General features: G+C 37.3%; 1 pseudogene; it reads right to left on the bottom strand.

The window, feature by feature from the left end:
- Positions 1 to 57,619: 57,619 nt before the first annotated feature.
- Positions 57,620 to 126,271, bottom strand: LOC149263094 (uncharacterized; annotated as a pseudogene).
- Between the last annotated feature and the right edge of the window lie 17,908 nt (positions 126,272 to 144,179).

Below are 144,179 nucleotides of genomic sequence, written 5' to 3'. Positions count from 1 at the left end.
GCAGTTTGATTGCTGCTCTTGAGTCTATGAAACAAACAATGATAGAAACACAAATAAAATGACTAAACAGATCTCCCCAGCGGAGTCGCCAATTTGTTGTGGGGAAAAATGCCTATGCAGGACGATCCTGTCCACCTAAGGTGTGATAGTGTCTTAGCAACAAACAGAAACAGCTATTCTAGTATTCTTCCTTTATGAATTAAGAATGAAGAGAGATGGATGGACTAACCGGTGTCTTCCGTTTGTCCCTCGATCCAGTTTCTCTTCTCTTTGGGAGTTCCCAGCTACTTGCCTTCTCACTCACCCAGCTTCAACAGGTTCCTGCAAGATCACAAGAAGGGAACACTACACAAAGACATAGATTCATATTCATAACTAGTTCAGGATTAGAAATAAACCAAATACACTAATGCAATCATACATCAAAGACACATCAGCATATAGGAGAAACCAAGATAGCTTTATTGATGAATAACAAGGTTCAGGAGGAGATACAACCAAGAGAGTTCTAATCCAGCATCTCCTTCCCAGAAAATGAAATTCCTATCTTCACCTCCCTTCAAAGCATTAAGCACCCAATGATTCCAATCTCAAACCAACAACAATTCTTTGCAATAACAAAATTCCAGCCCCCAGATCTCATGGAGAAGAGATCCATATATAGATGTTTGGAGTGAGGATGAGTTAGCTTGTGATCTGACTAGTGTCCTCTCTCTCTGTCAGTTCTTACTTCCACTTGGAGACTAAGAGCCTCTTACTCATCACTTAGTCGAACTCAGCAAGGCAAGTGTCATGGAGGAAGATTCTGGAAGCTTCCACAGTCTTGACACCTCTCACAAGAGACCCTGACATTTGTCATTTCCCGCTCAGCGCACCCTGGTAGTGCTTCCACCTGCGTTGCAATGCAACTAGCTAGTGTAGCCTCTACATTTCAACGCAGGCAGCTAGTGGAGCTTCTGAATTGATCCTGAATTGACTTGTTTTTGAGCAGTTTCCGGTGGAGAACTTCTGTGAATTGCTGTGGTTTGTTAGCCTTGTTCCTCTAGGGGTAGGAACAACATGTTTAGGGACTTTGGATCCCTTGGATTATGGACATTTCATGCTTATAGCTGTAAGGCACAAAAATGTCTATAACACTCATGGATAGGTGCAAACCCATAGAAACTCATCTAGTGGCCAACTAGAGGAAAGAGGATGCCACTTTAGGTGAGGAAGTGGATGTGATTGTTTATCGGCAATTGGTGGATTCACTCATGTATATTGTGAAAACATGACCATACATGTTCTTTGTAGTCAACCGGCTGAGTCAAGCTATGGTTAGGCCAACCAAACTATTTTGGAGGGAAGCTAAGAATGTCCTATGGTACCTCAAAGGCACTACCTAGTTTGGACTTAGGTACAGATAGACATATGGAGTGAAGTTGTGTGGCTTCACTGTTGCAGATTTGGTGGGAAGTCCATCAGACGGGAATAGTACATTAGGTGGAATTTTCAGTGTTGGTTCCACAGTAGTTATTGGTACAACAAGAAGAAAATATAGTGGCACTCAACTTAGCAGAAGAAAAATACATGGCTGCAATTCAAGCAACATGTGAGGCAATCGGGATGAGAAAGATATTTGTTGGCTTGTTTGGACAGATAATGGATTCTACTATGATTTACTGCGATAATCAAGGATGCAAAAAACTCTCTGAGAACCATGATTTTCACGATCGATGAAAGAATATTGATATTCGATATCACCATCTAAGAGATTGTGTGTAGAGGCAGATTATGTTTTTGCAGTACATTCCGACAGAGGAATAAGATGCTGATATTTTGACAAAGGCCTTATCAAGAGGGAAGTTTGAGTTTCGCAGGTGCAGGATAGGGGTGGTTTATAATCCCTTTCTTGTTAAGATGAAGTGTTGAAAACCCAGCAAAAAAATCTCAGTTTGACTTTTCCTTGGTCAAACTAGAGAAATTTCAATTTCAATTTTAGCAGAAATCTTGGAGGTAGTTAACTGAGGTAACATGGCACTTGTCTCTCAGTTAACTTAGTTAATTCGAGTTGGGGAAGCTTTAGTTCAGTTCGGTATGTTTGATTTCTAATTTGTAGCAATATATTTCAGTTAATTTGAGTTATTGTCAGTTTAACTAGTTCTAATTGTTATAAGAACAAGTGGAGGTCAAGTTGTGGAAGTGGAACTTCAACCACATTCAGTGATCAACCAGTTAACTGATTAATCAACCAAAAATAATATTTGCATGCAAAGAATTTGATTTACCTAGTTGACATTGAGATTCCAAGGAAATGTACTATCAGTTGTAGCATATTCCAATGTGTAATAGGTGGTGCATGTAGTTAGAGGAAGGACCCTAGGGAATTGCGCAATTCAATAGTGGAAATTCCTAAAAACTAGGGGCCAATTTCCCAAGGAAACATCGCAAGTAAATAGGAGCTTGGAGGGCTTGAAAATTTGCTAAGTGTTGGCCAGAGTTGGTAAGTCAAGAAGAGGGATAGGCTATGCACTTGCAGTTTGTGCTCAGGCTTGAGCAAGCATATTATTTCATCTCTACTCTTTGACTAATGCAATATAAATAGTAAGGGGTTTTGAGCAGTTTCTTTTCCCTAGGTACATCTTTATGCATGTGTGATGTTTCTTTTTGCATGTCTATGATTCTCATTATATATGTTGAATTAAATTCTGCAGATCAATAGAGTAGCTTCAATTCTTGTGATTTAGAAAATTTCATGAGAAGTATTGAATCTACACATTAATTTCTACAAAAATGTCATTCATAAAAATGGGAATGCACCCCTTAGCTTTCTTCATCAAGGTTTATTTGGTAAAAAAAAAAATCAACTCAAATCATATGACGTTATGTATTTTATTTGGTATACAAAGATGATAATTCGATACACAAAGACTTACTTATAAAAACAAATCAAGATTAATATATTCTTATTTAAATAAATATTACATGGTTTCCTTTGTTATATATCATTTATTGGATCTTTATTCTTGAATTGGTATATATTCAACAATCTCATACTAGATGACATCTTATACATGTGTTAGCCTTCATATTTTATATGCTTTAATCTACTAAATTAAGAAAACAAGAACATTTCACCCAAAGTAGTGTTATTCCAATGAGGAGGAGAATGCCAACTCTACTTCTAACCCTTTGCATTTGGATATAATAATGTATGTATCCAAATATATAACTTACCTTGATGTCAAATTAAGTTACCACTACAATATGGAAAAATGGTATAAGAAAATATATGCAATCTTGTAAAAGGATTTTTATCAAGGCCTGTTATAGGCAGTTTTGGGCACTGCAACCCCAAGCATAAATGTCCATAAACCAAGGGCTCTTAAGTCCCTAAAGATGTTGTTCCAACCCCTAAAATAACAAGGTCAACTGATTACAGCATCTCCCAGAAGTTCTCCATGAAAAACTACTTAGAACTGGTCAAAACTGGACCATTTCACCTGCTCCATAGGCAAAGTGCGTTGCATCCCACCTAAATACACACAGTAGGTGCGTTGCATTTCAGAAAGCCCTTCTATGGGGTGTGATGGGCGAGAAGGGACAAATGGCAGGATCAATCCGCAAGGTGGAGAAGCATGGAATCTTCAAGAAACTTCTCCTGTGACACTTGCCTCTCTGAATTCGACTAGGGATGAGTAAGAGATCATCAATCTCCAAGTGGAATCAAGAACTATCAGAGGGAAGACACTAATAAAATCTCAAGCTGACTCACCTCCCTTGCAGACATCTATATATGGATCCCTCATCCCAGAGATCCAGAGGCTGGAATTTTGCATCTTGTAAGGAAGTGTTGTTGGTTTCTTGAGACAACATCATAGTGTTGGGTGATATAAGCTTTTCATGAGGTGAAGAAGGGCTTACTTGCTACAAGGATGATGCTGGGTCAAAACAATTGGTTGTAATTCTCTTGGATCTTTCTTGATTATCAATAAAACTATTCAAGTTTTCCTCCATACACTTGTGTGATTGATGTTTTATGAATTTGTGTGGTTAATATACATCTGATCCTATATTACTTATGATAATAGATCCATGTTCTCGTATAGTGTTATGTTTCTTTGATTCTACAGGTATTCTGTGAAGCTGGGTACGAAAACAAGTAGCAAAGGACTATCAGAAGAGAGAGGAATCAAGCAAGGAACCAAGCGCAAGACAGAGGTTGGTCTCCTTTATTCTTCTCTCATCTATATTTCATAAAGGAAAATGAAAGTAGTTTTAGTTTGTTTGTTTCTAAGGTAGCTACCAGCCTTAGTGGGATTAGTAGTTCTGCATAGACACTATTCCCGGTAACAAAATGGCGACTCCACTGGGGAGCGAGTAGATTGTTTGTTCATCTACATTTGTTTGCTTTATAAACTTACAAACGGAGCCTGAAGTCAAGCCAGCTAACCTTCGAACTGCATTTGCTATGCAAGTGCAAAGTAGATCAACGTTGCTTCAGTCAATCTCCAGGTTTTGTTTATGAATTAAACAATTGATTTACAAGCTTTCTAATTGCCCTCGCGGTGGCTCTAGTAACCTCCTTAGATCTACCCCTGTGATTGATTTACTGATTACCACTTGCTTGGCCTAAATCCCTGAACTGAACTGCAAACTGTGACCCAGAATCCAATCAAAGTCTTGTCCCTGGTCTAGTGCACTATCTGTACTGTGAAATTCAAATGCAGTGCACTTCCCGAGTGTAGTAGGTGCGTTGCATTTTAGTTTCAATGTGTTACAGGTGCGCTGATCAGAAAAGACCTTGTTCCTAAATTTTGGTTTCTGTGTTCACTCTTTTCGGATCTATTCAGGAGTTTTTCTACCTGTAGTCAGTACACCTCTGTTTGAAACCCCTTTCCTTGCTGTTATTCCGCCTCCATTGTGCAAAGAACTGTAAATGTTTTTATGTATTTTTTGGGTCATTTTTAGTTCTCCTTTACAAAGAAGTAGCGTAATTGTACTGTCGTTTCTTGATTTGAAAGTGTTGCAAGTGTCGTTTTTAGTCATAGAAGAGAATTTGATTGTTCTTGATAGTCGATTATCCTGTTACTATTGTATTTGATCTGAATTAGTAGTTTTTCTAGTGTCGAAAGCAAGTTTTCAATTCCAAATCGCAAAGTGTTGTCATTGTCCTCATTTTGTTTTGAAAAGAAGCTTGTTAGTAATTGTCGCTTTGAAAAATAATTCAGATTTGCGCATTAGCTTTCTTTTTATCATTTACACATTAAGAAGGCTAAAAAAAATACATGCACGTGCATTTTCATTTAGACTGTTTGTTGGTTTGATTTAGGAAAGTGCATATAGTGTGTGCTTTTTGCTCTTTGTTGAAAGAACGCCATCTCTCTTTCCTTAGTAGCTAGGATTTTCATTTGCAAAAAGAAGATTAAACGACCGTTTATCATCTTAGATTGCATTTTAGGAATTGTACATCTACATTACGCGGTGAACCTGAAAGGCAAATTTATTAAACAAGATCAACTATAAAATAAATTTAATGAATCTAAAAATGCTTTGGAACCTAACGCACAACATCTAGAAGTCTAGGCTAGAGACGTATTCTGGCGTCGTAAAGCCTGGTAACTGTTGTTTTCACTGTTGGTTGGGTGATTCCTCCACTTTGAGATGATAAGTGCCAGTACGGACTTGTGCTCCCACGTACCGTTGAGTATATTTTGGGAGACCACAATAGGCTTTATCCTTTATCCATAGGAATCCGTGTCTGCCACCCTATCGATCGCAATGCACTGAACACAGCATTCGGGAAGATTGACTACCGTACCGTAAAAAGCATTCTGCAGTTTTGTGATTGGTTTGGTAATCCCTCTGTCTAGATTTCCAGAGCAGTCCCTTTCTTTCCTTTTCAGACTCCTTAACGGAAAAGGTCCATTTGAGCACTTGTCACTTCAGGCTCATTAAAAATCGAAGGCAACTAGAGTCATCTTTTGTTTTTTCTCGACTCTTAAAAATTGAAAAAACAAGTTGTGTCAAAGTGTCTAAAAATTTATTTTAAACGGAATAATTATCACCTTTCCTACGTTGGTCTTAGGTTGAGGAAAATGGAGTCCACCAACCAAGGAGTTCCCCTTGGAGGAAATCCTAGTCCCTTCTCCTCTTAGGGAGATGTTGGTGCACCCCATATGGCCACATTGTCACTTCCAGGATTGACAATTGGCTTGCCTGTATGGCTCTTCTCAACCTCCGTCGTTCAGAACACCGCGATTCCTGAAAAATCAAGTCAACAACTAAACAATTCTAGAGTTACCCCCCAACCCTCTACTTTGTCCAATTCTTCCTCTCCTCCTTCCTCTTTGCTTGATGAGGCTGGTAAAGCCAAAAATCAAGTACCTGAGAAGAAGAAGGAAAAGAAGAAGAAAGAGAAGAAGAAGAAGGAGCCAAAGGCAAAAAGGGGCAACCAAGCATCGTCTAGCGAAAATCCACACACTACACCGACCAGGTCCAAATCGCCATGTGTCATTTGCAAAGGAGACCACTTCCATTGAGATTGTCCTTGCATCCCTCGGATCTTAAGGGACTGGTCTCCTCGTTTTCACAACCCGGTGTTGTCAACCTCTGATGATCATGTTGAAAATACACCGTCAGCTAGTGAAAGTGAAGCCCCTGGACAAAAAGGAAAATGTAAATTTCCTTGTAAACTGTGTGAATGCGATCATGCCGTCCACCGTTGTCCCTTATTAGATGAGGCTAAAAGAGTTTTGGACGACCGGCCGGTTTCACCGTTATGGCTCCCTCGTGGATATAAGAAACTCTTGCCGAGTCCGTCACTAGTTGAAAATCCGGCTGACACGCCCTTGTGGTCAGCCGAAGCGTCTATCATTGAAGATAAACCATCTGAATCCATACCAGATGAAAGTCAAAAGGTTGAGGCGACAGTTGACCCGGTCAAGCCTTCAGAAGATCAATCTTCAGATGATACAGTCACAGAAGAGAACAAGAACGACACCGTTTAAATTCTCTTCATAAACACAGACTCCGATGAACATGGGGGCAGTCTACTCGTTCCTTTACTGTAGGAAGGAAGTTCATCAGAGTCATACCTGACCATCTATTCGGTCCCACCTCCAATCAACCTGGTTGTTTCCTTTGACTGGAATCTATTAGGCAGACCCCGTTTATTGGCTAGTGTACCATTCCGAATCATTGCCCAAGTATATAGAATGGTTATGGCCGATACCATCATAGATGAGGGGGCTTCTGTGAGTATCCTTTCCTCAACTGCTTCAAAGGCGCTTGGTTCGCCATCGCTTTTTCCTGAAATGAGAAATCTAACAGGCTTTGATAAAGGAACCAGTCAACCGTTAGGGATCCTTCCCGATGTGCCCATAACATTGAGAGGGAAAACCATTCACATGAACATAATGGTAGTCCAAGGACCCTTGGATTATAATGTACTCCTTGGACGAGACTATATTTATTGCATGGGAGCCATTGTCTCCTCACTCTTTAGAGTAATGTGTTTTCCGCACGAAGGAAGAGTGGTCAAGCTCGTAGACCAGCTTTCATTCCCCGGTTCACCCATAGCAAATAGTCATATATCATCCCTGAATGGTCTTTTCATGCAAGGAATGTCTCATCAATCCCCAGTCCGTCCTCCTGATGAGCGCGACTGATTCGGAGGGCATGACTGAAACCCAGGGGGCATGCACCTTGGCCTGTTTCGACAGGAAAAATTCAGGTATAGGGTAGGTTTCTGCAAAGGATATCTGACTAGTTTGACACTCCCGTCCGTTTAGGAAAAGGGGATTAGACTAGAATAAGATTCCCTCGTCAAAGTTATGTGAGTGGAGGCGTCTGCGCCACTCTCCTTTGTCTATTTCGGTATACATCGCCAAAGAAATGTTTTGTTTGTGACGCAAATAGAACAATCTTTGGTAACCTGAAAAAGGTAGGCCTTTCCCAATAAAACAAATGTTTTGTCTGCAAATTGAGGGGTAACCTAAAAAGGTAGGCCTTTCCCGATAAAACAAATGTTTTGTCTACAAATTGAGGGGTAACCTTGAAGCTCTATTTCACTATACCTGGGGGCATGCAAACCTTTTAGCATGCAAGTGAAGAGCGACCATTTATCTTTTTTTTTGGATTGGTCGTTTCCTAACTTGCATAAAGAAAGGATGTGGGGCAAAGCTTTGAAATAATGTCATTTTTATGAGACATCCTTATTATGCGACTGGATTTATCGAGCAGTTTTATCGCGAAATTCAAGCTCATTAAAAAATAAACATAAGCAATGAGCAAGTGTTTCCCCAAGTGTTTAAAATCCTTAAAAAATGAACCAATTTCCGGTAAATAACCATCGTGAATGTAGTACTTCAGCTTTTGAAGCCTTGGTCGTGTTCTCATCATCACCTCCACTCTGTATTGGCCGATCATTCACCTCCACTTGGTTGTTTACCCATTTTGAGGAACAGATGCAAAGAGTGATCTTGTTAGCCATCCTTGTGACACTGCCGTGATTGGAAAATTCCAAACCTTACCTGGAATCAGCTGCTACCCGAACCTATCACTCGTTCCTCAAAAAACAAGTCTCTTTTAAGCTCTTTTCACTGACTCGTAAAATATGAAAAGATTTCCGAGCTATTGGCCTCTCCAGCTCATTAAAGAGACTGGAAGTGCTATCCCTCCTTTAGATTTTAATCTTTTTGGACCTGAGGGATTATTACACAAAAAGATCGAGCGCTTGTCTTGTTCGGCTCGTTAAAATTATAAAAAATTCATCCCTTTCGTATTATTTTATACTTTTTCGGACTTAAGGGATTAGATGATGAAAAAGGATATTGGAGTTTCCTTTACATTCCTTTTTAGACTCTCTAAAATTGAAAAGGATCGAGTTATCTTTGTCGTTAAACTTGTTAAAACCTAATAGCGACAAACTTGTCCATAACAGACAAGAACGAGTTTCACTATCGCTAGGCTCATTAAAACATAGCGATGGGTTTGCCCGAAGGGAAAATTATAGAACAAGCATATGTTATCCTCCTCAAGCTTGAAAAAAATAAAGAGGTACTAGTCAGCAATGACTCGGGAAAAATTGGGAAGAAAACTTGAAGAAACTTTGTTGGTAGCAAGTCACTCTTGAACATGACACTTTCACTCTGCATCCTAGTCGGGTTGGGTTGTTCCATTCACTGGTCATATCACCATGGTTCCATCACACCATCCACATTTTGGGTTAATGCTACCAATCCATCATGTTAGTGTCGCTGATATGTTCAAGAGAAGTCGCTCAAAGAATTCACCTGTGTCTCACCCACTATAATACATTTTCGCTCCATTCTTTCATGACCGCCACCCTGAACCATATATCACTAGATCGTTTTCACCTCCATTAAAATCATTTGCTCCGTTCCGTGTCATTGATGTGGGATTCATTAAGGCCCTCCTATGACGGATCGCTTCTTTTCGACATCAGCTCATTATCCAAGAAGTCGATCTAGGAACAACCCTTTCAGTACTTTGAAGCTTGCATGCCTGAATGGCAAGTTTCTCACTTCCGGCAACAGGTTTACATCAATGGCCTTTGACCGAAAGATTTTACTTGGTGTTCGACGCCAAGTCCCTTATTCACACCATGTGAATATTACTGCAGTACCTTGAGGATCATTATCATTATCAGTGATTCCTCTCGCGTCTGTTAACAACTTACATCATTGGTTGGTAATCAGGCGATGTCTTTCCATGTTCGACTCCAGAACATCTCTCACATGGATCGACTTGTACTTTGAGTGAAGATCGAATGAGATTGAAGACCCCGGATCTAGTTTCATCCAACCGAGCTACGATATATATTCAGGAAAATAAAGACATCAAATGTACATCATTGCTGCACAGATAATCATCCAATCTAAGGGATGATGGCTCTACCAGAATCATCAGTCTACACTCAGACAATTGTCTGTCCTATGTACATGAAAATGAATTTATAAAGCTTAGCATGGGAATGCCCGCCTCAGCTAGATCATGAAAATATTATGAAGATAATGTATTGTATTGTATCTTATTAGAGGTCTCCTTCCAGCTTGAAAGAACTTCGGATCCTCATGATAAAGCATTTCACCCGACATCAAAAGATTAATGACCTCATGCTTTAGGGGGCAATTGATATAGAAATTTTTGGGCACTGCAACCCCAAGCATAAATGTCCATAACACAAGGGCTCCTAAGTCCCTAAGGGTTTTTTTCCAACCCCTAAAAGAACAAGGTCAACTGATTACAACATCTCCTAGAAGTTCTCCATGAAAAACTACTCAGAACTGGTCAAAACTGGACCATTTCACCTGCTCCATAGGCAAAGTGCGTTGCATCCCACCTAAATACACACAGTAGGTGCGTTGCATTTCAAAAATCCCTTCTATGGGGTGCGATGGGCGAGAAGGGACAAATGGCAGGGTCAATCCGCAAGGTGGAGAAGCATGGAATCTTCCAGAAACTTCTCCTATGACACTTGCCTCTCTAAATTCGACCAAGGATGAGTAAGAGATCATCAATCTCCAAGTGGAATCAAGAACTATCAGAGGGAGGACACTAATCAAATCTCAAGCTGACCCACCTCCCTTGCAGACATCTATATATGGATCCCTCATCCCAGAGATCCAGAGGCTGGAATTTTGCATCTTGTAAGGAAGTGCTGTTGGTTTCTTGAGACAACATCATAGTGTTGGGTGATCTAAGCTTTTCATGAGGTGAAGAAGGGCTTACTTGCTGAGAGGATGATGCTGGGTCAGAACAATCGGTTGTAATTCTCTTGGCTCTTTCTTGATTATCAATAAAACTATTCAAGTTTTCCTCCATACACTTGTGTGATTGATGTTTTATGCATTTGTGTGGTTAATATACATCTGATCCTATATTGCTTATGATAATAGATCCATGTTCTTGTGTATATGCTGCTTTGATTCTACATGTATTCTTTGAAGCTGGGTACGAAAACAAGTAGCAAAGGACTATCAGAAGAGAGAGGAATCGAGCAAGGAACAAAGCGCAAGACAGAGGTTGGTCTCCTTTATTCTTCTCTCATCTATCTTTCATAAAGGAAAATGAAAGTAGTTTTAGTTTGTTCGTTTCTAAGGTAGCTACCAGCCTTAGTGGGATTAGCAGTTCTGCATAGACACTATTCCCGGTAACAAGGCCTAAGACCAAAATTCCACTATCAAGTGACATAAACATTGATATAAATAATTCATTGATGTAAATAATGTATGGTGAGGCAATATGATGTAAGTACGCTTTAAATAAAATTAAAAAACAAAACGAAGATGTACATAATGAGAGATTATTGATTGGGATGTGGTGAGTTGGACAATATATATATATATATATATATATATATATATATATATATATATATATATATATATATATAGATATATATATATATATGGGAAACATTAATTTTTCTTTATGTTTGAATATAATCTTAAAAAAATTCAATTTTTTAAAGACATAGTATTCTTCAAGTTAAGAAATTAATGCATAGCCATCACATAAATGGGGCTTCCAAAGGCAAGACACCAAACCCATACAATGGGAAAAATTCAATTGAAGGAGGATATCTCCTTATTTTTACTCTTCACCAATTGGCTCTCATTTTAAGGGGACAAGCATAGTGATTCTAAATTAAATTCCCTAAGGCTAGACTATTATGGTCAATGATAACAAGCACAAAAAAATTCTTACTTTTGTTATTTAGTAAGACCAACTTGGGAGCTACAATACAATGATGTTGCAAGGATAAGCATTACCCAAGGTTGATTCCATGTGATTAAATTCTAATGAGTTATTAGTCTTAATTTATTGTAATTAATTTGATAATTTACCAACATTTAATAAAATCATTATAAAAATCTTTCAATCATAACTTGAAAGTGGCCATCCAGTGTGGTTGGAATGAAAATGGTTCCCTATAATTCATTGCATGTGATTCAACTCTATTGACACATAATTTTATGTTTCAATTTTTATTATAATTACTATATTTATTTTACCAAAATTATTACATAATTATTAATGAAATCACAAGTTAAATAATAAACAAAATCAAACTACAAAAAAATAAAAATTGTTTGTTACTATATTGGCTCATATCTTATTATCATAAATGTAAAAAAAACAAATTTTGAATCATTTAACATCCCATCCTCTATATAAAATTAAACCAACAAAATAAATTATAAATTTATTTCGTAATAATAAATTACTAAATTAAATTATTATAAAATTAAAATATGTAAAATATTATAAAATCAGATTATTAAAAAATTAAAATAGGTAAAATATTATTATTACTAATAATTGAAAGAAAAAAAATTATTTTGTTTATTTAAATATTTTTCTATTCCAAAATGTAGTCATGCAAGAAAAAAAATCATATATAAGTGAATACACAACAAAAAGTAAATTATCATTTAATTATTGATGATGATGATGAGGAGGAGGAATATCGTTCACTAAGATTAATATGGTCTATTGAAACTTTAAAAAGTAAGAGATTAATTGAGATTTTATTTCTATGTTTGAAAACAAGGGAGAGAAGCATTCCTAGATTGACATAGTTTTGTTGTCTTAACAAGTCAAGAAGGTTGGTAGTGTGCCAAAGATTTTGAAAATTAGAACGGATGTGAGTAAGAGAACGACAATTCAAGATAAACTGATTTTCATCTTAAACCCTCTTATTATCACAAAGGTGACAAACTCTTTCATCCCAATGTGTCTTGGGAATTGACAAACGCCCGATTTCACTTTGAAGTTCAATAATTCTCATCTCTGCAATGTTCATTTCCTTCTTAACATTGGTTAAGTTGGAAAGATAATTTTGGTTATCAAGTTTTTGTTTGATCACCTCCTTATAATACCTTAGTTTCCTTTTCCCCTCTAACTCCTTATCATCCCACAACTTATCCTTAAATTTGCTAGTAATTGATCCAGGAGGATCCATCGATCCAATTGCACAAGTGTTCGAAGTGTCGTCATCAATGTTCATGGGTGTCATTTAGTGTCTTTCAGTGTTGTCATCGCTTCAATTCAGCTTCGACAGATCGAAAGTATTGGTTATGATCAGGTTATTCATGTAATGTTATGGTTTCATGGCGTTTAGTTGATGTGATGTTGTATCTGGCTATCGACTTATGTCATTGACAGTTTCGCCAGGGTTTGGTTGATGACATGTGTTTTGTCATTTGACTTTGTAGGATTTATGGTTGATATAGTTGATTGTGTAAAAAGGTTCGAGTTAAAGTACCTAGTCGACAACATAGTCTTGTCATCATCACCAGTTTCATTTTCAAAGATGTGATGGTCATCGTCGTGCAATGTTGACGAATGTTGCACGGAGATCACAAGGATGTTTCAGGGTCGATTGTTTGGTGAAGGCTTTAGTTTCATCGATGTCATTGTGCAGAGTCGACATGGGTCTTGAAAGTTAAATGAAACTCTAAACCTACACATAGACCTAAACCCTAACTCCTAAGCTATCTTGTTCATCTTGTTACCCTAAGAATCCTAAAGCATTCTTACCTATTTCGAAACCATGTTCAAATCCTATTCTACACATCAAAATCCATTTCCTAGCATATGCTTAAAACCCTAAACTACATCCTAATGCACATCCATGCATTAAGCCTAAAACAAATCCATCATAATCCTATTTCCTATGCATTCAAAATCCTAATTCCTATACTCTATTGCATTTAAAACCCTATTTACTATCATTAAAATACATTTCCAAAGTTGAGAAACCCCTCTCGGTGTATGTTTAATACAAAACATTACAAATTAAATTAAAAAACACAGTCCTAAACCGCGTGGGTTGGAGACCACAATGGAGGACATGTGACCTCATGTTATCAAACCATCGCAGTCAAGATGACAGTTAACAACTAGGGTTAGCATTGACCGCTAACCATATCGGAACTGCATCACGAAAACCGCGGCATGTGAACAGGTGAAAGAAACTATCAGCAGTTACCATCAGCGGAACTGCCAGGGACTAAACGGTACTATGGCAGGTTGTGGTTAGACCTCCTTGATCACATGGGCATGGTCAAGGCCTATGCGCCATTTGCTGACCGTTTGCGGTTTTCAGGCATATTATAATATTTTGTTTGGGTTTTTGTTTGTTAAAAGATTTTTAATTAATTCGAATGACCTAAGGTGTCCCCTAAGGTGGCAATTTGCCATTAAACAAACCCTAAATCAACCCAGAAGTTAGCTGATACATTCCAAAGATGGACAGAGGTGGTTTTTATGCATGTATAGGCCTATAAAGGCAGATTTTTTCATTGGAAATCGAAGAGGAGAGTTTTCAATTTTCATGTGCAGGCTCTGGAGGTTAGAGGCAAATTTTGTTTTCTGAGTTTCAGGAGCATTGGGAGTTGAATTTGGAAACCGTAAGCAGTGTTGGAAAGATGGTTTAGAGAGCTATCTGATGACAGTAACCAAAAGTTCTTGTGTGCACATTCAATCTGGTATTTTCACTGTGTAATCGTCTTCTTCTTTCTCATTCCTAATAAAAAGGTCGCCCATCTTGAAAGCGGACCTGAAGACGTAGTCCATCAGGGAAGAACTCCATAATCAATATCATTGTCTGGTATATTTGTGTTTTCACTATTTTCATTTTAGTTTTGCATCTATCTTATGGTTTATCATTTGTTGTAAAGTGTTCTGCTCCGGTAGTTTTCCTCATTTTCCGTGCTTTCGGTTTTCATTCAATTCACTAATGGCTAATCAACTCTACATCAGTATTTAATATATGATCATATCAGATCATATAATTTGGTATTAGAGCAGGTTTTTGATTGTAGAGTTGCCATTGAATGTTAACCAAGTCTAAGTCGTAACGAGGAGAAGGAATCCTTGAGGAGATTGATCCCGAGATTGGAAAGCGACGAGTCATTTAGAAAGCGACCATGTCAGGATCTGATGCAGGAGAAAAAATTGAGACTAAGATGAGCGAGGAACAGTTTCAATAGGTGTTCTTAATGATGCAACATATGTTGGAATAATTGTACAAAGACAAGAAGGCGAGATATGCAACATCCTCTTTGAAGGCATCGAAGAAGGACAAAGGTAAAGGAAAGAATGATAAACCTCCTTCACCTCCATCATCTCCATCATCCTCTTCTTCTTCTTCTTCTTCCAGTGCAGAATCTGAAATGGATAAGAAACCTAAGAAGTCATCTCTTTTGAAACTTGATGTTAAATTTGAGTTACCTGTTTGTGATGGTGAATTGAATCCTGAAAAGTTAGATAACTTGATAAAGCAATTAGAAGTGTATTGTTGTATTCAGAACATTTCTAAAGATAAAACTAAAATTTAGTTAGGTACACTTAGAATGGGGGGGACAACTTTAATTTGGTGGGAAATAAAAACATAATTAGATGTAAAGAAAACAGGAAAAGTTATCCCTTCATGGTCTAAGTTTTTGAAAGCTCTTAGGAAACAGTTCTATCCTTTAGGGTACATGCAACAAGATGTTATCAATTGGTAGCATCTACGGCAAGGTAAAGGGAAGAGTGTTAAGGATTTTTCTCAATAATTCAAGAAGAAAGCGTTGGCGCTTGGTATTTCATTGGATACATGAGAAACTTTGTTAAAATATATCGACAGTTTACATTCATATTTGCAGCATACTTTATTAATGTTTAATCCTGATGATTTTGACGAGGTGTGTGTTTAAGTCATACATATTGAGTCAGGTGGAAAACCATTCAAGTTGTCATCTCAGTCATCCAAAGATATGGAAAATAGAGATTCCAGAGACAGTAAGGGGAACATTTCAAAGAGAAAGAAATCAATAGTCATTCAGAAGGAAATACCTACATGTTGTCATTGCCAGAGAATCGGTCATGATGAATCGAAGTGTTGGAAACTTCATCCAGAACATAAGCCCAAAAAGTTCCTTAAGGCAAAGGATGAAAAGAAGGCCATTGCAGCAGTCCAGCGAGACCTCGGTTCAGATTCAGGTGATGAATGGAAAATAACCGCCATGGCTACGACAAGTAAAACTTTTGATACTGGTTCAAGTTTGAAATATAATGTATCTTCTTCAAACATAAATCCTCCACATGAGGATAAACAAGTTGAAATCTTCCACATAAGGATAACTGCTAAGCATACAAAGATTGACACAATGTTTGATAATGGATCGCAAGAAAATTTAATATCTGAACATATAGTTAATCAATTGGGATTGGAGACATAGAATCATCCAAGACCATACCCATTAGGTTGGATTAATAAATCAAGTCAGATACATGTCACAAAGCAGTGTCGGTTAAAATTTGCAATTACATCTAAGTACATCGATGAAGTGGAATTAGATGTGGTCCTAGTAGACATTTGTGGAGTTGTTTTAGGGAGTATTTATCTTTATGATAGAGATGCAATATTTTATAGAAGAGAACATAAATATCACCTTAAGAAAGAAGGGGTCAAATTTATTGTTAGGGCACACAAAGTCAAATCAAACTTGGATTTAATTGTTTCAAATCAAGTTAAGTTGTTTATAAGTTCAAGTAAATATGTACTCATTGTTATTAAGGAACAACATCAGGTTGATTGTTCGAGATGCGAGATTCAGTTTATAGATCAAATGGTTAAGGTGGTTAATTCTATTCCAAGAAATATTAATCATGAACAAGATAAACAACATGAGATACATTTAATGTCCTACGAAGATCTTCTTAAAGACAGAATGAATCTCAATTCATTCATTCAAATGAATTATAGAAACTATCATCATCAACAGTGTATTGTAGGGAATGGTACATGTGAGTCCAATCAGAGACTTGTTTCAGATGGTATGTTTATTTTCAGTTTCAGGGGTACAAGCCAGTATTGGAGAAAGTCAGTTTTGCATTTCTTTAGTATTTCATCATCATTTCATGCTTTTAAAAGTAATGAAACCTCTCTTCTAGTGGAGAAGAAGTCTATAAGTTTTCATGACAAGGCATTTTCAAAAGCAGATCTAAAGTTTCCCTACCAAGGTTTGAAAACTAATGCATTAACTGGAAGTGTTAGTTAATGGAAATATCAATTAATATACATAGTGATTCAAGTAAATCAACAGTTACTTAGGTACTTTCAGAATCAAACTAAGTTGCACTAATCTTTACATCACAGCTGGATGAGTTATGGGTAGTAAGTTCACTTAGTATTCAGTTAGTAGGAAAGTAAATCAAGTCAAGTAATCGATACAAAATCAAAATCAAATGAGTCTTTGAATATTTAAATTATTTTGGAAAGTAGATTGTTAATACCTATATATGTATTGAACAAAGTTCTACAAACACTATTTTCAAAGATGTTTTTGAATCACTAACTTATGATTCTTCATGGAAAAATTCAATTTCCATGTCAATAACAGGTTGTTTACCCATTGTCATAAATTGATCATACTGCAGATGGAAGAAATAGGTCATCGAATCAAAATGTATAGTGGTCAACATCATCAGGGTCATCGCATGCAAATGTTTTATCAAATGCATTGGTACATCATCAGATCAATATGGAAAGAGAGGGAGATCTACCCTCATTGACTAATTGTTTAGTCAAACTTTTGTGGTCTAAAAACTTTCAAGTTGAGAGGAATGATCCAAGAGCATCCATCGATCCAATTGCACAAGTGTTCGGAGTGTCGTCATCAATGTTCATGGGTGTCGTTCAGTGTCTTTCAATGTCGTCTTCACTTTAGTTCAACTTCTACAGATCAACAGTATTGGTTATGATCAGGTTGTTCAGGTAATGTTATGGTTTCATGGCGTTCAGTTGATGTGATGTTGTATTTGGCTATCGACTTATGTCATCGACAGTTCTACCAGAGTTTGGTTGACAACATGTGTTTTGTCGTTCGACTTTGTAGGATTTATGGTTGATATAGTTGATTGTGTAAAAAGGTTCGAGTTAAAGTGCCTGGTCGACGTCATAATCGTGTCATCATCACCTGTGTCAGTTTCAAAGATGTGATGGTTTTCATTGTGCAATGTTGATGAATGTCAGATGGAGATCACAAGGATGTTTCAGGGTCGATTGTCTGGTGAAGGCTTCAGTTTCGTCGATGTTGTTGTGCAGAGTCGACATGGGTCTTGAAAGTTAAATGAAACTCTAAACATACACATAGACCTAAACCCTAACTCCTAAGTTATCTTGTTCATCTTGTTACCCTAAGAATCCTAAAGCATTCTTACCTATTTCGAAACCATGTTCAAATCCTATTCTACACATCAAAATCCATTTCCTAGCATATGCTTAAAACCCTAAACTACATCCTAATGCACATCCATGCATTAAGCCTAAACCAAATCCATCATAATCCTATTTCCTATGCATTCAAAATCCTAAGTCCTATACTCTATTGCATTGAAAACCCTATTTACTAGCATTAAAATACATTTCCAAAGTTGAAAAACCCCTCTTGGCCTATGTTTAATATCAAAACATTACAAATTAAATTAAAAAACACAGTCCTAAACCGCGCGGGTTGGAGACTGCAGCGGAGGACATGTGACCTCATGTTATCAAACCATCACAGTCAAGTCGACAGTTAACAACCGGTGTTAGCATTGACCACTAACCATATTGTAACCACATCACGAAAACTGTGGCATGTGAACAGGCAAAAGAAACCGTTAGTAGTTGCCATCAGCGGAACCACCGGGGACTAAACGATACCATGGCAGGTTGTGGTTAGATCGCCCTAATCACATGGGCATGGTCAAGGCCTGCGCACCGTTTTTTGATCGTTTGTGGTTTTCAGGCATATTATAATGTTTTGTTTGGGTTTTTGTTTGTTAAAAGATTTTTAATTAATTCGAATGACCTAAGGTGTCCACTAACGTGGCAGGTTTCCACTAAAAAAAACCTAAATCAACCCAGAAGTCAGCTGATTCATTCCAAATATGGACAGAGGTGGTTTTTATGCATGTACAGGCCTATAAAGGTAGATTTGTTCATTGGAAAATGAAGAGGAGAGTTTTCAGTTTTCATGTGCAGGTTCTGGAGGTTAGAGGCGGATTTTATTTTCTGAGTTTTAGGAGCATCGGGAGTCAGATTTGGAAACCATAAGCGGCATTGGAAAGCTTATTCAGAGAGCTATCTGATGACAATAACCAAAAGTGCTTGTGTGCACATTTATTCTGGTATTTTTACTGTGTAATCCACTTCTTCTTTCTCATTCCTAATAAAACAGTCGCCCATCTTGAAAGCGGACCTGGAGATGTAGTCCATCAGGGACGAACTCCGTAATCAATATTTTTGTTTGGTATATTTTTGTTTTCATTGTTTTCATTTTATTTTTGCATCTATCTTATGGTTTATCAGCAGTCGTAAAGTGTTCTACTCTAGCAGTTTTCCTCGTTTTCTGTGCTTTCGTTTTTCATTCAATTCACTAATGCCTAATCAACTCTACATCAATATTTAATATATGATCATATCAGATCAATAATAATATTTTTAATACTATCTTTATTTGGGTTTGATCACCTCCTTATAATACTTTAGTTTCCTTTTCCCCTATAACTCCTTATCATCCCACAACTTATCCTTAAATTTTCAAGTAATAATATTTTTAATATTATCTTTATTCTCGAAGGTGATCTCCTCCTTTATCCCTGAATGGTGTAGCAAGATGGGGCATCCTTATGTCAGCGTCACTTGAGCCAAAGGTGGGGGTTTTAGCCAGAGTTAGATGCAATTTTGGAGAACCTCTTGGCTTCCATGTTGTATAGCTTCTTCTTATACATCAGATATGTAATCATAGTTATGTTTTCAATGGGGAAATGATGAATTTAATTATGGTGGAATTTCATTCGCTCCAATCTTTAAGTATATTTTCAAAAATCTTAAAACTTAATTAAAAATAATAAATTTTATATAGGTGTAAATTTCAATTTTCAATTTTAGAGTAAAACCACAATCATAAAAATAAAACCACAATAATTAAATATACAGGTAAGTAATTTGGCCAATAATTACAACATGTAAGCTCAAAATTTTTTGATTCATAAGTTTCTCCAAAGAAAAGGCCAACCCCATGGTTGTAACCGGTAGATTAATAACCCACTTGTTGACAGTGTTGGACTCATCAACATTTAGGGGATCACCCTGGTATGAAGTCCCAACTATACCTCTCACCATTTGGTGTGGGAGTCCCATCAGGTATGATGGCTTGATTTCCATTGTCTTAAGGATTTGCCTCAACTCTTGCTTGTCAGCACAGGAGAGTGGTCTGCTTTGTCTTCGAGAAGTGATGTTCACGTGCTTGGTGAATTCTAGTGTAATTGTGTCAATGGTTCTTTCACTGTAGAGGGAGAGGTTGGGAGTGAGTCCCAAGTTGTTGGGATGAAGTCCCAACTTGGCTAGGAACACACAACACAACAAGGCATGCACAACTTCCAGAGGAGCAGTCCACACGGATGTGGCAATCACAACACACAAGGTAAGATAACACGTACAAAACTCAGTGGATGAGTCCATATGAATGCAACAGTTGTTACATCAAGATTTATATGAAAGGTCTATCTGATGTCCTAGGAGATAGCCACCATGGGCGAGACAGTGTTAACATCATATACAACACATTTCCATTAACATATTATGTATTACAACAAGTGAAATAGTTCAAGTGTTCAACATAGGTTAAAGTAAAATGCATTACAAGTGTTCAATATTATTCTTACAACAGTTACAGTACATGCGTGAAAACATGTTGGCCTATTAGCAGGCTTCTGAATTAATCGAAAATTCCAAGACACATCGTTACACAATACATCACTAACCCAGAGCATGGGGCGTTGGGGCCACTATTTACTCCTCAAAGAAAAGATTATAGACTCTCTTGGCTATGTGGGAGGAGTTGAGGTGAAAATTACATTTCATGTACAAATGAGGGGGTATTTGTAGCCAAGGGTGAAACTGACAGTTATGGTTGTTCAACTACCCTCATGAATGTTTGACTTCCATGAATTTTCGACTTTACATGACTTTTTGTACAGCAAGTGGGTCTCCTAGACTTCCACGTTACATTACATTGATTTGACAACATGGCCCATAATGGAGAAGAGGACAACATGGCTCATGAAATCACTTGACATGACAGTGCTGGTACATATATGCTGCTGCTGGAGTGCATGTCGAGTTGCAGCGTTGCTGGGTGATGGATATCTTCATGGTGTATCATAGCTTCACCTCCACATGGAAAAGTGCACGGAGTCTTCGATGGTCGTTGGTTCACTTGATGTTCCTTTGGCACGTTGCTCCTTGCTTGTATGTTGGAAGGCTTGACAGGCTCATCTGTTTGCGAAAGGTGCATGTTCATCCATTTGTTTGTCCGTGAGCACATATTGCATGTTTTCTCGTTCATCCGTCCATGAACACATATTTGCATGATCATCCATTCATGAGCACATCTCTTCACATGCATCATTCGTTCATCCATTAGTGAACCTGTCCTTCTGCATGTGCTCCCTTCATTCATCTCATTCGTCGTCGTGCCATGTTTATCGATGTACCTTTACCTGTAGTCACTCATGATGAGACGACATCAAATTTAAAAACCTCCTAGTCTACCATGACACATGATGATTTCGAATGCATGTGATCGGGAGAGGCAACAAGGTTGCGAGGCAGGATGATGGCTCTGGGCACTGCTGATGAAAACTGCACAAGGGTCACTGTGTGATGAAGGTGGGAAATCCAAGTTGACAGTGGCTATCTGCAAGGTCTAGCTCGTTTGGAAGGAAAAGTTGCACAAATTTTGGGTGGGATAGTCTAGGTTGTAGGGAGGCAAGGTAGACAGAATCTATGCATTTTTCAAAACAAGCGAGCAGCAATAGATTGACAGCAAAATTTTCACAATTTTCTGGAGGAACAGGTTGGGCTTGCATGGAGGATCAACAACCAGAAATTGTGCAGTTTTTTGGAGGAACTGGTCAGGAGCCTGGCAGCCAAAATTATGCAATTCTTGGAGGGAACTGGTAGCTAGCTGTTGGGTCAATGGTAGCAGAAACTGCATAATTCCCAAGGGGAACTGGTAGTCATCTATTGGGAGCTTGGCAGCAGAAACTACACAATTCCTTGAGGGAACTGGTAGTCTGTTGCTGGCGAAAGAAACTACACTGAGGCTAGGAGGCTAGCTTGTTGATCATCTATGCGCAATTTTTGAGCTGAGCGGAATATTGGGTAGCAGAGGGCCTGCTCAAGAAAACTTCATAATTTCCTGGATGAGCAGCTGGACGACTGTCGGGAGGACTGACTGGAAAAACTGTGCAATTTTCTAAGGGCGACAGGGATGGGAACTGGGTGTCTGTTTGGCCTGTTTAAGCAATTTATTCAGTCAGTAGAACATTCAAGGTCAACAACCTCTACGCAATTTTTTAGGGGAGTCAGTCTCGGGGTGTCTTTCGGGTCTGACTCTCCGAGTGGCCAACATGAAGGTTGATTGAATTTCTTCCAGGAAACACAACTTGAAAAATATTACTTAGTTGTTCTGAATTGTTCTAGGTGACAGTTGATCAAGTCGATGGCATGGCGATGGTTCGGCTGTGAGAGGAAAGTCTGGTTGTCAGAACTGAGAAAATTGAATAACTGTGTGAACTTGTGAAAGATGCAAATGTGATCTTACAAACACACACCAACATGACTTGATGATGCGATGAATCAAACCAACCAAACACACATGTTCGACATGACTGACTCATGGTGCAAGAGACAAGTGCAACACTCATGATTGATCATTGATCGACTATGATGACACTTGTGTGACAGTGGATGTGACTCTGTGTGTGAGCATGATAGATGCTTTCATAGCGAACACAACAAGTACACACGAAGTGAAGACTTTGAGCATAACCATAACAATGGTTGCAAGCATGACTTTGACATCACCAAATAGGACTTGGTGAAATGAACAAGCAAGGCAAATGCTAAGACTCACATGAGCTCATGGAGTGAACCTGAATGTGTGTAGTCATCAAGTGAAACTCTCAAGGGAGGGTCCAAAATTGGGTGTAGGCCAAAATTTTGGAGGGTGTTGTAGCTGCTACAAGAGCACCAAAAAAAATAAAAATAAAAAAAATTGAGATTTCAATCTAAATTCAACCAAAAGAAGGGAAGAAATCTGAAACATGTGTGCTGCATACAAGCGAAAATAAAAATATACGAGTCTATGGAATGGACTCACCATAAAGGGCTTCACCCATCTCAGCATTGTCAAACTCCATGACAATTATAATACCAGTTTGATTAAAGTTTAAGATCTAAAACCACATACTGAAGTAAAGCACAGAGTCTCATAAACTTGATATTTCATAAGATTTTGTGCATCATCCCGCTCATTGTCACTAGCATCCTTGAAGTACCTGTGATATTGGAGAAAATATATTATTCATCCCACTTCTTACAAGCATATGTATACACAAGAATTTCAGAAGAAAATTGGTTAAGTATACAAGAGAATATAAGAAGAAAATTGGAGGGTACTCACTTTACAAATCCTGGAAAAGTGATGTTGTCCCTGTCAAACTATGCAAACAGAGCATGATAAATATATGAAACATTGTACACCACACTTCCAAAAACAAGTTTGACATGAGTTCAGATTATGGAAATGTTAAATGTATCCATGAAGAATTGATAAATGAAGGACTTGTGAGTATAAGAAAGGGTAATAATATGTCTACGTAAAGTTCTAGCACTGTAACAAATCATGGCAAGCTTGATGGTGACCGAACTCTCATAGTTGTTGGGTTGGTTAGTAGGAGCGTTTCTTCTCATTGTACTTATCATTGTGGATATTAGAAAAGAAGTAAAGAAGAGAGATTTATAAGAGATTGAACATATACACTGGTAGTAATTTAATAAACAAGGGGTTTCATACACCAATTTAGTGTCTAATTTGACCGTGACCTTAAAATTGGATAATAATAATAATATTAAAGCATAGTCAAATAATAGTCAATCAAATATTCCATTGGTGCAGCTGTAAGTTGGGACTCATTGATCAAAAGTACTCATTTCCCTCTATCACAATTAGCTAAGAGGATATATTTGGTCTTTTATTGTTGGATATAGATGAAAATTCATTGTGCTCCTCAATGGATGGTTTGGCTTCCACTTCATGACAGTATAAGATGAAAATAGAAGAGGCTCTATGTGATGACTAAAAGGCAGGGCTTTTTCTTGCATCTAAAGGAATGGTCTATTGGATTTGGTCCAATAAAAGAAGTCCCCAAACAAATTTTTCTATGGGTTAAATTACTTGGCCTTCCACCTCTGGTCTAAGAAGGCCATAATGGATATTTCCAACAATATTGGCAAATTCTATTATGTTGATGAAGGATGTGTTGGTCTGTTGGATAAACGAGTTGCTTAGTTCTTAGTTAAAGTGGATTTCAAAATATTGGGGCCCTTTCTCCATTAGACAACAAGTGGACTATTGGGGATCCCATTTATATGTTTTGGATGTCATGGAACTAAAAATTTAATAGCCGAGTGTCCTCTTCGATTTAGTGGGAATCGTCTTAGAAGGAATGGAATGACTTATGTTAAAAAATTAGTTCCCACTTTTCACACCCAGGAATAGGAACCGGTTCCATTGTAGTCTCCAATCGATCCCCAAATGCCTTCTCTTGAGGAGGTTCCCATTCATAATCATAGTTTCAAGGATATCAGTCAATTGGCTCTTGATAAGACTACCAATTTGAATGACTCTCGGTCGGCATTACATAGGTAATGCACAGAGGGGCATAAAGTGGACATCGACTCCTGTCAGATCCAATTTTGCATCTTCACCGCCCCAAATCTTACACTAATTCTATATCCAAGGTCTTCAACTTTATCTCCTCCTCGATACAAGAATACACAAGGTTATATTACTTCCCCTATCTCAATAGATACAGAATTGGAAAACCTTACAAGTGATGAATTGTTGGGCCTTCAGCCTTCAACTGTCAAAAAGGCCTTCTTCCAAGAAAAAGAGCCTTTTACTAGCCTAGATCAATCAAGAAGTGGATTGACCAAGAAAATAAAAGGGTATAAAGTACAAAAATGTATCCTGTTATGTTGGCACAGGGTCCAATCTCAATACACTCTTTTATGAAACTATTGAAGCAATACTTTATCCCTATATTAATTTGGGCTCCTCTGATGGCTACTATCAAACAATAGATACATCTGATTCATAGGTCCTTAGAGCAGACCTTCCCATTGCATCACGATTTAAATGAAGATCGTGTCATTTAATATCATGGGATTGGGATCGCCATAGCCTTGGTAATTGCTTCATAATATCATATATACTAGAAGGCTTGATATTGTATTATTCCAAGAAACTATGATACACAAGGATAAATAATAGAATTTCCTATTGTGAATATGCCCAAATTAGGTTGTTTGTGCAACTAATGCTCTGGGCATCTCAGGCGCAGATGTTGCCATGTGGGACCGAAAATAGTTCTACTCAAGGATTATAAATCCTTCGTTGACATTTAACTAACTGGATATTACATGGGATCTCTCATGCACATCCACATCCTAAATCTATATGCTCCATATAGTAATAGAAAATAATTTTTGCAAAAACTAGATGTTTGTGGACTATTAGACTTACAATTGATTATTGTTGTAGGGGATTTGAATATTACCATGAATGCAGGGAGATTTTGGGTCATAAATCAAAATTGGATTCACTAGCTGAGTTTTCAATGATTTATCTACCCATAAAATGCTCGAGGATATAGCCCCTTACTCTTATGTCCTATCTGGAGGAATGGACACTCTAGTGTTGAGGGCATTGCGGAAAGGCTTGACAGGTATCTTGTACATAGAGTTTTGTATACAATATTAAAACATCTAGTGACATGGCCCCAATTTTCTGGAGTCTCAGACCATGATGCAATTTTTATGAAATGGAATGGTGAGCAAGAAGTTAAGGTACTTCCATTTAAATTCAATCACATGTGGCTTCAAGATAAGGAACTAGTGGACCTTATACGAATATCCTGGTTGTGGCCACTAGAGACAATGCAAAAAATAATGATGGATAAGGTCTCATATAAAATGTGTAGGTTGAAGTCGGAGGTTAAATCATGGGTTTGTCAGCTTAATAAGAAACTCTTTGGAGTTATCTGTCATAGAGAAAGAAATTATAGAATTGATGGATCCTACATGTTCTAATTTCTTCTCTAAACAAAGGAAAAAGACAATATTGGATCTCACAACCTAGAGAAAAACATATTTTGAAATATCAGGAAGATGAATGGCAGAAAAAAAAATAGAATGGCTTGGGTTGATAGTGGAGATAATAATACCATGTTCTTCTATAAGGTTGTTTCTAAAAGGAGAAGCTCAAATACAATACAGTATATCAGCAATGCGGAGAATATACTTCTTACGTCTATGAAAGACATCCAACTAGAGGTTGTCTATTTTTTCAGTAAGAAATACATGGCGTCTGAGGCCTCCAACATTTACTATCAACTAGAATTGGTCAACTTATTTCCATGTGTGGTAAAGGAAGAGGATTTTGCGTGCATGGATATACTCATCACCACTGATGAACTGCTTGTTGTACTGAAAGAACTTGCGAAGGAAAAAGGCGTGGGTCCTGACAAATGGCAGGTGGAACTATTTTTTTCTTCGACGACATGGGATTAGATCTCAATGAGATGGTGAAAGAGTCTCATTTTCTAGGCCACATATCAAGTTCTATTAATGTCACCTTTCTCACACTTATTCCTAAAAAATTCAATTCATCATGTTTTTCTAATTATAGACCTATCTCACTTTATAATGTGATATATAAAATGATATATAAACTTATTGTAACCAAGTCAAGCAGATATTGTTTGAACACATCACTATAGAAAAATTTGGTTTCCTTGTAGATAAAAGGATCTAGGATGTTGTTGGAATCACACAAGAATGGATTCATTCCATAAAAATTTTCAAAATGAAAGTCTGCACGATGAAGATTGACTTTATCAAAGCGTATAACAGAGTTGAGTGGGATTTTGTCGAAGCCTCATAAAATCAGTTTCCCATGTAGACATATTAACTGGATAATGTCTTGTGTCTCGACGATAAATTTAGTTATTCTCATCAATGGGATTCCTTCTTATTTTTTCCAAATTACTAGAGAATTACGAAAAGGTTGTGCACTCTCACCACTTCTATTCATTTTGTTTATGGACAGGCTTAGCATAGGATTAAGAGATGTTAGGGAGGCTAGGAGGATCGCTGGATAAAGGGTACCCACGAACACACATCTATCACATGTAATATTTTTAGATGATGTTCTATGCCTTAGCAAAGTGAAGTTCTCAAAATGGAAAATTATTCATCAAATCATTACAAAATTTGGGATTACTTCAGGACTCATTCTTAATATAGATAAATCAAATACTATTTCAGACAACATTGAGGAGGAGGTGACTAAATATATAGAAAATCTATTTGGGATTAGTGTCAGACCACTTACTACAGGTTTTAAGTATTTGGGATTTCATTCGAAGCCCTATAACTATGAGAAGATGGATTGACAATGGATCATTTATAAATTTGAAAAGAAATTGTGGTTGTGGGAAAATAGATGGCTTTATTTGGGCCGCAGGATTGTCATGATCAAGGAAGTCCTACAGGGCATCTATGTCTATTGGATGCATTTGCTTCACTGGTCAATGCCGTTCATCCAAAATATTGCCTCTATCATCAAAATTTCGTATGGTATAGGTATAGTCACAAAAAAAATGTTTCCCCTATCCAAACTCGACTCTATTTGTAGACACATTATGGATGGAGGTTGGGGCATTAAACATACACAGATATTTAACCTCACACTACTGACTAAAAATCTATGGAGGGCCTTTTATGAGTCCTAGTATTTCGCATGATATCATCAACAAAAAATACCTCAACCATTCTAACCTGGAAGATTGGATCCTTGCTAGGGTGTCAATTAAGAATAATGTGTCATTCATATGGCTTAGTTTGATGAAATATAAGTCTTGGTTTTGTGGCAATCTTAGATGGATTTTTCTTGTGGCGACATAATCTATATTGAACTTGATGCAATCATTGGATTGGATGGGAATCACCTTCTTTCTCCCCCATCCTCCATTTTCTACATGGGCATGGGATTTTTACTTTGGCCAACATTGGTCACCAACAAATCACTGATTTTTCCTCTACCAGTTAGGTTCACACTGATGAATTGGCTCTCCCTATGGTGCACATAGTCGAATGGGAAAATTATCGATCTTATCTTTTCCATGCAAGGATTTCTCTATCTGGGAGGATAGAGAGGCATACTTTAGGTATCCATTCCCATGTTGGACCTATCTCTGCCAAAGAGACATACACACACACACACACACACACACACACACACACACACACACACACACACACACACATATATATATATATATATATATATATATATATATATATATATATATATATATATATATATGCAACCAAAAGCGACAATGTCCTTACATAGATTGGCTAGCTAGTATGCGGAGATGGAATGTTGCTACAAAATTAAAATGTTTCACCTGGCTAGTGTTCCATAATCACATACTTACCTGACAGAATCTAGCCAATAGAGGATTTCAGGAACCAGGGTTTTTTCCTTTGTGTAGATTAGAAATCGAGGAGACTATTCATCTTTTCTTGAATTGTACTTTTGTAACCCACATTTGTACAAAGGTCTCTAAATCACTCAAGATCAACTCACAGGTGGCCAAGTATTTTGTTGTGAGATGCATCATTAACTAGTCACACAACCATCAAGAATTCATGGTTATTCATCTGTATGTATTTTGGGGCATCTGGCGATGTAGAAATGAATCCATTTTTTAGAACAAAGCCCCAGATTTTAGATCCACCTCTTTAACACTTGTGGCATACTTTCTAGAATTTGGTCCTTGGAAACCAGTTTTCCACCAGTGCCGATGGACTCAAAATAACCTTGATAATTTCTACCTTGTTGGTTTATTTGATGGTGCCTCTGTGAATGGCATGTGTGGACGTAGTGATATTACCGTTTTCCAACCTTCTCTAGCCTTCCATTTCTTCTGGTTAAGAGGGCATGGAACCAACATTAGAGTAGAGGTGTTGGCTCTTTGGGGGGCACTGAGATGTGCATCTTGGTTGGCAGTGGAGGAAATTCTGATTGTTGATGATTCAAAAAGTTTGATAGATTGGGCCAATGGAAAATCATCTCTGGATGTCCCTCATTTACTTCATTGGTTGGAGAAAATCAATCATTTGAAGACCTCTTTTATTTCCATATCTTTCTGTCACATTTATCATGAGTAGAACACTATATGATATTCACTCTCCAAAAGAGGGTGTTTGGTGATGCCTAGGTAGATTTGGTTCGATTTTTTGGTTAATGGATCCATCAACAACTCAGAGGATTTCATCCTCTAGCGCTCCCTATTATTTTGTTGCAGCTTGCCCTTTTGTTTGTTTACTTGCAACGATCTCCTGGTAAGTTTCCACCTGTGTAATAGAGAATAATTTTATTGTTTTTGTAGATTATCCTTGTGGCAGAATTCAAAGATGTATTTTATGTTATGCTATAGATAGCTTTTTTGGTTGCTCTTTGTGTGATTCTATGTCTCGATTCCTTTTTCAGTTTTTTTTTCTTTTTTTTCTTGTGGAAATAGAGGTTAATGGATGTTCACAAAATATGCAATTGCTGTAGGAATTTACAGGGTAAGTTCCTCAGATAGAACACCAAAGGACACTGCTCACAAACAGATCATAGATCAATACACCAGTATTCTTGACGTGGTTAAAACCCTCAAAGAGGGAAATAGTCCATGGCCTGAGCCAACGTGGCCACTTCAAGAAATTTATTAATAAAAGAAATACAATTTACATAAGCTTATCTCATGAACTGTTACCCTACAAATTACCCTCTATGCTCTTTAAATAGAGATCGTGGACCAATCGAGTGTTAAGTCATGGATCAAGTGTTGGTAATACCGAGGAGAGAATGAATCATCATATCACTTCATGTCTAGAACATATTGTGACCATCGATTTGTAAGTTACAAAAGTACATAGTAAATAAACACACTTTACCTAACTCTACCCTAGACCAAGTTATACTTAACTATTTCCTATGTGTTGGAATATCCTTACATTGAACAACTTGAGATAGGATTGAAGGATGTACAAACATGACACAATAGGGGAAGGAAGGAGGCATTAAAGCCTATCCCCGCTTAGTGACAACTTCCTGAACTCCAACCATAAATCGAAGTTTACTAAACTTCACCTCTATGAGAGCCTTTGTAAAGATGTCTGCAACTTGATCATCGGTTGAACAATATTGCACTACAAGAACATGGTCATGAATGAGCTTTCTGATGAAGTGCATGTGTAGTTCAATGTGTTTGCTATAGTGATGTTAGACTGGATCTTTGCATAGTTGAATGGAACTTTGATTATCACACCAAAGTGTAGTCAGATGTTGTTGCTGAAAGCCAAACTCTGATAGGATCTGACGAAGCCACAAGGCTTCCTTACTAGCTTCTATGGTGCCACGATACTATGCTTCTACTAAAGAAAGAGAAATGACACTTTGTTTCTTGCAAGTCCATGTAATAGGTCTAGAAACAAGAGTGAAGACATAACCTACAGTAATCTTCCGATCATCAGGGTCACCAGCCCAATCGAAATCAGTGAAACCAACCAATAGAGGAGATGCTTCTGCACCTTAATGAATCTCAAACTAAACTGTACCTCAAGCATAACAAAGTATTCTTTTAGCTTCTTTCTTATGAATTTCATGTGGTTTTTTTATAAACTGAGCAATAAGTCCTACATCAAAGGAAAGGTCAGGACGGGTATGGGTTAGATACAAAAGTTTCCTATAGGCTGACAGTATAAGGTAGCATCAACTTCAGGGGAAGTACAAGTGACTGAAAGTTTAGCTCTAGATTGAAAGGGAGAAGGGGCTAGCATACAGTCTTCCATGTGAAAGTGGCATAGAAGATCACAGGCATACGTGGCCTAGGAAAGCAAAATACCTTCCTTGGATTGCAAGACTTAAGGACCAAGAAAATAATGCAAGTGTCCTAAGTCTGTCATTTCAATCTTCTTTTTAAGGATGGACTTCACATGGTTTATAAGGTTGGGATCACTACCAGTAAGGATAAGATAATCAACATAAAGAAAAAGAATGATAAGAGACTTACCCATTTTCTTGGTGTAGACAATATTGTCAGAATGACACATAGAAAAGCCAGTGTCTAAAAGAAATCTATCCATTTTGGCATACCAAGCTCGAGGGGCATGATTGAGACCATAAAGGAATTTCTCAAGCCCACATACAAGGCTGGAGTCTATTTGTATAAAGCCAGGAGGTTGTTCCATATATATTTCTTCATGCAAGTCCCGATGCAAGAAGGCATATTTAACATCCATCTAATGAACTTCCTATTTGAAAGAGGTAACAAGGGAAAGAACAAGGAAGATTGAGTTCATTTTCGCAAAAGGGGATAAGGTTTCAGTATATTCAATGCCTTCAACTTGTGAAAAATCCTTAGCAACAAGGCGAGCTTTATGCTTATAACCTTTTCCATCTGGTCCATACTTGGTTCTGTAAACCCATTTTCATCTAACAAGTTTTTGTCCTTGGAAGAGGAACAAGATCCCATGTATCATTTGCCAATAATGAACAATATTCTTCATTCATACCTATGTCCCAATATAGATGGCCTAAAGATTCTGCAAAGGTGTTATGATCTTCATCTTTAGGTTTAGTTTCTTGGCCTGAGGCTATTATGTAAAGACCTCTACTTCTAAGTAAATCCACAATGTAGGGCTACCATTGGAAGTAGTTGGTGCTGTCAAGAATAACTTGGCATGGAATTTCCACTTTAACAAAAAACTAAAGATGTAGATGCTGAAACCAAATGTTCCAATGGAAATATCTCAAAAAATTAGGCTGAAAAAAAAAAAAGGCTTTGAAAACGACTTCCAAATGAAGAAGTTATGGCTTTTTGAAGAAAATATGTTGAAGATGCCCACAAAGTGTGTGAATGTGCGGAAATAAATGATAATGCTATAATAAAATCCCGCCCCCCCTTCCAAACTTAATCTAATTAGCTCACTTTAAAAAAAAAAAATTATGTGACCCACTTTTATAAATAAGTGAAAGACACTTTTACAATGGCACTATGAGCTACTCACTAAACTAACTTAAATAAAATATAAAGAGACTTTAGAATTATAAGTGACTCACTTTTTATAATGGGTGAGAACACTTTTACATAAAGTAACTTTAAAACATAAGTTACATGTGCTTTTTGAAAAAGTAACTCAGCAAAAAGAAAAACTTGAACTCAAGACCTCTATTCTCATAAAGTAACTTTGAACGAAGTGAGCTAGTTTAAAAGGTCAGTAATTTTTGGAAAAGAGGAAAGGGTGTTTTTGTTTTGTTTTGTTTTTTTTTTTAGTCACTAAAGCTATGGGGTGCATGCTTACTTGAAAAATCTCTTTTTACTTACAAAACAAAAAACCACACAACCCAACATGGACATACAAAAAAAACCAAACCTTATGGCTTGAAGTTAGCTTTTGCCGGAAACTAAACATTTTCCTCAATGTTTTTCATTTTCTGAGATCACACAAAGGCGCAGTAGAAAAGAGCATATTCATGAGAAAAATTCTTCTTTTTTTGTTTCTGATTTTCCTAGATCGCACAGAGTCACGGGGAAAAGATCATACACAGAAATGAAAGGTATAGATCCAATAATAAAAGCAAAGATCTAAATAAATCGAAATAAACAGAGAGATGAATAACTAACACTGCAAATAAACACTGTATACCTCGAGATCTTAAAAACGACGTAGCTAGGGTTACTAGAAACCTTTTCGTGTGAAACGAAATGGGTTCCTCACTGGAACAGATGCTCCTAACACAATAGAGCAGTCCTCTCGACTCGAAAGTAATCAGAAACAATAGATCTAGGAAACGATAGTTGGATGTAGTTATATGGGCTTCAGATTTGGATCACCAACAGATGTAGCCCTCAAATAGCTTTGATATCATGTAAGAATTTACAAGGTAAGTTCCTCAGATAGAACACCAAAGGACACCTCTCACAAATAGATCACAAATCAATACACCAATATTCTTAACGTGGTTAAAACCCTCAAAGAGGGAAACAGTCCACGGCCTGAGCCAATGCGACCACTTCAGGAAATTTATTAATAAAAGAAATAAAATTTACATAAGATTCTCTCATGAAAAGTTACCCTACAAATAACCCTCCATGCTCTTTAAATAGAGATCATGGACCAATCAAGTGTTAAGCCATGGATCAAGTGTCGGTAATACCAAAGAGAGAATGAATCTTCATATCACTTGATGTCTAGAACATATTGTGACCGTCAGACTGTAAGTTACAAAAGTACATAGTAAAGAAACACACTTTACCTAACTCTACCCTATACCAAGTTATACTTAACTATTTCCTATGTGTCGGAATATCCTAACAATTGCAAGTATTTTTCGTTTGTATTAATAGAAGATTGTAATTTTATTTTTTTGAAAAAAAAACTAGGTAAAAATATTGACTTACTTTCGGTCATGGAATCAAGATAAAAATCCCCAAAGCTAACACCAAATTCCATGATTATATAACACAAATCACTGCACAAATATAATTAGTTGTCATAGTAGATGGGCCAACCTAATATTGTTGGGTGTAGAGCAATCTAGATGTTTAACTTAGCGAAGAATCCCACTTCCATCTGTCATCAATGAAGGAAACAAAGGCATGCGACATAGGACACAAGAGAGCTTAACACACAAGCTACAAAACAAAGTGTCCCCAAAAAGGAGGTTAATGCGTGCAAAAAGAAATTAAGGTAGATTTTTAGTGGGTTTTAGTGTTTTGTTAAGTAGATGTTTTTAATAACATAAAGTGTGTTTTTTTTTTAAGTTCATATTTGTGTGAGTTAATATTGGCATCGTCTATCGAGGTGGAGGAATTGCCTGGACAGTCAAAAGTGGTCGGAATCCGGGTAAAAATATTTCAAGAAATCTTGTCATAATAGTGTTTGAATCATGTTTTCAATGGTGGAAATGGATTCAACATCATCAAAAACCTCTGGAGCACCTAAAATCTTGAAGTTTGACAGCTGTAACCTAGATTTACAAAAATGACTACCAGATTTTATCAAAATCTTACCCAACTTTCCATGATTTTCAGAGTAAAAAAACAATCTGAATAGACTACGATTTTAAGATTTATCTGAGAAAAGTAATTTTAATGATATATTACATTAAGTTTGTTAGGTCCTTATAATACTAGTGATTACCCCATTACTATTGTAGTTGTATCCCTTATTAATATTGTTGTGCTCCTATTGTCCCCATATTGTTATCACTGTGCCCCATAGAATCCCTCTATTGTTATTTTTGTGGCTTTATATTATTATTGTTAGGTCAGCGAGGTTATATTGTGACTCCTTAGACTCCTATATATATAAAGGAGGTTTTGTCATTTGAATCATCCAATAATTGTTCATTTATGTAATGTAAAGGAGGTTGCCCCCTCGAAGATGCTAAATTATAAGGCGTTGATCTATCTTTTCTATCTTTTTGTGAGTTGGTTTCATAACATTTAGTATCAGAGCTTTGGATTCTAGGGTTTCGCTACTCCAAATAGGTCATCATGGCATTTTTTTTATAAGCTTTTTTCTGCGACGTTTCAGAAGCTAAAAAAAACCCATTTGAGATGAAATCGCACTGAACTTTGGGTCCGAATTTTAGAGCTTCTCGCACTATATTTGCGGAGATATGATCTGAGGAATTTGGTCTTTTTGCAAACTCCTAAATTACATTCCAAACAGGTGACCTGAGGAAAATCATCAAAATTTCTTTTTGAGCATCAGACTGAAATTTCGTAAGAAGGTACAGAAAGAGGATGGACTGTAGTTTCTTGTATATATTTTTAAGAGCCAAAGGTCGAAACAGTGATTCGTTGCACGTCATACAAGTTCGCTCTACTGAACTAGTCTATAATCAGGTCACTGTGGGAGATTTGGCATAACTCTTCATTGGAGAATTCAATTTGGATCAGACTTGTGGCATTGGAAAGAGGATGTAGAGGGCTACTGTAGGTCGCAATTTTAGAACTGGATGATATGAAATTATAGAGATACATCAGATTCAATATCAAGCTCCTACAAAGTGAAAAAAGGTGTGTAGTTTTTTATTTTAATTTTTGCATAAGCTTCGTTTGAAAAATTAGTTTGAAGGAATTCAAAGGGCATAGTAAAGCATTATTATCGGTAATTGATGCCCTGAGGAAAGAAAATGCAAACACCTAGAAAGAAACCTGAAAGCTCTAGCATGACTCATGAAGAAGAGGAAGAAATGCAAAATGATATATCAAAATTACGAGATCAAGTGCAACAAGTGTCACTTAAGTAACAGAATCTGAGAAGGATGGTTTAAAGAAAGATGTAGAAGCTAAGATGGATGGTTTAAAGAAAGGCGTAGAAGCTAAGATGGAATGTTTAAAGAAAGGCGTAGAAGCTAAGATGAATGATGTGGAAGCTAAGATGGAGAATTTGAAGATAGATTTGAAGACATGCATGGAAGACAGGCATGGAAGATTTGAAGACAGATTTGACAAAGTTTCTACAAGAAATGCTTACTAATGGTGAAAGGGTAGTAAATGAAACTCACGATGAGAACAAAAGAATTGTTAATCATGATTTCATAGACTCTAATGTTGGACCAAAAACCCACCATATTCCAAAAATCGATATGAGGAAGTTTGATGGCAAGGATCCCGCAGCATGGATATTACAGATGGAGCAATTTTTCAATCTCAATAATGTTCAAAACACACAAAATGTACGTATTGCAACTTTATATTTGGAACCAAATCAATTTATATCGTATCAATGGCTTTTCTCTCGTAAACAAATTATCACTTGGGTAATTTTTACGGAAGAATTGACAGCGCATTATGAGGATACAAAAAGAAAAACTTTTTTTAGCCAATTGATAAGTATCAAACAAAAGGGTTCAATAATGGAGCAAATTGAGGAGTTCCAAAAATTGAACATAGGGGTAAAAATATTCCAGAGGAGCATAGGATTGATGTGTTCATAGGGACATTAAAGGATAATATCCAACATTATGTTCGCCTTTGGGAACCTAATTCATTAGAGAAGGCATCCAGGTTAGCAAGAAAAATGGAAAGCAAAATTATGGCAACCAGGAAGCATACCACTCACAACTATAAATATGGAAGTGTTGTTGCCCCTAGTCTTCCACAACCTATAAGGTTGACACCACAAAAATTGGAAGAAAAAAGAGCAAAAGGGCTTTGTTACAGTTGTGATAACAAATACACTAAAGGTCATAAGTGTGCTGAGAAGAAATTATTCTACATAGATTGTGAAGAGGAAGAAGAAAAGGAGCAAGAAAGGTCAAAAGAAGAGGATATACTCTAGGAACAAAGCCTAGATAAAGAAGAAATGAATCTGATCGTATCTTGTAATGCATTGGCTGGAATTACCACTCCTCAAACCATCAAGATAGAAGGACAAATCAAGAAGAAAAAGGTAATAGTGTTGATTGATTCAGGATGTACCCACAATTTTATTCATTGTAAGATAGAAAAAGAATTGAATTGCTTCCTATATCCATCACCAGATTGCTAAGTGATGGTTGCAAATGGAGGAATGGTAAATTGCTCTGGAAAGTGCCATAATATCAAGCTATCCATGGGAGAATATGTATTGACTAGCCCAATGCTTTCCATTCCAATGGGAGGTGTTGATGTTGTACTAGGAGTCCAATGGCTACAATCCTTGGGTACAATAGCTTTTAATTTTCAAGAACGTTTCATGAAATTTCCTGCGGAAGGAAAGGAAGTTGAATTAAGGGGTATTGTAGGGAAACCGGGAAAGATAATCAGCTCTAACGGTATGACAAAGCTTCTAAAAAAGGAACAAAGAGGTGTAATTGCACAATTATGTTCACTAGATGTTTCCACATCAGAATCATCTATTTCTCCAGATCTCCAAAAAGTCTTGGACAATCATTCCAAGGTATTTCAGACTCCCAAAGGTCTCCCACTTATTCGTGATCATGATCATGCTATTCATCTGATTCCAGGAAGTGTTCCTTCAAACATCAGGCCGTATAGATATCCCTATGCCCAAAAGAGTGAAATTGAACGTATGGTTGCAAAAATGCTAGAGGTTGGTATAATTCAACCTAGTCAAAGTTCTTTCTCTGCTCCAGTAGTATTGGTGCACAATAAGGATGGATCATGGTGCACGTGTCCAGATTATAGGGAGCTCAGCAAGCTCACTATTAAAGATAAGTTTCCCATTTCAGTCATTGATGAATTATTGGATGAATTGCATGGATCAATTTACTTCACCAAGTTGGATCTTCATTCAAGATATCATCAAATTAGAATGAAGACTGAAGACATTCCGAAAACAACATTTAGAACTCATGAGGGTCATTATGAGTTTTTGGTCATGCCTTTTGGCCTTACCAATGCACCTTCTACATTTCAAGGTTTGATGAATTCCATTTTCAAACCCTTCCTTAGAAAATTTGTGTTAGTATTTTTTGATGATATACTAATCTACGGCAAGTCTTGGAAGGATCATGTTGAAAATGTTGACAGGGTGCTACAACTATTGGAGGAGAAATATTATATGCAAAAGATCCAAATGTTTCTTTGGAGTACAAGAGGTGGAATATCTGGGTCATATTGTATCTCATGAAGGAGTTAAGGTAGACCTTAGAAAAATTAAAGCCATTAAGGAATGGAAAATCCCCACATCCATAAAGCATCTGCGAGGATTTCTCGGGTTGATAGGGTATTATCGCAAGTTTGTTAAGAATTATGGGAGAATAGTAGCACCTCTAACAACATTATTGAAGAAAGATGCATTTTCATGGACTCTAGAAGCAAAAAAGGCCTTCGAACATCTTAAAGAGGAAATGTGCCAAGCACCGGTGTTAGCTACATCGGACTTTACAAAAACCTTTATTGTGGAATGTGGTGCTTTAGGAAATGGAATTGGTGCTGTTTTAATGCAAGATGAAAGGCCCATTGCTTTTGAAAGTCATCCAATCAAGGGAAATTTTTTACACAAAGCTATTTATGAGAAGGAAATGTTGGAAATACTACATGCACTTAAGAAATGACAACCCTACCTAATGGGAAGACACTTCAAGGTAAAAACGAATCATGATAGCCTTAAATAATTTTTAGAACAAAGATTATCCTCTGAAGAGCAACAAAAATGGGCCACAAAGATGTTCAGTTATGACTTTGAAATAATCTACAAAAAAGGGAAGAAAAATGTGGTGGCAGATGCACTCTCAAGAGAGGATGAGGATGTGGAAGCATTGTTGTGCACCATTTCTATTATCCAACCAGATTGGATAAACGAAGCAAGGGAGGAATGGAAGAATGATGAAGAAGTGTGGGAACTTATTCGAAAGTTACAACAAGATTCCAATACATCTAATACATTTAGCTGGAAAAATGATTCGTTATGGTACAAAGATCGCTTATATCTTTGTAAGAATTCCCAACTCAAACAAAAGATTCTTATGGAATTGCACACTTCTCCCTTGGGAGGGCACTCAGGATTTTTAAAAACTTACCACAGGGTTAAGAAGGAATTTTTTTGGGATGGCCTTAAATCGGATATTCAAAAGTTTGTGGCAGAATGTTTGGTTTGCCAACAAAATAAAGTTGAAACAATTAAGACCCTGGGTCTATTACAACCTTTATCCATTCCAAGCCAACGTTGGGAGGAGGTTTCAATGGATTTTATCATAGGTTTACCCAATTCTGAGGGAAAGAGTGTCATCATGGTGGTAGTTGACAGACTTACCAAGTATTCACACTTTTGTGCATTATCACATCCATTTAAAGCCAATACAATTTCTACTGCATTGATGGAAATAATTAAAAAGCTACATGGAAACCCAAAGATTATTTTAAGTGACAGAGATCCAATTTTCACTGGAAATTTTTGGACAAAACTATTTTCTTGTCTTAGTACTCAGTTAGCTCATAGATCATCTTATCATCCTCAATCTGATGGGAAAACTGAGATAGTAAACAAATGTTTGGAAGGATATCTTCGTTGCTTTGTATCTGATAAACAGACACAATGGGTCAAATGGTCTCCTCTGGCTGAAAGGTGGTATAACACTTCCTTCCATACAACGACAAAAATGACTCCATTTATGGCACTTTATGGATATCAACCACCATCCATCACATCATATTTAAGATAAAATTCTAAGGTTCAAGCAGTGGAACATCACATCGAACATCAACAACAAGTCCTCCAACTCTTAAAGGATAACCTTGTGTTGGCACATAATAGAATGAAACAACAGGCAGATCAACATCGTAGTGAAAGAAGTTTTGATGTAGGTGATTCGGTATTCCTACGGCTACAATAATATAAACAAATGTCCCTCAAGCAAGCTAAGAAGGATAATAAATTATCACCAAATTATTATGGTCCATACAAGGTGTTGCAAAAGATTAGTACTATGGCATACAAATTGGAGCTTCATGCAGCTTCTCGAGTGCACCCAATTTTCCATGTTTCATGTTTAAAGAAGGTTATAGGTGACAAGCTCCCAGTTCAAACAATATTGCTAGAACTTGACGAGGAAGGAAAAATTATATTGGAACTAGAAGCAGTCATAGAAACAAGAACTCGACAGCTACGAAATCGATCAATTTTGGAGTATCTCATCAAGCGGAAGAATTTATCCACTGAAGATTCCACATGGGAGGATGGGAATTTTATACAGAAGCATCCAGAACTACTCAAGCGCTGAGGACAACACTTTTTTGAAGGAGGGGCATGTTAGGTCCCTATAATACTAGTGATTACCCCATTACTATTGTAGTTGTATCCCTTATTAATATTGTTGTGCCCCTATTGTCCCCTTATTGTTATTACTGTGCCCCATAGAATCCCTCTATTATTATTTTTATGGCTTTATATTATTATTGTTAGGTCGGTTGGGTTATATTGTGACTCTTAGACTCCTATATATATAAAGGAGGTTTTTTCATTTGAATCATCCAAGAATTTCTCATTTATGTAATGTAAAGGAGGTTGCCCCCTCGAAGAGGCTGAATTCTAAGGCGTTGATCTATCTTTTCTATCTTTTTGTGAGCTGGTTTCATAACCTCGAAGAGGTTGAATTCTAAGGTGTTCGAATCATGTTTTCAATGGTGGAAATGGATTCAACACCATCAAAAACCTCTAGAGCACCTAAAATCTTGAATTTTGACAGCTATAACCTAGATTTACAAAAATGACTCCTAGATTTTATCAAAATCTTACCCAATTTCCATGATTTTCAGAGTAAAAAAAGAATCTGATTAGACTACGATGTTAATATTTATCTGAGAAAAGTAATTTTAATGATATATTACATGAAGCTTTTTGGTGTAAATAAACTTAACGTGATAAATATAAAAATATCATATCAAAATAAAGTATTCTTTTACTTTAAAAACACTTTAAAATATGTGTTTTTTTCCATAACTTTATGTGATATAAAAAATCTATATTAAAATAGGTGTCATCCATTTAATATGAGTGTTGTTAAATGATATATATATAAACAAAAGGGAAGAAATTAACAATTAATTTAAGGAAATAAAAATTAACTTAACAAATAAAAAATTATTATTTTTATTATTTACTTTATATATTGAAGATTACAAGATATTGTAACATATATATATATATATATATATATATATATATATATATATATATTATTGAAATGATAATAATATATAATTTAAATAATAATGATTATTTTTTCAAGTCTTGTTAGCACAATTGGTTGAGGATAGGCCTTGTCAGCGAGGCGACCCAGGAACAAATCTCACAGGGTGGTTGTGCCTTGTGCTAGGGGGAGGAGACATGCTAAAAAATCCAGTGAGATTAGGGTTGGTGTGGCCTAGGCTGGGTGTGATCCCCAAGTGACTTTGATGGCTTAGATTCCCTTGGCTCGTGGCTCCTCAAGTTGCAGGTCACACTTGGAGGATCATAAACAACTTGACAAACCAAAAAAAAATGATTAATTCAAATCTAATGTTTTTAAATAAGTTATTAAAACAATTTATTTTAATAACTTATCGCTAGTACAAAATGGCTAATTAGTTACTAAAATAATGACTAAATTTTGCATATAAACGACCAATTTTTAGTCAGTGACCAATAGTAGATCACTTACAGTATCTTATAACACGGCCAAATTTTAGTTGCTTTTAGCTGAGTCCTTAATTGGTTGTCTCAATTTTATCGTTTAGTAGTATATTTAGTTCTAAATTTGGTCATTAATTGCCACAATTAATGAAAAAATATACTACTATATGATCACCCAAGAAAACTAATTAATGACCAAAGAAAAATGACAAAAATGTTAGTCACATTATAAGATACTGTAAATTAGCTACTAATAGTTATATATGTGCAAATTTTAGTCATGATTTGAAACCAATTAATGACCAAAGAAATATGACTAAATTTTGTTTATGTTATAAGATATTGGAAATTAAGTACTAATAGTCATATACATGCAAATTTTAATCTTCATTTGAAACCAATTAATGACCAAAGAAATATGACTAAATTTTGTTTTTGCTATAAGATACTGTAAATTAGTTATTAATAGTCGTATATATGCAAATTTTAGTTATCATTTGTAATCACAAATTTATCATTTACATTAGTCATTTGTCTTTTTTGGTATCTTCATATTCTTTATATAAATTACTGATTTAGTTTTTTATATTTATTTCATTTACTTTCATTTATAATCATTATAAACGACTAATTTAGTCATTGTGTATTCATTTGATTTATATTCATTATTAATCAATATAAGCTATTAATTCAGTAGTTTTATATTCATTTTATGTGTTCATTATCAGTCAAAATAAATGAATTAGTATGATTTTGTGACTATATTAAAAAATATCATACAATATTCATACCCATATAATATGAAAACGCACAACACAAATGTTCACACTAAAGTTTAATTGTCTCTTTAATTAAAATGGCCACGACCAGTTAAAAAATGTCAAATAGTACAAGAGGTGAAAAGAAAGTGACTAAGCGTGATCTTAAGTTTTCAAAATCTATAACTTTACAATTTTAAAGCATCACAATGATGCACTTAGCTTGTCACTCAATTTCCTACTTAACCCAACAAATGGATGGGATATATAGAACTTAAAAATGCCAAACATCTGTGTACCAAATCTAATAGTAAAACATAACTCTCTTGCCATTTTCTTTAAGATATGGTAAGGGTCAAACACTTTTTCTTGTAGGTACATGAGTGCTCTAAGAACCTAAACTAGCTGTAGTCATGTGACTATTAGGAACACCACTAGATAAGGAACCAATGTTTGATGTGTCTGGCTCCATATAAAACTGACCCCGAAATGTAGCCAAATGAGCATAACACACTTGGGGTACCTGTACATAATAAAAAATAAAATATATGTCAAGGACAATCCCCAAATATATGAACCAAGTATATATTTATGATTTAGCATTGGAGACCTACCTATATAAATTAAGCATGTACATCTCACATATTTGCCACAAACCAATCAATACAAGTCAATAGGAACCCAATAAAATATACAAGGCATTATTTTTTTTCTAAATTTGTTTCAATTTAAGAACAAAAACCAACTCCCAATTTTCAACTAGATGAGCACAAACATCATTTTTTCGAAACTGAAAAAAATCATTTCTCAAGAACTAACATTATTTCAAGAATTAATTAAGATTTACCTTAAAACCAACTACAACTACATATCTATTTATAATTTTCATCTATAACTTCAAACTCTTATCCTACTACTTAAAAATGAATTTTACATCCCGAAACAATAAAATTTTCAATATGCAACTCAAAAACAAATAAGAAAAGTAAAAGTCCAAACTCATAAGAAACACACTAAAAACAAATTATAAGATTTTGAAAATAGGTTATCTAATCTACACAATGCATTCAGGGTAAAGAGGTTGAGATAGAGATCTACGTGTAACATAGATTATTGGTTAAGGACTACAATCCATCGGTTGTGAATTTTTATCATCCCAAAGAACATGATAATGGGCAGATCTACTAGTTCCCTTTAAACATCATAAACAGAGATTGGCTAATATTTCAGTCAACATGTTCATTTATGTTGGACAACATAATAACATCTTGAAGATATCAACCTATTATCCAACCAAACGGAAAATGTAATATCAATGGTACCTGGGTACCAACATCACAACAGAGGTAAAAGTCAAATTCTCTTGGATGGAAAATTTTGGAGTCAACTATAGTGCCTAACATATCGTCAAACAGGACCATAATCTCTAACTGTTCTATAATATAAAAGGAATCTTACAATATAATTATGATCAATAAAGGACTGTCATATATAGTATGTGACAACTAATAGTTGTGTATTCCATAACAATTATCTTCTTATCTAGAAATATGTTTCTACTCTTGTTTATAACATTTCGATCTGGATGGTTGTTTAAAAAGATAATGGTATGGTGACATTTTTTAACCACCACAAAAGTAATTTGAGGTTGATAATTTTGTGCAAGAGATGCACATGCCTTCAATTACCACCATAGAGATTCAACTTGTTACATATATATAATCATTTCAAGTTAGATAAGATGGATAGAGGGATAATCCCACAATTAGAAAAAAATTGGATATTGAACCATGAATTTTGAATGTAACATTGCAAGGGTTCTCTTATAGTTATAGATAAATAATGACTTTATACAAAATAAGGCATAACAACGATTTTAAGATGATTTTTCTCAAACAAGAAACAATGAAATTTGATAATTTGAAAAAATTAACCTTAATAACATAATTCTCTTTATGCATATCCCCAACCTTATCATGACTCTTATTTCTCTCTACGGACTGAAGCTAATGAATACTCTTATTGATCCTACAGTGAAAAAGTATGGTGCTTCCATTAATTACATATGGAATTTGGGGGTTCTTTTCTTGCCATTTTTTCACAAATTATAGTGCATGGTTCTTTGTTCATTATTTTGGATGGCATGTGAGCATGTAATCATCTAGATCCTACATAAACAGAGATGTAATTGTGATGGGAAAGTTGGATGGTTTGGAAATACACTACTAGTTCTGACAATGAAGTTAACGACTAACAGTTAACTTTGCTCATGGAAGTTGACAAATTTATAATCTCCCAACTTTCCCTATTTTGTCTCATACCTTTATCTCTACAAACTTTATCCTTTTTTATTTCATCTCTACATAAGGAAACCAAATTTCAAGTCATTATACCTTGTCTCGGTATGAGTTATAGACTGGTTTTGTCATGGGTTCCACAATTATGCCCTCACCTGTAGGGAGTATTATATAATTCTTATATTTCCCAAACATAAATTATTAAATTCTCTTGCAATAATTCAAGAAAATAATAAGTGATACATATCTGAAATTCCATGAAGACATACATGTATTTTAGAAGGGTGGAATGATAAAAGTATCCATACTTGATGAAAAAAATGTATTACTAGAAAACTTTTGTGGAAGAGAAATTGATACCTCAACCTAGTTAGTTTTGTCTATTAAAATAATCTTCTAAATATCCATGTAAATCAAATTTCAACTTCCAAAGAAATTAAAATATTAAAAAAAGATGCCATACCTTGGTTAATTGGAAACTTTGTATTCAACTTTGTTGTCATCCTAGTCACGAGAAACTGCTCAATAGATCTTAGAAACCCTTCTAAACTTCCCATGTGTAAAAAATCATTCCCATCCAGACTACCTCCATTACAGGTAGTGAATTGTGAATCTAGTGGCATTAGTGGGCTAGGTGAGAACACTTGAATACTAGGCACTACATAATCTTGATTACAACTCATGTTTCTCATGGATGAGACATCCAATGACGATGATTGCATGAACACAAACACTTCCATGGCCCTTTCAACCTGACTGATGTAAACAATTGGGTCAGTTTCCAATTGGTTGCTTTAAATGTGGGGCATAAAAAGCGTTGGATCACAGAAAAATGTACATACTAAGGAGAACTTAAGCTAGCTTTTACTTTCAAAAATTGTCAAGTGAAAAATGTGTGATATGGTGTGTAACTTGAGTAGAGAGCCCAATAGATACAACATAATGTTATTGCTTGTTTGAAGTTGTGGTTGTTGAATATATGGTGAGTATGAGTGCACTCTTTCAATAAGATTCTCAACACATTAGTTTCTATATCATTAAAAGTTTGTGAAAAATACACTGAATGCAATAGCTAAACAATTATGAAAATCTAGTTCCATGCCAAATCCTGGTTGCATGCATCAAATGCTTTACAAAATTCATTTGTTCAAGTATGGAAAAATTGAACATAATTAAGGATGGTTAAGTACTTATTAAGCTCAAGTCTTGGTGCCTCTACTTTGTAAATAAATAGAGATAGGAGGTTACCTAGTTCCCTTTCCATCACTATGAGGTGGTGTTGTTTTTCAAGAAAATGGTTGAATAACAAGATATGCTCTTTTACTTTCAACCATATGTAGTAATTCCTAAAAATTTCATGATTTTCCCTCTCAAGTCTTTGCCACACTATAAAATTTAGTAATGCCTTTCATGTCAATTTTAATGACACAAGAATAACATTTAGGTTTTTTAGAAGACTAGAAATTTTATCAATCATGTCTTAAATGCTTTTATCTACCTTTTTACTCATACTATTCATCTACATTAAATACTTTTTCACCAAGTTAATCAATAAAAAACATATCACTTCCTCATATTAAATCATGTTGGTTAAATTTGTTGACAAATGGAAACAAGAAATTCCAGTTTAATTTGTCGTTGAATTAAAGTGAGAATTAAAATCGAATTTTATTCTCATAGTAACTTGTAAATATTTAATTAAGTTTAATTAACTTAATTAGCTTAGGAATTATTGAGTTGGAAGTATTTTGCAAATCATGTATATATTCTCCCTAAGTTTTAGGGGTCCATATGGGTTTAAATTGAGTTGGAAATTAGATCACTCAGTTTACTAAGTTAGGTTCAGTTAAATTAGTTCTAAATTGTTTTTGGAACTAATAGAGGACTAGAAGTCAGTTGGTGCACTAGTGCTACTCCAGTTAACTGAAGATTCCCTCATGAGAAACTCATGCATGTTGATTCTGAGAAAGACCCAATTGAGACTAGAGTGCATGGACAATGTACTATCAGTGGTATTATTTACTAGAGTGTAAATATCATGCATGCATCAGAGATTGATCCTATGTTTAGATTGTGCAATTTTGGAAGCATGAATTCCCTTTAAATATGGGTTATTCATCCTAGGAATTATGCAAGAGATTAGAGACTTGGAGAGCTATTGGATAAGTTAAGGATTTGGCTTGAGCTATCTTGTGACCTGAGAGAGTTGAGCATACTTATGTGGAATTTTTCTAGTGAGAACAAGCTTTGTATCTTCACTCATATTTCTGATATATGCAATATAGATAGCGGGGTTTTGAGCAGTGGCTTTCCCCAGATACATCTTGTGTTATGTCCCATTGATTCGTCTTCTTCGTGTTCATATTGTTTTCATCGATCTATTGGCTTCCGCTGGTTGAAAGTAGAAGTAGATTCTTGTCCTGTGTTTTGGTACATTGCATGAGTTTGTGAATCTATAGGAAATTCTACATGGTATTAGGGGTAGATTTGTAAAAAATTTCTACATGGTATCAGAGCTGAGAATAGTATACTAGAGGAGGTTTTGAAGTTTTGAGTTTTGGGTTATAGGTGAAATTCGAATTTGCAATACATACTTTAGGATTGGCAAATGTCATTCTATGGTTTGCGTCTCGAGTATGCCTTGGAAGGAAGCTCGAATTTTATAGCCTGGAGGGATAGAATGGAGGTTGTGCTAGAGGATAATGGCTTTAAGGAATTGATTGATCAAGAAATTCCTAAGCTAGCAACATCGGATACACAAAATTTGGCCGAATGCAAGAAGTGTGTGGTGAAGGCGAGGCAGATAATCCTTGAGGGAGTTTGATACCACATTGTCTCGAGTCTACATGGCAAGGAAACTCTGTATGCTATGTGGAAAGAATTGACAGACTTGTATCAGAACAACAGTGACCAAAGAAAATTGGCACTGAAGGACAAACTTCGAAAAATCAAAATGGAGAAAGGTGAGACTATTAAAAAATACTTGACCAAGTTCACTCAATGTTGTGATGAACTTGGAAGTGTTGGAATCATGGTTGTTGAGGATGATATGGTGAGTGTTGCTCTTCTAAGACTCCCAAAGAGTTGGCATAGTTATCAAGACTCTGTCAAAGGTTGGGAGAAGCTACCATATTGGGAACGACTGTGGTTAGATTTGATGTAAGAGAAGATCAAGAGGAACACTAGGGATGACTCTTCATCAAAGATTGATGATGAAGAGAATTGTGCCTTGGCGATTAAGGCGAAGAAAGGGAAATGGAAAGCTTCCCATTCCAAATCAGATTCTTATCATGGAGGTAAGAAGAAAGACACGACGAAAGTTAAGTGCTTTCAATGTCATGAGTTGGGCCATTTTGCTACAAATTTTCCACTCAAGAAGTCCAAGAAGAAGTCCTCAAGAGAAGCGGTTGGTGAGGCTTTAGCCTATCAATTAGAATTGGATTTTTCCCTCATTGCATGCATGGTGTCATCAATAATGGGAAGTGTGTGGTACATAGACAGTGGAGCTTCATTCCACATGGTTGGTGATAAAGAGTTATTCTGTGATCTGGAGGAGAAAGATCTCTAGATGCATATCAAGATGGGTGATGATGGGAATTATAGTGTTACTGGATTAGGCACGATTACTTTTCAAAGGAAGCATGGTGCTCCAATCACCTTGAAGAATGTTATGTATGTTCCCAGGTTGAAGAAGAACTTGGTATCCATTGCCATGATTAAGGATAGAGGTTATGATGTGATCTTCTCGAAAGGAAAGGCGTTCCTTTGACACGTAGCTATGGGTCAAGTAAAGAAGACAGGGATTCAAGTAAATAATATCTATAAATTGGAGATAGAGGAGTGTGCTTCTTTGAGCACAAAAGCAGAAAGGGTGTAGAACCGAGACATTGGCGAGTTGTGGCACAGACGATTGAGCCACTTGCATCATGGGGATTTGAACATATTGCAACAGATCTCTACCGGTCTTCCCAAAGGTAAGCTTGAGAAAGTTGATACATTCAAGGGGTCTACTTTGGGAAAACACACCAAGCCTTCCATTCACGACAGAGACAGTCGAGCAAAGGTTATTCTAGAGTGAGTCCGCTCAGATGTGTGTGCACCATTCTTGACAGCATCCATGTCCAAACACAGGTATGATATTATATTTTTGATGACTATTCTCATAAATGCTTGATATTTTTCATGCAGAAAAAGGATCAATCTTTCACAAAGTTTTGTGATTTTAAAGCATTGGTGGAGAAAGAGTCGGGTAAGAAGGTTAAATATATACAGAGTGATAACGGGGGTGAGTATGTCTCAAATGAGTTTAAGAACTTTTGTGCAGTGGAAGGGATTAAATGAGAGTTGATGACATCCCATAACCTTCAGTAGAATAGGTGGATGAGAGGAAGCATAGAAGCATAGTAGGGGCAACGAGGGTGATGTTGCATGATCAAGGCCTACCACTACACTTGTGGGTTGAGGCATGCAATACAACGGTTTATGTTCATAACCATAGCCCACATCGGATACTTGAGATGAAGACACAAGAGGAATATTATTCTGGTAAGAGGCTAGATGTTGGTAACTTCAGGATTTTTTTTGGTCATCGTTATATTGCCATGTGACTGAAGATGCACATAAGAAGCTTGAACCAACATTAGAGTTGGAGATATTTTTGGGGTACACTGATACACCTCACAACTATCAGATGTACTTTCTAACCAACAGGATGATAGTGGTTCACAGGGATGTCAGATTCGATGAGGAGAGGCCATGCAAGTTTCCCTTGAGAGGGATCTTGAGCTACTTGTAGATGAGGAAATTTTAGCTCCTAAGGTTGAGGAGCCTCAGATTGATGTGGAGAAGCCACATGCAGAGGATTCGAGAGTGGAGACATCCACTCAGGATGAGTCTTCCAGAGAGGGAAGAAAGTGCACCAAAGAGGCTGACAGATTGTTGGATGATGCACGAGAGAATGTGGGAGAACCCACTTCTCATCGCAAGAATAGGAGATCACTTGAGAGGTGCACTGGATGCATGGATCTTATGGGCGAATGTGTTGTGATAGATCCATATTCCTTTAAGGAAGCAGTGTAGTAGCTGGTTTGGGTTGATGCCATTGTGGAGGAGTATGACTCCATAGTTCGTAACAGTGTTTGGGATGTGGTCCTGTGACCAGAGGACATGTCAGTGATGAGCTCTTGTTGGATTTACAAGGTAAATCAAGTTGCATATGGTAATGTGGAGAAGCATAAGGCTATATTTGTGGCATGTGTCTTTTCACAAGTATAGGGTATTGACTATGATGAGACCTGCGCTCCTATTGCAAGGTACTCATCAATCAGATATATATTAGCACTATAAACATAGATGGGTTGGAAGATACATCATATAGATGTGAAGACAACCTTCCTTAATGGCATGATTGAGGAAGAGGTGTACATAGATCAGCCTAAAGGTTTTGAAACCTTCGACTGTGAGTCGCATGTCTGTCGGCTCAAAAAGAGCATTGTATGGGCCGAATCAAGCACCTCGTGCTTGGTACACCAGGATAGATAGCTACTTCACTGGGTTGGGCTTCACAAAGAGTGAAGAAGATGCAAACATGTACCAGATAGTGGTGGAAGGTGAATTGTTGATCATTGTACTTTATGTTGATGATCTCATACTAACATGTGATAATCAGTTGATCAAATATTGAAAGGAGGACCTTGCAAGAGAGTTTGAGATGAAGGACATGGGGCTCATGCATTACTTTCTTGGCATGGGGGTATGATAGGGAGATGGGGATTTTTTTGTGTCTCAGGGCTAGTATGCCAATGAGATACTCAAGAGATTCCGCATGGAGAGTAACAAACCCATGAAGACTCCTCTAGTAGGTAACTAGAGGAAGGAGGATGCTACTTCAAGCGAAGTAGTGGAAGCTACTGTTTACATGTAGCTTGTGGTTTCACTCATGTACTTGGTGAACACATGACTGGATATGTTTTATGCAATTAAACAGCTTAGTCAAGAGATGGTTAGGCCTACCAAGTTGTATTGGAAGGCGGAAAAGCATGTGTTGAGATACCTCAGGGGCACTTCTCAGTATGGATTATGGTATAGATGGACAGAGGGAGTGAAGCTTTAGGGCTTCACCAATGCAGATTGGGAAGGGAGTCCATCCGCCAAGAAGATCACATAAGGAGGGATCTTCAGTATTAGGTCAATGAAAGTTTCTTGGTACAAAAAGAAACAAAGATTGGTTGCACTCAGTTTGGTAGAGGCAGAGTACATGGTTGTGAGTCAGGAACCATGTGAGTTCATCTGGATGAGGAAGATCTTGGTTGGTTTGTTTGTTCAGTAGATGGATCCAATTGTGATTTACTTTGATAATCAAAGTTGTATCAAACTCTCCTAAAATCCAATTTTTCATGATCGGTCCAAGCATATTGATATCCAATATCATCATCTTAGAGATTGTGTATTGAGGCAGATTATGTTGTTAGAGTACATTATCGTGGAGGAGAAAGATGCTGACATTTTGACAAAGGCATTGTCAAGATGTGAATTCGAGTTTCATAGAGACAAGATTAGGGCAGTTAATAATCCTTTTCTTGTTGAGAGGGGGTGTTGAGAAATGGAAACAAGAAATTCCAGTTTAATTTGTCCTTGAATTAAACTGAGAATTAAAATTGAATTATATTCTCATAACAACTTGTAAATAGTTAATTAAGTTTAATTAACTTAATTAGCTTAGGAATTTTGAGTTGGAAGTCTTTTGGAAGTCATGTATTTGTTCTCCCTAAGTTTTAGGAGTCCAGTATAAGTTTAAATTGAGTTGGAAATTAGATCACTCAATTTATTGAGTTAAGTTTAGTTAAATTAGTTCTAAATTGTTTTTATAACTAATATAGGACAAGCAGTCAGTTGGTGCACTAATGCATCCACTAGTGCTACTCCAGTTAATTGAAGCCTCCCTCATGAGAAACTCATGCATGTTAATTTTTAGAAAGACCCAGTTGAGACTAGAGTGTAGGGACAATGTACTATCAGTGGTATTATTTATTGGAGTGTAAATATCATGCATGCATAAGAGATTGATCCTATGTTTGGATTGTGTAGATTTGGAAGCATGAATTCCATTTAAATACGGGCTATTCATCCTAGGAATGACACAAGAGATTAGAGGCTTGGAGAGCTGCTAAATAAGATAAGGATTTGGCTTGAGATATCTTGTGAGGTGAGAGTGTTGAGCATACATGTGCGGAATTGTTCTAGTGAGAACAAAATTTATATCATCACTCATATTTTTTATATATGCAATACATATAGCGGGTTTTTGAGCAGTGGCTTTCCCCAGATACATCTTTTGTTATGTGCCATTGATTTTTCTTCTTCTTGTTCATATTATTTTTATCGATCTATTGCCTTCCACTAGTTGAAAGTAGAAGTAGATAATTGTCTGTGCTTTAGTAAATTGCATGAGCTTGTGAATCTATAGGAAATTCTATACAATTCTTCACATTCATTACATATTCTACTAGCCTTCCAATTTGTGTTTGTGTCTATGCCAATAGTGCACTTTTTGCAAGTTAGGTTTTTTTGATGCCCAACCTCGTATGAGGTTATGAAAAAAGGAATGGCGTATGTGACAAATGAAAAGGGAGTAGAGCTAGAATAGTTAAATGACTATTATTTAGACCAAAATAAATAGGAGAGAGTTCAAGTTGTAGATAATTCATTGCACATGTTAATAGTGTCTTTATACAAAATTTGCAAAGAATATTATGTATGAGTGCAAGTGTGTAAACCTAAAAATTACAAAAGTTATTTTCTAGAAAAAAATGAGATGCTTGACAGTTATTAGACATACCACTTGACTGTGATCGACAACTCCAATATAATCCAAGCATAGGGGGATTACATTTCCCAAATGGAAATTAGTTGCATCAGTTCCTCGGTCCATAATATCCAACTGGAAAAATACATTAAAATCACATCACTTTCATAACTCCATAAAAAATAATTACAATACTATAATATCTTCAACTAATTTTTGTAACAATTTTACCTTTGTAAACACACCTATAGTTTGGTGCTCTGCCATGAACATTTACGTTAAAAAATTAGAATATCCCAATTTACTAAAAATATAATAATGGATATTTTTTCCAAGAAACATCTAAAACATCCATCAAAGCATAGATGTCAAAATGGAAACAACTAAACTCAGATCCCATTTTCCATCTCAAACACCCTACAAATGTACTTACCATCAGGGTCAACAATTCTTGCCATATGAAGGGCACCATAATTTGACATATCTTCATTTCCAAGTGAAACTTCTAGAATTATGCGTGTTTCATGCTTAATGTATTACAAAATCATTGCTCTAATTTGGGCTTAAATATCATAAGGTTTATCACTCACTAGAACCTTCATCATACCATTAAATTCCACAAGATTTATATTAAGAACATTTGGAGAAGGATGTGTCATGCAACTCCACGAATCTGAAGGACGTGTCATGCAACTCCAAGAATCTGATGGAAATATGGTTATAAAAAGGAAGCTTATATTTTTCACAAGCTTTAATTTGTTTTCGTATTAGCTCAGCCCTAGGATTATCATCCTTGGCTTCCTATAACTTAATCATAAGTGAAATGAGATTCAGGTCAAGCCTATGCATGCATTCAAGCATATATTTTGTACATAATTTGATTTCAATCATTCCCTCTGGTTCTAGTACACCACCTTTTGCTATTGTTTCTACATACATTTCAACTTCATCTAAATTAATCTTTCTATCAACTACCACCCATGCTTCTCCCCATAATTCCCCTATTTTTGGTATGTAAAAAACATAGGTTTCTTGTATGTGTAGAGATTACCCACATTGGTAGATACAACTTGAAGAATTCCTTCGAAAATATCCCTTTAACCAATAGAGAACCCTCTCTAATTTGGCCATATAAACAAAGGAAGATCTCTTTGTTAAAATCTAGCAATTTTTGTGTTGTTTTATATGCTAAATCTAGAAATTGGACCTAACCTACTTGAGGTACTACTCTCTCAGTAGAATCAAGTTTACCAAGGTCTGGAGGAATCACCCACATCACTATTTGGGTCTCAACAACAATAACACCCACATGGATGCCCCAAGATTCAATCGCCTAGTAAGCATTGTTTTCCCACGATTCTAATGTCTCTGTGAAGCATTATTTGTCAAATATGCCACCAAGCCACCTACCATTATTTTCTACACCATGAATAGATGTGAAAGGATCACATAAATTCTATGGAGCATATTCAACTAGTCTATCTGGAGGATCTAGAGGCTTTATAATAGGAAGAGGTCCTCCTATATATGGAGGAATATAGTTAAGCCACTTCAAGATGGCCGAGACACCTTCTAAATAATCAAATTCAATTAGATGACAACAACATTTTTTGCCATGATTTTTGGGCCTCCTAATTGCATATGGGAGCTATGCACTTCAAGATTGGATCAGTTGAAGGGCAAGCATTGATGCTAACTGATGTCTAGGGAAAATTTGGGCAGGCCAACACACCCTCAAATTATTAATTCAATCAAAATGGGAAGGTCTAAGCCCTCATCCAAATGTTGAAACAATATGAAATGAAGGGCCTGAACAAAACCCCACCCATATCAAATACTGAAGAGCTTGGTTAATAAACTTATCATTACCTAAAACCAGAACTATTTCACAACTTTTTTATCTATATTGAAGCTCTAGCCACCCATGTTTGGCAACACCCATTTTCAAGAGCATATGCCTTAAAAAATTTACAACATCTGACTTCAAAAAACTACATTGCTAATTGAGTCAAGGCATTGAGCTGCTTTGTGCCTCAATAGAAAACACAGGCATTGAATTGATGTCCAGGGAAAATTTGGGCAGGCCAACACACCCTCAAATTATTAATTCAATCAAAATGGGAAGGTCTAATCCCTCATCCAAATGTTGAAACAGTATGAAATTAAGGGCCTCAACAAAACCCCACCCATATCAAATACTGAAGAGCTCTAAAAATAATCTTACCATTACCTAAAACCAAAAATGTTCACAACTTTTAAACTTGATTGAGACTCTAGCCAACCATGTTTGGCAACACCCATTTTCAAGACCATATGCCTTAAAAAATTTACACCATATGACTTCACAAAACTACATTGCTAATTAAGTGAAGGTGTTGAGCTGCTTTGTGCCTCAACAGAAAACACACGCACTGAAATAATTATTCTAAAAGGAAAAACTAAAAAATTCCAATCAAAATTTGGCACAAACCTTCGCTTAAATTTGTACCAAATAGTGCATATCCATGATAGATCCTTCAAGGATTCAAAACTAGAGATAACCCCACCTTTGCATGGTTTTGAAGGGATTTGGTGTCCATCTCACCAGAAAGAGTAAAAAAACTTTTAGGCCTCCAAGCATGTTGAAGTAGTGCAGTTTCCCTTCCATAAGAATTGAGGCACCCCTTAACTGTTGTTGAGTGCCTATGGTTAACATATTCTCATTCCTTGAAAAGTTATGTGATATCCATGGTCCAACAGCAATCTTTGTTAGAGGACTCACAATGTGCAAGTAAAATTCCTTCAAGATATCACCCTTATCATCTCTCCAAATCATGGGTCAGTTTCAGTATAACACCATAAAAATTTCTATGCAATGATTGATAAAAAAGTTTGAAATTTCCCTTATATTGTACCAAAAAACCCACTAAAAATCACTATTTTAGTTTACAAGAATGGAAAGGACCAAGTATTACAAGGTCAAACAAGAAACAAAATAAAGATTTGAAATACTCAAGCTTGCATCATATTTCCAGAGGTTTCCTAATGCAATGTAAAATAAAATTCACCCCCTATAGAAATATTCTTGTTTCCAATTACTCCTGAGAAATGTGTTATTGGAGATGGTGTCAATCCAATGCTTGTACTGACCCCTGCATAATCATGCAGATATTGAAGTTCAACCTGTCAAATTTACAATATATAATGTAAGCAAAGTTAAAGTGTAATCTGTGTCACAAAAAATTTACATAAGTACTTTTATCACTATAAATCATGAAGAATGTGCATATAAGCTACCATTTTTCAGTCGGTGACCATTTTTCAGTAAATTGGGATGAGATAGTGTGAAAAATCTATAATAAATTTTGTTGCAAGGAAACAAGTGAATTCTAAAAATTGAAATGAAAGACACCTTAGATGTTTACAGTATTAATTTCTTAGGCATCAATGTTTAATTTCATAACAAGATAAAATAATAATGAAATGGCTAAAGCACATATATCCAATATTCAACAAATATATTTTTAATTTTACAAAGTTGTCCCATCATAATTTATGTTGTAGTTTGACACTTGATCAGTTCCAAATATTGCTTTTTAGGCAAGGATCAAAGCCCCCCCAAAAAAGTTCATGTTGGTTGGATTTATGAATATAGGATTAATCCTCTAATGCTACACTCCTTTCAGAATTTCAAACTAATCTTGGGCAAGTTTTCCTTCAGATGTCAAATAGAATAAATTGATGTTGATGATAAACAATAGAGAGAAAGAGAGAGGATGGAAGACCTTAACTGAGAATCATAACACATATCAAGGGTCAAGTTGTCAACAATAAATATGTACTTAAATTTTTTTGCACTGCATCAACAAACTTACCAAAGATTTTGCACCATGTTCTTTTAGAAGTTCAATCATATCATGTTGATTAGCACCCTCTGCATCTGCAAATGGCTGCAAAAGAAATTTTATCACTTAAGTCCTCAAACTAAACAATGCACATAGTGGATTTAGTACCACTGAGGTTCCAAAATTGAAAAACGAAATAAAATTAATAAATACCCCAAAAACATAAATATTTATAGTAACAAAAGATTTTGAAGGTGAAAATTGAACCCCTTGCTCTTGATTTATAAAACAAGATTTCAATTGGCAATAAACAGTGATACTAGAGATGAGAACTACAAGAAGGCTCAAGTGGAACTGACTAATGAGAAAGAAGAGGCATTCAATGCCAAGATGATAATTTGAAAGACTTTTATCTAGGAGTGGATGGAGGTAGCCATCAAAACTCTTATCTCACCTCTCTCAAAGGATGGGTGATTGTGACCAAGAGGAAAGTTCCCAAGGAAGAAAGGAGAATATTAATTAATGTGAAATGACACATCCCCTCCTATTTTCATTTTATAATTCTTACGAAATGAATCTCATTCTAAGAGCCTTTTTTCAAAGAGTGTGCTTTTGACTGCCTTGTAAATCATATTCCAAGTAGATTGTGGTATCATAAAAAATTCTTGGTGAATCTATTCTTTCACCTCTATAGAAAAGTATACTGGAATTATCGACACAAAAATAATGAACCCTATAGAAAAGGCAATACAAATAGGTTAGGGAAAACAAGTTGAAGGAAGAGCCTATAATGAATAGTTGTGGCTTTGAGCTCAGGAATGATATTCAAGCCCAAAATCCACAAATGGATACAAACAGTGAAATTGTGGAATCCAAGAAAGAGCTATAGCCTATATTATGATACTATTGGAGGAGCTTTGCACACGTGCGTGTCAAACCCTCTCCAGTAGGAAGTTGGCTACCTAGAGATAGAACCAAGATATAAACTACATTTTTTCTCCAATAGTCTTCTCATTAAGGCAATGGTTGGAGCAATAGCAGGAGGAGCTGCATCCATCACTAGCAACTTCAAGAAACACTTGCACACATAAAACAACCACAATATCTATAGTTTAAGAAATTAACCTCCTCCTAATCTATAGTTCAACATACAAAAGTTACAAATTGAAATCAATAAAATGGAAAAGAAGAAAAAGGAGAAAATGAATTGCAAAAAAGTCCAAGATTTTTTTTAATTGAGATAAATGATGTCCTAAGACACAAAGTTAAACATTGTATAACACAAATAGCTACCAAAAAAAGATATAAATGATGCCCCAAGACACAAAGTTAAGCATTGTATAACACAAATAGCTACCAAAAAAGGAACCAATCTTCAGGAAAAACTAAGAGCAACTTATTCCATTGTTGAGATTCAAGAAAAACTAAGAGCAACTTATTCCAATGTTGAGCCTCATCTATACTAATTTAGTCAATTTTGTCAAGGTTTTTGAAATTGATTGATAACCACATCATCACAACAAGAAATGGAAACCAACATTAACACTAGCTTAGCCCGAAGGTAGAGAACTCCCCCCTTAAGGGGACTAACTTGAAAAATTGAAAAATTTAAATAGTGATTACTTGGTCTGACTTTAAATACTTTTCATTTTTTTTTCAAGTTGTGCATATGCATCTTACTTACCTGCTTGATTCAATGCTTCTTCAACATTGTCATATTTTCAACAGGTAATTGGACTCCTCTAGCAATTGCCTCCATAGAATACTTTACTGCTTCTAATGCTCTTCCTGGGTAACAAAACCAATCAATTAATATAGCAACACAATCTGATTTTGGGAAAATGGCCTTCTATATAATGTGTTTCCACATCATTACAACCATATCTAGATCATCTCCTTCAATATACACTTTTATTGCCATAACATAATTATCATACAGAGGACAAAATTCATTCTTAGTAATATCTCAAAATGCTTGATGCCTCCTCCACCTTGCGGGAAGTGATAAAGACCTTCAAAAATGGTATTGTAAGTCTTAAAATTAGGAAATATGCCATTAAAAACCATCTCATCCAACAGACGGTCAACAAAATCTACTTGGACCAGGATTTCACGACAAGACATGCCAATTATTGTACTATAAGTGGGTAAATCAGGGAAAATACCATTTTTCCTCATAAACTCCAAATTCCATAAGAATCCTTCATGTTCTTACACTAGTAAAGGATTTTCAGTGTATTTTAGAAGAAGGCCAAATAGGGAAAACACTTCCCGTTACTCATCGTAGACAGATACCTAGATGTCTCCTCAAATGGAGAATATTAATATTTGTGCTTTCTGCACAAACTCAAATTTGTAGTATCCAGGATTTGTATGTCATGTTTATCTTGTGTGAAATTGTGTAGGTTTACATTTTTTACATGGGTAGCTCCCGTGGCGGTGAAAGGTATTTCATAATTAATAGCCATGTGGAGCTACTTTCCTCTATGCTAGGAAGATATGAGTCGGTTTTAACTGTGGCACCTGTGTGATTAAACAATATTGTTTTATTTTTTGCAAATTTCAGTGCTAAATTTATCATCTAATGGCGTGCAGTGACCAACATGCACATTTATCACTCGTTTATACCCATAGCCATTATTTCACAGGCTTCTCTGCAGTTATGTCTAAGGACCAAGAAACTTCTATTTCTGGTGTTTAATCAAATTTGGACCTGGTTGTGTACCATTAATGGATTGGATGTATGGCATATAATAGCTTTAAATGTGATATTGTACTTGATGGTGCTGACCGTTTCTATCGGTAAAACTTGGGGTCGTATCAGTTTTCCCTGATCCATTGCTCCAGCTGCACACGACGCATTCCTAGGACTTCCTACAATCTGAGTCCGGCTTGGCCACACCTTCTTATACTGCTACTGGGGACTCCATAATTGATACAAGTTGTATACATATTGTGTATATTCTTTAGTTTAGTCCGAGTTTTGATTTTGTTTTTGGTGAAATTAATAGGGTTCATTCACGGTCTCATATATTAGCGAGCCTACTATATATTACGGTTGGGGTTTATGGGCATATAGTTTGTTCAGGACAAACTTCTTTAATGGTTTTCTTTTTCCTGTAATTAATGCATTTACTTCGAAGAGGAGAATGTGTTTTTCTTCCTAAAAATTTTAACATGGGTCAAACACATAAGAGTTTTGACTGACTCACCAAGCTTCAACGATGTCGGGATTGGTCCAGTTCCTTCTCGGTGGAAAGGAGTATGCACTGCGGGACAAGATTTAAAATGCAATAGGTCTGTAATTCTTCAACCTATCATGTCTCTATCAAGACCTTGAAAGGGATAAGAAAAAAATTATTTTTTTAGGCATTGGAGGCGTTATTTACTATTTACTCTATGCAAATTAATGAAAATCTTATGCTCATATGAAAGATATATATATTTTTTTTCAATGTTCTTCGCCCACCTCAATTTGAAGGTCGACTCAAAGGTGAGAGTTTTAATATTCTATTTCTTCTACATTGCCTACGATCTCCCATCGCTCTAGTAGCAATGCATACATGTTAGCATCGAGGGTGATCCTCGCCTTCATTCCATCAAGGAATTCCACTGTCGCTTTCACCTGCTTGTGCCTACACAATGCACTGAGAAGACAATTTAACGCAACGACATCCTACCAAAATCCATACTAGTCCATCACCTCGAATGTCATCCTCACGCACTAAGAAAATTCCTATGCTTTCTGATCTGTTCATCAAGGGATGAAAAAATTTGATTATATTCTCCATGATGTAATTAAAAGTTCATTTCATTTTGTTGGAAATGTGTTGATGAATCAAATTATAAGAATGGAAATCTCAAAATTATCTAAAACCATCTTTAATTATCTGTTAATTTTTCTCAGTATATTTCAAATCGATATATAAAGTTTAAGTAAATGATAATTAATATGTAATAAAATAATAATTGATTTACTGCACTGTTGAAAAAATATTCAAAATAATGTGATATTTAACAATCACGATAAAACAAAACAGATAGCAAATGAAATAATTAATTCAATACAAGATGCTTGTTGTGTGCACAAAGCCAATATCACATTTTTATATCACATCAAATAAATCATAAAAAAAACATTAAGGACTGAATAATAAAAATGGTTAGTATGATGTGCAAAAAATTACATTGGCATGCACGCGCATAATAAAGTGATAGAGGAAATACCTTAAGTGTTGCAGAATTTGTATATCTCTTTGTTTAAGAAAATTTATCTCGTGATTGTTTGGTTGAGTAACTTAATTCTTTCTAATCAAATCCGCTATTTGAACAAATTAATCAAGTTATTTCACACGCATGTCCCTCAAATTCTTGAATAGTCCATTTTCAATAATTGCACGCGCATCCTGCTCTAGATCAGAAAGCATAGGAATTTTCAATGCCCATCCAGGGAAGATTCTTCAGAATGTTGCTCACAACCATTTCAATCGGCATCTATCCAAAATTATCTCTCTAAAATACTATAGTGGGCTCCACTCTAGCCATTGAAGTTTTAGTGGGCTCCACTCCGATCAGTGACCTTCCCTTGCCATCCAGCCATTGATTCCATTTTCATTTCTATTCAGCCATCCCTGTACCAGTTTATAGATCCTAATTATCAGACTTCATAACCACCTCCCTCTCTTACTTCAGATCCACTTCCCTAACCAAGTGATGTGCCCATTCAATCCATCCAAAAGAGACGGAAGCTCTCGAACTCACCAACGCTAGATCAAATGAACCGAGGGTAGGGGTTAACAAAAGAACATTGCCAAGGAAGTCCGATTTTTTTTTCATGATCCATCCACAACGAGAGAAAATACATCCCCAGTTGAGCTCAAACAATTTGAACGAGAAAATGATAGCGATATGCAGACAAAGCAGGGTTAGTAATGATTTTTTCTTATTTACAAGCATCCACTGAGAGTGGTCCAAATTGGGCGCTTTGGGGGCTCGAGGCAGCGATGGAGATTGAAACAGGGGCTTCATGGAAGAGGGCACGATAGAATTCCATAAGGAAGAATAAAAGGATAAAGGATCGAGGTTACTGTGCAATGGAGCTTCCATTTTAGATGAATGATTAGGGTTATTGTGCAATGAAGCTTCCATTTTAGATGACCATTTAAATGAAGGATTAGGGTTACTGTGTAATGAATCTTCTTTCTATATTCATGCCCATGGAAGCTGCTGCTAATAAGAGATAAAACTAAATGCAAACAAAATATTGGGGTTACAAGAGTTTCCATACCTACTTCAGATGAAATCATGCTTTCTAGATTTCGAACCTCATACATCTATGTTGAGAGTTCATGAGGCTTGGATAGTTCTTCGATAGTCCATACAATCAATATATTCGATGCAATATGTCTTTCGAGCATTGTTAATTACTTCACGAGCATGCATATACATGAGGCTTGGTGCCATGCCATCAATCTTATTTTGAAATAGAATACCTGGGCCAAGTTGAGTTGAAATTCAATTAGAAAACATTCTCACTTAATAGTTTGCCTCTCCCTTATGGTCGAGGTGGGATCCACACTTTCCTCTTCCTACCATGAGTGTTTAAATATCGTTCTCATTTTCGAGTTGAGTTGAATTGCACTCTACGTCAAAAAAACTTGGGGATCGACAGGAAGTGGGGCAACTGGTTTGGATAATGAAAAGAAGGGATAAACATCGGAAGGCAAAGGTGTGAGACAAAATAAAGTCCTATACAGAAACCACAACAAAGCATAAATTGAATTCTGAGGCCACCCTTAAATTGAATTTCGAGTCTTATCATTGTTGTTGAATTAGGTATAATAAGTGGAACTTATTTTGGTGTGTTGACGAGGAGGGTGTTGAAAATAGCAATAAGAAATGCTAAAATTAGCATTGCTATAGATAGCATTTAAGGATATTCCAATTTTAATTTGTCCTTGAATTAAAATTCGAATTTAGTCTCACCAGCTATTTGAAAAATAATTAATTAATACATCCTAAGTTAATTAGTTGGAGAAATTCAAACATGAAGTCTTTGTGAAGTCATGCAATAGTTATCCCTTTGTTTGAGGAAGTTATCCCTTAATTAAGCAGATAAGGATGAGTTGTAATTAGTTAGCTCAGTTAACTGAGTTAAGTCCAGTTAGATTAGTTCCAAATAGTTTGTGGAACTGATTGTGAGTTCAGTCAATTAATGCATGCATGCATGAAACTAGTGTACTCTAGATAACTGAATATTCTCTCATGAATAACTCATGCATGTTAGTTCAGAAAAAGGCCCAGTTGAGATTAAAGGCAAGGACAATGTACTATCAGTTACAATAATTTTCCTATAAGAAAATCTCTTGCATGTAGAAGGAATTCATTCCTTGAGATTTGCACAGTTTTATAGTGTGTTGGAGCAGTGTGTGAGACCAGTGCCACACAAGGTTATAGCAGGAGCACCCAGGGAAAACAACACAAGGAAATAGGAGGCTTGTAGGACAGAGGGAAATGCATATGAGTTGTTTGGTCTGCCTATGAGCAGTGAGAGGGATTGTACTAAGAGTTGGATAGCTGTGAGAGCTAAAGCTTTGTGTAATCCTGAGATATTTCCACTTGTATGATAATAAATATAGCGGGGTTTTTAGCGGAGGCTTTCCCCATAGTATTCTTCTATGTTTCATGTGTGCATGACTCTTCTTCTCTATTATATGTGTTCTTTTTTTATCTTGCTCAAATCGATTAAGCTTCCACAAGTTTGATAGTAGAAGTAGATCAAGTATTTTGCTTTAGTTACATTACATTATTAGGTGATCTACAGTGAGAATTTCTACATGGTATCGGAGCTAGCTGATCTATAGAGGAATTTCTACACAGTATCAGAGCCAAGTTTATCAGAGCAAAGGTGATCAGAGCTGTGAAAGCATACTGAGAAGGGAAAAGTCGATGTTTGAAGTTCTTGATTGCAGGTACAAAATCGAATTCTTATCACACCTCAAAGTTCACCAATGGCATTCAATGGCTTGAGACTCAAGTATGTACTGGATGGCAGCTCAAATTACATAGCATGGAAGGATTTCATGGAAGCGGTATTAGAAGATAATGGTTTGAAGGATTTCATTGATCAAGAAATCCCAAAGCTAGCAACAGCTAATGCCCAAGAATTGACGGAATGGAATAAATGTGTGGCGAGAGCGAGGACGATTCTTCTGGAGGGAGTTTGAGACCATATTGTGTCGAGTCTCCATCAGAAGGAGAGTCCATTTTCAATGTGGAAGTCATTGAAGGACCTATATCAGAACAACAATGACTAGAGGAAGCTGGAATTGAAGGACAAGCTTCAGAAAATCAAGTGTGAAAAGGGTGACACAATTTCTACATATTTGAACAAGCTCACCACCTACAGAGATGAGCTTGGAAGTGTAGGAATCACGATAGCCGATGATGATATGGTGAGCCTTGCTATCCTTGGTCTTCCTAAGAGCTGGCATAGCTACCAGGACTCAGTGAATGGAAGAGAGAAACTACCAGATTGGGAATGACTGTGGTCAGATCTGATGCAGGAGGGGGTTAGAAGGAGCAGAAAAGATGGTTCTTCATCTAAGCATGATGATGAAGAAAATCTAGCCTTATCTAATAAGGCAAGGAAAGGGAAAGGGAGGGCTTCCCATTCCAAATCAAGTTCTTCCAATGGTGGGAAGAAGATTGAAAAATCTAAAGTGAGATGCTTTAATTGTCATGAGGTGGGCCATTATGCAACTCATTGTCCATTGAAGAAATCCAAGAAGGGATCCTCGAAAGGATCAGAAGGTGGGGCATCGGCCTCTCAGTTCGAATTGGATTTTATCCTCATCACATGCATGGTTTCATTAATTGTGGGTTGTGTTTAGTACCCAGATAGTGGAGCCTCATTCCACATGACTGATGATGAGAGTTTATTCAGTACCTTGGAGGAGAAAGACCTCAATATGCACATAGAGATGGGCGATGATGGAAAGTGCCATGTTTTAGGTGAAGGTATAGTTGTGTTTCAAAGGGAGCATGGAGCTCCTCTCACCCTGATTGATTTAAAGTATGTGCCTGGACTGAAGAAAAACTTGGTATCAGTCGTGATGTTGGAAGATAGAGGTTATGAGGTAGTCTTTAGTAATGGAAAGGCGTTCCTAAGACACATAGCCACAGGTCAGACCAATAGGATTGGGATTCGAGTAAAGAATCTCTACAAGCTAGAGGTAGATGACTGTGCTGTGTTGAGTTCCAAAGCAGAATTGATGCAAAGCCAAGATATTGGCGAGTTATGGCATAGGAGGTTGGGCCACTTGCATCATGGGGCCTTGAAGATAATGCAACAGATTTCTATTGGACTTCCCAAAGATAAACTTGAGCAAGTGGACACATGCAAAGGTTGTACCTTGGGTAAGTATGCAAAATATCCCTTTCATGATCGAGACAGTCGAGTTGAAGCAATCTTGGAGTCAGTTTATACAAATGTGTGTGGACTATTCTCAACAGCCTCCACTGCTAAACAAAGGTATTATATGATTTTCATTGATGATTTTTCTCATAAATGCTGGATCTATATCATGCAGAAGAAGGATCAAACCTTCTCAAAGTTTTGTGAGTTCAAAGCTTTGGTTGAGAAAGAATCAGGGAAGAAGATCAGGGCCTTGAGAAGTGACAATGGTGGAGAGTATGTCTCTCAATAGTTTAAGGACTTCTGTGCAGCTGAAGGAATTAAACGGGAGCTGATGAAACCTCACAACCCATAGCAGAATGGGGTGGTTGAGAGGAAGAATAAAATGATTGTGGGGACAGCTCGGGCGATGCTGCATGACCAAGGCCTACCACTTCATTTGTGGGCTAATCCATGCAACATAGTGGTCTATTTGTAGAATAGAAGCCCGCATCACATACTTGGGATGAAGACATCAGAGGAAGCTTTCTCCGGGAAGGGACCAGATGTGAGTCACTTCAGGATCTTTAGCTCATCGGTTTATTGCCATGTGACCAAGGATGCCCAGAAGAAACTTGAGCTGACAGTTGAGTTGGTGATACTTGTGGGGTACACTGATACACCCCACAACTATCGAGTGTATTTTCCTACTAGTCAGAGGATATTGGTTCGCAGAGATCTTAATTTTGATGAGCAGAAGGCCATGCAAGTTTCCCCTGAGAGGGAGCTCCAACTACAGGCTATGGAGGAACTTTTGGTTCCTAAGGAGGAGGAGCCTCAGACTGATGCAGAGTAGCCGCACACAGAGGTTCCAGGAGTGGAGACATCCACTCAAGCAGAGTCTTCTAGAGATGGGTGGAAGCACACGAGAGAAGATGACAGATTGTTGTTGGATGCGAGAGAGAATGTGGGAGAACCATATTCTCAGCATAGACAAAGGAGGTCACCTGATAGGTACACTAGATACATGGCCCTTGTTGGGGAATGTGTTGAGACTGAGCCATCTTCCTTTGAGGAAGTAGTGTAGCAGCCAATTTGGATTGATGCTATGGTGGAAAAGTATGACTCCATAGTTCAAAACAGTGTTTGGGATGTTGTTACAAGACCAGAGAACAAGTCACTTGTGAGTTCTTGTTGTCTTTACAAAGTAAAGCAAGCTGCTGATGGTAGTGTGGAGAAACATAAGGCAAGGTTTGTTTCCCGTGGTTTTTCACAGGTCGATGGGATTGACTATGATGAGACCTTTTCTCCTGTAGCAAGGTACTCATCTATTAGATCGATGTTGGCACTATTAGCACAAATGGGTTGGAAGATCCATCAAATAGATGTGAAGACTGCCTTCCTCAATGGAAAGATTGAGGAAGAGGTGTACATAGAGCAGCTTGAAGGTTTTGAGACCTTCGATCATGAGTCACATGTGTGCCAACTCAAGAGAGCTTTGTACGGCCTGAAGCAAGCACCTTGTGCTTGGTACACCAGGATCGACAACTACTTCACCAAGTTGGGCTTCACAAAGAGTGAAGCAGATGCAAACTTGTACCACATCATGGTGGAAGGTAATCAGTTGATCGTTGTTCTTTATGTTGATGATCTGATATTAACAGGTGATGATTAGTTTATCATGTCTTGCAAGGAGGACCTTGCAAGAGAGTTCGAGATGAAAGACATGTGTCTCATGCACTACTTTCTAGGCATGGAAGTGTGGTAGAAGGATGGGAAGTTGTTTGTGTCTCAAGGCAAGTATGCTAATGAGATACTCAAGAGATTCCACATGGAGAAGTGCAAGCCCATGTAGACTCCTCTAGCACGTGACTAGAGGAAGGAGGATGCTACTTCAGGAGAAGTAGTAGAAGCCACTATGTATCGACAGCTTGTGGGTTCATGATGTATTTAGTGAACACACGACCAAATTCTTGCTATGAGGTGAACCAACTGAGCCAAGCTATGGTTCAGCCTACCAAGCTATTTTGGAAGGCAACGAAGCATGTTTTGAGATACCTCAGAGGCACATCTCAGTATGGATTATGGTACAGACGATTAGAGGGAGTGAAGCTATAGGGCTTCACAGATGCGGATTAGGCAGGGATTCCATTAGATTGGAAGAGCACATCAAGAGGAATTTTCAACCTTGGTTCAGCTGCAATTTCCTGGTACAACAGGAAACGGAGGTCAGTTGCACCCAGCTCAGCAGAGGCTGAATACATGGCTACAAGTCAAGCAACGTGTGAGGCCATTTGGATGCAGAAAATTCTAGTTGGTTTTTTTGATCAGAGGATGGATCCAATTGTGATCTATTGTGATAATAAGAGTTGCATCAAACTCTCTGAGAATCCTGTATTTCATGACATGTCCAAGAATATCGACATTTGGTATCATCATCTCAGAGATTGTGTGGCGAGGAGGATCATGTTGTTGCAGTATATTTCGACTGGGGAGGAAGATGCTAATAATTTTACTAAGGCATTGTCAAAGTGTAAATTTGAGTTCCATAGAGACAGGATCGGGGTGGCAGATAATCCATTTCTTTTTGAGTGGGAGTGTTGAAAATAGCAACAAGATATGCTAAAATGAGCATTGTTATAGATATCATTTCAGGATATTCCAATTTTAATTTGTCCTTGAATTAAAATTGAGAATTAAAATTCGAATTTAGTCTCACCAGCTATTTGAAAAATAATTAATTAATTCATCTTGAGTTAATTAGTTGGAGAAATTCAAACATGAAGTCTTTGTGAAGTCATGCAAAGATTATCCCTTTGATTGAGGAATTTCTCCCTTAATTAAGGAGATAAGGATGATTTGTATTTGAGTTGTAATTAGTTAGCTCAATTAACTGAGTTAAGTCCAATTAGATTAGTTCCAAACAATTTGTGGAACTGATTGCGAGTTCAGTCAGTTAATGCATGCATGCATGAAACTAGTGTACTCCAGATAACTGAATATTCTATCATGAATAACTCATGCATGCCAGTTCAGAAAAAGGCCCTGTTGAGATTAAAGGCAGGGACAGTGTAATATTAGTTGCAATAATTTTCCTATAAGAAAATCTCTTGCATGTAGAAGGAATTCATTCCTTGATTTGCACAGTTTTACAGTGTGTGAGACTAGTGTCACACAAGGTTACAGCAGGAGCACCCAGGGAAAACAACACAAGGAAATAGGAGGCTTGGAGGACAGAGGGAAAGGCATATGAGTTGTATGGTCTGTCTATGAGCAGTGAGAGGGATTGTACTGAAAGATAGATAGTTGTGAGAGCTAAATCTTTGTGTAATCTTGAGATATTTCCACTTGTATGATAATACAGATAGCGGGGTTTTTAGCTGAGGCTTTCCCTAGAGTATTCTTTTGTGTCTCATGTGTGATTTATTCTTCTTCTCTATTATATGTGTTCTGTTTGATCTTGCTCAAATTAATTAAGCTTCCGCAAGTTTGATAGTAGAAGTAGATCAAGTATTTTTCTTTAGTTACATTGCATTATCAGGTGATCTACAATGAGAATTTCTATAGAGGGTTCATACCTAAGTGTAAAGTATGACATGTTAAGGTTATTGGACATCAAAATGACCTCAAAAGTATATTGTTAGTGTACTCTTTACAATTTATTTTTTTAACTATAAATAATCAACAATATTTTCTAGATCCATTTTAATTTCCAATCTACCAAGCCTTAAGAGGGATTAAATCTCTTTTCACTCTAAATAAGGTTTACAAATCAATAAATTTGATCCCTCTCTACCTTGGTGTTAAAATGGATCTAGGTTGGTTTAATTCCCCCCTTTAAATAATTTATATTCCACATGAATACCATACAATGGGTCAATACCATGGACCATTTTTATTTTTATTTTTATTTTATTTTTATAGGGTTATTTTTATTATTATTTACATTACATTAATGTTTTTATTTAATTTTTATTTTGATGTAATTTGACTTAGTCAAAATGTTAAACATTACATTACAACATCTCTATCGTCCCAGTTTGGAGAGCATCTCTCAGTGCAATAACTCATTGTTTACATAGTCCATAATTCAATATGTCACCATATAAGTATCAATATGTCTTAGAGAATAGTTACATTTCAAAAATCGTCAAAACATCTGATATAATATCGAAGAGTTATGAAGATAGTATCTAAGGCCAACAAATTATATATTCTAAGATATTATGAGTTGAAAAGCTAACATAAAAACATGTACATTATCAAGAAGATAAATCTGTCCATCAAAACTAGAAGCCCGAAAGCATAAAATCGATCTAATAGATATCATCAACATCCCTATGTCAATGTCCTTGAAAGACCATCCTACAAGATTTAAATAAGTGCATAAATCAAAATCGTAAACTGTGTCAACAAAAACCACCTCCAGAATGAAATCATCGAATGCGAAGCACCGAATGAATCATATATAGGAGAATTGACCTTTTCATTGTATATTGTTGTTTGCAAAGTATAAATAGTATATCTCACCAAATAGCATCTTGAGACCATCTTTTGACAGCTTGTCAACAACAATGTTGAATTCCCGGTGTGTATGAGAAAAAGTCACCTCCTTGAATTGTTTAATAATCACCCGGATCCTCCTCATCCAGTTGTATAAAAGAGGCAGATTGAAAGATGTATTTTTTGTTGCCCAATCCACCCCCATCTAGGAGTCATCAAATACCTCCAACATCTCAATATCAAACCTTTGAGCACAATATAATAATCCCTAGAGAGAAAGAACTTTTGTGCAGGTATTAGACCCCTTGCTGCCATTCCAACTAAAATGATACATTGTACCCAGTAAAAAGGATATGTATGCACCACATCTGCACATCACCTCCTTTGCGGCTCCATCAAAAAAACCCACATGGAATATTATATGAGAAAGACAAAGGAGCGATATGTCTCACCGATGATAATTTGCCTCCAAACCCCACTTCTATGTAAAATGCTACAATCCTAATGCACCAACTCCTAATATTAGGATTAATGTTCTCAAATATTAAAGAATTGTGACTCCTCCAAATACTCCACATTATATATAATGGAAGAGGACCAAACTCCATGTTATATATAATCCAATCTCGAAGGCAGTCTTCCACTAAAGAGAAATTCCAATCCACTTACATATTCAACAAATTTAAAACTCCAATCCAAATCGATTTGGAAAATGAACACCTTAAAAATAGCAACCTTACCTAATGGGAAGACACTTCAAAGGTAAAAATGGATCACGATAGCCTTAAATACTTTTTGGAACAAATATTATCTTTTTAATGGCAACAAAATTGGATAAGAAAGATATTGGGTTATGACTTTGAAATCATCTACAAAAAAGGGGAGCAAAATGTTGTTGCAGATGCACCCTCAAGAAAGGATGAGGATATGGAAGCATTGTTCTATTTCATTTCTATTATCCAACTTGGATAAATAATTGAAGCAACAGTTGAATCGAAGAATGACAAAGAGGTGTGGGAACTCATTTAAAATTTGCAGCAAGATCCCAATACATCTGATACATTTATTTGGAAAATTGATTCATTATGTTACAAATATCATTTATATCTCTGTAATAATTCCGTACTCAAACAAAATATTCTTTTGGAATTGCACATCTCCCCTTTAGGAGGGAACTCAGAATATTGTGCCAAAAAATACCTCATAACCTACACTTGTATTTCCTTCAAGGACAATAAACATTTTCCATTGATATCCATAATTTCCCATATGGTGTTCTTGCCTTCTCTTAGAGGCATAATTATGAATGAATTTCATATTCTTGTATCCCTCAATGATCCAAATGGCCCGACTCTTCAGTTGCCATTCCTCCTCTTGGAAATTAAGAATTTCCCTTTTATGCCATTCGAGAGAAGTATCCTAAAGTGTTGAGCTACTGATAAATAATATTTATGGGATGGATATGTCATTATAATGCTAATTTTCAAATTGATCTCTTCAATTTCTTTTAAATGACTCTTTTTCTCAATCTAAACCTAGTTACAAATAGTCTCCTTGAGTGTCTAGAGCTTATTCCCAATAAGTTCGAGGGGAGAGGTGATCGAAGGATCAAAGCCTCACGCCCAAATTGTGTGAACCATTGTATCAAATCTAGGGATTTTTAACCAATGGTGATTAAACTTAAAGGGAATACCTTTCCATTCACTATAAGCCTACCAATGTAAGATGATATGGTTATGATCTGATAACCCCAAAGGAATAACCCATGAACAGATAATTCCAAGGCATTCAACCATATTTTAAAAGTTTACAAAGGCTTTCCTATCACCTTGGCCTAGGTTGTCTGGCTAGAAAGAAATGAAAATAAAAATAAAAATTGAGAACAAGGACACTCTACCCTTCAAGTGCACTTTCCAAAGTCTGAATATCTTAAGCACTTTTCCCCAATTCTCCTCCACCCCTCATCATGCTCAGACCTCTGATATGAACATAAACACTCAAATTCCATGGGTATTTTTTGATGGAGCCTCCCAAAAATATCCACTTGGAAGAAGAGCATGGAGCTTAATCTACCTCACACAAAATCACTTCCTCAGCTTCAAATCTAGTACTGATCATTCTTCAAACAACCATAGTGAACTCACTTCCCCTACATTGGTTCTACTACTTGCTCTTGAAAAAGGAATTTCTCAAATACAAGTCCTAGGGGATTCCCTCCTCGTATTCCAATGGATGAAAGGTGATGTTGAGATAATAAAATTCTTGTCATGACCCTTGTGTATACAGGGAAAATAATACAGAAGCTGATAAGCTATCCAAGGGTGGCTTGGAGTTGCAAGAAGACGCTTGGGGGATCAAGGAATCCCAAGATAAAAAAACTTTTTATTTTCATCAATCATATTTTTAGGATTCTAATTGTGCCTAAGCTAAGCTACCGTGAAGACCTTAATTTTTTTTTTTGAATGCTACAAAGAGAAAATGTGTGGTTTATGTTGATGTTTCTGCTACACTATGGTACTGATGTTTCTTAGTTATAGTTGTTGATAAAGAGACACTGTAGCCCCTAGAACAACAATAGCTTCATGTAATTTTTTATTTTTTGGCTCCACATTGATTTCACAATCAAACAACCTTTTTTCATAAATGTAAAAAAATATTATTTGAATATAATAAATATTTTGATTTTTTTCAAGTTATCAAAGGTTATAAATGTTTTAATATTCTTCAAAAAGAAAGGTAGTTGAATTTGCAAGCTATTTTTTTTTCTCATTTAAAAAAAAAAAAATCATTGTATATGTCTAGTCTAGATCCATTTTAACTTTGGACTGAGAGGGATCAAACATCTTTTCACTCTAAAAGAGAGGTCTGCACCTTAATAAAGATATTTGATTCCTTCTATTTGGCACTTGGTAGATCCAAAGTTAAGATGGATCTAGATAGATTAATTATTAATTGTAGTTAGTTATAAAAAAAAGTAACAGAGTCAAAATGTTAAAGAGGACATCATAACATCTCTACCATGGGAGAGAAATTCAATAATTATGGAGAGACCCTATAAGCCCATGGAAAATTTGCAGACAGAGAAAGGGGTGTGGATTGTCTTACTAGAGTGAGGCGTAGTTTTGGTGAAGTGTGAATGGGCTCTGGACAATGTCAAGCTCTAATATCCTTGTAAAAATGCAAAATAATATTAAATGATAACCATGGTATTTTTATTCACATGATGTATATTTTTTAGGTACAAAGATCGTTGTCGTGACAAACTCTTTGAAGACACACAACTACCCATAAAATATTTTTTTTAGACGAGATATTGGTTTCTTATTATCGGACCCACATGAAGGAGGAGGAGTTGGTGGATTATGCATTGGAGGAGGGGGTTTTAAACAAATTTTGGCTAGTGCAAGGATTTTATCCATTCACATTTGGAAGTTAGATCGAAAGGTAACCGTGCCTTGGTTTTCAGGCCTACCAGGTCTTTAGAAATCAAAGTTAATAATTTGATAGGGCAATCATCTAGTGATTCAGAGTCCCTAACCCCTGCTCCAATTGTGAACTATTCAGGTCCTCTAGTTTTGGCCCGCCTAGGGATGAGTTTGGTTTCCCTTTCATCCTAGAGATCATAAAAAGACATGTAATGTGTTATGACTTTCTTAGGGATTTAAGAAGTTTCGAAAGTTACAACTTTCTATGATTTGTTTTTTTGCTTATACTTCATCTCAAGTTCCATTGGCATTGCCCTCCTTGTATGAACGTCTAGTGAAGGCCAAGAGCCTTGCCCCGATGACGAATTAAGGTCAAACTGATGTTGAGAATATCTGAATCCATCTGCAGTGTTAAATTTAGAGACAAAAGGGTATTCATAATTTTATCATGTATATGGATTCAAAGACCCCTTTGTCTCTAAATTTTAACACTGCAGATGGATTCAGAAACCCATGTATTGAAATGAAACACTTCAGTATCAAAATTAAAATTTTCCATTTCCTGAGCGACACAATTAAAAATTGCTAATATAAATGACTAATTCATATATTTGTTGTAATTATTATTTGGTCATATTTTTATTATTGGACTATAGTAGTCATTTACGTTAATCATTATTAATTTTTTCACTTATTATCTAGTCATATATTTTAGTCCCGGACTAAATTAGTCGTTTCAGTTAATTTCTTTTAGTTTGGTCACTCACAAAATTATCAAAATAAATTAATAATAAAAACTTTTCTTTTTTGAATAGAAATAAAAAAATATGTTTCTTTTTAATTGTATTTTAAAAAATAAAAATAAATAAAAATTGTCGAGAGAGCTAAGTATTATTTCCAACATGGTCGAGAGATGAGATTGACTGCACAAATCAGAGAATTCGAAGTGGACTAGGTAATCCTAGATTTTGGATATGATGTGAATGTCTTGCCTAAGAACACATGGGAAAGAATCGGAAATCCAACGCTACAGTAAACCCCAATTTAGTTGGGAATGATGAACCAACAAAAGATAATTTCGATGGGGTGCTTACATGGACTAACTATAGGTATTGAAGGGGCAGGTGCAATAGCTGATTTTGAAGTAATCAAGATAGTGGATGACAGTAATCCCTACTTGGTCTTGCCTGGAATTGATTGGGCATTTGATATGAATGCATTCATCAACCTGAAGAAGCGCAACTTGACGTTTGAAAAGAAGGAATTTCAAGTTATTGTTCCAATGAATCTAGCTGAGGGCGCGTGGTATACTGAACCTGTCCAAGATTAATATGAGGAGGATGATATTGAGCAGATCTATAAGCTTACTGTAGGGGATGAGGTTTGTATCAACCCTACGACATATGGGTGAATTATTTTGGAGAAGGACAACTCCCACAACTCAGATTTAGATGAGGATCTCGAGCATTGGTAAAATTGTTTCCATGAAGTATCAACGTCACGATGCAACAGGCTTACTAAATCACTCCGGTGTATATCTACAGAGGTACGTAGTCTACCGTATTATGTTGGTTTAGAATATGTAAATTTATTTCTAGATAAATTGAAAGGGATGTAAATTTATTTCTGGATAAATTTGAAAGGGATGTACCGAAGGAACATTGGTTTCAGGCACTAGACATCACGCTCTGATCTATGCATGCCAGATGGTGGTGTACCCATAAAAATAGATTTGCAGACTGGAAGGAATACCATAGGATGATGAAGTTGTGGTTTGGGTATGCCAATACCCACATGATTGAAAAATATATAGGGAAGGATGATCTATGCAAGCATCTAGCTCATTGGATGATAGCATGGGGCAAGGAACCATAGCCTAAATGGGTTCACATATTCTGCCACACTTTGGATACTATCCCAATGAACTGGTATCTAGAAACCGAGTTGCGCCATGGAACCATGTTTTCGGGAAAAGTTTCTATTCAGAACGAACCTGTCCCACCGGGTTGTGACAGAGACCTCAGAAACAAATAGGGAAAACTACTCTTGTATTCTCCTTTATGAACTATAAACAAAGATGATTAAGATGAACCGACCTGTGCCTTGCACTAGTTGTTCGATATAATCTCTCTTCCCTTTTCCAACTTCCACCGATCTGCTCCCTCACTTGCCCAGCGTCACCAAGTTCCTGCAAGTTCACAGAAGAGAGAAACTACACAAAGATATGGATTTATGTTCATAAAAAGCTTAGGATCAGTTTTAAACTAAACATACAAATATAACACACATCAGATATACAAGCATGTAGGAGAAACTCAAGTAGTTTTATTGATAAAACAAGAAGATCTAGGAGGAGTTACAACCGATGATTCCTGATCCAGCATCAACCTCCCAGCATAGAATCCCTTCTTCACCTCCAACAAATCATAAATCACCCAATAATCTGATATCTATCACAAAACCAATAGCAATTCTCTGCAATGTACAAAATTCCAGCCTCTGGATCTCTTGGTGAGGGATCCATATATAGATGTGTGCAAAGAGGATGAGTCAGCTCATGAATTGATTAGTGGCTTCTCTCTGTCAGTTCTTGCTTCCACTTGGAGTCTGAGAGCCTCTTACTCATCATTGGTCGAATTCAGTGAGGCAAGTGTCATTGGAGAAGATTCTGGAAGCTTCCATTGTCTCTCCACCTCGCGGAATGACTCTGCCACTTGTCATTTCCCGCTCAATGCACCCTGGTAGTGCATTCAAGTGCGTTGCAACGCACCTAGCCAGTGTATTTGGGTGCTTTGCCACGCAGCTAGCTAGTGGAGCACTTGAGATGATCCTGTTTTGACTAGTTTTGAGCAGTTTCTGGTGGAGAACTTCTGGGAGAAGCTGTAATTTGTTGACCTTGTTTCTTTAGGAGCTGGAACAACACTTTTAGGGACTTAGGATCCCTTGGTTTATGGACATTTCATGCTTAGAGTTGTAAGGCAAAAAAATGTCTATAACAGTTGCCCCCTAAAGTATGAGGCCGTTTATCGGGTGAAATGCCTTATTAGGAGGATCCGAAGTTCTTCTGATGCTAGGGAGGAGACCTGTAATAAGATACAATACAATACATCATCTTCATACTGTTTTCATGATCTAGCTGAGGCGGGCATTCCCATGCTCAGCTTTATAAATTCATTTTCATGTACATAGGATAGACAATCGTCTGATGGTAGACTGATGATTCTGATGAAGTCATCATCCTTTTGGTAGGATGATTATCTGTGCTGCAATGCTGTACATTTCAATGTCTTTATTTTTCTTGAATATATATCGCAACCCAGATGGATGAAACTAGATCCGGGGTCTTCAATCTCATCCGATCTTCACTCTAAGTACAAGTCGATCCATGTGAGAAATGTTTTGAAGTCGAACATGGAAAGACATCGCTAGATTACCAGTCAATGATGTAAACTGTTAACAAGCGCGAGAGGAATCACCAATAATGATAATGACCCTCAAGGTACTGCAGTACAATTCACGTGGTGTGAATAAAGGACTTGGCATCGAACACCACGCAAAATCTTTCAGTCGAAGGTCATTGATGTATACCTGTCGCCGGAAGTGATAAACTTGCCATTGAGGCATGCAAGCTTCAAAGTACTGAAGGGGTGTTCCTAGATCAACTTCTTGGATAATGAGCTGATGTCGACAAGAAGCGATCCGTCAAAGGAGGGCCTTAATGAATCCCACATCAATGACACGGAACGGAGCAAATGATTTTGATGGAGGTGAAAATGATCTGGTGATATATGGTTCAGGGTGGCGGTCATGAAAGAATGAAGTATAATGTATGGTAGTGGATGGGACACGGGTGACTTCTCTGGATGACTTCTCTTGAACATGTCGGTGACACTTATGTGATGGATTGGTAGCATTTACCCCAAATGTGGATGGTATGGCGGGACCATGGTGATGTGACCGGTGAATGAAACAACCCAACCCGACTCTGGCACGGAGTGGAAGTGTCATGTTCAAGAGCGACTTGCTACCAATAAAGTTTCTTTGAGTTTTCTTCCCAATTTTCCCCAGTCATTTCTGACCAGTACCTCTTTATTTTTGTCAAGCTTGAGGAGGATAACATATGCTTGTTCTATAATTTGCCCTTTGGGCAAACCCATCGCTATGTTTTAACGAACCTAGCGATAGTGAAACTCGTTCTCGTCTAAAGACAAGTTTTTCGCTATTAATCTTTTTAATGAGTCTAACGACAAAGATAACTCGGTCCTTTTCTTTTTTAGGGAGTCTGAAAAGGTACGTAAAGATAACTTCGGAATTCCTTTTTCGTCATCTAATCCCTTAATTCCGAAAAATTATAAAATAATACAGAAGGGATGAATTTTCGATAATTTTAACGAGCCGAATAAAACAAGCGCTCGATCTTTTTGTGCAATAATCCCTCAGGTCCAAAAAGATTAAAATCTAGAGGAGGGATAGCACTTCCGGTCGCTTTAACGAGCTGGAAGGCCAAAACTTGGCAATCTTTTCATATTTTACGAGTCAGATGAAAAGAGCTTAAAGGAGACTCGTCTTTTGAGGAACGAGTGATAAAATGGGTAGCAGCTGATTCTAGGTAAGGTTTGGAATTTTCCAATCACGGCAGTGTCACAAGGATGGCTAGTGAAATCACTCTTCGCAGCTGTTCCTCAAAATGGGTAAACAATCAAATGGAGGTGAATGATCGGCCAATGGAAAAGTGGAGGTGACGGTGCAAACACGACTAAGTCTTTAATGGCTGAAAATGCTTCATTCACGATGGTTATTTACCGGAGGATAGTTCATTTTTTAACGAGCTTAAACGCGGGTGGAAACATTTGCTCGGTCTTATGTTTATTTTTTAACGAGATTGAACTATGTGCTAAAACTGCTCGATGATAAGTTTGCATGCCCCCAAAGCTTCATTGCATTCAACTCGGTGGTTGGAATGAAGGTTTACCTTTGAGATTTAAAAAGGGGATTTGTTTCATTTTTTAATGAGGTTGACACAGTAAAAGAACTATCCTCATGACTCCTTGTTTCATTTTTTAACGAGGTTGACACGAGATAAGAACCGTCCTCAGAGTCCAAATCCATTAGATATAGAAGGTTTCATATTCCACTATGGCCACTTCCACCAGATTACTCGGAGGTGGTAGGGAAAAAGTACCCATTAAGGCAGGGTCTTTTAGGAGACCTACTCCGATATTTTGGAGCAAATGATTGCTTCCATGGATCATTGGAATACTTCCCGTAACTTGCGAGCTGTTGGGAAGAAATGTTTGTTGGTTGACGATTGTAATTCCTCCTTGGAAGGGAAATGCAATCTTCCTGAAGTAGGTCGACACAACTGCGGCCATGGCATATATCCAGGGTCTTCCCAATAGGATGTTGTAATCAAGGTTTCCGTCGATTAATTCAACATCAATTTCTATTATTTTCCCTCCTAGTTCAACCTTCAAGTTACTTATGATACCATATGGTGTATATGTCCTTCCGTCGAATGCTTTTAATGTCGTCGAAGATCACGACAAGGTTGGAGATCCTAAAGTTTTACAACAACTCATCGACATAATGCATGTAGATGCGCCCTCATCAATAATTGTTCGATGAACAGTTTTGTTGAGGGCTTTCACTTGAATAAGGAAAGCTAGCGGACGGCGATTGGGCCAGGTCCATTATTATATTATAATTATGTGCTATTTTTGCACGAGGATTAAATGTCGATTTGTGCACTACTCCCTTTGGCAACTTTATCATTTGTTCAGGAATGATGGGTGGCACAACTTTGGTCAAAGTTGTTGTCGAACTACTAGGTTGTTCATTAGCCTTGTTATTCGACACCTGTGGATTCTCGTAATCTTTATTCCTTGCCAAAGCATCATTTTGCTACTTTGAGATAGACAACATAAGCACTTGGGATCGGGAAGCATTTTGATTAGCAACCAGTTTGGTTCCCGGGCTTGGAAACGGATCAGTCAATACTGCTGAGGTTTTTGAACTCTTAAAGAGTTTCTTAACTTCAGCTTTATGTGGACAATCTCTCGTCCGATGATCCTCATCGCATATATGACACCCCGCAGGGGGTTTCCTTTGCCCAGAAGGTTTTTCAGGAGATGACTCATCCTGCTTCCTTTTTCTCCCTTTCTTTTTCTTCTTGCCCCCTAGTTGCTTCAGTTGTTTGCCCTTGTTAGTCGACACGGCATTTACTTCTGAGGCAAGAAGTTCCTCATTTGCATTTTGACTAGAAATCTTACAGGCATTTTTAGATGTAGCCTTTGTCGATTTCGTGTCTGTCGTGCCAATCACGCCATCGATGGCATGAGAGTCATTGTTTGATTTAGGAGGAGGAGGAACTGAGAATTCCGGTCTAGGGGTGTTAGGTATTTTATCGTAGAGCGTGCCAGACTGAGTGTAAATCAAGTCCAAATATTGCGCACGAGCGATAACTTGCTCTTCTGTGACGACTCCCCCTTTTGCCACATCTTCCGTGATGGAAGGTAGTAATGACTTGATAAACCATTCAACTAAAAGCTGATCAGGAACATACATTTTTACCATTCTACGATGACGTCGCCACTCATGTATATGATCAGATATGTGAGTGGCCGTCGTTTGTTTGAAGTTGGTAAGGAGTTTCGTTCCTGTTTCATACCTTATCGGTAATTGAAAATGGGTTAAAAAGGTTGTGGCTAGGGTACTGAAGTTGTCGAATGAAGCTCTAGGCAATTCGATATACCATTTTATTGCCGGACCAGTTAACGTCCTCTGAAAAAGGCGAAGCCTAATCGAATCATCGTTTAGGGTGTTTGATGAACACCACAGATGAAAGGTCATCACATGATTCGACGGATCTTCACCCGGATTTCCATTAAATTTAGGAATATCTGATGGAAGTTTATGCGGAATCGCTAGCCACCAAGCGGCATAAGCAATTGGATCATTCGTCAGCCGGTTTAGATCTGGTAATTCTAGAGTTGCTACAAAGGGCAACTGTTGATTCAGGTTAGGCGAAGCATACCCAGGATAAGATGGAATCGCCTGAGCAGTGGGTCTTTGCATACCAACATAATGTATTTGATGCTGGCAACTTTGACAAGGTTGATGGGCATAACCATTATAGTATGGTTGTTGATAACCGCTTTGGAAATGCAGTTGCCCATTACTTACAAAGAATTGTTGCTCAGGTCCTTGATATGATTGCTGGAATTGCGGTTGTTGAGATTGAACCAGCCCTGGTTGTTGGACCATTTTCTATTGTCCAATACTAGATGATTGACCAAGATGAGGAGTCATAGTACTTGTTTGAGCCTGAGTCGCTCCAGATAAGGAGTCACTAACCTGAGGCTATGATTGAGTCGTTGAGACAAGAGGCTGTTGTATTGAAACCTGAGAAACTTGGGGTTGACATACAACAGGTAGCGCTTGTACTTGCGATGCAGTCACCATAGCAGGTATAGTGGGAATATCCGACACAGGGTGGACTGGTTGCATTGAATATACAACCCTTGGTTGTTGAGGCAGTATTGGTACCCAACCACTGGATGTAATTCCAGTTTGACCTGAACTTTGTTGTAAACTCCCATATGGTTGTTCTCTGGGAGGGAACAATGAAAAGGCATACTGCCCTCAATATGGTGGCAATCCAGTACTTAAAGGGTAGATTGGCCTTTGAAGAAACATTGGATCAATTTTTTGAGTTTCAACATAAGAAATACCAGATGATAATTCGGATGAAGAAATAGGAACTAACCATGTCGTCGAAGCAGTCCCTGATTGGACTCCGGCTTGTTGTTGATAACTTGCCGGGACAGATGGTATACCGGCAAACATAGTTGGAGTAGCAGCAAGAGATTCAGCTGCTGCTGTGTCAGACGACACAGTCCTGGATGTCGATGGGTGTTCAGACATATCTAGTCTATCCAAAAGATTTCCTAGCGATTCTACAAGAACTTGCGATGAAGGGAGACTAACTTATAAGACCAACGAGGGAACAGTGATGTTATTCCGATTAAAATAAATTTTAGACGCTTTGACACAACTTGTTTTTTCAGTTTTTAAGAATCGAGAAAAAACAAAAGATGACTCTAGTCTCCTTCGATTTTTAATGAGCCTGAAGTGACAAGTGCTCAGATGGACCTTTTCCGTTAAGGAGTCTGAAAAGGAACGAAAGGGACTGCTCTGGAGATCTAGGTAGAGGGAGTACCAAACCAATCGCAAAACTGTAGAATACTTTTTACGGTACGACAATCAATCTTCCCGAATGTTGTGTTCAGTGCATTGCGATAAGTAGGGCGGCCGACACGGCTTCCTATGGATAAAAGGTTTTAAGCCTATAGGGGTCTCCCAATATATACTCGACGGTACATGGGAGCACAAGTCCGTACTGGCACTTATCATCTCAAAGTGGAGGAATCACCCAACCATCAGTGAGGACAACAGTTACCAGGCTTTACGACGCCGGAATACGTCTCTAGCCTAGACCTCTAGATGTTGTGTGTTGAGTTACAAAGCGTTGTTAAGTTCATTGAATTTATTTTAGGTTGATCTTTCTTATGAAGTTTTCCTTTTGGGTTCACCATGAGATGTAGATGTAATTCCTAAAATGCAATCTAAAGATGATAAGCAAGCTTTTATCTCTTTTCAGTAATGAAAATCCTAGCTACAAGGGGAAAAGAAAGACACAATCTTTTCTCAAAGAGCAAAGAGCACACTGTAAATGCACTTTTCCTAAATCAAGCCATACAAACTGTCAATATGCAAATGCACTTGTGCATGTATTTGTTTTTCACTTTCTTAATATTGATGCCTAAAAAGAAAGTTGTTGTACAAATTTGAATTTGCTTTCAAGTGAAAAACACAAACAAGCTTCTTTTCGAAATCAAAAGGTAGAGACGATTACGACACTTTATGATTTTGAAGTAAACACTTGTTTCGACATTAGAAATTCACAAATTCAAGCCAAAGGCAAAAGTAAAAGCGTAATCAACTGTCAACAACAAATAAACTTTCTCCTAAGATCAAAACGACACTTACGACAGATCTAGATCTAAGGGTGACAGTATGACCAGTTTACTTTTGCTATGGGAAACTGTAAATGACGTAACAAATACACAAAAACAAATACAGTTTCTTTTATACAACTGAGGCAGAATTAAGGCAAAGAAAAGGGGATTTTAAAAAGAAAAACACACTGATCACAGGCTGCAAAAATCAGAGGCAAAACTGAAAAAAAATGAGCAAAGAACCTCAGCTAGGCAGGGCTAGGCTGATCAACGCACCTGCTACACAGAGAAACTGAATTGCAACGCAGGTAGCCCTCTCGAGAACTGCGCTGAAATGCAGAGTCTCTTCACAGAGCCTGCACTGAAGTAGAAACGAGAATTGTCTCTGGGTTCTGGGTCACAGTTTGCAGTTTAATCTATGGTTTTTGGCCGGGTAAAAGCAATCAATTGTGTACAATCAGAGGGTTTATTTACAAGAGGTTTAAGAGCTATCACAAAGGGTAATCAGATCATTTGTGAGTCAACTGTTCAGATCATAAACAGGCCCAGTGAATGGACTAGAGTAGTAGATGTCTACTTTGCATTTGTAAATGGCAAATGCAGTTCGATTCGCTACTCTTAAGTTTATGAGATGAACAACAATAGAAACACAAATAAACTAACTAGACACGATCCCCAGCGGAGTCGCCATTTTTTTTTCGGGAAAAGTGTCTATTCAGAACAACCCTATCCCACCGGGTTGTGACACGGACCTCAGAAACAAACAGGGAAAACTACTCTTGTATTCTCTTTTATGAACTATAAACGAAGATGATTAAGATGAACCGACCTGTGTCTTGCGCTAGTTGTTCGATATAATCTCTCTTCCCTTTGCCAGCTTCCACCGATCTGCTCCCTCACTTGCCCAGCGTCACCAAGTTCCTGCAAGTTCACAGAAGAGAGAAACTACACAAAGATATGGATTTATGTTCACAAAAAGCTTAGGATCAGTTTTAAACTAAACATACAAATATAACACACATCAGATATACAAGCATGTAGGAGAAACTCAAGTAGTTTTATTGATAAAACAAGAAGATCCAGGAGGAGTTACAACCGATTATTCTTGATCCAGCATCAACCTCCCAGCATAGAATCCCTTCTTCATCTCCAACAAAGCATAAATCACCCAATACTCTGATATCTATCACAAAACCAATAACAATTCTCTGCAATGTACAAAATTCCAGCCTTTGGATCTCTTGGTGAGGGATCCATATATAGATGTGTGCAAAGAGGATGAGTCAGCTCATGAATTGATTAGTGGCTTCTCTCTGTCATTTCTTGCTTCCACTTGGAGACTGAGAGCCTCTTACTCATCACTGGTCGAATTCAGTGAGGCAAGTGTCATTGGAGAAGATTCTGGAAGCTTCCATTGTCTCTCCACCTCGCGGAATGACTCTGCCACTTGTCATTTCCCACTCAACGCACCCTGGTAGTGCATTCAAGTGCGTTGCAACGCACCTAGCTAGTGTATTTGGGTGCTTTGCAACGCAGCTAGCTAGTGGAGCACTTGAGATGATCCTGTTTTGACTAGTTTTGAGCAGTTTCTGGTGGAGAACTTCTGGGAGAAGCTGTAATTTGTTGACCTTGTTTCTTTAGGAGCTGGAACAACACTTTTAGGGACTTAGGATCCCTTGGTTTATGGAAATTTCATGCTTAGAGCTGTAAGGCACAAAAATGTCTATAACAAACCATGGAGTGGGATGTTTTGAAGGAATTGTTTTTTGTTAAAATTTAGTTTTGAGGATGGGTTTGAATGTATTGATGAAGCATTACAGGAAATTAAATCTGCAATATTCAGGATGCCAGAAGAACTTGTCAAATGGGTAAAACTAGACTAGAGTATGCAAGTATTCCATGCTATGGAATGCTACATCATGACCACTGAATAAGGCGAGGAAGATCCCATAAGTATTAGCTTCCCAGAGTCAGAGGGACAACACGAATTCATGAGGCCTAAAGAAGAAGTTTCTGACATCTCAAAACCATTGAAAACCAATCAAGTGAACATTGGGTTGGATGGGCAATCGAAGTTCACAAATATAGGTGATTACTAAGATGAGGACATAGTTTACAAAGTCACGGAGCTATTACGGGAATATCAGAACTTATTTCCAACAAATTTTTCTGATGTAAAAGGGATAGTAGGTGATTTTAGTGTTATGAATATCAATCTAAAGCCAGATGCAAAGCTGGTAAATCAATACCCATACCGGTTGAATCTTAAGAACAAGGAAAAAGTGTGCAAAGAACTAGATAATATGCTTATAGCATGGGTTATTGAGCATGTAGAAGAATTAGACTGGGTTAGTCCTATGGTGGTTTAGGAAAAGAAGACGAAGGGCAAAATCCAAATATGCGTAGATATAATAAAGTTGAACGATGCTTGTGTACATGATCCATTCCCTATGTCGTTCATAGATGAAGTATTAGAGAACGTTGGATGTTAAGAAGCCTACTCGTTTACAGATGGTTTCTCAGGGTATCACCAGATCAAGATCGTGCCAGAAGATTGAAGTAACACTACCTTCACCACAGAATTGGGTTATTTTCAGCATACAGTTATTTCTTTTGGACATAAGAATGCCCCTGTGATCATTTCTCGGGTGGTAGTTTCCGCATTTAAATAATTTATTCATAGGTTCTTGGAGGTTTACTTCAATGATTGGATGGTGTTTGGGTTAGTGAAAAGGCATGTTACAAGACCTCGCCTAACTCTAGATACTTGTCGGAAGTATCAAATATCCCTTAACCTAAAGAAGTGCATATTCTACATACATTATGGGATACTCTTGGGTCATGTTGTTTGTAAGAAGGGGTTGATGGTGGACCCTTCCAAAATTGGAGTGATTATCAATTTGGAGTCTTCAAGAAATGTCAAACAACTTCATGCAACATTGGGCCATACTGGATACTATAGGAAATTCATGAAGGTGTATGCACAGATCAATGCACCCATGGAAAAATTATTGAAGGATGTGACATTTTTTTTGGGGTGATGATTGTCATTAAAGATTGGATTTATTGAAGGAAAAGATGGTCACCGAACCTATTATGGTGTTCCTCGATTACAAGAAAGAGTTCCATGTACATGTAGATGTATTCTGCATAGCGTTAGGAGTAGTGTTAACCCAACTAGGTGTAGGTGATGTCGACCATCCAATTGTATTCACGAGGAGGAAGTTGTCTAAGGTAGAGAAGAATTATTTGACCATGGAGAGCCAAAGATTAGCGATGGTGTATGTGCTCCAAATGTTCAGGCATTATTTATTGGGTGTGCACTTCAAAATGTTGATAGATCACTTCGATTTGAAGTACCTGGTCAACAAGCCTATGTTGTAGGGGGTGGGGGGATTTTCCTATGGTTTTTGCTCTTTTAGGAATATGACTTTGAAGTAGTTGTGAAGCCAGGGAGATTAAATGTTGGACTGGATCACCTTTCCCGTGAGAATAGCGAAGAACCCACCAATATTGATGAAGGATTGCCTGATGTGTAACTCTTTGTTGTGTGTGTTGCGGATGAACACTTTGATATAATCCAATTTTTATCTACGGGTACAACTCTTGAAGGGTATACGACGCAGTAGAAGAAAGAATTGGTGGTTAGAGATGTTGATTTTTCTTTCAATGCAGGGAATTTATATAAAATGGGATCGGGTGAAGTTCTGCACCATTATGTACTGGATTATGAAAGACAAAGTATCTTCATTGAAGCACATGGAGTAGTTACTGGAGGGAATGATGTTGGAAGAGAAACTACGTATAAGATCCTACGAGCAAGGTTATGGTGGCCAACTGTGCACAACGATTCCAAGGAATATTGTAGGGCATGTGATGTATGTCAAATGATGGGGAGGTCACAGCGAAGGGATGAATTTCCTCTAAATTGACAAGTATCATTACAGGCATTCGATAAATGGGAAATAGACTTTTTGGGACTGATTCAACCACCAAGAAAGAATACAGGAGCATGATACATCATCATAGAAACTTAATACTTGACCAGATGGGCTGAGGCACAACCCATGTAGGATTGCAGTGTGACTGAAATTGTGAATTTCATATTTGAATATATTTTGTCTTGGTTTGGCTATCTGAAGATTTTGATGAGTGATAAGCGTTTGCACTTCCTAAATGAAACAACTGCTGCTCTACTCGAAGAATTCCATATGTATCATCAGAAAAGTACATTGTATCATCCTCAAGTGAATGGTACAGTGGAATCCTTTAATAAAATCATGGAGAATTCTTTAACAAAGATTTCTAATGCAAATTAGAATGATTGGGATGTGTGCATTCCAGCTGTTCTATGGGCATATAGAACTACCTATAAGAAGTTGAATAGATAGACAACCTTTAGGTTGGTCTACAGACAAGAGGTAGTAATGTTTATGGAGTATATTGTGCCCAATTTGCGGATTGTTGCAATAAAAAAGATGGAACATCAAGATACTATGGAAGAACGCCTCGTGCAGACAATTGAGGTAGAAGAAGATTTCTTTCTAGAATGTTTTCATCAGCAGGTGCAGAAGGCTCGCGAAAAGCGTGGCATGATCATCACATTAAGCAGTGCCCCTCTAAAAGTGGATATTTAGTATTGTTGCATGATAATAATCTCACGAAGTTTCCAGGAATGTTTTAGATGCATTGGCTGGGGCCATACATCATCAAGGAGATTACAAAGGGAGGTGCAGTTTAGCTTGTGAAGCTGAATGATGAGCTATTTCCAGGGAAAATCAATGGGAGCTGGCAGAATTTGTATAGGGGTGATCCCACCCCTACGCAATGAATATATGAAATTAGGACATACTTATTACTCCAAGAATTTGCAAGGAAGTACAGGACTATAAACCATGATGCCAGAAGGATAGCTTGACGAAGAAAGGGGGTTGCATGACAATTAGAAGAAAGATGCAGAGGAGAGATATAATGAAGGAGCTGCATTAGCATGGTGGGTCCCACGCAACCTGGTCAAAAAGTGACCGTTCAAAGCATTGTAGATGATTGGATGGCAATTTTTCCATTAAAAGGAGCGAGGGGAAAGCATTTAACGAACACACCTTTGAAAATTTACCGCTAAAAGCGCATTAATGACAGATATTTGGAGGTAACGGATGGATTTGAATTCAAAATTTTCTATAAATACAATATCCCACTCCACATTTGAACACTTTGCTTCTTGAGAAATTTCCTTGATCATTTGTGCTTTAGTTTGCGCCAAGATAATTGTTGCATGTCTAGAGGGGATTGGAATGAAATTAGAGAGAAGTTTTCGCAGCAAGGATTTGGGTGGGAGGTGACTCTACCTAAGTGGCAACACAAAATATTTTGAGAGAGAATGACTACAACCCGACCTGACCCTACCCAACCCACACCTACCACAACACCTAGGTCATTGAGGCCTAAACCCATCTCCTCCGCAATAAGTTAAAATAAGCAAAAGAATCCCCAGTAAGCGTCGGTACGAAAACCATCTTGGAAGAATCCCATAGAGATTAGACAAAAGGGTAAGATGGATAAGACCAAGTAGCCGACGAAACCCTTGGACTTAGATGAGGAGGAGTTAACTATGGGGATCAAAGAGATTGATGCAAATGAAGTGGTGTCAATTACGCGGCTACCACATTATGTACCCCTAGGAAATCAACGACCAAAGTTACTAAAGACCCGGATTCATCGAAGTTCGAGGTCTCCACACCATTTCTATAGGAGAATCCACACTTGTAAAAAACTGAAGCTGACATCCAAGAAAAATAGGTGCATTTTGATGAGATTAGGGCTACAATGTGGACCTTAGCCCCAGTGCAAAGGTTCACCAAACTGCAGGAGGGAAAGTTCATCCAAACCCAGATTGATGAGCTGCATCAGGAGGCATCCATCATATCTTCAAGGACATAACCCTGGGCTGATGAGGGAATCTAGTTGACACAGATGGTGCGGATCAAGATGAAGACTATGCAATAGAAAAAAACAACCATGGGCCTTACAATTGAAGGTCCAACTACCAAGAAACTGGTTGAAGAGGTTCATCAAGCAGTTGCGCAGGGAGCAACAGATCTTCAAGCATTGAAGATAGAATTCAACGCTCTGCATGTGAAGATCGAAGCACCACCAACAAAGTGACTAGGGATGAGTCACGACTTTGTGTTGGGGGCTTGTTGGGACAGGGTCCCCTCTCGTTAAATTTTGAGAAAGTTTTCATATTGTTGTAAAGTCTTCGCATTTTGAGGAGTGAAGCACATAGTTCCATATGAGTCAAACGGGCTTTAGGAAGGTCAAAACCCCTTAGTTTTTTAAGAATAAGTTGTTTCGTGACCCACCCATGGTTCGTGGACATGGTATTGTAATAGAGAATGTGAAGATCGAGGCACCACCAACAAAGTGACTCGGGATGAGTCACGACTTTGTGTTGGGGGCCAGTTGGGATAGGGTTTGGTTACATTTTGAAAAAGTTTTGATAACATTGTAAAGTCTTCGCATTTTGAGGAGCGGAGCACGTAGTTCCATATGAGTCAAACGGGCTTTAGGAAGGTCAAAGCCCATTAGTTTTTTAAGAATAAGTTGTTTTGTGACCTACCCATGGTTCACGGACCATGGTATTGTAATAGAGAATGATATAAAAAGAAGTCATAGAGAGTGATGAGATCTACCTATCTATCAGTGGATGATTTAAGTAAGAGATAAAACTCTGTTTTTTGTACTTAGGTGAAGGGGAAGGCTCGTGCACCTGTGTGCAGGAAGACCTGGTAAGTTTGAAGCTTAGTGCATTGGCCCTTATAACTATGTGCACAGGGTTGTAATAGTTTCTAATTGAAGATCTAAGCATAATAAAGGTTGTTTTGGAGCATTATATGTGTATTTGTGTGTTATTGTTTACTTCTAAAATTATTGTATGTTTGCTCTCTTTACTACAATTTATCATGAAAATTACTTAATAGATGTGTGAAAGAGGTAGATCTATTATTTTATATGGTGTTATGAATTTTTATCGCAATCGGTGCAGGGTTTGAATCTGTTAATTGTTAGTTACTATACCTTCTGGGTTTTAAGGGTTAGGGTTCGTGAAGGTCAGAACAAAGTCCTAAATCTAACAGAAACACATCACATGGTCTTTTGGATGCAGAACCCTGGTTCTAGCATCCCCCAATACTACCTCGGGTGAGAGTCCAGCCTGCGCTACATCAGTTGTTGCAGAAAGGGCTAGTAGTGTAAGGTTTTGTTGGTTAGCGCAGCTAACACTAAACCTCGGTCCAATCCCCCTCAAGCCAACAATTATGGACCATTCTTAACTCCTTTCACACTCTTGTATTTTGATGTTATGAAGGAGGATCTATGAAGGTGTGGCTTTTCCTTTTGGTGTTGGGACAAGATATATGATAGATCACAAATTGAACCCTTTTGTTTTGATTGTGGCACAATATTTGATATAGTTTTTCTAAATAGTAAGGTTCCTACACTACATGAAATTTATTGGATTTCATTCTTTAGGGGAATCCAAAAGATACATCAAGCACTTCCATCCCTAGACCACGTAGTTGGGAAGTATTCAATCACTGCCACAAAGAGAAACGAACTGATCATAATATCCACTACCAAGAGAGAAGACAACTTGCTTGTAAAGTGCTCCACTGTATTTGAAATTATTTTTCAATGAAATTTTATTTCTTAGAAATAAATCACCATCTCCATATTTCCAAGAGTTAAAATGTTAGGAATAAATTACGTTTAAATAGTAGGGTAAACAAATGCTTGTATGCATTCAATTTGAAAAATTTGCATGCTCTATCCAACAAACTTTAAATCATGCCCTAGCAAATTAGAATATCAAAACCCCAAGCAATGTTTTTGGAATATCTTCAAATATCTTGGTGCCTTGTGTAGTTTTCACTGTTTTAATTGATACAATTGAGATGCTACTAAAATTTAAGGATGGTAAATCCTTATTAAAATAAATTATCAAGAAATTATTATTTCTCTTGAAATAGATAAATTCAATATTCTTTTTCAAAAATATGACCAATCAGTCCTATTCCTTTGCATTTGTAAACTTGTGTGAGGATTGAGTTTAGCAACTCACTTAAAGTGGAAATTCTTCAACTTAGAGTCTGCAATAATACATGAAATAGCTCAATAACAATCCTCAACAAGTGATTAATTAATTAACTGTCTAGTTCACTGTATTCCAATAACACATATATTTTAGGAACCAAATAGGAGACATGCTCGAAGATTTCTTATTGGCTCTTCCTAACTCCTTTCTCACTCACCTACTCCCATAATATGATGGAGCATCTACTCTTTTAAGTGTACCTTCAACCCTTGTGATTGGGCTAAAATATCTACTATATCTTCAACCTTCCTCTTAAATAACTACAATTTTCTCAGTAAACCCACCTATTCCACAAATATGAATCAAGAGAAATCCTCCATTGTATCTTCCCTTCAGAAAATCCAACTTGAAAAAATATTTCTCCTAAAATAAAACATGTTCAATTTCCTATCAATTGGATGGTTGTATCCACAAATGAAGTATGCCAAAGTTGATGGAATATGTGGTTTAACATAGTTTTCCAACTAGCTGAGGAAGCATTTACCCTCTTCAACCATACTGGCATAGACAATATATCTATCTAACCAAACTTTGGTTCAAGATTAGATGGGAAGAAATGGAAATAAATATGAACAAGAAAAGGCAAAATGGAATTTTTTACTAATAAGAAACCTAGGAAATACAAACCCCATTAAGTATATATATGTAGGGAAGACCAATTTTACTCTTTATAGAATGTGCAAACATTATGAAATATGTTATGAGTGAAAACCCATTTAGATTTAGGGCTGAAGAAATAACTTAAGCATTGATATTACAAGACTAGGAGTAGAGCTATGTGTTTTTTCCCTGAGGTTACATCCAAGGGATAAATCCAACTTTGTTAACGGATATTGATATCATTATTGAATAGTAATGCTAGAAAATATATGCATTTTTCCAAGATTGTGAATGCTCAAACCATACAGGGAAACCCTTTATCTCTTCTTCCATAATGATATGGACAATATTCTAGGGTTTTGAGCACTTTCCAAATCTAGGAATTTCATTGAACTTAATCCTATCCTTTTCATTCCTATTTCTTTTTTGCGAATGAAATATTTTCCTTATGAATGTTTTTGGAATCTAACAATTTACAATTTAAATTTCTCAGGTGAATTTTTTCCATCGTAAACTCATTTATTTTGATCTTTGGCACGTGATAACTTAGAATCACTCATTTATGTTTTCTCAAGTTTATTTATTTTTGGATAAACAAATTATGTTGCTTAACTTTATTGGAGTATGTCCCCTTTCCTTCCCTCTTTCCTTGTCCCCTACCTATTAGTTTCCCATTTCATAGTTTTTCCACCATTCATTCTATTGACACTACTTGTGAAGAAGATAAAACAATATTTGACCCAATTGAGTTAAAGATGTTGCACATTGTAGCTAAGTTTAAGAGTAGTGGTATGTTGTATGCAAAGACACCCTCATTAACACTAATCGATGAAGAGATTTTAAATTTAAATAATAGGTGTAAGATTTCTTGAATAAATCTAATAACTTTCAGAGTAGTCATTTAAGTAACAATCCATAGATAAGGCTCTAGAATATTGCGGGCTAGTAAAAGACAAATAATTTACTCAATGAAAATTGCAAGAGATAAATATGAAGCTTAAACTCAGCTTGGACTTTGCATACATGCAACCTGGAACAAATATATAAATTCAGGTTGCAATTGATAACCTCAATAGATCATGATCTGTCCTTGTATAGTTAATCCAACAGAGAAACATCTCTTTGGTCTCCCCATGATGAAAAAGTTGGATGCTCTCATCAAAGAGTTGTTATTTCTCTTGAATATTTGGTAGGTTTCAGCGAGTCTGTAACAAACAAGGTTCGTATACTAACAAATATTCAGAATATATGGAATATGGTAATATCCATAATAGGACAAGTAATATTTACATATAAGTAATATTTATATATAAGAATGCTGAATGTACAAGTCATATCATTGGTTCCAAATGATTGTTGAAATTTGATTGCAAATTGAATTTCTGATCTTGGTAATTACTTGTGAGAGAATTATTATTCTCTTAACATTCTTTATTCTTTGTTAAACAACTATACTTTAATAATTTTAATTGTAAGGGATTACTCATTCCTATGGTTTCTAGAAAATATGGATGAGAGTTAGGATTCGAAGATATTGGGGTTGTCTTGGTTTTTTAAATGGATATTTTTTAGGATTTAAATAAATATGAAAGAAGAAATTAAAGTGGGTACATTTGGTAGGATATATTGGAAGGGTGTGTAAATGACATAGTTTTAGAAACAATTCCAAAATTCCATGTGTTTTCCATATTTGATATTTTTGGTGGGTATGTGGAGATAACATGCGAAAATGATACTATGGGGTACAACTAGTTAAGAATGGACCAATAGTGAAAATGATAATAACCTGGATTTATATATTTCTTTTAACACCAAATTTACATCACAGTAAAAATATGAATATCCCATTAAGTATGACCTAAATATGATTCAAAGAATCTCGCCTTTAGCTTAAGTACATGGCAAAGTAATTTATGAGGTATAAAGTGTTATTAGAGGCACTATTTATTTGTTTTGGTTAGAAAGGGGTTTTCTCTTGGTTTTATCTGACTTTCAATTTATCATTTGTAGCATCTTGAGAAATGGGAAATGATAACGTGTGACATTTATTTTGCAGAAATTGATGTTGAATGAAAGGATATAGAGTTTAACTAAGCTACAATATGCTTTGGTAAAGACAGAGGGACATCTTAAAAATCTACCTAAGAATACACCATATAAAAAGTTTGAACACAAGTAATATATGGTTTTTTATTTTTCATATATGTTCTTTCTCCTGCCTCATTAAGGTCAATTTTTCTATTTTCCTACTTGATTGATACCTTCTCATGACAGGAATACTTTAAATATGAATTAATATGTTCCTGAAACAAATCAAATTCAAAGTTTATAGATATAAATGATAAAAAAAAATGTCAATTCCTTCATTTGATTGTTACTTGACTTTGATGTGGGAAGGTTATAGGAAATGAGATTGAAAAAGGGATGGGGAGACAATGTAGAGCATGTATTGGATATGATTCATTTGTTGTTGGAGATCCTTCAGGCACCTGCGCCATCAATTTTGGAAATGTTTATAGTAGGGATTCCTATGATTTTTAATGTTGTCATTCTTTCACCTAATGGTTATTTTGGGAAAAAAATGTTTTAGGAATGCTAGACAAGACACAGGTGGACACGTAAACAAATATTTTATAATTTCAATGTCCATTCCATGATATCCAGTCTTTATTGTTTGATTGTATTTTAAAAGTTTCCTTTGATTTTGTTTTTTTTTTAACCACGAAATTTAAAATACTTGATATCATGTCTATTTAAACATCCAAAGCTTGAATATGAGATTAGTATTACATGATATAAATTAAAATCCTTTTAGCTATTTTGTGTTAAGAAAATTTCATGTCTATTAGAAAAGTTTACTTTCATGTTGTTATTTGAGCACAGGTTGTCTATATACTTGACCAAGTTCATGCGTTAGAGAATGAAATGTGTTGTGAATAAAATGACAAGGTTTAGACATCATACCTCAGACTATTTGTTTTCACTAGTTATCTATAGTCTGAGATTTTTAGCATGTAACTTAGTTGGCTTGATTGTGCGTAATATTTCTCTAAAGGTTGAATAATAAGTTACTAAGTTGTTCTTTTCTATGGTGACATTTTAATTTCATTGTTTATACAGGTCATTTAACCACATAGTGTCCACTATTTGACTCAACTGAAGAAAAATTATTCGATTTTCTTGCTTTTATGGAGAAAATTGGCATTGAAATTGCTGATGTTGAGGTATATGTGTCATATAAATATTTTATCATCTACTTTATTTTATATTCCAATATTCATTGTATTTCATGTCTTATATTCTATATTTTATCTTGTTTCATTGTTAGGAGAGGAACTCAATATTGATGGTAAGAAGCAAGAATTGAAGAAATAGGAGAACAATAACATTGGAGCAACAAATGCAAAAAGAGAAAGAAGAGAACCAATTTAATGATAGTCTTGGAGCTAATATCTCGCATAAGACACACATATAGATATTGATGGTCAAGTATTCAAAGTTGGTGAATTCACTTGCAATGTCTTGGAATCAGAGCGATAATGTTTTGAAGTGATGAAACAATATTTCATGACTAAATTGTAGTCCAACCAATGTTAGGTTGGAAACTCATATTGTAATACTTGACATTTTATCTAGTATAATTTATGGTTGAAATTGTTTATAGTTGCATGTGATATTATTTAGTATTGTAATTAACATATGTAACTTTGAGTTTTCATACTAGATGAATATGTACATTGTATGACATTTTTTTATTTAGTCACAAAATCATACTAATTAATTTGTGTTGATTAATAATGAACACATAAAATCAATCTAAAACTACTAAATTAGTAGTTCATATTGATTAATGATGAACACAAATAAAATGAATGCACGACTAAATTAGTCTTTTATAATGACTATTAATGGAAGTAAATGAAATGAATATAAACTACTAAATTAGTTATTTATATAATGAATATGAAACTACCAAAAAATATAAATGACTATTGCAAATGATAAATTTGTGATTACAAATGATGACTAAATTTTGCATTAATACAACTATTAGTAGCTAATTTATAGTATCTTATAACATGGCCGAAATTTACTCATATTTATTTTTTCATTAATTGGTTTCAACTGGTGACTAAAATTTGAATATATATGACTATTAGTAGCTAAGTTAGAGTATCTTATAACACGACCAATATTTTGGTCATTAATTGGTTTTCTTGGGTTATCATGTAGTAATATATTTTTTTGTATATTTGGTCATTAATTGTGGCAATTAATGACTAAATAAATGACTAAATTAATGACCAAATTTATGACAATATACTACTAGACAATAAAATTGAGACAATTATTTAATGACTAAGCTAAAAACAACTAAATGTTGGTCGCATATAAGATACTGTAAATTAACTACTATTGGTCACACACTGAAAAATGGTCAGTTATATGCAAATTTTAGTCATTTTTACTAACCCATTTTCTACTAGTGGTAGTATCCTATAGAAGTCACATAAAATTCACATGCTCATCAATTTTATTCTTATAGATCATGAATGAGTTCTGATAATTCAAGGAGAAGTTGCTGGTGAGGTAGGAACTATTGTTGATGGTGATTGGGAGGGAAAATATGAGGATTTTGAGTTATTTTGGACAGAAAATGATGGAACATGAAGGGGAAAATGAGGGGCGAGACATGAGGATGGAATGGATGGTTTTTAGGAATCCCTTGATTAATTTTCTTTTCTTGTAGGTAGAGAGTATCTTGGACCTATCTCTTTTTATCAATTATGTGATATCTTGTAGAAATTCATGAAAGTAGGTCAAAATGAATGAAAATGAGTTGGAAATGGTGAGATCTTGTAGGGGATGTTGGGTAGTTAAGGAATATTGGGTAGAGAGGCTTTCTAATCCTTTTGAGAGTGCATATGTTAATGTTCTAGACTAGATGTGGAGCCTCACTTGTTTTATCTATTTTGTTTATTTCCTTTTGTGATACCATCACATAAACTAAGGTAAGAAAAAAAGCATTTTTAATAATATTTTTCTTCATATTTTTCTTATTTTTTCTTTTTCTAAGGCCCACTAGTTGACTCATGGAGGTTTTCAAATAGTAGGTCTTCCCTAGGTGCCTTAAAGGAGGTTTTCACCTATGGATATTTAAACTATTTTTTTCTTTTTATCAAATTGATATGTTGACACATGGAGGTTTTCAACAGATAAGTTTACACAATGTGCCTCAAAGGATGTTTTCACTTTAGGGGTTTTTCCATTTTTTTTCTCTTTTCTTTTTTACACTTTTCTTTGTTGATAATAGGTTGAATGGATTGGGAGATCTAACACTCTCAATAATATTCAACTCTATGCTTATTAAAATGATAAATTTATCCCTTGAGAGGGTCTTCTTGTAGAACTTCATTTGGTAACCATTCAGTAGAAGTGGAATATGCTCTTCATCTACTATTTTGATCTAATTCAAACCATTATCATGGAATTTGTTAATTAGATAAGGTCACAACCATCTATTCATGGGCTTTCCTTTAAAATCTTTAAACCTAGAGTCATACAAGAGGGACCAATCACCCTATCGGAAGGATCTGGTCATGATATGTTTTTCATTCCATATATTTCTTTGCAATTGAATTAAATCAACGTTTAGTAGGGCTTGCATTCTATACTCATCGAGTGCATATAATTTTTATAGCCTTTATTTTTATACCTTGTTGAGATCCAAGTCAAGTTGTGTTGCCATTCTTATGTTTTTATATTGAAACTCAATATATATAACAATTATTTCTTTCAGTATACCATCTCAAAGGGGGGGAACCTGGTAGTCGTCTTTCAGTTGGTATTATAGGTCCAAGTGGTCTCAACAAGTCTCCCTTGCAAATATTTTATTGTTAGACTTCCTTTTATTTCTCTTTTAGTCACCTCCACTTACCCATTTTCTTGAGGGTGATATGGGGTATATTTTTTGTGTTAGATATGATTTTGCCTCATTATCCCTTTCATCAAAATAGAGGTGAACTAGGAGCCTTGACATATCACCAATTATCTCAGGAATCCAAACATATAAAACATGTTTTCCCTCAAGAATTCAACCACCCTTTTCTTAGTTGCCACTTCTACTATCTTTACTTCATCCCACTTAGTCAATTTGTTGGTGCACACAATAATGTGTCTCTTTTTTATGAATGAAGGATAAATAGGGCCTTTGAAATCAATGCCCCCCCTTCTCAAATGGCTCTAAGTCACTTTAGGTTGCAAAGGAATTTAAAACTTATTATTTATTTTCCTAATCCTTTGGCATGCATCACATTGTGTTGTGTATCTAAGGGAATATCTTTGAAGGGTTGGCCAATATTATACTACTTACAGGATCTTGTATGACTTCTCCCTGGAATAAAAATACCCCCAACATGGTCCTTCAGGACATGATGAGAGGATGTCAAAAACATTTTCCTCCCTCACACATCTTCTCAGGATTTTATCAAGCTCCAACTTGAAAAGGTTACCCTCAATCTAAGTGTTAAAGGCACTTTTCCTTATGGTTTTTTTTTCTCCCTTAAAGATAAGTGAGGAGGAAACTGGACAACAACTAAGAAATGGGCTTTGTTAGAAAACCTTCAAGATAAGAGTTACATGGAGAATAAATGCTCATCAACGATCCTATCATCTGCCACTTCTTCATCTTATGTAGACAAGGTTAGCTTTTAAAGAAAATCTACAACAATGTTTTCCTTTATATGTTTATCAACAATAGTTAGACCAAATTGTTGCAGTAATAATAACCAATTTATAATGCTAGCATTCACATATGGTTTGTTCAATTTAAATATTTGAATGTTTCGTGATCATTATGTATAAAGACTTGATAGCCAGTAATGTAATACCTAAATTTGTTCAACAAATATACAACAACTAAGAGTTATTTTTCATTGATTGTATGATTAAGCTCATCTTTGGATAGATTCTTGCTAATGAAATAAATGACATAAGGAAATTTACCTTCAAGTTTCCCTATTTCTACCCGATCACTTTATATGATGCATCTGTATGGGTATGGAAGGGAAAATTCTAATTTGGACCTATAAGTATTAGTGCAGTCATCAATTTCTCTTTTATTTCCTCAAATTCCTTTCGACATAAATCCATACAACAAAACTCGTAATCTTTATTATAAAAAAAAATAAAGGTGAAATAATATTTCTGAAATCCTTGATGAATCTTCTGTAATATATAACAATACCTATAAAATCCTGACATCTTCCTATTTTTGAGGAACATGAACATTTTTAATGATGGTTAGTTTATTAATATCTACTTGAATTCCTTTTTTAGAGAATGTTCCCTAAAAAAAATTTGAGATGTGTTACATAGTATTTTGTCACGCCTCCTACATTTCCCTATGACATACCCTGAAGTGCCCGAAACATGACCATTATACAGTACACTCATCCATGTATACAGCTCAAATCTCTCCTTTAACTTTGCTTGGAATATGTTTGGAGATTTCCCTTAAGAAATAGCTCTTAAAACCCTAAAATGAAGGTCATTGCCCTTATGAAGCTCAAAACCGCGATGGTCGCCTGTTGCACCATGTTTGACCCACGATGACATCACTTAGTTCCCTTCCATACCCATGATGGTCTCAAAAAGGAAAATTTCCCAAAGAGGATGAGAAGCTTCATGATCTAGAATTCCAGAGCGACGAGCTGGAGGTAGTTTTGCATCGATGAGGTCGAATCCTCCTAACTTGACCTCTTTGCCTTATCCCTATGAGCTAACTCCTTGAGATGTGGACCTAATCCTATCTTTGGAGGAGTCCTAACTCCCTCTCCCAACCTATAAATACCTCCTCTCCCATTCCCGAATGGTTGGTCTATGTCCATTCACACCCCTATGCTAAGCTTGTGCTTAGAGGTTATTCATTAGACTTGGAGAAGGAGTGTTTGGAGAGTTTCTTGGATTGGACTTGGATTACCACTCAAGGAGAGCCTTTGAAAATCAAGGTTATGGTTGTAAGCTTCCATTTATTCTTTAAATAATATACAACTACTAGTTCATCTTCCCAAAATATATATGTTCATGTATGTATTAGCTTGCCATTCCTTGACCAACTAAGTAGGTTATTTTGGATTTGATATTGGTTTTGGGATGCTTTGTTTCCTCTTTATCGCTTGTGTAGGTACATAAGCATTGAGAGAAGCAGGAACAAGTTCTTAACACAAGCAGTTCGAGGCTCTAAACAAAGTAAATCGGAATAGCATCAGAACAAGGTAGGCTATCTCTCTCGTTCTACTTTTCAATTATAATCTAGGAAGATGTCTAGTTGATTGTCACTTTAGTTGCTAGACCCACTCATTGGGTGAGAGGGATTGTATCTATCCACAAAGAGGATTAACCTTGTCAACAAAATGGTGACTCTGCTGGGGAACCTATGACCCTTTCCTTCCCTTTCTTCACCTTGTCTTTTGATGAGTTTGATCAACCATTCATTTTTAGACCTCATTGCTTGTCTGTAGTTAGTGTCACGTTTTTGTAGATGTTTGAAGGTTGTTCATTTGAACTTTTCTTGAAGATTTTGAGCTTCTTTTTTTATTTTCCTTGACCATCATGGTTTTGACCCCGATAGTCATGATGGTATCATGGGTTTTCTAGTTACAGTAGCAATGATTGTTACTTTCCTCCTAACAAGTGCGATGACTACAAAGAATTAAGAAACTTAGGGTTTTTCTTCTCATTTTCAGTTTTGTGTACCTTCTTTCGGTGATTTACCAGTGTGATATTCATTGACTCTTTTGTTGTCTGATTGGAATCGTTTTCAACCTAGTTTGTGTGTCCTTGAAGTTTGTTTAGCCTTTTAGGGTTTCTAGGTCTTCTAGGTCAACCTTCATCCACTCGTTGGTCTTTCCATCAGAGATCAGAGATCAATAGCCTGTGTTAAAAAGTCTTTGTGTGTTCAGACATACTTTCCAGGTCAATTTTTGATTCTTTCTTCTTAAGTTGTTTTCATTAGTAGATATTGTGGAATTTTCTTAAGTTCTCTTTAACAAATGATAGATTACAAATCAATTGTCTCATTGGAATCAAAAGGAAGTGTTTTCTTTGAATTCTTTTCATGGTTTACAAAACATTTTGAGTTTCATTCAAATCATTGATGTGAAAGAGATTTTCACATTTGTTGGCTTGCTTGCATTCTCTTCTACTTTTGAACTAGACTACATTAGTTGCATTTTGAAAAAGTGAAAAATCATCATTATATCTTCAGGAAATTTTGCTTTAAGGTTTGTTTTGGCATTGCATTTGCTTATCATATGAAAGATTAAATTTCATATTTTTTCATTTAGCGTTTGAAGACTTTCATGGATGCACTTTTGCATTTGGTTTGATGCATGATTTGAGTGATCTTTTTCCCTACATAGATAGATTTCATTGAATTAAAGGATTTCATTTCATCATATAGTTTGCATTTTACGAACAAGTAACATCATTAAGGCTTGAAATTGAAACATAATTCCAAGATAAAATTTAAAATCTATTGATTAATCTAAGGAACATTTTAAAAAATAACATTCATATTTAGTGGTCTAGGTTAGAGACGTATTCTGGCGTCTTTAAAACTTAGCAGTTGTCGTTCGCTTCGGCATTAGACAATGCTAGCATGGACTTGTGCTCCCTATACTGTCGCGTATATAAAGGGAGACCCCCATAGGTTGCAAACCTTTATCCATAGGAAGCCGAGTCTGCCACCCTATAAATATGATACACTGAACACAACATTCGGGGAGATTTCCTACATGTACGTCAAGTCCTTGGTAAATTTATTTACTGAGGTGTATATTGCAGTTCACAGTTACTTGGTACTCCTTTTACCTAGATTCACCTGAGCAGTCATTTAGATCTTTCATGACTCTTTAAATTTGAAAAGATCATCGAGAAACTTGTCCTTTCAAGCTCGCTAAACCATAGAAGGTGACTAGAGTCATCTTTTCACCCTTTTCTCGACTCTTATAAGATGAAAAGGAAACTTTTTTGTTTCTAAAAATAACTGCCTATGATAAAAATGTTGAACCTAAGCAGTTGCTTCTTAGACAAAAATTGAGTAATTCCCTGTTAATTTCAAGATTGTTAAAACCCCTAAATGAATCTCTTTTCCTTTTTTTCATTTGAGAGGAAGACATCTTGTCTGAACCATTGAGTTCATCTCATAGGTCCCCTTCCTTATCTGATATTGAAGGGTCCTCCCAAGGAGTTCATCCAGAACTTCCTTAGTCACTTGAGGATCAAGGTTTTGAACTTGGTATTATTCCAAGTATCCAAACTTTCTCTTCTCATCTGCCTCGATCAGATTCCTAGTCACCTCAAGAATCTGAACCAGATTCCTCTAATAATCCTATTCAGACCCTCGAGAGTCTGTAGACTTCTAAGAGTTCGTAGAGGCTTGTCATCTATTCATCGAATCCATTGTTCTATTATGTTGTGATATCTCCTCAGCACCCTTATAGTCTGTACGATCGGCCTGGTATTCCTTTGGAGTTATCTCCTCATACATCTCGGGTTCCTCGTCACCAATTGTTTCCATCTATGAAGTTATAAAGTGAAATTCGAGTCTCCTCTCCAGGTCATTTAGAAGTTTCCACTACCCATACTCCTCACGTGGATGATGAGCAGGGATATGAATTCCCTCCAAAAGGCTTTCCTTATATAGGAAGAGTCCCGTCTCTCATCTATCCTGAAACTAGTGGACCCATGTTGCCACATGGTTATACTAGTTTAGCTAAGTTAGTCTCGGGTACTCCTAGTGTCTCATCATTGTATCAAAACCCCATCTGGTCTTCTAAAGCTATGCCTACATTTGGTCCGTGCATTCAGAACACGACCTCTCGAACTACTATACAAATCGCAGTCACCTCATTTCCTGTTCAACCTACCATTCTGTCACAACCTGTCTTGTCGTTTCAACCGACCCTTCCGGTTCAACCGACCGTCTCAAGTTAGGTCTCGGTAAGTTCTTCTACCCCTCCATCAAGTAGACCAAATGTGCCACCAACTGGGCAGAAAGATCTGAATTTTCCTCTTGTGTCAGATGAAACCAATGTGAGTGGATTACAAACTCACATGGTTGGAGTTAATAAAACTTATTATGGTGTTATTCCTAACCATATTGGTCCATATGGGTCAAGTAACGCCCAATATCAACAGCCTTACGTGGCTCATGCTCCACTCTAGTCGGCTTATGTCCCAAATGGTTCATAAGCCTTGATTAATCTGCCTTACATTCCTCAAGCTGGACCTTATGTCTAGCTTGGTCAATGCACTATTCCTGGGGGATATGGCCAGATTCAATTCGGGAACTATTAATACCCTCACAGTATAACCCAAGGAATTGTCCAGCTACCCTTGCAGCAATAAGGACAACCTTTGCAATAGCAAGGGAAACCTTCGCAGGAGCAAGGACAGTCTTTGCAATAGAAATGTTAGCCTTTCCAAGGCCAAGGTCAACCCATGTAACAACATGGTCAATCTCCTTACATCCAAGGTCAACAGGTTCAATAACTTTATAACCCATATGCCACGTACAATGCTTGTCAACTACATATGGCAGGGAAATATCAAGCCTGCCCTAGACCAAATCAACCTTATGGACAAGGGAACCCTTAGTGGGGACCAAATTAGGTTCCATATGGACAAAATCCTCCACTATGGGAGAAAAATCCATACCAGCAAGGTAGGACTTCGCAGTTTGGGTCTCCTCAAAGGCCCTACATGTTGTTTAACACACAATTGCCTTTCTTGGATACATTGGAGCTTCCTGATGTCTCCAGGCTCATGAAAGATGCCATTCTTCATTTTCCTTACTAGCCTCCAGCTTCAATGAAAATTCCAAGCGATTGCCCCAAATTCGAGGGAAAAGCGAAGGAGGATCCGCAATCCCACATGATGAGATATCACCTTTGGTGCTCCTCCAATTCATATGTCGATGATTCTATCTGTCTTCGGCTCTATCAAAGAAATCTCACAGGTGCTACCACTAAGTGGTACATCGAATTGCCTCGAGGTACCTACGGTGACTTCAACTCTCTCGCTATGGCTTCCGTCACTCCTTTCCAATTGTCGGTTCAATATGAAACTAACACTCATCTGCTTACGACCCTTAAGCAAGACACTGTGACCCACATTTCCGATCACATCCATGAATGGAGATGTCAGCATCATCTCATCAATTTTGAGATTGTTGATGAGTTGTTAACAAAATGGTTCACAAAATCATTCATTAGCAAGATTTATAAGGACATAGCTATGGGTGGATGTGTTACTAAAGAGAAAGCTATTTCCCATGCCTAGTATTTAGACTTGGTCTATTCGAAATCTAGCACATTGTATGAGATGTTACCTGATGCTCCAAGAACATCATCAGATTTGATAGCATCAAAATCTTCGAATACACCACTTGTTGATAGTGTGATTGGTTCCGTGTCTCAAACTTCCGTGAAAGCTTCTTCAAAGTAGAAATTTGTCTCGAACACTGGTTCCAATAATCCCTCTAAAAATTCATCCAGTCCTGGTAAAACCTCTGAGGTACATGCTGTCTAGTCTACCGTAGTAGATAAGGCCTCTAAGAGTAAAAATAAGGGCAAAGTTAAGGCCAAATTTGATGCCCCAAGACAGGACCCTCTGAAATCATCTGCTAATGATGCTTCTAGAAGAAATCCGAAATATCCTTGCCTCATTTGTGAGGAGGATAATTACACTAAGGATTGTCTTGATGATTTGAAGTTAGTCGCTTAGTGAAAGGGACTCTAACTGTCTTAAAAGAACCCTTTCCATCACAGTAGACGCAGTTGGTAGACCAACCTCAGTCTTATTCTTCCTCGGGTTCTCAAGTGTTCATGATGCAAGGTACATCACCTATCTTAATCGCTACTCGGACTAAGGACTATCACTCCACACCTACACAGACGATGGAGAAAGAAGCTACTGATACTCGTTCTACCTCTACTTTGTCCAGTTCTAATATGATCCATATCCAGCACCATAACAGTGATTCTATCATCCGAGCACCTCCCAAAGGTGTTCTTCGGAAGTCATATTTCAATATGAATGCTAGAGCTGCATAACATTACAATATTGTTGAGGATTTAGCTCAAGAACCTTCGACAATGTTTTCCTTGGAGGTTTTCAAATCTTGTCCAATGCAGCGAAAGTCATTGTTGTCTGCTATAGGTGTTATCGATCCTTCTGATTCAAGTCTCATTACTTTTGATCTAGAGAATCATGTGCCTCATCTTCCTCATCAGATTGCATTTCTTATACAGGTCCTTATCAAAGGAAAGATGATTCATCGAACGATTATTAATGAAGGTGCCTCCACCTGCATCATGTCAGTTTCATGTTGGAAAGCCATTGGCTCTCCTTCTCTTAACTAGTCTCCAAACAACTTGGAAATATTTAACGGCAACGGTTCACGTCCATATGGTATTCTCACGAGTTTGCTGATTACCTTGGAAGGAAAGACTGTTGAATTAGAAGTAAAAGTTGTAGATACAAATCTCAACTACAACCTTCGTCTCGGGTGAAGCTAGACCAATGCCATGTTTTATGTGGTGTCTTCTTTGTTCCGTGTACTTTGTCTTCCTCACGAAGAAAAAATTGTCATGGTTGATCAACTATCCTTCTTTTCTTCTGGTTCATCGAATGACAATGTTCCTTAATTGGGAAATACTGAGATTCCTTATGAGAGCGTGGGGGTGGTATCTTTAAAGACTCTTCTTTAATGGGTACTTTTACCCTCCCACCTCTGAATGTTCATTCGGTCAATATGATCTCGGACTCTTTAGATCCTTGGATTATCCCTACTGAAGATCAAACCAATTCATTTGGTGATGCTATGCCTTTAAGTCCATTGGAGATAAATTATCAAGAAATTGTCTTAGCTTTGATGGCCGCTTCAGAAAGTCATATTGTCTTCAGTATGAACTTGGAAACTTATGTGCCATATCCTTGGCTTGGTTCTTGAGATTCTTCGGATCGTTTGAGCAAGAAATTGCCCACCAACGATAGTATCATTGAGGTCATGTCTCTTGATGAGATTCGATGGAATGGTCTACATCATCATTCTTCTTTTATTCCTAGCCTCGATGATATGTCTTCCTATCTTGAAGCATCTGTTTCTCATTATCCTAAGCCTCCATTTCAGTCACCTATCCTGGTGCATGAAGTCTTGTTAGAGGGTAATAAGGGAAACATCACTACTACAATGCCTCTTGACATTTCTGTTAAACCAGGAATTGTCAAGAACATCCATATTGGGGTTTCCTCTTCTCCAAATGAGATTAGGATTTATACTCAACTTTTTAAAGAATTCCGAGAAGTTTTCTCTTGGTATTACGAGGAAATGCCTAGTATCAATCTTGCAATAGTGGTGCATGAGACTCCAACTTATCCTTGTGCTAAGCCTGTTCGACAACGGCTTCACCTTGTGCACCCTTGAAAGGCTGCTGCTATCAAAGCAGAAGTAGAAAAACTTTTGAAAGTGGGTTTCATTTATCCTATTCCATTGACAGATTGGGTATCCAATATCATCCCCGTTGCTAAGAAGCAGGGCACTATAAGTGTTTATGTTGATTACCATGATATCAATCATGCTTGTCCTAAGGACAATTATCCCACTCCATTTATTTATCAAATTATCGACGAATGGGTTGGAAGTGAGATTTTTTCGTTCATGGATGGTTTTTTTGGCTATAACCAGATTAACATTTCACCCGTCGATCAGCATAAAATGACCTTTATTTGGTCCTGGGGTACTTTCGCTTACAAAAAAATTCCTTTCAGTTTGAAGAATGCTAGCGCTACCTTCCAACGAGAAATGTCTTATGCATTTCATGACATTTGACACATTGTTCAACCATACCTCGATGACTTACCAGCTCATTCGGCTAAAGGTCGTGACCATCTAGATCACTTAAGGGCCATCTTTTTACGATGTCGGCATTAAAATATCCATCTCAATCCACACAAGTGTGTGTTTTGCATCGAATCTGTCCGGCTCTTAGGTTTTGTGGTGTTTCGTGAAGGTATCATGATTGATCCTTTGAATATTGAGGCCATTGTCAATTTACCCCCCCCCCCCCCCCCCCCCCCACCAACATCATTAATACTATTGCAGATCCTGCAAGGAGAAGCTAATTTTCTCCGTCGATTTGTCCCTAATTACACCAAACTTGCCAAGGGTTTTACTTGGTTCCTTAAGAAGGGAATCCCTTTTATTTGGGATGAAGTTGCCCATAAATCCTTCAATTCTTTAGAGGACATGCTGATTAGTGCTCCTCTACTGCATCCCCTCGATTATCACCGTGATTACTTCTCGTATTTTGCTGCAACTTATACAACTATTGCTATGGTGTTAGTTTAGGATGAAGACGACTAAAACGACCATGTGGTTTATTATATGAACTGAAATCTTCTTGATATTGAGTCTTCATATGCTCATGCGAGAATCTTGCCTTGGTGGCAGTGCATCTTGTCCAAAGGTTTCGAAATATATCCTTTTACGGAAAACCACTGTGATTTCTGATTATAACCCCATGACACATATACCAACTCATCAGTTAATGGGGAGGAAGTACTCCAAATGGAGCGTTATCATGCAAGAGTTTGACTTGGAATTTACTGCTACCAAATCAAAGAAATCACTCGTCTTTCCTGAGTTGATATGTTCTCTTCCATCTACAAGCACTCCAACTGAATTTTCTTTGTAGATACCCAATGAAACTTTGTTTCTCATCAGCACTCTTGACCCATGGTATGGAGACATTATTGTTTATCTCCAAACCCAGACCTTTTGATCCGAGTTGTCTCGATCTGATCGATGCCACATTCGGAATCAGTCCCAACCCTATCAGATCCTCGTTGATACATTGTATTGGGTTAGTGTGGACTTTGTCCTTTGCAGGAGTCTCACCCTAGAAGAGGATGAGTGGGTCTTAAATGATTTCCACTTTGGTGCTTGTGGTGGTCATATGTCTGGATATGCCACTACTCTGAAAATCCTCCGCGTCGATTATTTTTGGCCTTCTATCTTCAAATATTACATTCTAGTTGTCCAAAAATGCCATGAATTCCATATTTTCAACTGCGAGCAGCATGCCCCACCTGCACCCCTACATCCTGTAATTACCGTTGGCCCATTTTACAAATGGAGCATTGATTTCATGACATGTAACCCTCACTCGATCGGGGGACATGGTTATATCATCTTTGCTGTCGACTATTTTAATAAATGGGCCGAGGTGATGCCTATATACAATGCTAATAGTATTAATGCTGCTCAGTTCCTTTTTAACCACATCATAACATGTTTTGGTGTTCTGCAAGCTATCGTGACGGACCATGGATCACATTTTCGTCAGCACATGATGGCAGAGATGACTGCTTAGTTGGACCTTTGACATGATAGCTCAACTCATTATCCAAAGGCCAATGGCTAAGTTGAGGCAGTTGGGAAGCATAGAAAATATTGGCATTTGATGCTATTCTTAGCTCTCTGGGCTTACCAAACTTATGCTAAGATGGCCACCAGATTCACTCCATTCTAGATGATATATGGTTTAGAGGCAACTCTACCAATCGAATGCGAAATCCCATAGCTTAAGCTAGCTATCGAACTTCTTTCGAATACCTCACCTGAATTGGAACGACTATTGTATCTTGAAAGGCTTGACGAGACTCATTGCATTGCTACAATGGTCATCAAATCTCAAAAGAAATGAGTCAAAGCTCATTTTGACCAAACCTTTCTCCTCGCACTTTTGTTGAAGTCGACTTGGTCCTTCTTTATGATCCAGCCAACGATAAATTTGGGGCAGGTAATTTCGAACCAATGTGGCATGGGCCCTACATCATCAAGCGTGTCTTACAGAAAGGTTCCTATGAGCTATGTGATTATGAGGGAAATGCATTGTCACAGCCCCATAATGGGTTGTATCTCAAAAAGTATTATGCATGAAATTTGTGTAATAACTTTTGTACATTAGTGTGTTAATTCATTAGTGTGCGCCTTTGATTTTTAGTGTATTTGTTTTCTTTGTAGACATGTATTTTTCTACTTACCCCATGTTTTACTCAGTTTGCAGATGTCGTTAAGCCATTACATTGATTTTTATGATGGTGTTTGTCATAGCACACGAAACCTCTCTTCTATAGCATGGGTACTCTATGACCCTAATGGCGTGCTGATTAACTTTCAAGGTATCTGCCTTGGTCGAACAACCAATAATATTGTTGAATATAGTGCAATTATTGAACTCTTGTCCGAGGCAGTTGCTCTTGGAATTAGGGATTTAATTGTGAAGTTGGATCCACAGGTTGTTGTGTTACAATTAAACAATCATTACTCAGTGAGAAATCCACAAATATTGCATATGTATCGGCGTGTTAGATTTTTGGAAAGAAATTTTGATTACGTTACATATCAACATACTCCGCGTAATTTAAATACATTAATAGATGCATTAGCGAATTTTGTTCTTGTTAGGCATTTGCGTCATTTATAAAATTGAATCATGTTATGAACACATAAGTATAAATAAACATGCATATGTATATATAGTGTTCTGGGACACTTGGCTTTCAAAGCCTACAAAATGTGTAAAATAATAGATAAACTATCAAACTACACAATGCCCATGATAGCACAAGACCTCCTTGATCGCTTGGACTAGCAGTCGATGTAGTCTTGTAGAGACTCCAACAGTGTGTCTCTGCCAATGCAATGGAACATCATCAATAGTGGCATACTCTGGAACTCCATGATTTATCATGATTTGGATCAAATTAGAGAGATAACCATAAACATAGAGATGCAACAGAAATAATACTTCATTTCATTAATGTAAAATATTGAAATATGCTTACAAGCAGGAATGAAAATAAACCAGCTAGGACTATGGTAGCTTATCTTTGATAAGAGATGCGGCAGGTACATGCCTCTAAACTGCCTTACAATGAGGCTTAAGGGCCTTTTTATTATTGAACAATAAGAGAAAACCATAAACAACCAAAACCCTAACTTGAGGAGATGCAACACCAAGAGTTTATGGGCCCTGTTGGGGTGATTTGGACAAACAACTTCCCGGGGTCGCGACTTGGTAATTTTATCTTCGTTTGACGTGCATGATATCCTGTTGGAAAGATATCTCCAAGCACTATGACGGAAAAGAAAAATTTTGACAAAATTTCGTTGGTGGTTGATTTCCAAAAAAAAATTGTTTAGGGCCTCAAAACGGCTCTGGAAGTTTAGGACCCGAAAAGCTGTTAAAAATAGTAAATTGTGCTACAATTAAGGAAATTGAAAAACTAAAAGAAGAAATGGTGGGACCTGGATCATTCTTCCCCCCTTAGGAAGCAATGGTCCCCATTGCGTTGAGTTCCTCCATGAGATGAGGGAACTTCTGCTGAACTTGGTTTCTGGTGTGCCACTTGCCCTGCCTTGAAAACTCGATATAGTTGGATATTCTGCTAGCGAGTGTGCTTGATCTGTGTGTGCATGATCCGATCAGTTGCAACTTCTTCCATGAACTCTGGATTTAACTCTATGGGTGTGAACTGTTCTGCAATGTCAGATGTGTCTAGTAATGGTGGAAAGTATGGCCGAAGGCGGTCCACAATGAAAACTAGGTGTAGGCCAAGGAATGGGGGAAAGATGAGCTCAAATGCATTGTCTCCCATAGCCTTGGTAATCATGTAAGGACCATATTAGAGTGGTCTTACTTTTTGATAGGCTCCGGTAAGGCATTGCTTTTGTAAATGCAACTAGACTTTGTCGCCCACTTGATACTTATGTGGCACTTGATGTTGATCATGTCATTACTTGTACTTGGCATTTGATTTCTCTAGAATGTCATGGACCTGCGGGTGAATATGTTGGATGTGCTCAATGAAGCTATTTGCCTTATCTATTTTGGACTGGACATGAGTCAAATTTGCATGAGTAGCTGTGAATGGCATGGCCACATCAATGGGACATAGTGGCTAGAATCCCAAGCCCACTTGAAAAGGGTTGTGTCCAGTTGAGCTATGGAGAGTCTGGTTGTAACTGTGCTGAACATACGGGAGGATCTCGTCCCATGTGCATGGATGCTTTGAGTTGTACATGCACAGAATGTGTACAATCATCCTGTTGACAAACTCTGTCTAGCCATCAGTTTGAGGATGGAAGGTTGTGGACTTAGTGATTTTGGTGTCTAGCATCGACCAAAGACTGGACCAAAATGTACTAAGGAACCTACTATCTCGATCTGAGATGATAGACTGTGGGATCCCAAAGTGTAGCCACACTCGTTCAAAGTATATTTTAGCACAGGCTTTTGCTATGATATTCTTCTTGTAGGCTGCCATAATGGCCATCTTCAAGAACCTATTGATGACCACAAAAACACAGTCATTTCCATGCTTAGTGGAAGGAAGGCCTAACATGTAATCCATGTAGATGGATTCCCAAGGTCGACTAGGGGTAGGTAGCAAGGCATAGAGGCCTTGCTTCTTGATGGTCGGTTTGGCAATGGCATAGGCAGTGCATGATCTGATGTACTTCCCGACATCTTGTCACAGATTCGGCCAATAGAAATACTTCTACAGTACTGACATCGTTTTCTCGACCCCGAAATTCCCAACAACCCGACTATAGTGTGCTTCCCAAATCATCTTGGCACGCTCGCTTGAAGGAACACAAAGGTGACCTAGGTGGCATAATAGGGCATCTTGGAGGTGAAAATCTGGAATGTGCTGACCCTCCAAGAGTGTCTGGTATGTGTGGCCAAACTTTGGGTTGCTTTTGTAGAGAAGTGGCCAATCAGAAGTCTCGTGCCCATAAGAGTTGAGCACGGTGGTTAACGCCATGATCTGTGGTCGACTGAGGCAATGTGCAACATGATTGGTGCTGCCCTTCTTATACTTGATATTCAAATGGAACTATTGTAGGTAGGAAGACCATTTCTGATGGCGATCATTCTGCAAATTCCCTTGTTTCTGTATGAACTATAGAGGTTGGTGGTCTGTGTGGATGATTGTTTCCTTCCCTAGAATGTAATTCTTCCATTGATGGTAGGCTTGCACACTGGAATACATTTCTTTGTCATAAGTGGGATACTTCCGAACTGTGTTTGAAAGTGTCTCACTGTGATATGCCACTGGATGCCTGTGTTGATTAAGGGCTGCCCCAATAACATAGTCAGAGGCATTTGTCTAGACCTCAAATGGTTGTTTCAAGTTTGGTAATGTGAGCACTGGTGCTGAGAAGAGGTGATCTTTCAACTATGTGAATGCCTTACGTTGAGATTCAAACCAAAAGAATTTTGCTTTTGCTCCTCCCTTGGTGACTTGACTCAAGGGCCAAGTGATATGAGAAAATCCTAACATGAACCTGCGGTAGAAGTTGGCAAGACCTAGAAAGCTGTGAAGCTCTATTAGAGTGGTTGGAGATGGAGAATCCCAAATGACTTGGATCTTGGCTGGATCCACATGCACCTCCTATTCATCAATAATGTATCCCAGATACTGAGCCTAGGTCATGCCAAAAGTGCATTTCTCCAAATTGTCACATAACTTGTGTTGTCGTAGTGTTTGGAGAACCTGTCGGATGTGGTGGAGGTGCTCTTCCCAACTCTAGTTGAAGATCAGGACGTCATCCAAGTATACTACTACAAACGAGTTGGTGAATGGTTGCAAGATGTCAGCCATTAGCCTCATGAAGGTTGCAGGGGCATTTTTCAATCCGAAAGGAATAACCAAGCATTCAAAAATGCCCTCCTTAGCTTTGAAGGCAGTCTTCCATACATTGGAGGGTTCAATTGGTACCTGGTGAAATCCGAACTTCAAATCGATCTTGCTGAAATATTTTTCCCCCTTTAGTTGATGAAGGAGGTCATCAATCAGTGGGATCGGGTACCTATTACAGACAATGATCTTGTTCAACACCTAATAGCCAATACAAAATCTCCAATTCCCATCCTTCTTTTGTACCAACACGATTCGGCTCCCACAGGGCGATGAACTTGGACGGATGTGACCTTTTTGCAGCAGCTCCTGAATCTGCCTCTTGATTTCATCGTTCTCTAGAATAGGGCATAATAGGGCACCTTGGAGGTGAAAATCTGGAACGTGCTGACCCTCCAAGAATGTCTGGTATATGTGGCCAAATTTTGGGTTGCTTTTGTAGAGAAGTGGCCAATCAGAAGTCTCGTGCCCATAAGAGTTGAGCACGGTGGTTAACGCCATGATCTGTGGTTGACTGAGGCAATGTGCAACATTATTGGTTCTGCCCTTCTTATACTTGATATTCAAATGGAACTGTTGTAGGTAGGCAGACCATTTCTGATGGCGATCATTCTGCAAATTCCCTTGTGTTTGTATGAACTATAGAGGTTGGTGGTCTGTGTGGATGATTGTTTCCTTCTCTAGAATGTAATTCTTCCATTGATGGTAGGCTTGCACACTGGAATACATTTCTTTGTCATAAGTGGGATACTTCCGAACTGTGTTTGAAAGTGTCTCACTGTGATATGCCACTGGATGCCTATGTTGAGTAAGGACTGCTCCAATAACATAGTCAGAGGCATTTGTCTCGACCTCAAATGGTTGATGCAAGTTTGGTAATGTGAGCACTGGTGCTGAGAAGAGGCGATCTTTCAACTATGTGAATGCCTTCTGTTGAGATTCAAACCAAAAGAATTTTTCTTTTGCTCCTCCCTTGGTGACTTGACTCAAGGGCCAAGTGATATGAGAAAATCCTAAAACGAACCTGCAGTAGAAGTTGGCAAGACCTAGAAAGCTGTGAAGCTCTATTAGAGTGGTTGGAGATGGAGAATCCCAAATGACTTGGATCTTGGCTGGATCCACATGCACCCCCTATTCGTCAATAATGTATCCCAGATACTGAGCCTAGGTCATGCCAAAAGTGCATTTCTCCAAATTGTCACATAACTTGTGTTGTCGTAGTGTTTGGAGAACCTGTCGGATGTGGTGGATGTGCTCTTCCCAACTCTAGTTGAAGATCAGGACGTCATCCAAGTATACCACTACAAACGAGTTGGTGAATGGTTGCAAGATGTTAGCCATTAGCCTCATGAAGGTTGTAGGGGCATTTGTCAATCCGAAAGGAATAACCAAGCATTCAAAAATGCCCTCCTTAGCTTTGAAGGCAGTCTTCCATACATTGGAGGGTTCGATTAGTACCTGGTGATATCCGGACTTCAAATCGATCTTGCTGAAATATTTTTCCCCCTTTAGTTGATGAAGGAGGTCATCAATCAGTGGGATCGGGTACCTATTACAGACAATGATCTTGTTCAGCACCTAATAGCCAATACAAAGTCTCCAATTCCCATCCTTCTTTTGTACCAACACGATTCGGCTCCCACAGGGCGATGAACTTGGACGGATGTGACCTTTTTGCAGAAACTCTTGAATCTGCCTCTTGATTTCATCGTTCTCTAGAATGGAGCACCGATAGATTGGTCCATTAGGAAGTGGTGCACCTGGAGTCAGATCGATGGAGTGCTTGACCTGACAATGCAAAGGAACCCCTGCAGGGGATGTGAAGATGTCCTCATACTCCTCCACAACCTTGTCCATTTGTAGTTGTCGTGTGGAGGGGCCCTGTCTAGAGGTTGTGGCGACCATCTTCTTCTTTCCTTGAGGGTGTATCATCAAGAAAAAAATATTCCCGATTTTGGAAATGAGCTTACTACATTGCTTTGCAGTAACCAAAGAGATGGCGGTAGGCGGTGCTACCTCTGGTATCTTATCACAGCATGTCGCTTCCACAAATATGGTTGTCCTAATAATACATCACAAACTTCAAGGGGAGCAATGTCACACAATACCTCATCCGTGAAGGGCTTGATGTTGTATGGAAGGCGATAGTGCTGGCTCACGCAAAGATCCCGTCCTTGGTGAAGCCACCTGATGATTTACGGTTGTGGATGTGCTGTGGTCGGTAAGCCTAGTCGCTTCACGACCTCTACCAAAATGAGGTTATTTTGGCTCCCACTATCGACAATGAACTGGAGCGGGGTTCCCTTTACCCACATTTGGGAGTTAAAGAGACGCTACACCTCCTCTGAATCTTCAGGTTCCTCCTTCTGGATCTTTAGGGTGGCAATGGCAGCATTGGGCTCCGCATCGATAATCTGCTTCCCTTTGTCATTCCCCTTGTCGAGCTATAACTCAGAGTTAGAAAATGCATCTGATTCTGAAACCTTTAGCTTGGCCACTAGTGACTGCTTGGCCCAACACTCACTTGTGTTGTGAGTGGAGCTCTTATGGAACTCACACCACTTTCGTGTGTCCTTTTTCAGCTTCATGGTACTGTTCTTTGCTTGCAGCTTTAGCGAGTTGTCTTGGGCCTCCCCGCCTTGGCTTTGTCCTTTGTTCTACTGTTTGGGGGCCCCTTTCCCTTGCTTTGGATTTGCGGATCCAAAGTACCGTTTCTTTTGTTTAAACTTTTGCTCGACCTTGACGACATATCGGTATGTCGTGCTGAGCGAGGAGATGTTTAGGAATTCTATTTCTTCCTGGATGTACTTGTGTAGGCAGCCGTGGTATTTGAGTACCAAATGCTACTCTGTATCCTTGATACCCAACTTTGTGCGAAGGGTATCGAAAATATTGGTAAACTTCGGCACGTCTTGGTCCCTTCCCTGCCGCAGCATGGTCCACTTTATGTATTGATCCTCATAGCTTCCAACAGGGTAGTACTACTCCTTGATGGAATCCCAAAATGAATTCCAAGTGGGTGCGGCTGAAAATACTGAGCCTGTACTTTAATCCTTCTGCTCGCAATAGGTTTCCCACCAATCCTTGATGTGGGGGGCTGATTTGAGAAGAGCGAAAATAATCATTTCCTAACTAGCAAATTCATGAACAGAAAAATAACCCTCTAGTAGATTTAACCATTTATCAACGGCATCTGTGTCTATCTGACCCTCGAATATGGGGATTTCAAAATTAACTTGTACCTTAAACGGCTTGGCGTTTCCAGAGTAGCTGTTGGAAATCGATGCATCGCCCCTGGGTGGCCGCTAAAGGATCTGTGCAAAGTTGTCCATCATTGTGTTTCTTTGTCACTTGAGGGCTTCTTCAAGTAAGATTTCGATAAGATCTCCTACCTCCTCATCTTTCTTTTCATATGCCATGCGAGGTCGTCGGGATTTGAGAGGTTGTTCTTGCAAAGGTTCAACCAGTTCAAGCCCTAACTCCTTATATCCTGACCTCATTGGGGACATGCAAAGAAAAACATAGATAAAAAGCAGACCACTATGATACCACTGATCTAGTTTTAAACAGGAATGCAAAAAATTACAGAGATAACCATAAACATAGAGATGCAGCAGAAATAATACTTCATTTCATTAATGTAAAATACTGAAATATGCTTACAAACAGGAATGGAAATAAACTAGCTAAGGCGATGGTAGCTTATCTCTGAGAAGAGATATGACGGCTACATGCCTCTAAACTACCTTACACTGAGGCTCAAGGGCCTTTTTATTATTGAACAATAAGAGAAAACCCTAAACATTGAAAAACCTAACCCAAGGAGATGTAACACCAAGAGTTTAAGAATCCCATTGCAGTGAGTTGGACAGCCAACTTCCCGAGGTCGCGACTTGGTCATGTTATCTCTATTTGATGTGCATGATGGCCCATTGGAAAGATATCTCCAAGGACTATGACAGAAAAGATGATTTTAGACAATAAATTACTAGCAGTATATTTTAAAAAAACGTCATTTAGGGCCTCAAAACAGCTCCAGAAGTTTAGGACCTAAAAAACTACTAAAAATAGTAAATTGTGCTACAATTAAGGAAATTGAAAAATTGAAAGAACCAATGGTGGGGGTCCAAGTGGAATTTGTAGGTGGCCACCAATATCCACCTGGATCATATCGCCTCCAGATTATGCTCCATTTCAGCTAAGGGGTGTGCCCCTTCCTCGTAGTCACACCCACTATCTACTGTGCAACTCGCCATGCTATTGGCGACATGCATGGTGGTCACTCCGGTCCCACATTTGCACATTTATCACAAGTTGAGTGCCAGTTTACACTTTTATAAAAAAATCATAAAACTTGAAAAAATCCAAAAAACAAGTTTTGACCTGCATCAGTCCACTATTCGCCTAGTGGTAGAGGTAGTAGATCTAGATCCCATATGAAATTTGTGCTAGAATAAGCGTAGTCATCTACCACAAGTAGTTGGCATTCTATTCAAGAGAAGAACTGTGGTGGATAATGCATATGTTGACCTATGCCTCCTCGAAGCATGAACTAGATCCATCTCACGAGTCTCAGATCTCAGGGGGTAGGATCTGGTACCTCTGCCCACTGATACCATAATAGGGTCACTCACTCTAAAAATAAGGTCATCAGTATAGAATCGAACCAGAATTGTTTCAGGTTTCCATGCTTCCCCTTGGTCAATTTTCGTTTCATGTTTTCCAAGAGGCCTCCACACCAGTTGAAGACGGTGGGGGTCAAACATGTGATAGCATATTCGAATTGAGATTTTGAAGGCTCATGCAAGGATTGCGTGCTGGATACACATGCCATAGTGAACAAAATCATTCTCAAAACAAGGTTGTTCATTATTGTCGTTGTATTCACCTTACCTCCATTGGTTATTTTGGCACTTGGACAATACCTCTAGACTAAACCCCTTGTACTCTCGCCTCCTTGGTGAGATCCAAAGAGTTGAACTACTTCCCCTCGTCGGGACAATCCCATGATGAAGTAGATATCCATCTCCTCTAGTTCTAGTTCCTGGCCTTTTATGATGAATATCTCTCAATCTACATCCCACAAACTGATCAGATAGGGCAACAATTCCATCTGAGCCCTTAACCCTGTGGTCCTAAAGAATTTTAGCAGCCCACAATTCCTCAGAGCATTTATGCATTCAGGATCTTGAGCTGCTTGAAAGTCTTTGGCCTCATGGCCTCTTTATTTCCACTCCAAGACCATATTCTCCTGCAAAACAACATTTAACACTTAATAATTCCTTTTTCATGGATCAAAATCATCATTTTTTCTTAAAAGAGAGTTTTACCTTTTTTTCAAACCGCCCTAGGCGCCATCGTGCCTATTTTTACAAACAGTGCAATGGCATCGCATGAGCCTTGAGGCTCAAGCACGACCATCACAAGTACGATGACCATCACGAGTCCAGTGCCCTAAATTTTTTAAATCCTCCTTTCTAGCATAAAAATCACCATTAAAATGCATCAAAAAGTAATAAAATTCAAAAGTAGGAATGAGACTCTTACCTATCATAGGCAGTTCATGAAATGGTACCCTAGATCTCCCTCAGAAGCCACTAGAAAATCAAGAGAATTAGGGCACAAAAAAGCACTTTCAGAGCTCAGCTTGGTCAAATGGTAAAAAATGAAATTACTTTTACCTATTTATAAGTTTTGAAAGTCATTTTGTCAATATTTTCATAATATTTTAATATTTTCTCTCGATATGAGTGATGGGTGTGTTTCTTGTACAGTATCAAGTGCATTCAATGTGAACAATGATCATTATTGACCGATTCTAGCAAGTTTTATTTTATCTATTTTTCAGACTCATTAAATAAATGAAAAAAGGAAACCCCCTGGAGTCATCTTTCGGCTCTTTTTTTACTTTTGAAAACTGACAAGATTGTCGAGTACTTGTCGTTTTGAACTCGTTAAAGTAAATGAATCAACGTCGCCTCAGTATACGTTTACCCCTTTTCGGGGTGAGATTGACTATTTACGAAAAAGGTACACCTTGGTCGACATGGTCAAGAGGTTTCCTTGGATATTGTTTTCTACATTTTCGTATTCGAGGGACAAATTAGGAAAAGGGACATGATGGAGTTTTCTTTTTCGTCTCTTTTTCAAACTCTCTAAACATGAAAAAGATACTGAGCTATTCTTACGTCGACCTCGTTAAAACTTTACGATGAAAGACTCGTCACCATGATGAGACCGAGCTTCTCTTTCTTGGGGCTCGTAAAACTTACTAGGATGGATTCATTCAAGGAATGAACTTACTTGACAAGCATATGCTATCCCCTTCAAGCCTGTAATAAAAATACTTGGGGTACTCGGCAGAAATAGTGGGGGGGAAATGAAGATGAGACATCCTTTATATAGGCAGCATGTCACTCTTGAACATGACACTCTTCTGCTCTCGTGTCGGGTTTGGGATATCCTCACTCAGTCACTTGTCCTCCCAAGTTTGGGTGATCCATTTTGCCTCTCATTTGACTATTCCATACTGTCATCATGACCTTAGTCCTATGTCAATTTAGATGCTGCCACAATTCAGAGTCATGTTACCAATATGTTCAAGAGAAGTCCAATCTGGAGTTATCTACCTATACATTGTTTGAGTCATTATTATGGTCCTGACTATTATTCCACTTTATTCCTTGTTTCATGTCGATGATCTCCTTTGATGGGTCACTTCCTGAAGACTTCAGCTCATTATCTAGGAAGATGAGCTAGAAACTCCCTTTCAATACCTTAGAGCTGGTATGCCTTAATGTCTAGTTCTTCGCATCTAATGACATGTCTTCATTATTGGCTTTTGATCTGGTGATTCCATGAGTGTTTGACCTCAGCTTCATTATCACATTCATAGATTTTACTGTTGTACCTTGAGATCCATTGTCATTATTGGTGGTTTCTCTTGTGTCTGTTAACAGTCCTCATCATTGACCGGTAATCAGGTAGTTTTCTAGCATGTTTGACTTCAACACATTTATTCGCATGTTAGGATTCTTACATTGATCGGGTCGGGATGGAGCACAAGACCCTAAGTCTTGTCTGTTATGACTGAGGCTTCATGGAGTTATATGTAATTCATGATTGTACACATGTAATCATGTGTACAATCATGAAGGGAGCTAAATATTTTGTGTTAATAGTTAGTTTCAGTAGTACTTGAGTTTACTTGGTGAATACACTTATTGACTTGTTGGGGTAGCTTGAGACATTGGAGTCTTTGTCACCAATCCAAACTTATATTTTTGGACCAAACCTCTTGTAATTTTTAGAATAGAATTGAGGACCTTGAAAAGTGTTATTGGAATGACCTTTATACTAACCTAAAGAAGTTTTTGAAGAAAAATTGTTATGGAGACATAAGATAAGAAAATTCTAGAAGAATAATTAGGCAAACCTTATTGAAGACTTGTTGGCATGATATAGGTCCCTTGTTGAAGCATACATCCTTGTGTATACTTGGAGCTAATACTGTAGCAATCATTCAAGACATGTGAATTATTCCTTGTGCAAACTTAAAAATCCTTGGAGACACATTCAATGAATATTAAGGCCTTGTTGGAGCTAACCATGAATTGAACGAGATATTGAAGTACCCTAGAGGGGCATTTGTAGTGGCCATTTGAAGAATTTAATGAAGTATATATTGGAGCTATTTAGAAGGAATTGGTTGAGTAGTAGAATTGTTGAAGAAATACTTAAACACTTTTTGAAGAAGTCTATGGAAGTATTGACGAAGCATTGAAGTCACCTTGAAGAATTGAAGTGAATTGAGAGGGTTGGAGCCCTAGAGGATTAGATTCCTCACACAAGGTTGCAACCTTGTGAATAACTAGGTTGGAGCCTGGATTGAGATTTAAGGATTGGATTCCTCGAGCAAACCAAGATGGATCTTAGATCTGTAGTGAGGATTGGAGTCCTCACCCAAGGCTGGAGCCTTGGAGAATTTGAAGAATTTATTGTATAGCTTGGAGCCTTGTTGTTTGTAAGATGATTAGAGTGCTCATCATTCTTATTGATAAATTTATTTTCTTTCCATACATGTTTTGTTATAATTTATTAATAATATTAAACTGGCATAATTTAACAATTGTAAAGATATACAGATTCACCCCTCCTCTCAGTATTTCCAACAAAAAATCCCTTCATTCATTAAAAAAAGGAACTTTTTAGGGCTTATGACAATTTCATTTCTATACATCTATTCAGAAATTTTCATAGGTTGGAGAGACCTTCCTCGAAACCATCCCCATAGGTTGTAATTTCATCCATATATATTTCAACCTTAAATCATGTATAAGGCCAAAAAAATACTCAATATAGCCCTCTAAAATGTAGCAGTGGCATTACACAAACAAAATGGAAGAACTTTGTAAGAAAATGTTCACCATGGACATATGAAAGTGGTTTTATGTTGATCTTCAAGTGTGATTTGGTTATACCTAAAGAATCCATCCAAAAATGTGAAGAGCCTTTTCCCTAAAAGAACATCCAAAACCTAGTAAATAAAGGACAAGGGAAAGTGGTCCCTTTTGGTAGCTTTATTGAGATCTCTGTAATCAACATAGATTCTTTGTTTTCCATTATTTTTAGGGACAATAACTAAGGGAGATACCCATTTTCTATCCAAGAATGGATAAATGAATCCTACATCTAACATGTTCTACAATTCTTCTTTTACAATGTCTTTTAATGTAGGGTTCATTTACCTTTGTGGATAAAGAAAATGTTCGTGGACTTACTTGGTGTATATATGATGATTTCTCACAAAAAATTGGACTCCCTTCATTTCCTCGTAATCCCATGTAAAGGCATAAATATTCTTCCTGAAAACATTGATAAATTTATCCTCTTGATTAGCAAAAAGAGAGGGGCTGATTTTTAATGTTTCGGAGGGGTTTATTTCTATGTTTTTTACATTATTTTGGCTAGAAAAAAAAATATTAGATCTTCACATGAACCATCTTGAGAAAATCCAGGTTGTCTTGTACATTCATATTTAAATCCATCAATATTCATGGTATTAGGGTATTTATTTTGTAGAAATTTGTCAATCATATTGTCTTCATTTAATTTTTTACTTCTGATGGTTGTCTCTAATGTACAAATAGGGTAGGGTGATGACAGAAAGGAAATTCATGCTCAATGAGGCATTGATCAGGGGGATATAATACAATATTTTATTTATACTACCCATTAGCGATATTCATATTATTATCCCTACAGTTGATGTAGGCGTCAACAAGGGATAACCAAATTCTTCCTAAGATAATAGGGTATCCATTAAACTTTGTCTTCAACTGAAGGATAAGGAATTATGTGGGATACTACCGAGAATTGATGGGGACCATGACATCTTCAATGATGCCTTCAGGTGCTACTATAAATCTATCAACAAGTTGTAGTAATATAGTGGTCTTGATTAGGGATTCTTGGAGATTGAGCTTAAGCATAGTCTCCTTGGCAATGACATTTATTGTAGGTCCCAAGTCAATGATAGTGTTAGGAACTACAATATCATTAATATGAACTTATACTACTAGGCTTCTAAGATCTAAATACTTTGGGATGATGAATTTCTAAAGATTAAGATGATCCTGTTTCCTTGCGACATTAATAGTCGGGGCATCTCTTTCTCTCTTTATTGGTGTTTTAAAACATTGCTATTTGATAAATTCATTGTATATAGGAATTCCCTTGATGGCCTATAAGAAGGGAATCTTAACACATGCATTTTTTAATTCTCCCATAAGTTCAACTTATTTTGGGGTGTGTTCTTTGTGAGTGGTCAACCTTTTACAATTGGAAGGTTTATTGACTTGAGGCTTGGGATATTCCTTATCTTCTTCTAGAGTTTTTATTAGAGTAGGTGGCAGAGAATTCAAAAGGACCTTCCCACACCCAAGGTTGATCTCTTGAATTTATAAAGAATAATTTTGATAAGAGGTTTCTCCACTACAGACTATTTGGGCCTGCTTCTTGTTATGCGTCAAGTTTAGTTGAGAAGGAATTTAAGGTTTTTCGGATGATTATTTTGATATAATTATGTTTGTGGAGGAGAAGGCATTAGGGAAAGTTGTTGGGCTTCATTAGGTCTCTGTCCTAAGGGTGGATTACCCCATTGAGGAGGTTGGGGGTGGTATGTATAAAAAGGAAGAACATCATTTTGGGGAGGATAAGACCAGGGAGTAGGCATAAACCAGGGTGAAGTGATAGGTGGATACAAAGGTTGAAAATGTGCATTATAATTTGAATTGAAAAATGAGGGGTAGTTCATGTAATATCCCTAGGTTAATTTTCCATGTAAATAAATCAAACCATGGTCATGGGACATGTATTCGATGTTGAATGAGGGGAAAAGAATTACATTGGGAATTACTTAAAGTTAATTATTTGTTGGCTATGGAAATTGACATTGGGAAGATGCAAAAGGCAATAAATCACAATTGATTATTAGATGCTAGCAAGGAGATGTAGTAAAGATGTAAAATAAATAAAATAAAATTAAATAAATTATAGTTCAGCAAAGGGGGAAGAGGAAGAGACAAGAAAAGGAAAAATAGTAAAAGAATGTGCATGCAAGGGAAAATGAAGGAAAAAATAAAAAGAAAATAATTTGGACAGACAAAATTCTAAGAATTCTCTTTTAGGAAAAGGATAGAGAAAACTTCATCAAGAAGGGGAGATCACTTGGAGAGAACTTGGCCAACACTTGGACACAATGAGGAACAAAAAAGGAGAGCAAGGAGCACGAAAGGAAGATCAAAAAAATAACCAATAAGAGGATTTTTGTAGGTAACAATGTACATGTGTGTTTTATCATGTTGAGGTTTGAATGCATGGTTCATGCATTGGTTTATTGGTCATTTTCTTATCATTGGCATGAGATTTTCCTAGATTAACAATGATTTCCAATATTTCCTATTCCATTTCATAGATAGCCATGCTGTAGTGGATTCCCTGTTTGGTTAAGATTTGGATTGACCTTAGATTTTGGATCCTGGTTGAGGTGGTCTCAGGAAAATGCTAAGGGTTGAGAGTGGAGATGGCTTTCTACTGGAAGCTCTTGAAAGGTTGGTGGAGAATGGAAAATTCCTCTAGGTATGGTGAAGAAATTTTGAGGCATCCAAGCTTATACTAGTTTCACTATCTTCAAGTTTTTTGTTCAACCACTGCCTTAACAAAGTCATATCAAATCTCAACCCAACAATACTGTTATACTGAATACAAACAAGGATAGACGCTACAACTCTCTTTTGTTCATCAAATGGTTCATCCAACCTTCATTGATAATTATTGCAACCATACATGCTTACAGCCAAATCATCATTATTTAACGACTTTTTTCATGATCAATCCTTGAAGTTGTAGTTATGTTTCAAGGTGCCAGATCTTAGTCAAATGCACGGGTCATGCACTGTGCAAAATGCAGCTCCAATCATGCTCCTTCCTGCAACCGGTAAGCAGTACGCTCTACCACAAATGTTCTTGTGTGTACATGCTACTGAATTTCACTCAATCATAATCCTCCATCTGAGGTTCAGTCTACAGATCTGTCATTATTCAAAAATCCATGTATTGCACCAGTTCAAATTCAGATGCAAGATGATTACGAGAACCCTTCCAGTGAACAAACAGTCTTACTTTTCAGACCACTTCATGCTTCTACCTGGCTTTCTAATGATAGAGAGCTTTGTTCATCAATTTTAATACATCGAGCCCATTAGACACATTATCTGCTGGTGGATAGAAATCTCTCTGTGCATCTCAAGGGATTTCAAATTCCAGGCACTGCATGCATTAAATTCCAGCCACTCCATGAGTTATATATAATAGAATAGCACATGATTTTGAAACCCTCATGACTAAGTTAAAAGGATGCTAAAACAAATCCAAACTTTTAGCGTTCAAACTTCATCTCCTTTGTGGCTAACCTGGCCACAAGATTTTAATTAGTGATGTGTTTGGCTTTCATGAGACCCAAATAAAATAGTGAGATTTTCAAGAACCCGTTTCTGTAATCGACTTCCTTGAGGTCAGATTGAAATTACAGAAATATTCCAGTCATTCGAACCGGTCAAGAGAATGATTGTCACACAAATAAGTTTAGAGCCTTATTATGATAGGCATACGAATCATACTTTGTCTCTTAGCGGAAAAATATCTTCAGACTTTTAACTTCTGATGTTGCATTTTGATGGACGTAGAGAATAGGTAAAAAACGTGAGGGCTATCTGAAAAGACTTGATAAATGAAACCCTTAAATAGAAAACAAGACGAAAAATTTCCTATTTGCGGATTTCAGAACACCTGGCTAAGAATTTCATAATACCGTCAATCTTCTGTAAATGACCTATATTCGTCAATGAAACCCTTTAGGAGTCACAAAGCTATCTGAAAAAGAAACTTCACTCAGCCACAGAGAAAGAACAAGAAGTTCTGGCTTTAGGAAATTAAAAGGGATTTGATGAAGGATCGCAGCGAATTTTTGTTAGCTCATGGTGCAAGAGATCCACCTTTTCATAATTTAGGCAGATCATGAATTCGTTGGCTTGCTTCTTGCCACAGAAATACTTCTATGCTTCAATAACATGCGTTCGATTTTTGAGGACATGTTGGCCGCACAAAGTTTATTGGATGGAGCCAACGAGATAAACAAATGTTAGGAACCCAAAATAAATATTACTAACCAAATAACCTTCGACACCTTCCTTGCCGCACATTATAAAACACAGTTAATTTTTTGTGTCTTGCTTGGCATACATCATTGGTTTATATAGACTTCATACGAACCGAATAGATGTCTCTAGAGAGTCGACATTTGGATTGAGCGCCCAAAAATATAAAGTTAACTAGGGTTTTGGATTTAAAAGTTCAATTTTAATTTTTTTTCTTATTTTATTTAATAAGCTTACCACAACACCTTTTTGGGGTTATTGACCAAGTATGGGGGTTGGATAAAAATATTGATTCTTTTGCTTAGCTCTAAAAATTAATCTAATGAAGAAACTCCCTCATTAACCTTACCCTGCAACATCATAATTTAATGTCATTATACATAATATACCATATAAACAATGTGATGCCTTATCATCCATAATTGATTATTGCCACATCATCAGTCCTTGGAGATTTAGGACCATTGGCCGAGGCTTTAACTTTTATTGGAAACTTCTCTCAAATTGTGAGGACCCACAAAATGCTCAGCATGCCATCGGAATAAGTAAGACGAAGAGAATCCAATGGAAACTGTCTCTAAGGAAAGCACACTGATTTTCTACTCCAAAAATGCCAACAAAAGATGGGATCTCTTTATCGTCCAAGGAACTCAAACCTTAGGGCTATGGTTTTTTTCCTGCAACCTCTCATTTACCTAATACATGCACCTACTCTTTCTTTGACATCAATGACCTGTTGCAAACCTACTCAATCATCCTACAATTTCTCCCACTTTGACATCAATGACAACCTATTCAACACTATCTCCCTTTGTCGTTGATTTCAACACACCAAACCTACAAGTTATGTTGCATCCTTCATCTCTCTCTATCCTTGTAGTCCTCCAAGTTTCTCTCCCCCTTTGAAATCAATGGAAATGGGTGACTAACACATCAAATGATATCGCTCCTCCTGACAACATGCTCTTTGCATCATCTCTACAAGCTCCCCTTGATAATATGCTTGATCCTCTAGACCTGTAATATTTAAATTGTTCTTCTCTCCCTAAACCTATTATGAGTTTGACATATCTATGTTGCTATTCTATCCATGTTAGTTGTCTGCCAATTATAGACTTGTGCCACATACATTTGCATAAATTGCGCTTGTCAACATGCTTTCCTTCTACATCAAATCATGCACTGATGTTCCCTCTGAACAATATGCTTCTACAAACTCCCCCTATCTTTATGCATCTACCAATCATGTGAGAGGTGATGGAAATACCTACTTTCTCTTCCAGACTCTACTCGTCTTGTCTTCTTCCCTAGTGAATGACATACTGCCTTCATGATTATGTGTGGTCCATGTCAAATCGCTTATGCAATCTTTTGCCAAATGACTAATGTTGTGGCATAAATAACATTCTGCATTCCCTCCTTTCTGCATCTATGGGGTCCACTTCAATCCACTTTTGCAATCTTGTGCAAAATGGCCAAGATTATGGCACAAATAACACTCTACATTTGATCTTAATAATGGAGTAAAAAAGTTGTAGTTCCTGTTGTTATAGGTGTCTGGGATTCTATCTCATCTTCCAGAAAATTTGCTCCAAGGTCTTTGATAAAACAATTTGTCAATACTCCTGCTATATCCCCTACAATATCGAGTCCTGTCCATAGTTAGAACATGTGTAACAATAACCATGAAATGTCTCTACATACTTGGGTGTATGGGGTGAAGATCTTCTGAAGGTGTCTCATCCCTGAATATGCTTTTGTGGCTCTCCACTCTTGAATGCTCTATCCTGAGTTGGTGTCCAGAATGCATCATCTTAATTTGAAACATTGGTATTCCAGTTATGTGTGTTGGTTGATTTGTGTAGGACCTTGACTTTTGGCTTCTCTCCAATCTTGGGATAAGACTTCTTGACAAGTGTTTGTTATTCATTTTTTGAATAGTACATAAGACTTCTTCTCTTCTTGTGGTTGTTCTTCATTATTTGGATGAGGCTTCTCTTCATGTGGTGTTTCTTCATCATTGGGATGAGGGTTCTCTTCCTGTGGTTTCTCTTCATATTCTTTGATATGTGGTTGCTCTTCATCATTGGAATGTGAGGACTCACCAATATATCCAAGACCTGTCTTGTTGAATGGTGATCTCTAGAAATTGATAATGCCTTCCAAGACCTATGAACTTCTGAGTTTGTAATTCAGGTTGTTTACTTTGGTTCTCAAGCTGACGATTTCCTCCTCATGGTTTATGCAATCTTCTTCCTTCGGCTTTGTCTAACATTTTAAGACATCCTAAACCCATTTGGCTAATTCAAGTTCCCTCTTTAAAGAGGTGATTTTATTTTCGTTATTCTACTTGTTCCATTTGTTTGGCTTTTCCTTTTCCTTTTCCATGAGCTGGTTTGTCAAGGTTATTTCCCTATCATTTTCCTCTAGTAGTTTTCTTTTGATATCCTCAACTTCCTTCTTGGCTTCTTCAAGTTCCTTACCCTTTTCAAATGATTACATCTTATTGATTTGAGCTTCAAGCCAGATATTGTCAGCATAATTAAAAAACTCACTATCATTAATCTTCTTCTTTTCAACCTTCTGTTTTTCATGATCATTGTGAAGGACATCATACATGGCTCTAGACCTCTCCCTGTCACGTGTTAGAATTCGAACCTTCCCTTTGAATGTCTTGATATCTTCTTTAGAATCATCATCCATCTTGTTAAAAATACTATATGCTATGGATCTTAATTCAAGCTATTAGGCCTCTACTGAAGGACCTGCTCTGATAAGAATTGTTGAAAATACTAAGAGGGGGGTGAATCAATATTTCCTATAATATTTTCACAATGGGTTAATTCTTAAAGACAGTTTAGATCATTATCATAAAACCATAAAACATATCACATGAAGACCAATACATAAGGGATTTGGCTTTAACAAGAATTGTATTATGTAGTGTAAAATGTACATACAATACTTCACAAAGAAGACCTAGAAGGAAGTGGAACACTCCCAAGAGTTTTTCCAGTAATCCGAAAGGAAGAAAATCTCCCTTATGGTTGGGCTCCTGTACTAGGGATAATGGTCTGGTTAAAATGAGTCAATTATTACTGTTACAAACACATGTTTCTTTTGATCCCATTGTCACATCTACTTCAACTGTTGCCTCTGCTTTGACTGCTACCACACTGAAACTATCCACTACTTTTATCTACTTTAACTATACTGTTGTAACTAATCTACCTCTTTTGTTGCTCCGAGTCCATATTTTTTGTTGTTGCACCTACTCTCCACTTCAACACTCTCCACACTTTGCTTATATTGCTACTTCCACACTCTTTACTTCAATCCTTCAACTGCTACCTCTCCTTCTGCTGCACCACTACTGTCACCAAATACTTAGATTCAATGCCACTATCTACTGCTACTTTTGCTACCTTTATCTACTGCCATACCTCTTGCTGCTACTACTGCACTGGCTCTTTTCATTGTTACTCCTACTCTAACTGTTCATAATATTCAAAACATGATATCACTTCCATACATCTCACAAACGCTTCATATGGAAGAGGGGTCCCTAGCGCTCACATATATTTGTTTAAATGTTTACTGTTAATGAGATTACTGGTGCGAATTAGAGCCTTAGTCACAATGTCATTGTTATGCCACAAAATATGTCATCACAATGGTCATTGATACTACATTAAGATCATTGTTGTCATGTTTCACTCATTCTCAAATAGATGGAGACACTGTAGAAGTATTATCATGCTACCTTTTCAATCATATCAGTTGTTAGTGTTATGTTCACTTTCATTACAAAACATTACTTTATGCCATTGTTATCAAGGTACAATTACAGATAATGACAATTATGCAGTAGCAATTATTTGTAAGTGTTGGTCAAGTATCTAGGTCTCTGTCATAATTGAGTTGCTTCACGGTCTTTCATTGGTTATACAATGTTCTTAGTTATTTTTGTCTCTATCACAGTTTTGTCATCATCAAGGTTATTTTATTTCAAGGTTTTTGCTGGCAAAATCAAGGGTTAAATTATGCATGTATTCATTCATACAAATCTCAATTGAAGTCACCAACATCACTACTACAAATACAATCATATCACAACTATCACAATTCAAGATGTTTGTCATAGAAAGTTGTCATATGTCATTTTATTGTTTCATTGTCTTCAAGTTTTTTGCTCAAGCCACTTCCTTAACAAAGTGTTGTGACCATCAACAACCCCCCTTTCTATTAGTGTTAGCAATAACATTAATAAATGGGGAACCTTCCAAAAAATCAAATCTTAGCATTTAATTTTGCCTTTTGTTTTTAGAATAAAAGAAGATATCAAAATAGGACTTGCTAAAACATGTAAATTTACCTTTTTATACTCCAAGCGCATGAAACATCACAAACTATGAGTTACCTTATAAAAAGCGCTATATGACCACAAGACCTAAGAAAAGCTTTATAAGTAGAAAGTCTCGAATATTAAGAAAAGCTTTAAAAAACCTGCTTTTAAATGATATTATCGCATCGCAAAAGATCACAACGGGCATCTCTTATAAAAGTAACTCCTCGAAAATGCGATCCGTGAGAATGCGAGATCACAAAGTCTTACAACCTTATCGCATCGCAAATTCCAAAATCCATGATGCTACTTTATGTAAAATGCCCAAATATTGCGAAATACGATAAGCCTCTCGCAAATCACATATCGTAGTCACCCAACGAAAGAATGGTTTCTAACGATAAAAGGATTTGCGATATTGCAATCTGCGATATTGCGAAGCAAATCGCAAAATCGCTTTTATCGCAGATCTAAGGGCTCAGAGTTCTATGACAGTACTTTCCATCGTTCGATGCAAAGTTATGAACATTAAATTTTAACTTAATGGTTCGCTAGTGGTCATTTATTAAAAAATGATTCGGATCAGGGTAAAGGACCATTTGATGCAAGGTGATATCTTTGATATGATTTTAGAATTAAAGCTTTCCCGTCACCTTATTTTTGTCTTTCTATTCATATTTCTTGCATTCATTATCATCCTTATCATATCTTTGCTCCCTGCTTGCAATTTTCAGGAAGAGTATGCAGAGTGTAATACTCAACGATATGGGAAAGAAAGGAAAAACACCTGCATCTGAGAAAACAGAAATGACTCCATTATTCACAGACACCACTTGTACTAGGGATGCAGGGATATCTACCTAAGAAGCCATGTACAGATTATTAGAAGAGAAAAACTTGAGATTTATGAAGGTTACAGTTACAGTAGATCGACGTGACTCTTTTGAAGCATCCCTAATGGAGCTTTCATGCTCGTTCCTACACCGTATTACTGCAAGGCCGAAGATACTCCCCTACATGGATATGGTGAAATGGATTGTAGATCATGTAGACATATCTGATAGAGAGTTCAAGACGACCAATCAACTAGTCATGGGGTCATTTGCCCCACATAATCTGAGATGCATGTATCACTTTCCAAAACCCCAAGCTAGCTACTGCTAAGGAGAACCAAGACTTAGTAGAATTTACAAAGCACTGGTCGAACAACGAGGAAATATTAAAGAAGGATAAAAATGGTATGTACACCACTGACTCTCTTTCTTCTCCTTACTGTTTTTCCACTACAATGTTGTGTAGACTAATTGGAAGACTAGACATCAATAAGCTTTCATCAGAGCGATTACCTCTATTGGATGCGGCTACCAATGCCACCATAATGGATTGGACCCAAATTTTCTCAGATAATTTAGCCTCTGCTATTTTAGGATATCGAACTAAAAGAAGTTTTACTTCAAGGGTTTATCCTCCATTATTTTTTAGTGCCTATGTCATGGACGCCGCTTGTTTTTTTTTGTGATTTTCCTATTATGGGATGGAAGTGGACGGTATAAAATCCTTTTCCCATTCAGGTTTATCACAAAGTATTGCGGGAATCCAATTTCATCCCACATTTCTACAAAATTTGTCATGGAGTTATGCTCCCTATTCATAAAATGCTTTACAATAAAGACGCCCCAAGATTTTCCCCAAAGGCTGAAGTTGACATTCTCCTTGTAGGAAGGTGGTTTGGAGAGGAGTTGTTCACATAGATCAGGGTGTTTGGCAACATTGCTTCACCCCATGTGTTTCCTTTTTATGTCCCCGATAAACTAATGGCTAGGGTAATATCCTACCATACCTGTGGCGTTGGGGGAATGAGAAAAGTACTGAAAGATTCTAAAAAGGCCATTTGGCCTCAATTTCCTATAATATGTGGAGCTTTTGCATTATTTGACTAAGGTCATGCTTTTAAAGAAGTTGATAATATGCTAAGTTTACAGCTCCCAAAGTTCTCGGGGAGGCAGTATGATCCCTTTGGTGTTGTAAGTAATTTTACTACAACGGTTAAAATAAAAGCGTTTACCAATGAAGAAGATCCCTTTGACAATGTATTTCTGTAGAAGAACACTTTTAGAGAGGTTCTACATATGGCACAAATTTAGTTTAACCAAGAAGAACTTCAAAATTTTGACAATTACATAAAATAGAGGTGAAAAAAGGTCCCTTTGGACCAATTTCTCATTGAACCAATAAGGGAGCCTACTCCTAGTGTTAGCATAAGTGGTAATTCAAAAGAAGAGAAGTCTAAATCAAATTCCGAAAAGAATCAGCTGAAAAGTCTAATGATCAGTCCAAGAGTGAACACAACAGAAGTGAAGGGTCAATTAAAGACACAACTCAATCTACTGAAAAGCCTAACCAGCAGGTTTTGTCCTTGAAACACAGCTAATAAAACTCCAACAAGACTTCCAGCAGATGCAATTGAATCATCAAAGCAGTTTGGCCAATAAAGAAGAACAATTAAAAGCTATGATAGAACTGCATAAGGAGAATCCCAAAATTGGGGAATTTATCATAGAAGCACTCACTCTTAATGTTGAGCTCTGCAACAGGTAGAAATACTTTGCCAGAAGATCTCACAATGGAATTCCCATTGTGAAACGAGTGATAATATTACAAATCAAGTTGTAGATTTACGACTTGATTATGATTCCCTTTATAAGAAGGTTTCAGACTTCTTGAACTGGAAAAGATTAGAAGAAGGGAAAAGAGATGAATTTCCCATAATCGACAAATCGCAAAAAGAAATGTTATTTGCGAAATGGGATTCCCATCTTAAAGAAGCAGAACAGGCGATGGAAGAGGCAGCGACAACAACAAACAGTGTTTTTGAGTGCATAAATGAAAATTTTCACAAGGCCAATTTAATATCAAAGACTACCCCGAGCTTCCTCCCAAAGGCACAACAAATTTAAACAAAGTGGAAACAAACAGCAGAGGAAAAGGCAGAGGCAAATATGTAAATAAGTTAAATTGGGACACATACTGGCAGTACCTGGTAAAGACACATAGCCAATGGATGACCTTGAAATGCCTCATAACCTCTGCTGAGAAGATAGTGCCAACGCTAGCTAATGCCGTATTTGCAGGATAGTTAAGAGTTGAAGTCGGCCAACTGATGCTCTTGAAACCGATGCTGGATATTTGCAATCTAAAGGATCAGATACAGGATTTATCATAGATACAATTTAGTTTTGTTTTAGTTCATTTTTTCTTAAAATGAGGCAGGTGGTTTAAACCTCCTCATCTATTTTTGTAATATTTATTTTTAGATTTCATTAGAGTAGTATTTAAACCCCTCTCAAGCATTTAGAGAGGGGTCGAGAGTTTTATCAAAAACAATTCTTCAGAATGTGCAGTGCCCCCCCCCCCCCCCCCCCACTGAGGAGGTTTTGATAAAATGAATGGAACAAGATTAATTTTTATATGAGTTTGATGTTTGCTACTGAAATTCACTTTTGTACTCTTAGTGGATGTTGAGTGATTTGAAGATAAATCTATATTGTTGCAGCACATGAGTAGAACTTATTACCAATGGTAATTTTATGTCCTGGTACTTTTTACTTATGTGCCAAGCAATAAATTATTTTGTGTTATTGATATATGAAAGTCTGAATGTTTAGTTATCATTACTGCACTTCTGTATGGTGATAACTTACCTTTTATGCTGAGTATATGAATAAATCTTATGTGATATGTTTCTCATAATTGTTTCGGCTAACTTTTTATACGAAACAATCATTTTTAATGGATTCTTTTCTCGTGGTGATTGAATGATTTTCATTATCAATTGCTGTTAGAAATTATTTTAGATTGCATAAGTGAGACATCATTCTCAGGATAGTTTAAAGTTAAGTGTTTTCTTTCATTATAATAGATTCCATATTATAGTTAAAATGTAGATTAGATTTAGAACAAGCATTCACCCTATAAAACCCCAAAAAAGAAAAACATATTCCCGTTAGTAACACATCATAAACAGATTGGGAAAATGGTCCCATCATCCCCAGTCGGAGCCACTATTCCAAACAGAAAAGGAGCTGCTTTAAGGTCTGGATCGAGTGGTTATCCCCCTTGTTGTAGACTCGATTTTTTGAGCCTTCAACATATTTGGCGCTAGAAGGAGGGCCTGACTGTGAATGGAAAGTAAATCTACATCTTCATGCCATTATAAGAGTAAAACTCCCTCACCAACACCCTCAACTTCTTGTTCATGTTCCAAATCTTCCATCACTGAACCAGAAGTTGAAAAGAAAAATACAGAGCACATTACTGAAATCCCAAGAAAGCCAAATCATTCTTCTTCAGATCCTCCTGAGTTACAAACTTTAATTCATAAGTTACAGGGAATTTATTTATCTCAAGAAGAATCTAAGTTTTCCCAAGGTAGTGTCACTTCTCATTTGACCCCGACTCAACAACTGACTAGAGCACAAAGCGAAAAATTAGGAATCCCACCAGTTGAGTTTCCTTTACCAAGTCGTAAGAAAGCTAGGAAAACACTAGTAGAATCTTAGAGTGAGGTTCTATCATCATCTTCGTCTACCATCCCATCCATATCATCATAAGTTCATTCATCCATCCCTCAACTCCAGATCATGGTTCACATAGGTACAGGAGCAACATCCTCCTCTACCCAACCACCTTCAACTACTGCAACTCCTCCTCCTACTCATACTCCAACAATGGCAGGAAATCCACCACCAAGGCCATGGGCTAATCTAGGAGCTGTGAACATGCCTGCACCCTTATCACAATTACCAGCTCATCCTGAGAAATGGCTCCCCAAGTTCAATCCTGATGATGGTCTAACAGCCGAAGAGCACATAAATAATTTCATGCTATCCATAAATTTAAATGGAGTAACGAAAGAGGACGCAGTTGTATGATTATTCCCTTATACTTTAAAAGGAGTAGCAGGGTCATGGTATTTTTCATTACCATCACACTCCATTAATAACTGGGATACATTTCAAGATCATTTTTTAACAAAATTTGGAGATGACCGATCTACAACAACTTTAATCAATGACCTCTCCAATTTGAAAGCCGAACCAAGAGAACCAATTAAGGATTTCAATTCTCACTTCAATAAATTATTAAACAAAATACCAGCAACATCGAAGCCTAGTAGTGAAGTCCGAAATGAATGGTATATTTCCGCTTTGCCTTAAAATTCAGCCATGTTTGTAGATAGAACTGCCAAGCAAACGTTAGCTGAAAACTTGATAGAGGCGATAGCTATAGAGAAACGTATTCTAGTCGTAGAAAAGAAAAATGCTATAGATGAAAGAAAGTCTAAAAAAGTGTCTTTTAGAGATGACCCTAAGAAAACACAGTCTAAAGACCCGTTTGACCTGGAAGGGTTACAAATGTCTTGAAAACCAAGTCCAACAAAATGGTAGATATAAAGAAACAAGTAGCAGAAACCTCTTCCAAGAAACCTTATAAACCCTTTAAAAAAAATCCTTCAACTGATCTGAAACCTCCAAATGCTATAACAAACATAGAATCAGAAGGGGAAGAGGAAGAAGTTTCAAATGAGGAATAGACCGAGATGATGAAGTTGTAGAACTACAAGGAATTTGGGACTTCATTCTTCCGGATGAAGAAGATCAAGATGCATTACTAGTTATTACCAGAAGCAGAAATCAACTTGATCCTCCACAATCTAGTGCTAAGTAAAAAAACCCAAGCCCAACTCCTAAGGATAAAATCGCAGGTAAGAAGTGTTATAGACATTTTTGTGCCTTACAAATCCAAGCATGAAATGTCCATAAACCAAGGGCTCATGAGTCCCTAAAAGTGTTGTTCTAACCCCTAAAGGAACAAGGTCAACAGATTACAGCTTCTCCCAGAAGTTCTCCACCAGAAACTGCTCAGAATAAGTCAAAACAGGATCATTTCAGCTGCGCCACTGGCTAGGTGCGTTGCATTGCACCCAAATACACTGGTCAGGTGCATTGCAATGCACCTAAATACACTGTGAGGGTGCGTTGGGCGAGAAATGACAAATGGCAGTGTCATTCCGCGAGGTGGAGAGACAATGGAAGCTTCCAAAATCTTCTCCTGTGACACTTGCCTCACTGAATTCGACCAAGGATGAGTAAGAGGCCTTCAGTCTCCAAGTGGAAGCAAGAACTGACAGAGAGAAGACACTAATCAAGTCACAAGCTGACTCATCCTTCTTACACATATCTATATATGGATCCCTCATCCTAGAGATCCAGAGGCTGGAATTTTGCATATCGTAAGGAATTGCCGTTGGTTTTTTAGACAAACATCAGAGTATTGGGTGATCTATGCTTTGTTTGAGGTGAAGAGGGGTTTTCTTTGCTGGGAGGTTGATGCTGGGTCAGGAACCACCGGTTGTAACTCTTCCTGGATCTTTTCTTGTTTATCAATAAAACTATTTGAGTTTTTCCTCCATGCTTTTGTATCATTGATGCTTGTTACATTTGTATGGTTAACTTAAATCTGATCCTAAGTTTTTTATGAATATAGATCCATGTCTTTGTATATTGTTCTTCTTCTGTGATCTTACAGGTACTTTGTGAAGCCGGGCAAGTAAGGGAGCAGGTAGCTGGAGACTATCAAAGAAGAGAGGGATTGGATCAAAGGAATAGCGCAAGACACAGGTTGGTTCTTTCTATTCCTCTCTATCTATAGTTCATAAAGGAAATACAAAAGTAGTTTTTCTCTGTTTGTTTCTAAGGTAACTGTCACACCTTAGTGGGATAGAGCAGTTCTAAATAGACACTTTTCCCTGTAACAAAATGGCGACTCCGCTGGGGAATGTCTAATTAGTTTGTTTGTGTATCATTCTTTGTTGTTTGTTTCATACTTATAAGTGGCGTTCGAACTGCATTTGCCATAACAAATGCAAAGTAGACATCTGCTGCTTCAATCCATTCATTGGATCTGTTTATGATTTGAAGAGCTGATTCAAAAACTATCTGATTGCCCTTGTGATAGCTCTTAGACCCTCCTTAGATATACCCCTGATTGTGCATTATTGATTGCTTTTACTCGGCCAAAAACCAAAGACTGAACTACAAACTGTGACCCAGAACCCGGACAGATTCTCGTTTCTGGCCCAACGCAGGTACTATTAAGAGATCCTGAATTTCAACGCACTTCCCGAAAGGGCAACCTGCGCTGCATTGCAGTTTCTCTGTGTTACAGGTGCGTTGATCAGACTAGCCTTGTGTAGCTGTGGTTCTTGTGCTTCATTTCTCCAGTTCTATCTCTGAATTTTGCTGCCTGTGATTAGTATATGTCTGTTTAAAACCCCTTTTCCTTGTTGTTATTCCGCCTCCTTTGTACAAAAGAACTGTAGATGTTTTTTGTGTGTTTGTTGAGTCGTTTACAGTTTTCCATTGCAAAAGTAGAATAGTCGTACTGTCGTCCTTTGATTTGGATCTGTCGCAAGTGTCGATTTTGATCATAGGAGAAAGTTTGATTGCTGTTAATGGTCGATTATACTGTTACTATTGCCTTTGGTCTGAATTTGTGATTTTCTAGTGTCAAAACGAGTATTCATTTCAAAATCGTAAAGTGTCGTAATCGTCTCTATCTTTTGATTTCAAAAAGAATCTTGTTTGTGTTTGTCACTTGAAAGCACATTCAGATTTGTACATCAACTTTCTTTTTAGCATCAATACTAAGAAAGTCGAAAACAAATACATGCATGTGCATTTGCATATAGACAGTCTGTTTGGCTTGATTTAGGAAAGTGCATTTACAGTGTGCTCTTTGCTCTTTGTGAAAAGATTGTGTCTTTCTTTTCCTCTAGTAGTTAGGATTTTCATTGCACAAAAGAGATAAAATTTTGTTTATCATCTTTAGATTGCATTTTAGGAATTACATCTACATCTCATGGTGAACCCAAAAGGCAAACTTCATAACAAGATCAACTTAAAATAAATTCAATGAATCTAACAACGCTTTGGAACTTAACACACAACATTTAGAGGTCTAGGCTAGAGATGTATTCCGGTGTCGTAAAGCCTGGTAACTGTTGTCCTCACTGATGGTTGGGTGATTCCTCCACTTTGAGACGATAAGTGCCAGTACGGACTTGTGCTCCCACGTACCGTCGAGTATATTTTGGGAGACCCCTATAGGCTTAAATCCTTTATCCTTAGGAAGTCGTGCCTGCCGCCCTATCGATCACAATGCACTGAACACAACATTTGGGAAGATTGACTGTCGTACCATAAAAAGTATTCTGCAGTTTTGCGATTGGTTTGGTACTCCCTCTACCTAGACCTCCAGAGCAGTCCCTTTCATTCCTTTTCAGACTCCTTAACAGAAAAGGTCCATCTGAGCACTTTTCACTTCAGGCTCATTAAAAATGGAAGGAGACTAGAGTCATCTTTTGTTTTTTCTCGACTCTTAAAAACTGAAAAAACAAGTTGTGTCAAAGCGTATAAAAATTTATTTTAAACGGAATATTGATTACCCTTTCCTATGTTGATCTTGGGTTGAAAAAATGGAGTCTACCAACCAAGGAATTCCCCTTGGAGGAAATCATAGTCCCTTCTCCTCTTGGGTAGATGTTGGTGCGCCCCATATGGCTACATTTTCACTTCCAGGGCTGACAATTGGTTTGCCTGTATGGCTCTTCTCAACCTTTGTCGTTCAGAACACCACTATTCCTGAACAATCGAATCAGCAATTAGACGAGTCCAGAGTTGCCCACCAACCTTCTACTTCCTCTAATTCTTCCTCTCCTCCTTCCTCTTCGCTTGATGGGGCTGGTAAAGCCAAAAGTCAAGTTCCTATGGAGAAGAAGGAAAAGAAGAAGAAAGAGAAGAAGAAGAAGGAGCCAAAGGCGAATGGGGGAAAACAAGTGTCGTCTAATGAAAATCCACACACTGCACTGACCAGGCCTAAATCGCCATGTGTCATTTGCAAAGGAGACCACTTTCACAGAGATTGTCCTTGCATCCCTCGGATCTTAAGGGACTGGTCTCCTCGTTTGCACAACCCGGTGTCATTAACCTCTGATGATCATGTTGAAAGCACACCATCAACTAGTGAAAGTGAAGCCCCAGGACAAAAAGGGAAATGTAGATTTCCTTGTAAACTGTGCGAAGGCGATCATGCCGTCCACCGTTGTCCCTTCTTAGACGAAGCTAAAAGAGTTTTGGATGATCGTCCGGTTTCACCGTTACAACTTCCTCCTGGATATAAAAAACTCTTGCCGAGTTCGTCACTAGTTGAAAATCCCGCTGGCCTGCTCAGGTGGTCAGCTGAAGCACCTATCATTGAAGATAAACCATATGGATCCATACCAGACGAAAGTCAAAAGGTCGAGGTGGCAGTTGACCCGTTCTTGCCTTCAGAGGTTTCATCTTCAGATGATATAGTCACTGAAGAGAACAAGGATGACACCGTCCAAATTCTCTTCATAAACACAAACTCCGATGAACAAGGGAGCAATTTACTCATTCCTTTACCGCAGGAAGGAAGTTCGTCAGAGCCGTACCCGACTGTCTATTCGGTCCCACCTCCAAGCAACCTAGTTGTCTCCTTTGATTGGAATCAACTAGGCATACCCCGTTTACCAGCAAGCGTACCATTCCGAATTATCGTTCAAATATATAGAATGGTTATGGCTGGTACCATCATAGATGAGGGGGCTTCTGTGAGTATCCTTTCCTCAACTGCTTGGAAAGCGCTTGGTTCACCATCGCTTTTGCCTGAGATGAGAAATCTGACAGGCTTTGATAAAGGAACCAGTCGACCGTTAGGGATCCTTCCTGATGTGCCCATAACATTGAGAAGGAAAACAGTTCACATGAACGTAATGGTAGTTCAAGGACCCCTGGATTATAATCTACTCCTTGGACGAGACTATATTTATTGCATGGGAGCAATTGTCTCCTCACTCTTTAGAGTAATGTGTTTTCCGCACGAAGGAAGAGTGGTCAAGCTCATGGACCAACTTTCATTTCCCGGATCATACAGAGAAAATAGTCATATACCATCCCTGAATGGTATTTTCACGCAAGAAATGTCTCAATCTCCAGTCCGTCCTCCCGATGAGCACGAGTAATTCGGAGGGATATGATTGAAAACCAGGGGGCATGCACCTTGGTCTGCTTCGGCAGGAAAACTCCGGGTATAGGGTAGGTTTCCGCGAGTGAATATGACTAGTCTGTACTCCCGTCCATGATTGGAAGAGGGGGTTATTCTAGAACAAGATTCTCTTGTCAAAGTTATGTGAGTGGAGTAGCCTCCTTCACTCACCTTGGTTTATCTCGGTAGACATCGCCGAAGAAGTGTTTTGTTTGCGCTGTGAATAGAACAATCTTTGGGTAACCTGTAAGAGGTTTACCCTTCCTGATAAAACAAATGTTTTGTCAGCTCGAATAGAGGGTGACCTTGAAACTCTGTTTTATACCTGGGGGCATGCAAACCTTTTGGAGTGCAAGTAAAGAGTGATCATTTATCTGTTTTTTGGATTGTTCATTTCCTAACTTGCATAAAGAAAGGATGTGGGGAAAAACTCTAAAAATTTCCGTTTTTATATGAGACATTCTTATCATACGACTGGATTGATCGAGCAGTGTTACCGCAAGGTTCAAGCTCGTTTAAAAATAAACCCACATTGAGCAGTTTTAGCACATAGTTCAAGCTCGTTAAAAAATAAACATAAGACATGAGCAAATGTTTCCACCCGCATTTAAGCTCGTTAAAAAATGAACTATTCCCCGGTAAATAACCACTGTGAATGTAGTACTTCAGCCATTAAATCCTTGGTCGTGTTTGCACCGTCACCTCCACTTTTTCATTGGCCAATCATTCACCTCCATTTTATTGTTTACCCATTTTGAGGAACAACTGTGAAGAGTGATTTCACTAGCCATCCTTGTAACACTGCCATGATTGGAAAATTCCAAACCTTACCTGGAATTAGCTGCTACCCGTTTTATCACTCGTTCCTCAAAAGACGAGTCTTCTTCAAGCTCTTTTCAACTGACTCATAAAATATGAAAAGATTTCTGAGTCCTTGGCCTTCCAGCTCGTTAAAGGGACAGGAAGTGCTATCCCTCATCTAGATTTTAATCTTTTTGGACCTGAGGGATTATTGCAGAAAAAGATCGAGCGCTTGTTTTGCTCGGCTCGTTAAAACTATCGAAAATTCATCCCTTCTGTATTGTTTTATACTTTTTCGGACTTAAGGGATTAGATGACGAAAAAGGAATTTTGGAGTTACCTTTACGTACCTTTTCAGACTCTCTAAAATTGAAAAGGACCGAGTTATCTTTGTCGTTAAACTCGTTAAAAAGATTAATAGTGACAAACTTGTCTTTAGACGAGAACGAGTTTCACTATCGCTAGGCTCGTTAAAACATAGCGATGGTTTTGCCCGAAGGGAAAATTATAGAACAAGCATATGTTATCCTCCTCAAGCTTGAAAAAAATAAAGAGGTACTGGTCAGCAATGACTGGGGAAAAATTGGGAAGAAAACTCAAAGAATCTTTATTGGTAGCAAGTCGCTCTTGAACATGACACTTCCACTCCGTGTCCAAGTCGGGTTGGGTTGTTTCATTCACCGGTCACATCGCCATGGTCACAACATACCATCCAAATTTGGGGTTAATGCTACCAATCCATCACATCAGTGTCGCCGACATGTTCAAGAGAAGTCATCCAGAGAAGCCACCTGTGTCTCACCCACTACCATACATTATACTCCATTCTTTCATGACCTCCAACCTGAACCGTATATCATCAGATTGTTTTCACCTCCATCAAAATCATTTGCTCTGTTCCGTGTCATTGATGTGGGATTCATTAAGGCCCTCCTATGACGGATCACTTCTTGTCGACATCAGCTCATTACCCAAGAAGTTGATCTAGGAACACCCCATTCAGTACTTTGAAGCTTGCATACCTCAATGGCAAGTTTCTCACTTCCGGCGACAGGTTTACGTCAATGGCCTTCAACCGAAAGCTTTTGCGTGGTGTTCGACGCCAAGTCCTTTATTCACACCACGTGAATTGTACTGTAGTACCTTGAGGGTCATTATCAATGTCGGTGATTCCTCTCGCGCTTCTTAACAACTTACATCATTGACTGGTAATCAAGCGATGTCTTTCCATGTTCGACTTCAGGACATTTCTCACATGGATCGACTTGTACTTCGAGTGAAGATCGAACGAGATTGAAGACCTCGGATCTAGTTTCATCCATCCGGGCTACGATATATATTCAGGGAAATAAAGACATTAAATGTACAAGCATTGCAGCACAGATAATCATCCTACCAGAAGGATGATGGCTCTATCAGAATCATTAGTCTACACTCAGACGATTGTCTGTCCTATGTACATGAAAATGAATTTATAAAGCTGAGCATGGGAATGCCTGCCTTGGCTAGATCATGAAAACAGTATGAAGATAATGTATTGTATTGTATCTTATTACATATCTCCTCCCAGCATTGAAAGAACTTCGGATCCTCATAATAAAGCATTTCACCTGACACCAAAAGGTTAACGGCCTCATACTTTAGGGGGCAACTGCTATAGACATTTTTGTGCCTTACAACTCCAAGCATGAAATGTCCATAAACCAAGGGCTCCTAAGTCCCTAAAAGTTTTGTTCTAACCCCTAAAGGAACAAGGTCAACAGATTACAGCTTCTCCCAAAAGTTCTCCACCAGAAACTGCTCAGAATAAGTCAAAACAAGATCATTTCAGCTACTCCACTGGCTAGGTGCGTTGCATTGCACCTAAATACACTGGCTAGGTGCGTTGCAATGCACCTAAATACACTGTGAGGGTGCGTTGGGCGAGAAATGACAAATGGCAGTGTCATTCCGCGAGGTGGAGAGACAATGGAAGCTTCCAAAATCTTCTCCTGTGACACTTGCCTCACTGAATTCGACCAAGGATGAGTAAGAGGCCTTCAGTCTCCAAGTGGAAGCAAGAACTGACAAAGAGAAGACACTAATCAAATCACAAGCTGACTCATCCTCCTTACACATATCTATATATGGATCCCTCATCCCAGAGATCCAGAGGCTGTAATTTTGCATATTGTAAGGAATTGTTGTTGGTTTTTTAGACAAACATCAGAGTATTGGGTGATCTATGCTTTGTTTGAGGTGAATAGGGGTTTTCTTTGCTGGGAGGTTGATGCTGGGTCAGGAACCACTGGTTGTAACTCTTCCTGGATCTTTTCTTGTTTATCAATAGAACTGTTTGAGTTTTTCCTCCATGCTTTTGTATCATTGATGCTTGTTACATTTGTATGGTTAACTTAAATCTGATCCTAAGTTGTTTATGAATATAGATCCATGTCTTTGTATAGTGTTCTTCTTCTGTGATCTTACAGGTACTTTGTGAAGTCGGGCAAGTAAGGGAGCAAGTAGCTGGAGACTATCAAAGAAGAGAGGGATTGGATCAAAGGACTAGCGCAAGACACAGGTTGGTTCTTTCTATTCCTCTCTATCTATAGTTCATAAAGGAAATACAAAAATAGTTTTTCTCTGTTTGCTTCTAAGGTAACTGTCACACCTTAGTGGGATAGAGCAGTTCTAAATAGACACTTTTCCCTGTAACAAGAAGTCCTCACCAAAGTCTACTCAGAAAAACCCAGTCCAATATGATTCAACAACAACGCTTATCATCTCCGATGGAATGGAGTATAACATTGTTGAAGACATGAAGAATAATAGGGCTAATATTATTTTTCATGAGCTCACCAAATTAAAGCATCAATAGAAATTGCTCTTGAAATAGTTGAATGCAGTACCAATTGTGCCTCTACTTGATGTTGTAATTTCACAAGCCACTCATGAAATGGGAAGACCTCCGACTAGTATGTCAAATAAAGTCGATCCAAATGACAGTGCTTTGATTGGAGGAAGGTAAAAATCCCATACTTCACCATTTATCCTTACCTTTGAAGTTTTCATAAAAATTTGCATAATTGTCTGGTAGATTCTGGTGCTTCATCTAATATTTTTCCTAAGGTAGTTTGTACAAAGTTAAATGTCCAGCCTTAAAAATCTATAGTTCGTATAGTACAACTGGATCGGTCTCAAGTTGAGGTTATCGGTGAACTTAACAAAGTGACCATAAGGCTTTCATCAAATCCAAAGGTGTGTCGAGTTATTGATATACTTGTCACATACATTCCTGAATTTTATGGACTAATCCTTAGCAGGGATTGGTCAAAGAAACTTCACGGTTACTTTGCGACCGACTGGTCTCATATGTGGCTCCCTTACATTGGTAAGCCAAAATAAATAAAGGTTGAGTGAGAAAGACACCAAAAGTATATAGTAGCAGAGTTGGAAGGAGAAAACGAGCCTATAGAGTACAACAACAATATAATTGGAAATTATTCCATTGATTAATTCTTAGGGAATTTCAACGCTCATACTTCACTTGTTCTAGAAAATTCCATTTTATCTCAGATAGAAAATTTCTCTCAAACATACATTTCTAGATGCATTAATTTTGTAGATAGACCTGTAAATAAAAATTTGTTTTGGAAATTATTTTTTGATGGTTCTAAGTCTAATGATGGAGCAGGAGTAGGTTGTATATTAGTCAGCCCAAAAGGAGAGAAAATCATGATAACCTGTAGACTCGAGTTCGATTGCATGAACAATACTGCTGAATATGAAGCGTTAGTTCAAGGGTTATACAAGGCAATCGAGCTTGATATCAAATATCTGCAAGTCTTTGGAGATTCTGAGATTGTTATCAAACAAGTAAGAAATACTATACATTGTCTATTAGGACAGCTGAAGCATTATCAATTGTTAGTACAAGACATGACTTCACACTTTATAGCATTTAATATGTCATCTATTCCCAGAATCCAAAATGCTAGTGCTAATCTCCTTGCTATTGTGGCTTCCAAGCTCATTCCATCAGAGGACTACTCGATTGAGTTAATCTTTAGACCCTCCATTCTTGATAATATTACAAACTGGAGAGTTTTCAACGATGACCTTGATATTGTAAGTTTTCTAACTTCAGAAGGATTTTACAATAATTAGGGAATTGATGAAGACCAACACGGCAAGCAACTGGAACAAGGAAGCAGCAATAACACTATACCTAAATCCGTAGTCAAGTTGGAGGACCTATATGACTTGAAGGATAGGTTCAAAAGGTCCACCAATTCAAAACTTCAGATTTCAACTCTAAGATATGAATTAGTGAATCTAGGGACTAACATAAAACCATAGAACATCAACTTAGGTCTTAGTCTAACACCTGAGGAAAAGGCAGCTTTCATTCGACTGTTAAAACAATACAAAAATGTCTTCCTGGAATTACGATGATCTAAAAACTTACGACACTTCGATTATACAACATACAATTCCGATGATCGCTGATGAAAAGCCAATCCAGCAGAAATTGAGGAAAATCCATCATAATTTGGAAAACCAGATTAAGTCTGAGTTGAACAAATTACTGAAAGCCAAGATTATTTTTCCTGTTAGGCATTCCAGATGGGTTTCCAACCTGGTACCAGTCAGAAAGAAAAACAGAGATATATGGATTTGTATTGACTTTCGAAACCTCAATAAAGCTTTCCAAAAGGATAATTTTCCACTACCCCCTATGGAACAGATACTACAATCGGTTGCAGGGTCTGAATTGATGTCCTTTTTAGATGGCTTCTCGAGGTATAACCAAATCTTAGTCCACCCAGATGATCAATTGAAGACTACATTTAGAATGAAATGGGGCACTTATGCATATCAAAAGATGTCATTTGGGTTGATTAATGCCAGTGCCATGTTTCAAAGGGCCATGGACATTGCATTTAAAGGATTAGTGAATAAGTCAGTGGTGATTTACTTAGATGACATAACAATGTATTCTAAAAAATGCAGTAGTCACCTTAGAGACTTAAAACAGATCTTCCAACGATGTCAAAAATATGGAATCTCACTTAATCCAAAAAAGTCTTATTTTGCATTAAGTGAAGGGAAGCTTCTCGGATTTATAGTGTCTAAAGCTGGAATCCATATTGATCCAGATAGAATTAAGGAAATTTCTAAGATATTCCTACCTCATAACAAAAAAGCGATGCAATATTTCCTTGGTCAAATCAACTTTGTTAAAAGATTTGTTCCCGACTTTTCAAGAATCGTGTCACCTCTCCAATCCATGATAAAGAAAAACTCTCTTTTCAAATGGGGTCATGCAGAACATGAAGTGTTTGGTTTGATGAAACA

The sequence above is a fragment of the Pinus tabuliformis genome, chromosome 6 (genome assembly GCF_031772625.1).
Source record: "Pinus tabuliformis cultivar Carrire ecotype Pingquan chromosome 6, CPIR1, whole genome shotgun sequence".
Classification (NCBI taxonomy): domain Eukaryota; kingdom Viridiplantae; phylum Streptophyta; class Pinopsida; order Pinales; family Pinaceae; genus Pinus; species Pinus tabuliformis.
This window is presented reverse-complemented; position numbering and strand designations above follow the sequence as displayed.